General features: G+C 39.3%; 1 protein-coding gene and 1 non-coding gene across 2 annotated transcripts; one reads left to right on the forward strand and one right to left on the reverse strand.

Moving 5' to 3' along the window:
- Positions 1-15,762: 15,762 nt before the first annotated feature.
- Positions 15,763-109,110, reverse strand: PKP2 (plakophilin 2). Its single transcript, XM_032432828.1, has 13 exons — positions 108,836-109,110; positions 95,001-95,113; positions 93,630-94,324; positions 81,875-82,010; positions 65,437-65,644; positions 56,625-56,802; positions 39,677-39,794; positions 38,418-38,582; positions 37,352-37,525; positions 29,766-29,919; positions 21,718-21,907; positions 18,364-18,451; positions 15,763-18,216 (listed from the first exon to the last, which is right to left on the reverse strand). Exons 1-13 carry the CDS (start codon positions 109,056-109,058, stop codon positions 18,148-18,150), a joined length of 2,511 nt encoding a protein of 836 aa, XP_032288719.1. The 5' UTR covers positions 109,059-109,110; the 3' UTR covers positions 15,763-18,147.
- On the forward strand, positions 85,761-85,868 carry LOC116621613. The gene has a single exon (XR_004297419.1). It is a non-coding gene; the product is annotated as a U6 spliceosomal RNA (small nuclear RNA).
- Positions 109,111-144,179: the final 35,069 nt, after the last annotated feature.

Genomic DNA, 144,179 nt, shown 5'->3' on the forward strand with positions numbered 1-144,179 from the left:
TTTTTTTTTTAAAGATTTTATTTATTTATTTGAGAGAGAGAGACTGAGAGAGAGAGCACATGAGAGGGGGGAGGGTCAGGAGGGTCAGAGGGAGAAGCAGACTCCCTGCCAAGCAGGGAGCCTGATGCAGGACTCGATCCAGGGACTCCAGGATCATGACCTGAGCCGAAGGCAGTTGCTTAACCAACTGAGCCACCCAGGCGCCCGAGTTTAAGGAAGTCTTGACAACAAAGAGATAGAGTCAAGCGGACCACTTCACCCTGAGACAGCAGTGGTGAGTGCTTTCTTGAAGACCAAATGAAACTGAGCAAAACACTGTAGAACAAACAGAATGAATAAACAGAAGAATCTGTGCAATCCTCTTGGATTTCCTTTTAGAGAACACGTCTAGAGAAAACAGTATGGCATTTGGAGCCTCAAAGTCTGAGGTCTGAATTCTGGCTCCGCCATTTACTAGCTACGTGGCTGGGAACAACGTGACCTCCAAGAGTCTCAACTACCTCCTGTGGAAAGTGGAGGCATGGAGAGGTGCCTTGCAGAGACGCTGCAGTGAAAGGTCTAGCACGAGGCCTGGTACCCAGTGTGAACCCTTAACATGAGAGTTAACACTTGCTGTGACCTCAGAGGGCTTGCTTTGAACATGTAATTAAAGTTGCTGCCTTCTTCAGAACAACTCCAGAGTAAGTCCTTGGAAATAAGCTATGTTCCATGAACCATCTGGGTGGGATGGTTGTATGTGGTGGCGGTATGTCTATGGATAGGTGAGCAGGTTTTTGGTTTTTTTTTTCACTTACATGCAGAATGTTGCTTTTATTGATTTGGATTCATTCATCCATCAATCACATATGCAACTTATGAATTATTGAACACTACATCTGAAATTAGTGATGTGCTGTATGTTGGCTAACTGAATTTAAATTAAAAAAAAGAATTTAGGTGAGCAGTTTTTGAAATAGTTTTAGAACTAAGAAAAAAAATTCTCCTTTATACAGTGGGTGAAAGATAACTATGTAAAGCTTTTTACCAGTCAGTGTTATACAGAAATTGCCAACTCTCAAAGAAGCAGTAGACCTTACAAAACCTAAGTTCTACAAAAGTAGATGGCTACAGGGTCACCTTTATGCTGCTCACCATACCCCTAGTACTGAGCACTGCGTCTGACACATGGCAGGCACCAAGAACTACCTGTTAAATGAAGGAAGAAAGAAAGGAATGGTATTGAAAGGGTTTGGGCATGTTCAAACATGACATGACCTTAACATAATCCAAGGGCAAGTTGAGAAGTATTTTGGGGATATATTGGCTTCTTTACGTTGACACTGAGATAATCAACTGTCATATTTTCCCACTAAATATTCCCTAGTACAGGGGTGCTTGGGGTGGCTCAGTTGGTTGAGCATCTGACTTTTGGTTTTGACTCGGGTCATGATATCAGGGTTGTGAGATGGAGCCCTGCGTCGGGCTCCATACTCAGTGGGGAGGCTGCTTGAGATTTTTCCCCCCTCCCTCCCCCTCCTCCTCTGTTTGTGTGCTCTCTCGCTCTCTCTCTCTCTAAAAATAAATAATAAATAAATAAATAAAATCTTAAAAAATATTCCTTAGCACCATTTTTAGAGAGAAATATTCACTGGATAAATCCTTGAGCAGGTGAAGTTCTTAGAAATTCCAGATGGGTCGGTTTATAGAGTTCACATCTGAATGGACATTGTTATACAAAAAGACTGAAGGAACCCAAATCATAGTGCAGTTTTACATTCCTCCTTTCACATGAAACCCAGGAGCCCTCAGATGATTTCTGCACTCTTTTCCGTTTTCAGCCAAAATAGACCCTTTCTGCCTCTCTCAAATTTTCCCATTACTGCATAATCTAGGAGGTCCCTGCAGAGCTTTCCTTGCTGTTAAGCAGAACTGACAGAAGAGTGATACTTTCTATTTAAGGCAGAGCTTGGAAGTTACCGGCTGATTCTCAAAGAGCACTGAGAAACAAATGCTGCTATCATGCACAAGATGTTTTGTCCCTTTGAGTTTTACTTTCTTGCCTCTTAATATCGGCTCTTAAGCAGCAGCTTGGTGGTTACTTACATGTGGCATTGCTATTAGTTCTTTAGAAGGCAAAATTTAGGCTTTTATATTTTGTTTTCATTACATTTGAGAAAGAATGCCTCACGTCCGCATAAACAAACCTGGAAATTCCATCTTGGAGTTTCATATTCAAAATGTTATAGTATCGGGCGCCTGGGTGGCTCAGTTGGTTGGGCGACTGCCTTTGGCTCAGGTCATGATCCTGGAGTTCCGGGATCGAGCCCTGCATCGGGCTCCCTGCTCAGCAGGGAGTCTGCTTCTCCCTCTGACCCTCCCCTCTCTCTATCTCATTCTCTCTCCCAAATAAATAAATAAAATCTTTAAAAAAAAAAAATTCAAAATGTTATAGTATCTTTGTTCCTTTAAGAGGCCCCTGATAAAAAAAATACCTCTAAACAAACAAACAAGAAACAACCCACACCTCACAAGGTGAAGGATTTCTGGACAGTATACAATTTTGATAATACATCATTTTATAGAGTGGTATCTGTTTTCAATATCTAACCGGCATTTTTTCTCAATTAACCTAAATTATTTCTAATATCTTTCATGATTATTTAAAACATGTTCCTGTCATCGCATTTAAATCCTATGAAGGGCAAAGGGACTTGACCTTTATATAAGCAAACCTCAGAGACACTGTGGTTTAGTTCCATACCCCACCACATTAAAGTGAATATCGCAATGGATTTTTTGGTTTCCCAATGCATACAAAAGTTAGGTTTAGTCTATAAAGTGTGCAACAGCATTCTGTCTAAAAGAACCCCAATGTACATACCTTAATTTAAAAATATTTTATTGCTAAAAAGTGCTGACCATCATCTGAGCATTGAGAGAGTGGTCATCTTTTTCCTGGTGGAGGGTCTTGCCTCAACATTCATGGCTGAGGACTGATGAGTGATGGTTGCTAAAGGCTGGGGTGGCTGTGGCAATCTCTCTTTTTTTTTGATGTAGTGATCCATGATTCATTGTTTGCGTATAACACCCAGTGCTCCATGCAGTACGTGCCCTCCTTAATACCCATCACCAGGCTAACCCATCCCCCCACCCCCCTCCCCTCTAAAACCCTCAGTTTGTTTCTCGGAGTCCATAGTCTCTCATGGTTCGTCTCCCCTGGCAATCTCTTAAAGTAAGACAACAATGAAGTCTGCCCCATTAATTGACAAATTCCTTTCACATTTGATTTCTATGCAGCATGTGATGTTGTTTGATAGCATTTTACTCCCTTTCAAAATTGGCATCATTCCTCTCAAACCCTGCTGCTGCTTTATCAGCTAAGTTGATGTAATATTCTAAATCCTTTGTTGTTTTTTCAACAATCTTCACAGCATCTTCACCAGCAGTAGATTCTATCTCAAGAAACCACTTTCTTTGTTCATCCGTAATATGCAACCCCTCAACCATCTTATTATGAGATTGCTGTAATTCAGTCCATCTTCAGGCTCCACTTCTGATTCTAGCTCTCTGGCTATTTCCACCACATCTGCAGTTACTTCCTCTATTGAAGTCCTGAACCCCTCAAGGTCATCCGTGAGGGCTGGAATCAACTTCTTTCAAACTCTTGTTCATGTTGATATTCTGATCTCTTCCCATGAATCATGAATGTTCTTAATGGCATCTAGAATGGTGAATCCTTTCCAGAAGGTTTTCAGTTTACTTTGCCCAGATGCCTCAGAGGAATCATTATCTATGGCAGCTAAAACCTTACACAATGTAATTTTTAAATAATAAGACTTGAAAGTCAAAATTACTCCTTGGTCCATAGGCTGCAGAATGAATGTTGTGTTAGCAGGTATGAAAACAACATTAATCTTGTATGTTTCCATCAGTTCTGTTGGGAGATCAGGCACACTGTCAAGGAACAGTAATATTTTGAAAGGAATCTTTTTTTTTTTTTCTGAGCACATCTCAACAGTGAGCTTAAAATATTCAGTAAACCATGTTGCAAACAAATGTGCTACTATCCTAAGTTTGTTGTTCTGTTGATAAGAGCACAGGCAAAATCGATTTAGCATAATTCTTAAGGGCCCTAGGATTTTGGAAATGGTCAATGAGAATTGTTTTCAATTTAGTCACCAGCTACATTAGCCCCTAACAAAAGAGTCAGCCTGTTTTTTGAAGCTAGGCATTGACTTCTCCTCTCTAGCTATGAGAGTCCTAGCTTCGTCTTCTAATATAAAGCTGCTTTGTCTACATTGAAAACCTGTTGTTTAGTGTAGCTACTTTCATTAATTATCTTAGCTAGATTTTTTTTTTTAAAGATTTTATTTATTTGAGAGAGCGAGCAAGAGCATGAGCAGGGGCAGGGGGAGAGGGAGAAGCAGGTTCCCTGCTGAGCAGGAAGCTGGACCCCAGGACCCTGGGATCGTGATCTGAGCTGAAGGCAGACGCTTAACCAACTGAGCCACCCAGGTACCGCTTTTTTAAAGATTTTATTTATTTATTTGAAAAAGAGAGAGGGAGAGAGAGAGAGAGCATGAGCAGGGAGGAGGGGCGGAGGGAGAAGCAGACTCCCCACAGAGCAGGGAGCCTGACACAGGGCCCCTTCCCAGGACCCTGAGATCATGACCTGATCCGAAGTCAGATGCATAACCAACTGAGCCACCCAAGCGCCACTTTTCTAAAGATTTTATTTATTTGTTTGAAAGAGAGAGAGAGAGAGAGCACGAGCAGGGATGAGGGGCAGAGGGAGAGGGAGAAGCAGACTCCCCACTGAGCAGGGAGCCTGTCACAGGGCTCAATTCCACGACCCCCAGATCATGACCTGAGCCAAAGTCAGACACTTAGCCGACTGAGCCACCCACGTGACTCTTAGGTAGATCTTGATAACTTGCTGCTTCACCTTACACTGCTGTGTTATGGCGAGGGCTTCTTTCCTTAAACCTCATGAACGAAACTCTGCTAACTTCCAACTTTTCTTCTGCAGGTTCCCGACCTCTTTCAGACTTCACAGAATTGAAGAGAGAGTTAGGGACTTCCTGTGGATTAGGCTTTGGCTTAAGGGAATGTTGTGGCTGGTTTGATCTATCCAGGTCACTGAAACTTTCTCCATATCAGCAATAAGGCTGTTTTTCTTTCTTATCATTTGAGTTTCACTGCAGTGCATTTTCACTTTCCTTTAGGACCTTTTCCTTTGTGTTCACAACTTGGCTAACTGGTGCAAGAGGCCTGGCTTTCAGCCTGTCTCGGCTTTCAACGTGCCTTCCTCACTGAGCTTAATAATTTCTAGTTTTTGATTTAAAGTGAGGGACGTGCAACTCTTCCTTTCACTTGAACACTTAGAGGCCATTGTAGGGTTATTAACTGGCCTAATTTCAATCTGTGTCTCAGGGAATAAGGAGGCCTCGAGGTGAGGGAGAGAGATGGAGGGAAGAGCCAATTGGTGAAGCAGTCAGAACACACACATTTATCAATTAAGTTTGCTGTCTTATGTGGGTATGGTTCACAGTGCCCTAAAACAATGACAATAGTAACATCAAAGATGACTGATCACAGATCAACCGAACAAGTATAATAAAAACTCTGAAATATTGTGAGAATTATCAAAATATGGCACAGAGGTATGAAGTGAACAGAATGCTATTGAAAAAAAAGGTGCTGATCAACTTGCTCGATCCAGGGTTGCCAAAACCTTCAATTTGTAAAAAGCACAGTATCTGGAAAGTGCAATTAAAGCAAAGTGCTAAAAAGAGGTATTCCTGTAATCTCAATTTAACTAGTCTGTGAATATGGGCTTTTCCAGGGAAGGGGGCGTGATCTCAGGTTTATGGCTGTCTTCAGTCAAAGGCAAGTCCCAGAGAGGGACTCAGCTCAGAGACAGTGATTGCCAACACTCCCAGAAGCTGGAAGGGTGTGCTCCAAACCTGAGGTGGGGGATCCTGGTGGTACACCCTGGCCTCTAAGTAGAGATGGAAGTGGGACAAGCGTGCGCAACTCTGCTCAGAGTTCTGGCCCTGTTCATTTTTAAATCATGGCAGATCATCTTTAATTTTTTTTGAAGATTTTATTTATTTATTTGTCAGAAAGAGAGACAGATAGAGAGCACAAGCAAGGGGAGCAGCAAGCAGAGGAAGAAGCAGCTCCCTGCTAAGCAAGGAGCCGGATGTGGGACTCGATCCCAGGACCCTGGGATCATGACCTGAGCCGAAAGCAGACGCTTAACTGACTGAGCCACCCAGGCATCCCAAGATCATCTTTAATTTTTAAATTAGTTTTAAACTTTTAATCATGACATATATCACGCTAGAGAACTCACAATATTTGTATTACTAAATAGACCATTTCCAATACCTTGGGAGCCCCCACATAAATCTCCTTAAATGTATCCTCTCCAGAGGTAACTGCTGAGCCAAGTTGGATGTTAATAATTTATTGACTACTCTTTATAGCCTTTTTTTTTTTTAATTAAGACACCAGTGGGATTGGGTTAGAGGAAACCATTCAACCTACAACATGATTTTTTTTCCTTACAAACATTTTATTTCAAGTGTGCTTAAACACATCTCTACACCGATTACAGAATGGTTGTCCCATCCATTCACAGATACGACACTGTTCTCGACATGGCAAGCAGGGAGCACCCCTACAAATACCTTCTTTACGTGTGTTCTTAAACACTTCTCTCATGCATTCTTTTTATGGCTTCTTAAAGATACATAATTATCTATTCCTAATCAATATTTTTTAGTTTAGTTTAAATGGAATCATTCTACTTTAGTCTCTTCCTGCTTAACATGATCTAATTTAATTTTTTTATCGATTATAGCTGCAGCTTGTTCTTTTTCTTTATTGTATATTATTCCATTGTATGATGAGTTATTATGCCACTGATTTCTTTTGTATTGTCTGATGTTGTTGGTTGGAACTTTGGGTGCTGACTTGTCTATAAGAGTTTGTTTTTTAAGAGAGGTTTTATATTTAACCAAAGCCTTAATCTCTAGTTGTTGACTTCCATACAATGGCACAAAACAGATATAAATATCGTTTTCAAATAGGAACTTTTTGTTTTGATAGAAATGTCTTCCACTTAATCATTAGAGTCTGTTGACCTATGGTGGTTTGTTTTAGTTAGAGCATAACTAACATTATAAATAATTTTCAAAAATAAAATCAATGTTTTATAATTGATAAACTGTGATTCTATAGTAGAAAGACTATATGAAGAAATGCTGTCTTTAAAATTAATGATGTTAAAAGAATCAGCAAAGTCAATAATAATTGTGGTATATAAAAACAAATTTTGTGTATGAGCATCTCACGAATAACTCTGATCATTTGAGTTTTATTGCTGCGAATATCAAACATGGGGCCTCAGCCTGGAACACACCTACTCAAGATGATGAATCATGGGCAGTGAATTAAGAAATGTTGAACTTCAGCCTACAACTCTAACAATAAGGAATTTGGCTAATTGCTTGGGTTTTTACAGTACACTAATGTGAACAGTTCTTCAAAAAAGATTAATTTGCTAAATATAGCATTGCTGGAAATGACCTTTCTCTAATGGTTTTCCTGATGAAGAAGCAATTCCTACAAGACACTTTGGCCCTCAGTATAATTTCAAGTAGCTAACGACAGAACAAATCAATGGCTTTAATTATCTACTTGCCAAAATTAAGCTAAAACTCTTGAGAGCAAAAGCCCCAGCGGGGGTTTGTTCAAAAATGATTTTAAAACATCTAAAACAGCCAAGTATTCTTGATTCAGAAAAATTTCTTTGAAGGAGGATATAAATTCAAGATCTGGAAGTGCCTTTCATTTTCCATGAGTTCAGATCCATTAAGCTCTCAGGGGCAATGGTTTTTTCCCCAGGAGGGAAAAAGGAAGGGGTGTGTGTGTGTGTGTGTGTGTGTGTGTGTGTGTGTGTGTGTGTGTTCCCCCCCCAAAGGAATGCTCTTCTCTAATTTTTATTTTAATTTTTTAAAATTTTTAATTATTGTAGACTTTTTGTATCAGGGCCAAAAGTCTGCACTGTCCTTACTATGTTTACAGAATGATGGCTTTGTAAGTGATGAAGTAACACATAAGGACATTAATTACTCTGTGTATGCTTGCAGGACTCTGTTAACTCTTATCAGGCAGGAGAGATTTGCTGCCATCTTGTTTGCCGTGTGAGACTGTGTGTGTGTATAAGTAGTTCACCCCACCCAAGCAAGACAATAAAATGTTTTTGAGATTGGGGGAGGGGACCAGGTAGCAGAAAAAGCATGTGCTTCCAAAGTCCTATTACTGTAAGAAGGATAATCTGTGAGAAAGGGCAGAGGGAGGTCATCTGTGGTTTGGGTGGCTCGGGTAGAATCAAATGGAACCAGCATCTAGACCCCTTGTTCACATCAGGAATCTCTGACTATAATCACACCTGAGAAAGCATTTTGGTCCTGGATTTCATACCAATAACTTAGCCATTCTGAGGTGGTTGTCTGCTTTCTTTGTTTTTATTTATTTATATAACTCATTTAAAGATTTTATTTGAGAGAGAGAGAGACAGCATGCACGCATGCGTGATCACGAACAGGGGGAGGGGCAGAGGGAAAAGCATACTCCCCGCTGAGCAGGGGGGTCCGAGGAGACGAGGCAGGGCTAGATCCCAGGACCCCGGATCACGACCTGAGTGGAAAGCAGACGCTTAACCAACTAAGCCACCCAGGTGCTTCCATATAACTTATTTTATTATTTCTTAAAATTCCAGTATAGTTTAATACAGTGTTATATTAGTCTCAGGTGTACTGCTTTCTTTAGTTATACAGGGGGCTTTGTAACCTTGCAAAGACTCTAGCCATCATAGAAATGATGACATAAATCAAAATAATTTTAATGCTTCTATGTACACCTAGAGGTAAGTTTTAAAATCACCATTATAACCTGCCTCTATTTGTTATTTAACACATTTAATACAATTAAGGAGATCTGGCATTTTGTACTTGTGATTTTATTTATTTTTTTAAGTTTTATTTTTTTTTAGTAATCTCTGCACCCAACGTGGGGCTCAAACTCATGACCCCGAGATCAAGAATCCCATGCTCTTCCAACTGGGCCAGCCAGACGCCCCAGCACTTGTGATTTTAATTTGAAATGCTTAATTAATATTAGTCTTGTGATTTTTATGAGGAAGGTATTTGATATAGTTTGAAAACAGTATTGGACTGTCTAAAGGAATTGGATATTTCAAGTCTTTATGCTCAGGTTTCCTTTTTTTTTTTAAGATTTTATTTATTTATTTGACAGAGAGAAAGACAGCAAGAGAGGGAACACAAGCAGGGGGAGTGGGAGAGGGAGAAGCAGGCTTCCCGCTGAGCAGGGAGCCCAATGCAGGGCTCGATCCCAGGACCCTGGGATCATGACCCGAGCCGAAGGCAGACGCTTAACGACTGAGCCACCCAGGTGCCCCTATGCTCAGGTTTCTTAGCACCATTTAACTTAGGAAAGTTTAGTTAAATATTTGGATCTAATATGTTGGATTATGAAGGCCTTGAGATACACTGAATTTCTCCGATTATTGTTTAACATGCTTAATTGAAATACAATTAGTTGAAGTGTTAGTTATTTGGAGTAAATTACTGTTAAACTTATTAGTTATTGGAATATTAATCAAAGATCAAGTAAAAATTTTATAGAAAAATTACATGTGTACTGAAAACCCAATATTTAAGTTGAGCTCAATGTTTAAGAAATACAAATCTTTATGATATACCAAAGCTCCCTTTTTAACATGAAAGAACTCAGCAAACAATTAGGCTCTTCTGGGAAACTAATTTCCCCAATTCCTGGCAAATATGAGTGACTGAATACTCTCAGCGTTCAGCACAGAAAACAGAATTCTAACAGAGTAGAATTTCTACTCGCGCAACAGTGTACGAGTAGAAGGGACTTTGGGTGCTCACACCGTTGTGCAAGAACTGGAAGAGCTGAAGTCTGGAGGCCCAGCTGCTGCTGGTCCTACCATCACACCTGCTGCTGTCACTGAGGGACTGGGTGCTGGGTGCCCAAAGACAAGATCTGTGAAGCAAAACGGCCACAAATCCATGGCCTATTTATTATGACTCGGCATTATTTTCTAACACCACAGAATGCAGGTCAGAAATTGGATGCCTTTTATCAAATAGAGCTCCTGGGGGATACAGAGTATTGGTCAACCGTGGGTGGTTTTCCAGTAGAAGTTTTAAAAATGTTTGTGACCTAAATTAGGCTACTTAATGGCTCTTTTCATTTTGTAGAAACTATTTCTTCTTGACATTGTAGAAAACAGGCTTCTCTAGTCACATAGTTTTACGAGGATTACATTTCAGGCACTACATTCCCCCTCACCCCCTACCCCAGGCAATATGCCTGAGAGTGCGCTTCCCAGAGGAAATATGACACCATTAGGTCAAACCTGTGTCTTCCAGTTCCCTCTTGGAAATGTATTTTTCTATTGAGTAGAATTAATTTCACAATGTGCCTGAAGACTGCTTTGAAAAGAGTCTTATCAACAGAATAAATGGATCTGAAGTCCAAAATTAACTCACATTTACTTCTCATTTTTTGTATTCTTGCTAGCAGCTTAATCTTCTAGTTGGCATTTTGATCTAGGACAGAAGCACTGTATCTTCTGGTTTGGAAATTTTCTTAATTTGATTTTGCTCTATATAATAGTGTCAAGAAGTGATAGTTAGAATTGTTTGTGAGATATAAAAACTGAAATAATAGCTTACACCCAATAAAATTTTATCTCTCTCCTGTGTGCAGTGTCTCAAGGTAAGTGGCCCCGAACTGGTATGACCAGGTTCCACTGAGAACACTGTCCTACCATACCTGAGCATGGCCTTCATCCTTGTGGCCCAGGCAGGTGACGTCAGCTTTCCAGGCAGAATGGAGAAAGGGGGAAAATGAGGGCAAAGGGCACATGCCCACTGTGTTAAGGAAGGTTTTGAGAGGCTGGGGGCTTACACTTTACTTCCATGCTGCTGGCTAGCATTTACTCACATGCTTTCAACTTAGCTGCCACGCGAGTCAGGGAAATACAGTCTTTACACTGGGCACCGCGTGTCCTGTCAAAAATTCTCTTGTGTTGGGAGATGAGAAAGGATGTAGTGGGGGCAATGAGCAGTCTATGCCACACCCATACTTTCATACACACACACAAAACATATACTTCAGAAAAGTATCAGAATACTCTTAAAAAAAAAACTTTTTTTTTCAGTAAATTAAGCTCTACCATCTGACCCGATGCATTATTTGCCCTAAGTAGCACAAATGCCTTTTTTTTTTTTTTAAAGATTTTATTTTTTGACAAAGAGAGACACAGCGAAGAGAGGGAACACAAGCAGGGGAAGTGGGAGAGGGAGAAGCAGGCTTCCCACGGAGCAGGGAGCCCGATGCGGGGCTCGATCCCAGGACCCTGGGATCAGAACCTGAGCCGAAGGCAGACGCTTAACCGACTGAGCCACTCAGGCACCCCAAATGCCTTTCTTTAATAGAAAAACTTATTCAATATTATCTCCCGTTGCAACACTAGCAGTCCGGGGAGTCCTTTCACTTTGTTCCCCTAGAAGGTTTACCTGATTTGAGTTCTTCAGGAGGACAGAGTTTGGTGTGGATTATGGATCAGCAGAAGAAGAGTGAGCAGAACCAGGAGGCATGAGGAGGGGCCGGAGGGGACGAGGATATCCAGCAGGGAAGTTTTCCCTCTCTCTCTCTCATCATTTCCTGTTTCAACACTATGGAATCCGCTTTCTGCGCTAAGATGATTCCTGGGCCACTGTGAAAAGCAGGGGAATGAAACTGGAGGCAGAAGCTGAAGGCTGGGGAACCCCTGGGTGGCAGCTCGATCTACAGGAGGTCGTCAGGGCTACTTCGTATTCAGAGTGCCCAGGTGCCAAGCATGATGAAAACATCACCTCATTTTATTCCCTGAACAATCCAATGAAGCAGTAATTGTCAACTCCATTTTACCAGGGACTCAGAAAGTTAAAATAACTCCCCAGAGTCAGACAGCCAGGGAGAGGTAAAGTCAGAATACCAATCCGTGTTTTAGTCTACTGGCTGAACTGATGGCTCACTGAGGAAATGAGATTATCCAAACACCTCAGGCGCAGACCAAACGTTCTTCTAAGGTGATTTGGTCCATGAAGGTATAACTTGGGTTCCATAATTGACTAGTTAAAGGTGAGGAATGGTAGATGTCAAGAAAATGAAAAAGAGGCACAGTACTTCTGAAATGATTTTATTCTACCCCTACCGTTCAGCTGAGCATCATCTTCTTTCCTTATTCTCCTTGAAATCATGATTATTGGTTTAACTGCAGTTCCCAGCTCTTCCACCATTCTTTATCCACAAGACCTCACAGACTTTGTCCTAAATGCAATGCAACTGCCAAACTCGTTCTTTCCCCTGTGGCATTTGAGACAACACTTCTCTTACAGGCCAAATGAAGTCAGGTTGCTAAAAAATGTTGAATTCTTAAAAAAAAAAAAAAAAAGTTGAATTCTTTCTTCTTCAAATGTCCTTACAGATAGCAGGCGATGTTGGTTGACTACTCTGCAGCCCCTTTTGTCCTTGCTCAATAAAACCCGGACTTCATTCAAGTATTCTCCATCCAAGCGTCTCAGGGGAGGTAGGCCCAGCCTTGGGTGAAATGTGATTGGTTTGAGAAAGGAACAGTTTTATTTTTCTCACCAGGAATTGATTTAGGAATGGATAGGTGATAGAATTCCGGGCAATATGAAATGAGGGATATCTGATGGAGGCTTCTGGGAAATTTTTCTTTATTTATTAAAAAAAAGGATGCAAGAAAGGATTGCTTCCTCTTCTGGCCTTTAGACACGGCCCTGTAAAGGTGGCATGTTTGGAGCTGCTGCAACCATTTTGTCAACGTGGAGAAATCAACCAGGGGACAAAAGCAAAAATGCTGAGGATGGCAGAGCAGAAAGACTGAAGGAATCCAGATCTTTTAAAAAAAGATTTTGAGAGAGTGAGCAAGCGAGAGCACAAGTGGGGGAAGGGAGGATGCAGAGGGAGAGGGTGAAGTAGCCTCCCCACTGAGCAGGGAGCCCCATGCGGGCTTGATCCCAGGACCCTGGGATCATGACCTGAGCGGAAGGCAGTCACTTAACTGAGCCACCCAGCCACCCCAGGAATCTAGATTCTTGATGACTTCAATGAGCTGCTGGAATAACCAAGCCTGAGCCTAAACCTGGTCTTCCTGTTACACAAAATAAATACATTTATTGTTTAAGCCACTTGAGTTGAACTTTTTTGTTACTCAAATGCAAATGAAGCATCTTAAGTGATAAACTAAAGCAGGAGAAATAGAACCAAGGGATGAGGAAATGGGTCACTTTAGGTATGAGCCACCAGAAGTGGGAATGTGCTACTTTATATGTTCACACATAATTATAAAAAGCTGTTCAGGCAATACTACAAAAATAGGTTACTTCCATTCTTTAAATTAGGAACTGCAAAAACCTCCAATTAGAGCAAGAGGCAAAACAAATTTGAGAAAAAGAATTTTGTCAATTTTTTCTAAATACTAAAATTTTCACACACACTTATTAAAGGATATAAGTTCTAACAACTCCTTCTGGCTAAACATGCAGGTATCTTCTTAATAATCCTCTGCCTCTCAGGCTAACCATTTCTTGTTTTAGGAGAGACCTATTCCAGAAGGTCTGTATGGGTCTAGAGTTACCCAACTCTCACCCTATAGGATGATGACGTTCATTTCCCAGGAAATGACTTTCCATTTCCCAGATAACGCAAAGGATACTGTAAACTGTACAAGTGTCCATCACAGAGATGTCCGTTTTGCTCAGACCTGTGAGCACTTTCTCATAAAGGTGCATCTCACTGGTCCTCAGCTCCAGGAATAAATGTTCAATACATGCATGTTGAAAGATAATTAAAAGTGGAACTCCCCCTTTTTTTCTAAAACAAAACTCCCAAAGGATTACTTGTTACTGGGAAGAACATCATACTACAGTTGTAGGAAAATCTGCAAGTTTGAACTTGTTTTTTATTCCTTGCCAGATGGATTGTTTGTTAGTAGCTTACGGTGAAATTTTGGCCTGTGAGAGATATAACTGCTTCTTGCTGTGAGATTTATGACAAGGTTGATGTGAGATTTATGACAATTATGATCAGCTGGATGTAGGAATGTCTGTTGTTGCCTCAACCTGCTCCTCTGGGCTAATAACCGCCTTCTGAGTTGCCTTCCTGCCTGTAGATGAGCACACTCCAGGTGGGAAGGAAACAAAATATTCAGGAACTAGTCCTTAATCTATTGAAATCATTGATTTTCAGATTTCCCTAAATCATGGCTAAGCCCAGGTATGGTTTCTGAGTAGTCCAGGCCTCCAGAGATGAGCTGGACTAGCCTGCCGAGCAGATAAATGCCTCTTGTCCTCCTGCCTCTGGCCCAGATCACAGTTGCCTACAACAGAAGCATAGTTTCAAGAGCCATCGAAAAGGGTGTATTGATTCAAACAAAAATCTCCCATTCTTGGGAGATTTCACAATGCACATTGCATGTTAGGGACTCTGAGAAGTCTTGCAATCAGTCTTTGTATAACTCAGCCCTTCTCAAACTTATTTGATTTGGGGATATTTCTTTTCATATAACACTTATAAATACCTCCCAAAAGACTTGTTTCCTGAGGTACAGACATTCAGAATCAGTTGACTGGGCCATATTTGTTTTCCCCGTTTTTACCTGGCCTTCTAAGGGATGTGTGTGTGTGTGTGTGTGTGTGTGTGTGTGTGTGTGTAAAATGGGTAGCTGGGGGGGAAGGGGTTAGGGCATTTAACTGAACCAACCATATCTGAAAAGAGGAAAAAGTATATCCTTCATGAGGAGACTGTGAGGAGTGCTCAATATATGTTCACTATTGTTCAGTCAAAGCTAGTCTCACAAGTCTCTACCTATTGGTACTGGTCTGTCTTCTACTCAGAATAAGACTGTCATCTTTTATACAAAGGTCCTTCAGATATTTAAAGACAGGTAACATGGCACCTTTCTTCCAGGCTAACTATTGCTGAATTCTTTACGTGTGTCTCCCAGACTATGGCTTCAGAATGCTTTTCCTTCCACTCATACTTTAAACAGCTGTTTTACCAACATACAGCATTTTGATCTCTCCTTCCTGAATATGTCATAAAAAGAGAGTTTTCCTTTCTTTTACGGTCCTTAAAAGGTTGAAGTTTATTTCCTAAGAGATGAAACTGTCAGTACCGCTATAAACTAAAACATTAAATCTAAAGCAGGATTTTATTTTGAAAAGTTTGTTTCCTTTTTTATTTTCTCTTCCACAACAAATACTTTAGTGTAACAGTTACTGACTCTTAAAATGAGCGAATTACAGGGTTATGCTGAGCATCAGCTGAAAGAATGACTGCAAATTTTCTCCTCTGTTCCTTTGATAAGAACTGCATCTTTTCTGATGCAAGACAATACTTTAAGGAGGACTGGACCAGATGTCCTCTAAATTCCCCCCTAATCCTCACATCCCGTGATTCGAGGCTTCTGCAATTTTGTTGAAAGTACAAACATACTGAAGTAGTCCTCATTCCAAAGCATAATAAGTTCATGACACATTTTAGAGGAAATTTCATTTATAACTATAGTACAAATAAATTATATGTATATAAAGATATATTTAAATATATTTATTTCCTATTTCCTTTTTTTATTCTAAGAAATTGCTTCTTCAGAGGGTGATTAAATTCATTTTAAAGTGGTTTATCTACTCATGCTGCTTATTTTCCCATTTGACATGTTAATCCCCTATCTTGCCAGATAACCCTTTGGTTATTTCCATCAGGTATAAACAAATGTTTCCAGTGACAGAAAGCCAGGGCAGCGACCTCCCATATGCCACAACACCATTAAGAATTCTTGACAAGGAAGCAGCCCTTCGGAGCTCTTAGCCCAAATACACAAAAAGGCCCCGCTCAGCTTGTCAATTGCCCTGATGACATGGGCAAGGTTGGGACACATATTTTTTTAAAAAAGGGCTTTTTGTGTGGACCTGTGATCAAAAACTGATATTCAACACACAAGGACCTCCTCCCTCAGAGGTCTCCACAGATAGTAAAGTAGTGAGGTTTTTTGGTAAGCAGAGTGAACAAAGCAGGACACGGGGATCAAACACTATCTTATCAGGGTCACAGACCAACTCAATTCACTAAAATCTACCACATTTGTATGTCTCTCCATGGTTATATGCTTTAGTCATTAGCTAATTCCAGTTTTCTTACAGGAAGTGTTTCTTGGTAAAGAATTTAGGGCTTTAAGTAGGGAAGAAATAGAAACATTTATTAAACCCTTAGCAACCGAAGTTTAATCATATCACATATACCACGATACACAAATCAGATATACACAGATACCAATGCAGGCAACATTATTTTGCCCTCTTTTTGTGTTTAAGATTGAAGGCTCTACTAATGCCTTAAAAAACACAGAAGCTTCTTGAACATCCATCAGTTACCTGGAGGAATAAAAATGTTCCAAATGTTATTCATCAAAACTCTAGAAAAAGAGATGATTTCTCTCTTCAGTATTTAAAAATTGGTATCTAACTAATTTCATTTTGAACTAGGTTAGTAATCTAAGTCTTCTCCAACAAGCTCTTAAAACTCAAAGAATTTTATCTTCTAAATATAATAAAGACTTAAGTACACATTCAAACTGAAAATGGGAATTTATTTTTCTATTACACTTTTCTGGTGAAAAGGAGCTGACGGATTTTTTCCTTCTTATTTTCTTATAGCAAACATTGTCAGATTTTTTTTTAAAAAAAGCAAAATATAACAGAATTGTAGTTGAGAAGACTAATTTTATGTAAATGGTATTAATCACAGCTCAGTTAAAAGAACACTTGATATAGATTCGCTTCAGCAGATGACGTCAACTTTTCAATATTAGTATTTCTCATATAATTTCTGGGTGGCCTTGACATAGTTTTCCTCAACGTAATGTCTTCATTTTTTTTTTGCTCTAGAATTTCCTTGACTTAAAATAATGGCTTGAGGAAGATCACATGAGATTGAGAGGCTCTGTGCTATTTTTTAAATGTTGGGCAAAGTTCGGCTGATTGATATGTAATTCATTAAAATGAGCTGTATTTTCAGTGCCCTGGGCTCACACAACAGTTTGAGAGGTTCTGGTTCCTTTTGTAGCTGAGGAGCGTAGAGTCCATTTTTCTACCAGCCCACAGAAGTTGCTGAAAAAGTCCAGGCAATAGATCACATTGAATCCTACTATTCAGAAGAGATTTGCATTTCATGGTATTGTCACAGGGTAGGTATTTCTTTGAGCAAGACTCATGTTTACCCAGTGTTAGAGGGATCATTGAATTTCATAACCATAGTCGCCTTTGTCTGTGAAAAGATTTTTAAATTTGCTGTGATCACTTCATTTCAATTTCATTTTCTTAGAGTCACGCATGCTCTGTGATCTAAGTTTCTTAAGTTCATTTCAAATCGGAGAAAAAAATTCAAGAGGATAAAAACAAGCACAAAGTAAACAAACGTATAATTTTGCCATTAAATTTTCTCCTGGATAACTCTGCAAATATTTCTTGTCGTTTCCATTCTGTTTCAACACTGCAGAACAATACAATCGTGGCTCAAAGGCGAAGCAATGTGCATATGAGTGACAAAACATGGAAACCAGAAAAGGAATATAAACGTAAATAAAACTTTTAAAATCCTAGTAATACAACCACCTTCTTCCTTACTTGTTGTTAATGTTCATTCCACATGAATTCACATTTTGGTTCCGGAAGGCCCTGCACCATAAGCCCCGATCACGAGGACTGCAATCTGTGGAGGGTCAAAGCGAGCCTGTTGCCAGTATGTACTGGTAGCAAACTTGCAGAATGCAGAATTAGAAGACTAATAAAAGTATATTCTGCTTATTTGTTTTCTGGATTCTGGGGACCTTGGAAATAGAAAAGGCTAAGAAACAGGGCATGCTTTTTTGAGGTTTCTTGGGCGGGGAAGTAGAAAAATAGGTGTTTTCCTTTGGGGCTTTTTTGTGGCTGAGAATGGTGAGGTTGCGATTTCTGAGAGCACGATTTTTCATTTTCCTCAGTCTTTAAGGGAGTGGTAGGCTTTGGCAGTCCGGCTGTTGACAAAATCTGTCTTCTTAAACTGAGCCTTTGGAGTAAGCAAACAGAAATGTGAAAGGTAACAACATTTTCACACGAGAAAATGGAGTTTTGAGTGATGTCTCGCCAGGGGCAGACAAGCGGGACATTACGATCTGGCTGTTTACTGCAACCCATACCCTTTTAGTGTTCTTACCTTCTTGTAGGCATTATGGAGCTCCGTGTGTGTCCACAGAGAATAGAGGAGAACAGAAGCAGCTTTACTTGCTTTGTTGGAGGCATAGCTGAAAAGAGGTAAAAGGCATTCCGAGATCAGTGAGAACGTGTCAGGCTTCTGGATGCTGTCTTTGGACGTTCCGTAAATCTTCTTTAACTGCTGTTGCTCGGTGGCCATCCACTAAGTCAGGCCACTCACCATGACAAGGGAATTAGACGGTGAGCCTTGAAGGCCAGGGGCCACAATGGGTTTAAAAAAAAAAAATTATTAAAAAAAAATCTTTTAAAACCACTAGCACAGGGCGCCTGGGTGGCTCAGTCGTTAAGCGTCTGCCTTCGGCTCAGGTCATAATCTCAGGGTCCTGGGATCGAGCCCCACATCGGGCTCCCTGCTCAGCAGGGAGCCTGCTTCTCCCTCCCACTCTCCCTGCTTGTGTTCCCTCTCTTGCTGTGTCTCTGTCAAATAAATAAATAAAATCTTTAAAAAACAAATAAATAAATAAATAAATAAAACCACTAGCACAGGCCAACAAATAGTTTATAGAGCATATTCCTGGTATTTATAAGGAATATATCCTTAGATTTCATAGATCCTTGATTTATAGAATACAATTTGTATATTTATATACACTATTTACATTTATTTTATATTACATTAATAAATAAAATTAAATATATATATATACACTATAGAAATGTATTTGTACATTTATAATGCATATATGTAGAATACAAATTCAGGAAAGCATGACTGAAAAATATATCTACCTCCTAGAATTAGTGACTCTACGAGTGTAAGAGTAATATTTTCAAGGTAATATAATAAATTCTTGTTGAAATATTTGTTAAAATAGCTTCAAAATTTCTTTGTTTTTGTATAAAGTGAATGGAAAATGCACTCCTGTTATAAATCCAAGTCACTACAGAATTGGACACTATATTTAGTTTTTTTCTTCAATTTTTTAAAAAGATTTTATTTATTTATTTGAGAGTGAGAGAGAGCAGAGGAGGGGCAGAGGGAGAAGGAGACTCCCCGTGGAGCAGGGAGGCTGACATGGGGCTGGAACCCAGGACCCTGGGATCATGACCTGAGCCGAAGGCAGACTCTTAACCAACTGAGCCACCCAGGTGCCCCTCTTCTTTATTTTTTAAGTAATCTCTACACCCAACGTGGGGTTCAAACTCACAACCCTGAGATCAAAAGTCACATGTTCCACCCACTGAGCCAGCCACGTGCCCCGACACTATACTTAGTTTTTGATGTTTTGCTTTCAAATTTGTCCTAAAACAAGGTGAGTGGGGGGGATGAGGTAACTGGGTGATGGGCATTAAGGAGGGCACTGAAGTAATGAGCACTGGGTGTTATACACAACTGATGAATCACTGAACTCTACCCCTGAAACTAATAATACATTATATGTTAATTAAATTGAATTTAAATAAAAAACAAAACAAAAAGTTTGTCCTAAACATCCTGTTTCTGGCTAAGGATCTATGGTTTCTTAGAACTCTTTCCCTTCCATCACCTGAACTAGCACACGGCTGGATTTTTTCTTTTTAACAAGAAACAAAGATCTAATTTTTCATATCATAGAAGGTTATAAACAGGCAACCATGAACAGAAAATGCAATACTGTATGGAAAAGCACATCCTGAGTTCATTCATTAGCTAAAAGCCTTTCTCTTCCATGCCAGCCTTGCATTAAGAATAAGTTGAATTAGCACTTTACAGATGTTTTTTAGTACTTCATGGACTTTTCAAAGTCACCTGCTAATACTGAAGTACTAATAAATCCATGAAAGCTATGGGTCTCTAATATTTAAAATTGGAAAATGTTTTTGAATTACAAGGGTTTTATATCACAGTTTCTTTATAAGTTGGTTGTTTGGCAGTTGGAAATCATTTATTCAAAGAAAAAAATGCTATAAATCGCAACGGATTTCCAGTCTAGCCCCTAAATTACAGGTCAGCTATACAACACTCTAGCAAGGAAGGAACAGCAGGCACAATGGTAGAAGCTCCTTTTGATTTTTTTTTTTTTTTTTTGAGACAGGGCAAATGGACACTCAGGGCAAAAAAGAACAGAGTAGCACATCCCCATATGTTACTAAGCTATAAGAAGTTTCCAAAAGTGAGGGCATATTCTCATGCACTGCTTATGCCTGAATACTCAAATAATTAAAATCATATGGTCTTACGGACATTTGCTTATAAGCACGGATGACTACTTGAAATAGTCATTTCTGTTCTAGAGCAATCATTCAATCTTTCCATAAAGATTGAGAAACTGCTCTCTGCCAGACTCTGGGGGCAGGTGAATATGCTGACGTGGGGAACTGACATTCCATCCAGGGCTCCTTTTAATCCTGACTCTGAATATGGTCTTCCTTCCCCATGAGGTCTGCCAGAGTGGGGCTGCAGAGCACAAGGGCCTGCCTGAATGGGGCTGTGGGGAAGGAGATGTGTGTTTACTCCAGGACACCACAGACCGCTGTGCTTTCCCGTGGGGCCAAGCACACATCTGTCTACCAGGGGTAAAGTCCGTTTGCTTTACAACTCATTAGAATTGGGGTATAACATTTCATCTCTTTCTTAGTTGTTTACAAAAGTAACTTGTATTTAACAAGTCAAACAATTCAGAATTGTATAAAGAGAAAAAGATGCCCTCTTTGGATTCCATGCCTCTAAATTAACTAATAGTAATAATTTCGTTACACAAGGTTTTTCATTCTCTTTATCACCTTTTTTTTTTTTTTTAAGTGGGGAAAAATTAAAGACACAGAAGTAGGGATGTAGGATTACTTCTATACATTAGGCCTTCTATTCTCAAAAGGGAATAAGAGATGGAAGAGATGTGATAGAGAAAACCAAGAAAGCAAGAATTTCTGATTATGTTGTCTCCTACTTCTTGTATTATCCCTGCTTCTAAGCCACCTGGGGCGACACTGACTCCAGATCTAAGTGAGGAAAGGGGCAGTCCCTGTCCCTAGGACTCCCACTTTGCCTACGTTTTGCTGGTTTTAAATCACAGCTGTGGCTCTGGGAAATAAATTAATTCATTAGGTTGATAAAAGGCTGGAGTGTACTACCCAGGGAAACTACTGAGTTTGACTATCTGGATATTTTAGAAGTGAATGGGCAACGATTTGGCTTGGAGAATTCAGTTTTTCACTTGCTTGATTATCAAGGATTGAACCAGAAGATCTGGCCCAACTTTACAATCTCGTTTTTTGGGCATAATACCCATGGTACTCAATGTGTGTTGAAATTTACATATGGGAGTGGTGGTGAGGAATGAGGAGACAGCCAACAGGCAGATACTATAGGACTCACACATCGCCTGAGCTGATGGTCATGATTTTCTGCAGGCCTCCAGTGTTTAGAAGATCCCGTGCATTCTGGTAACTATTCTGGATCATATTGTTCAGAGTGTAGCAGGCAGAGGCTGTAGTCTCAATAAGAAGATCAGTACTCGGGACTGTGTCAGGAATTATGGAAACCAAATCCGGTAGAGTTTCTTTGGCTATAAAATGAAAAAAATCAACACTTGATTAGAAGGACTGTCCCTTAATCTCAAGATCCCAATACATTTTGGGTAAAGAACATTTTTTTTTAAAGATTTTATTTATTTATTTGACAGAGAGAGACAGCGAGAGACGGAACACAAGCAGGGGGAGTGGGAGAGGGAGAAGCAGGCTTCCCACTGAGCAGGGAGCCCGATGCGGGGCTCGATCCCGGGACCCCGGGATCATGACCTGAGCCGAAGGCAGACGCTTAACTGACTGAGCCACTCAGGCGCCCTGGTAAAGAATATTTTAAAAAGAAACACAACTGGTTAATGAACATATGGAAAGATATAATCTCTGATACTCAAATTTAAAAAAGATTTTTAAAAAGATGATATTTTTTTTTTTAAAAGATTTATTTGATAAGGGAGAGAGTGCATGTGGGTACACATGCCTGTGAGTGGGGAGAGGGGCAGAGGGAGAGGGAGAATCTCCAGCAGACTCTCATGCTGAGCCGATCCCATGACCCTGAGAGAATGACCTGAGCTGAAATCAAGAGTTGGATGCTCTGGGGCGCCTGGGTGGCTCAGATGGTTAAGCGTCTGCCTTCGGCTCAGGTCATGATCCCAGGGTCCTGGGATCGAGCCCCACATCGGGCTCCTGGCTCAGCGGGGAGCCTGCTTTTCCCTCTGCCTCTGCCTCTTCCCCTGCTCATGCTCTCTTTATCTCTGTGTCTCAAATGAATAAATAAAATCTTTAAAAAAAAAAAAAAAAAAAAAAAAAGAGTTGGATGCTCAACCAACTTAGCCACCCAGGCGCCCTGAAAAAGATGATATTCTGTGCTCAGTACATTGGAAATCTTTTGATAGAAATGACAATGACAATCTGACAGAAGTGTGAAGAATTAAAAAAATTTTCACATTGTTTGATTCAGTAATTCCACTTCTGGAAATTCATCCTAAAGACATTACTTTTAAAAACAGAAAAAGCTTTATGCAGAGGCTCTTATAAGTAAAAAATTATAAAAAGCCTAAATAACTCAACAGGAATATGATTATCTAAAACACATCTGCCAAGATTATGTATCCCAAAAATATTTACGAAACGTATAACAAGAAAATACTTATGTTAGTATTCTGTGAGAAAATTCAGTACAGTTATTTATAAAGAATATATAACATTTGGAAAAAAAATATTCAAAAGAAACCTGAGAAGAAATACATTAAAATATTAATAGGACTTGTTTTTCTATAATACTATTGATGGTGACTTAAAAATTTTTAAAAAATTATCTGTACTGCTTAGTTTCTTCAATGTACAAATAATACTTTTTTTTTTTTTTTAAAGATTTTATTTATTTATTTGACAGAGGGAGAGATAGCGAGAGCGGGAACACAAGCAGGGGGAGTAGGAGAGGGAGAAGCAGGCTTTCCGCCGAGCAGGGAGCCCAATGTGGGGCTCGATCCCAGGACCCTGGGATCATGACCTGAGCCGAAGGCAGATGCTTAACGACTGAGCCACCCAGGTGCCCCAAATAATACTATCATTTAAAAAAGAAAAAAAAAACCCACTATTTCAAATTTATCTTTTCACCTTCTATGTAAGTTCTTGGTTGTAGGGTTTTAATTTGGCTTTTTTTGTGGTAACAAAAGAGGTATTAATATTTGATGATTTGATTATAACTTGTCAAATATATTGGTATATATTTTAGGCAATATGAATTTATACTGGATTTTTTGCAATAATTCTTTTCATGTATGTTTTCTTCTTTTTCTCTTACTACTTTGGACTCTTCTTAAATGATTGAGAGCATGCTCCTACTGCTCCTCACAACTCTTCAATACAGTGTTGTGTTTATCATGGTTGTATAACAAATACTTCTGCCTAATTTTATTGTTTCTTCATCTGAGTTTATGTGTCACGATGAACTGCACTCCTCTCTAGGGCACTGCATTGTAATTAGTCATGGGCCTGTCTGAATTCCAAAGGGGGCTATGGGTTCCTTGAAGACAATTATATTCATTTCTGGACTTCCAGCATCGATCACTATGCCTAAAACGGAGAGGGATGCAATAAGAGGAACTGAGCAACTATCATCCTTTGATAATACGTGGACATGATTGACAGGAAAGACACACCTTCTGCTCAAAGACCTGAACTCTGGCTTTGACTCTCATTGAAACATCATGGCCCAGTGTTCAGAGCTCAGAGCTCAGCCTCTGAAGTCACACTTCTTCAGTTTCAGTCCTGTCTCTGCCACTCAGTGGCTGTGTGGTCTGGCCAAGCTACTTAACCTCTCCATGCTGCATTTTCCTAACCTGTAAAATGGGGGAATAACAGTATCTACTTCAAAGAGTTGGTAATATATATACATACATAATTGCATACACATAACCTTAGGAAAGAAAATAGGCAAAAGAAACCTGAGAAGAAAGAGCATAGGTATGTATACATACATACACACATAACTGGGCCTGGATAAATATATTTATTCTGGGACAATTAAAATGGGATCTTTAATAGTGATATATAAAATTAAAGGCCTTATCATCATATTGGAGGGTTAGAGCTCAATGTCATATTGTTGAGGGAGATTTTATTTAATCTTTAAGTTCAATGCCTTAAAAAGTCAAGACATTAGTTGGATGTCTGAAAACATCTGTAACTATGAGTAAATGGGAATTGAGAATCTCAAGATGTGTCCAAATACTTCCTTATAAATACATTATTTTATCTGATCCTTGTAAAATCACTGTGACGTAGTGACTGAATGACTAGCCAAGGTGGTGTGTGTAACAAAGTGGCACTGTAGGACACAGATCCGCTGTCCTCTGCATGAGATCTATTATTCTGTCACCATACCAAGTGTGCCTATCTTTAAATTTGTAAGAAAATATAAGTTTTTAAAAAAGATTTTATTTATTTATTTGAGAGAGACAGTGTGTGTGCACGAGCAGGGGTGAGGGGCAGAAGGAGAAGCAGACTCCCCACTGAGCAGGGAGCCCGATGCGGGGCTCAATCCCAGGACCCTGGGATCACGACCTGACCCAAAGGCAGACGCTTAACCAACTGAGCCACCCAGGCGCTCCAATAAAACGTAAGTTTTAAGTTTATTTCTGTAAATCTGAGTAATATGTGAGGATTTCATTCCAGGTCAACATATGGAAAGTTTTAGTCTAGAAGTCTCTCATGAGAATGCGATTCATGTATTTCAAACTGATTTTCATTTATTCCTGGCTATGAATACTCTGAATCAAGATGGGTCCTGTCACTCAAATTGTGTATCTGACATAAAGCTGATTTGGAATTTAAAAATTGCATTTATCTTGCAGAAGCCTCTTCTCGATACTGTCTTTGAAATGAGAGGAGCTTTATCAGGGGATCATCTTATGAAAGCATGGGGCTACACAGAAGCAAACCCATAATTATATGGTCAATTAATCTTTGACAAGGGAGGTAAGAATATGCAATGGGAAAATACCCGTCTGTGCAACAAATGGTGCTGGGAAAACTGGACAGCAACATGCAAAAGAATGAAACTGGCCCACCTCCTTACACCATACGCAAAAATAAGATCGATTAAGGACTTCAGTGTGAGACCTGAAACCATAAAATTCCTAGAAGAGAGCACAGGCAGTAATTTGTCTGACATCAGCTGTAGCAACATTTTCCTAGACATGTCTCCTGAGGCAAGGGAACCAAAGCAAAAGTAAACTACTGGGACTACATCAAATGAAAAAGCTTCTGCTCAGCAAAAAACAACCAGCAAAACTAAAAGATAACCTACTGAATGGAAGGAGATAGTTGTAAATGACATATCTGATAAAGGGTTATTATCCAAAATATATGAAGAACTTATACAACTCAACACCCATAAAACAAATAATCCAATTAAAAAATGAGCAGAAGACAAGAACAGATGTTTCTCCAAAGAAGACAGATGGCCAACAGACACATGAAAAGATGCTCATCATCACTTATCATCAAGAAAATGCAGATCAAAGCCACAATGAGATATCACCTCACACCCGTCAGATGTCTAAAATAAAAAAAAAACTCAAGAAACAACAAGTGTTGGCAAGAATATGGAGAAAAACGAACCCTCGTACACTGTTGGTGGGAATGCAACCCGGTGCAGCCACTGTGGGAGACAGTATGGAAATTCTTCAAAAAATTAAAAATAGGACTACCCTACCATCTAGTAATTGCACTACTGGGTATTTACCCAAAGAATACAAAAACACTAATTCAAAGGGATACATGCACCACTATGTTTACTGCAGCATTATTTACAGTAGCCAAATTATGGAAGCAGCCCAAATACCCATGGATAGATGAGTAGATAAAGAAAATGTGGTGTGTGTGTGTGTATATATGCATTATATGGAATATTATTCAGCCATTAAAAAAAGAAAGAAATCTTGTCATTTGCAACAACATGGTTGGAGCTAGAGAGTGTAACACTTAAGTGAAATAAGTCACTCAGGGAAAGACAAATACCGTATGATTTCACTCATATGTAGATTTTTTTAAAAAAAAGATTTTATTTATTTGAGAGAGAGAGAGCACAAGCAGGGGTAACAGCAGAAGGAGAGGAGGAGCAGTCTCCCTGTTGAACAGGGAGCCCGATATGGGGCTCAATCCCAGGACCCCAGGATCATGACCTGAGCCGAAGGCAGGTACTTAATTGACTGAGCCACCTACGTGTCCCTCATATGTAGAATTTAAGAAACAAAATAAACAAAGGGAAAAAAAAGGCAATCCAAAAAACAGACTTTTAATTATAGAGAACAAACTGATGTTTACCAGAGGGGAGGTAGGTAGGGGGGGATGCATGAAACAGGTGAAGGGAATTAAGAGTACACATACTGTGATGAGCACTGAGTACTGTATAGAATTGTTGAATCGCTACATTGTACACCTGAAATGAATATAACACTGCATGTTAACTACACCAGAATTAAAATTTTAAAAATTGCAAAGAATCTAATAAAGATGATCTCATTAGAATTTTATGGATAAAAACCTCACTACAATAATAGGTTCCAAAAAATAAATTGAACAAAACTATACTTTTGGTGCAAAGTACTTCATTAGTGAGAGGATTTGGATCAGGCTGGTCATAATAAATCCTGATGTGACTGTACCATAATGGTCCTTTGGACCTATTCCATAATAAAGGAGAAGGCCAGACCTATTTAACAAAACACTGGTCCTCCCTGTAACGTTCAGTGGGCATCACCTACAATTTACATGGCACTTTAATTAAGAGGACCACTAAAATGACAAACTGGAATACAGACATTTGAATAGAAACTTTCCTCTCTCTTTCCCTCTCTCCCTTCCTTCCCTTCCTTCTTTCCATTCTTTGTTTCTTTCCATTTTATGTTTTTACAGGCTAGTGACAAAAATACACGTTATACATGTTACACACATGTCATACGCATGTTACAAAAGAGGAACTTTTAGAGATTGAGGAGACTAATATTGCTGCAGGGGCAATCAAGACATTCTTCTAGGTTTGGCCAAAAGTTGGAAATCAGGACTGAGACAAACTTGAGTACACATTACCACAGTCTCTAAAACATGCCTGAAATGTAGTGAAAAATTTATCCAAAGTTCAGTGATTCTATATCATTTAGTTTGCTTTTGTTAAAATTAACTCTGATTAGCCACTAGATGTTGTATGATCCAATTTTAATATCATTTATTTATCTTTTTGTTTGTCTAAACTTTTATGTCCATAGGCATAGAGAGATGTCTGGAATAATATTCAACTAAGGGTAACAATGGTTGTTTTCTGAGTGGTAAGAGGAAGTATTTTTGCTTTATTTGTAGTGCTTTTCTTAATTGCTTGAATTTTTAAAATGAGCATAGGTCTTTTAAAAAAAATTGAAGTTGTTCTTTAATAAAACCATCCAAAACAATGATTTTCCATTTACCTAGGTCTGGTTAAAAGTGACAAATACGGGATGAGAAGTCACATTGTTAAGCCATTAAAAATTAAGAGGAAAAAAAGTGTAATTATTCTAATTACCAAGGTGAGCCAAGAAAATTTCAGATGTAATGTATCAAAGCCAGAACTCACTCAAAGTAGGCAAACAAAGAAAATAAATAAACATTAAGTATAGTGAAATGTAAAAAACACCTTCTCTCTGCTAAGGCCATTTTCTCCTCAACTGAAGAATTAAATAGAGGGTTTATATATATATTAAAAAAGAAAAAAAAAAAGAAAAAAAAAAAAAGGAAAGTGTGGGGCTACACTTGTATCTTCCCAACAGTTAGAAGATGGTAGAACATGGGAACAACAGCATTTCTGCCCTGAAGGCATGTGTAGAACGCGTCCAGGGCGGTTACCTCCATCAGCCCTGTTTAAAGATGGAGTCAACATTTCCTTTGGGGAAAAAAAAAAAGTCAAAGGATGATACACCTGATTCAAGTGCAGCACAAAAGTCCACAAAGGACAATGAGAACACTTTCATAATTTTCAGAGTGCCTAGGGCAAGGTTTCTTTTAGATTCATGAAAAATTTCCAGGCTCTCTCTATATTTATAATGGGCAGGAAACCATTGCATGAAACCACCTCTCCAATATTGTGTGGCTGGCTGGCTTTGGAAATGACATTAAAACATAACCACAGACTTCAGTATCTCTGGTGCTGTGTGTCTGTGTGTGTATTCCAAATTAACCCAATCCCCTAAAACCAAACAAAAATTTGTCTATAATTTTAGTGGAATTTTGTGAAAAACTGAACTTCGAGTTGTCAGGAATGACTAATTTATGGAGCATCATTAGGAAGCATGACTGATTTTGGTGTTAACCTTCCTATTATCTCATTTTATAGTTTTTGACCTGATTCACATTTATCAGACATTTCTGTGTATAAAGCAAATGAACAAAACATTGTATTATTTGATAGTGTAACATAGTTATCTTTGTCAATAATAGACTCTCAAAAAAACGAGCAAATGTTTCAATGTATTCATTGTAAAACCACCTATGCCAAATTTTTTTTTAATTTTTAAAATTTTTTATTTAAATTCAGTTTAGTTAACATATAGTGTATTATTAGTTTCAGGGGTAGAATTCAGTGATTCCTCAGTTGCATATCTCATCAAGTGCCCTCCTTAATGCCCACCACCCAGTTATCCCATCCCCACCCACCTCCCCTCGAGCAACCCTCAGTTTGTTCTCTATAGTTAGGAGTCTCTTATGGTTTGCTTCCCTCTCTGTTTTTATCTTATTTTTCCTTTCCTTCCTTTATGTTCATGTGTTTTGTTTCTTAAATTCCACATATGAGTGAGATCATATGATAACTGTCTTTCTCTGACAGACTTATTTCGCTTAGCGTAATCCCCTCTAGTTCCATTCACATCGTTGCAAATGTATGCCGAATTCAATATATATTGTGACTCCTCCTTCTTGTCTTTTTGCATGTCCATCCATTTTTTTCTAGTGCAACAGGGACCAAGCTTCTAAAATGAGGACTGCTGTGTGTATATTTTCAATGTTTTAGAAGAGCAGTGCTTAAGCAGGTTGAACTAACTGCACGGGTTAAAAAGACCCCTGACCGCACAGCCAATGGCTGAAAAACATCAGACGTGTTACCTACCTTGTTAATTATAATTAGGTCTAAAATTTTTCTTCTGCAGTAATTCAAACAAAAAAATGCTGGATATTAAGAAAAATCCTATTTGAGACCCAGGGAGAAAGCCTACCTGGATGCCTGGGTGCAAAGGCCAGGTCTATTTCTCACATTTCGCTCCTTTTGTCATTTTCAGTTCGTCATTGTAGAAAACATGATAAAGACAATGGTTCCCTGCCTTTGTATTTTCAATATGTATTCACGACATCGAGACACGTTTGTTGACTCACCAATTTCATTCTGCAGAGAAAGATTCCGAGACAAATTTCTCAGCAGGGAGACTGCCGTCTTTTTCACACTTGGATCACCAACATGCAGCATCTTGCGGGTGTGCTGAAGGCCATTTTCCTTCTGGACAACTGTCTGAGCTACTGACGTCGGCATCTGTTGCATGAGACATGTCTTATCAGTACTATTGCCTTTTGACTTCACGCTAATATTAAATTTCTGTAGATTATTAGAGACTGAGCAAGATGTTTTGAAAACTAAGGCTGTGATGAAACTAGTCTGAAGATATTTCCTTTAAATTCTTATGTTTTCAGGGGCGGCTGGGTGGCTCAGTTCGTTAAGTGTCTGCCTTTGGCTCAGGTCATGATCCTGGGGTCCTAGGAGTCTGCTTCTCCCTCTCCTTCTGCCCCTCTCCCTGTTCATGCTCTCTCTGTCTCTCTCAAATAAATAAATAAAATTAAAAAAAAAATTCTTATTACATTTTCAATTTTATTACAGGATAAAAACAGCTTATTTGGTATTTTTAAATAGAACACTGGATTTGGTTAGTTTCTATGTTTTTGCATGTTTATAAATAAAATGGGCCTGTCTTTTCCTTTATTTCCTCTTTATTCCCATTTTCAGCTCAGCATTGTGAAAAGGATATAAGGATGATGTTTTAGAATCAAACACTAGTGTCATGAAATTAGTTGCATAATGTTTTCCCTTTTTCTATTTTCTTGAACTATTGGTTTAATACAAGAATAATCCCAACTTTGTGGGCCTCGTGGAATTTACCTATAAAGACAACTGAGCTGAGAAAAATTTTAAAGGGAGAGGTCTTTAATATTTCAGCATATTTGCTCGCTGTTGCTTTGGTCACCTTCCTGCTCACATTTTGGCATTTTACATATTTTAATAAACTTATTCATTTCTAAGAAGTCAGCTTATTCTGAAAGAGATATTGGGCTTTTAAAGAAAAGAATGTATGGCTAGTTAGATTTAATTTTACATTCTCAATCAGAGGTTGTATGTGCAAATCATATTTGGAATCAGGCTGGCCACCTACTTTCAGGGGGTCTGAGTACTGACCAGAACCTTCCTAGCATCAATAAACTTCTAATACTGGGGTCTCAGCTTGTATCTAAAACTTTATAGATTTGTATTTGAAGCTAACTTGAGGCCACCTGCCAGAAATTCCTAAAATTCTTGACCATTCTTCAGGGTGTCTATCTTCTCTGTTTCTCTTATCTAAACACTGCTTATTTCCCCCACCTCCTGCAGACTGCTCTCCTTACATTCTCCACTATACTTTTTAGAACAAGGGTTCTTAATATAGGGCCCAGGATAGGTTTCAGGGAGGGGACAGGAGGTCCTTAAAACTGTTTCAGTATTGGGGCACCTGGCTGGCTCAGTTGGTGGAGCCTGCAGCTCTTGATCTTTGAGTTGCGAGTTTGAGCCCCACTTTGGGTACAGAGATTACTTAAAAATTAAAAAAAAATCGGGGGCGCCTGGGTGGCTCAGTCGTTAAGTGTTTGCCTTCGGCTCAGGTCATGATCCTGGGGTCCTGGGATTGAGCCCCGTATCGGGCTCCCTGCTCGGCGGGAAGTCTGCTTCTCCCTCTCCCACTCCCCCTGCTTGTGTTCCTGCTCTTGCTCTCTCTCTCTCTGTCAAATAAATAAATAAAAATCTTAAAAAAAAAAAATCATAAAAAACAAAAGAAAGCCTATTTTTGTGTTTATAATAAACTTTCTCAGGGAAAGGATATATAACTTTTATTAGATACTCAAAGTGTCTACAACTCCAAAGAAGTTTAATAATCACTATTTTAGAATGTTTTATTGTAAACAAGCTACACTTTGTCTTTCACTAACTTGCAGAGCACTCCATTAAACTATTTGCTCCATTCTGAGAAGAATCCTTCCTCTGTAGCCATCCAGAGAGGAGGCTATTTATTCTCTACCACTCCTGTGACTTGGGCACAGAGGCAAGTTAGCATTCCTTTCTCTTCCCAATGGCCTGTCTAGATAAATGTCTTCCCTCATATGCAAAAGCTCTGCTCTTGAGTCACTGTCATCCAGCTCTATCATCTACATAGAGTTTCCTTTGTCATCTCAAGGCCTACTGGTCCTTTCCCAACATCCACTAGAGGCTTCAGAGCCTGGCTCAGAGCCTTCTCCACCTCCCATTCACTGTAGATGACCACATCATAGTTCCTAGACTTCCTAAATGTCACTGACCTTCATCTCTCCCCTACATCAGGCATTCACTTCCATGGTCATACAGAACCTGTATTCACCCCAAAATACCTTGATTCTGAAAACATAAACTCCAATGTTAGACTCTGAACACAACTTCCTCTTCTCTTTGTTCTCTCTCCCTCACTCCTACCATACTTCTTCTTCAGCCTCATCAAGAACTCCAGTGCCTTTATCTCACCTTTACTCCCCACACCTCAAGTTGTCAATCCTCTTCTGCCTTACCTTTCTTTCTTATTTAGACTAAGGTACCTGAACCAACACATCAAAAACCATCTTTCAATACCCTTAACTCTCTTATCATTCCAGCTATTTCTACCCACCCATTAAAACTGCAAAACTCGTTTTATACCTGGCCACCAAATACTGCTAGAGTAAATAGTGCATTTGTGGAATGATTTTTCTGCAAATGTATGGTCTCCAGTCTTCACTAGAAACCAAATGTTGCCAGTCAACTTGCTGTTTTTCCAATGCCCGTTGGGGCTTCAAAGCCTTACTCCAGAATGATCCTCTTAAAATTTAATCTGATTATGTTCCACCTCAGGATTAAGCTGTGTAATGACTCTCCACTGTCTCCAGAAGGTTCAGATGTCTTCATATGGCCTGGCATCCACTTTCCTCTCTTTCCTTATCATTACTCCCTAATTCTCTAGGTTACAACTATACCAAACTGCTATGTCTTCTATTAGAACATAAGCTCCTTTAAAGGAGGACATGGATCTTATCCATCCCTTTTTCCCCCCTCAGGGCCTTGTATGGTGCCTAGAACATGAGAGGTCCTATGTAAATGTTTACTGAACTATATGAATAATATGTTATCGAGTTTTCCTAAAGATTTACTATCATCTCAGGAGATCAAGATGGAGTAAAAAGTCACAAGATTTTATTTCTTAAAATTTTTAAGACATAAGATGCTTTTAAAATTAAAAATCTTGCTTTGTATGTATAACATACTATACCACCTAATGATATATTCTTATATATAATAAAGCACTTCGATGTTAGCATATAAAAAAGATCATTGAAACATACAAGTCCTGATGAAGTCTGGATCCTCAAATGATGTTTAATCAACCAGGGGAAAGCACAGTATATTAGTCTTCTGATTCATTGAGGGAAATGAGAAAGTCCGAAGTGAGATGCCCTTTACAATTTGCTCAAAAAGGAAAGTAAACAGTCAGATTTACCAAACAGAGATTTTTGTATTCCAGCTCCAGGGAATATGTGAGAATGACTATTAATTAGTTGGTCAGCTATTTGCAAATAGCACTTCTAGTTCATATTGTCGTGATTACTAATGAGGTTTTAAGCACCTCTTCAAATGTTTATTGGCCATTTCTATATTATCATTTGTGAAGGGCTTGTTCAAGTCTCTTGCCCATTTTTCTATTGGGTTACCTTATGATTGTTAACTTGATGAGTTTTTTTTATATTTCCTAGACAATCTTTGTTACTTATATATGTCGCAAAAAATCTTTTTCTACTCTGTGGTTTGCCTTTTTACTATCTTAACAATGTCTTTTGATAGCATAACAGCATAAGTTAATTTTAATGTAGTCAATTTATAAAATACATACTTTATAGTACTTTTTGTGTCCACTTTAAAAAAATCTTCCCCTAGGGGAACCTGGGTGGCTCAGATGGTTAAGCATCTGCCTTCGGCTCGGGTCATGATCCCAGGGTCCTGGGATCGAGCCCCACGTCTGGCTCCTGGCTCAGCAGGGAGCCTGCTTCTCCCTCTGCCTCTCCCCCTGCTCGTGCTCTCTCTCTCTCTATGCCTCCAATGAATAAATAAAATTTAAAAAAAAAAAAAAATCTTCCCCTATTCCCAGGTCATGAAGATCTTCCACAAGCTTTATTGTCTTGTCTTTCATATTTAAATCTCATCGCTGTTATAACTTGTTTTCTAGTAAGGTGTGAGGGTAAGGGATATGTTTTGTTTTTTTTTCCAACAGATATTAAATACTTTTAAAGTGTTTGGAGGGAGCCTGAGTGGCTCAGTTGGTTAAGCGACTGCCTTCAGCTCAGGTCATGATCCTGGACTCCAGGGATCAAGAGTGATGCACTGGGCTTCCTGCTCAGTGGGGAGTCTGCTTCTCCCTGTGACCCACCCCCCTCTCATGCTCTCCCTCTCTCATTCCCTCTCTCTCAAATGAATAAATAAAATCTTTAAGAAAATAAAATAAAGTGTTTTAGAAATTTGAAAAGTGCGTATTTCAATGACTTTTAACTTTGGCTATATGATGTTTAACTTATTTCTATTGATACATAACTGACACATAACACTGTAATAGTTTTAGGTGTAAAACATAATGATTTGATATACTTATATACTGCAAAATAATTACAATAAGTTAATATTCATCACTGCACATGATTACAACTTTTTTTCTTCTTATGATGAGAACTTTTAAGATTTATTGTCCTAGTAACTTTCAAATATACAATACAGTATTGTTAAGTGTAGTCACGATGCTGTGCATTCTATCTTCGGGACTTACTTATCTTCTAATTGAAAATTTGTACCTTAATCTTTTCTTTTTTTGTACCTTAATCTTTTGATTTCTGTACTTACAGAGTTTGCTAAATGGGTAAATATTATTAATTCTTTCTCTTTCCTTACTTATTATTAGAATGACCACTATATCTAAACCAATAAAGTTTAATACTGACTAGAAATTACTGTCATAATTTTATACTTAAATTACATAACCAATCTTTTAGGAAGCTACTCATTTCAGTTTAGGTTCTTTGCCATTTCAGGCACATGGCCATCAACTGCTCAGCGCTATCTCAGTTATGAACACAAGGTTAATGGACTGGATGTTTTCTGAAACTATTTTAAATGCTTTGCTTTTCGTGTTTTCCTATTCAATGATTCTTTTTAGAAATTATAAGAACAAGTATTTCTTATCATACAATTTAAGCATAACAAAATTAGGAAAAGTAATAATTAGAAAGGATATATATGTCAAAATTTTAATAAAAAGCATCTTGTAACTTAAAAGAACATTTCACTGTCTCATGGTGCTAATGATTTTCTCCTATAAATCTCCAGTCAAATTAAACTCTAACAGCTTGAGTACAGATTCATACCAGTTCAGTGTAGGCTTCCTTTCAGGGGACCAGACTGGTTTAACGTTAGGTATGATTTTAAATGCCTTGACACAATTAGGACAGTTATGAGGATATCTCCAATGCTTGGACTCCTTTTGGACTTGGAATCTCCTAGTACCTTAGATTTCTGTTTATGTATTTATCCCAGTTAGATTATTACCAACCACAGGGATTTTGTCTTATTCACTGCTACATACTTAGCACTAGGCTAGTTAGTACCTGCTACAGCAGGCGCTCAAAAGATGAATAAAGGAACTTAAGACCTAGGTAGTAAACTACATATTCAGAACTTAAGTGGCATAAATATTTCTATCCTTAGGAACATGGAAACATCTCTGGACTGTTTGGAGTCCATGAGAGATCTTGGAATGGAAGAGGCTAAAATGCAGGCTTAATGGGTTAGCTCGTACTGAACCATACTCAGAGCACAGGGAACTCAGATATGCATACACATAGGTGCACGCCGCGTTAATTCCTGACGTTTTCTTTGAAGTCGGCTGGGAGTTAATAAGAGGGCTTCCGTAGTTTGGGAAAGTGAAAGAAATGGTTTTGGGAAACCTAGCATGGGAAAATGAGAAGGTATGATGACTGTGCATCATTCAGGGCTCCCTGGTAGTTTCTTGTTCCCTCCTCTTTGTGCACAAGTAAATTTTGCAGAAAATCAAAGAGATAAAAAAAAAACTTTTAAGATTTTATTTTATTTATTTATATATATATTTTTAAAGATTTTATTTATTTATTTGACAGAGAGAGAGACAGGGAGACAGGGAACACAAGCAGGGGGAGTGGGAGAGGGAGAGGCAGGCTTCCCGCTGAGCAGGGAGCCCAACGCGGGGCTCGATTCCAGGCCCCTGGGATCATGACCTGACCTAAGGCAGACACTTAATGACTGGGCCACTCAGGCACCCCTAAGATTTTATTTTTAAGTAATCTCTACACCCAACATGGGGCTCAAACTTACAACTCCAAGATCAAGAGTCCCATGATCTACTGAATGAGTCAGCCAGGCGCCCTAAGTTTGGTCATATTCTTAACCACAGTGCTAAGATAAGAGAAATACTGGTTTTAGTATTTCACAATTTTGTTCAAAACAGGGCAAGCTTCTTTGTAAACACATTAAAGAATGAATATGGTTTCTCAAGAATAAATAATATTTTTGTTATCCACAAGAGTACTCTTCTCTATGGGGATGGATAATTGGAAACTGGACATATAATGAACAACTTTGTGTGTGTGTGTTTATTCTAATAATTTTATGATCAAGACAAAGAATATAAGCTTAGTTCAAATAACTAAATATTTGTAGAATCCTAACTGTGTAGTAAGGTGTAAAATACACAGGGAGAGGAATAAGCTTTTACTGTTTTATATATTTTGACTTTGCTGGTATAAAGTAAGTGCATCAGGAAGAGAAGCAGCTCTTTATTTTGTAGTTGAATTTCTGGGACGTAAAAGCACAGATGTCCTTTCCAACTCCATACACAGTGGACATCTGTTGTTTTTGCCTGGGCAGCACTCATTCTTCCTTCTGCTAATGAGCAGCTCCTTTAGCATTTCAGTCCATGTGGTCCCAGTGGCAATGACCCTGCCTGCTCAAACCCATGCCCTTGAAATTCACAGGTGGGCATATCCCCCAGACCTGGCCAGTCAGAACATCAACAGGCTCCTAGCCACAGGTTCAGATATGGGCAAGTGAGACTCATTTCTTGAGTTCCAAATGGAGCTATTGAGAAAATAGTAGTTTCTTTTCTGTGGGGACATTGGGTGGATAAAATGTAAGTCTGAAATCACTGGTGACCTTTGCTATCATATGAGAAGAGCCTTTGAGAATAAAAAAAGGGAAGAGGGAACCCAGAGACAGAGTTATAATTACAACTGCTAGGACACCTACCTACCATGACAGAAAGAAGACTCACCTTGACTTTCCAGTTAAATGGGCCAAGACATTCCTCTTTTTTGCCCAGGCCAGTTTAGGTAGGATTGTGAGACTTATAACTGAAAGAGCTCTAATATAAATATCTAGGAGCCTTTCACTCACAGCCTGACTTGGCTCTGCAGAAACTGAGGCTGAAAGTCCTAGAAAGCTGGACCTCTTGCTGGCAATTACTGAGAACTGTCTTGACTGAAGAGAAAAAACTTTTCCCTTACTTCACTGTCTCATTTCTGAACCTAATGTAGGTATGTCCCACAATGTCATTATTTTTATAAAGCAGAAGAACAGGGGTGATACTCACTGGTCCACTTCCTGCAGTGAGATTCTGCAAAGCTCCCAAAGATGCTTCCTGAGTGTAGTTTCGGACACTCTTGGCGATCAAGGACAAATACATCCGTATCACGATGGAATGCCATAGCCATTCCACACCCTTCGGGTTGCTCTTTTCTTCTGGCATCGGCGTGTCCTGATATTGCTAACCACGTACACAGTGAAATCCAGAATTAATGCCTTCCAGTGATTTCTAGAATTCCACACCCAAACTAAGGGACCGGAAAAACCATTTAGTCTAGAGAGACTGACAATTTGCCTAATAACAAGCCCCTGATATGGAAATGAAAAAGCAAATATGTATGATTTCCAAGCAGTTAACTTTTAGCTCATAATGTCTATTTCTCCTTAACAACACCCCAACTTTATATTTCATCGTGAGAGAAAACTCGAGAATGAAGCATAGGCTATTCTAGAATAGTTTTCAGGCTGCTGTTAAGCTAAAAGCTAAATTAGTCACAACCACTGTGGAGATAAGAAAAACAGGCCTCTTCCCTCAGTCTTGTGAAGTTGTCTGGGATAACATCAGGATTCTAAATTTACCAGTTGCTCTCCAAGTTCATAAATACGTAGCACGATAGTCTGAGGAACAGGAGGGGTTACATTCTTCCAGTTTTCATGGAACGCCAGTAGGGACAGTATTCCTTCGTATGGATGTACTTTTAGGATACCCAGAGCTAAACATCAGCATTGCTTTTAATGTTACACAGTCCATACACCACTGGCTACGCTGTATTAAGCTTATTTCCTAACTTATAAAGCATACAGCAGTGGGTACAGTGGTTAACGATGCAAATCTGGAGCCAGACGACCTGGGATTGAATTCCACCCCCTCTTATAATTTCCTGGATTTTGGGGGGGGGGGAAATTAGCCATTCTGTACTTCCGTTTCCTCGTCAATAAATGAGGATATTAATAATACACACCTTGTAAGGTTGATGTAAGGATTAAAACAACTTAAAATAGTGCCCGACATACACTAAGTACTCAGAGATACACACATACACACTTTCTCTTTCAAAGTCCTTCCAACATACCTCTTTTATTTTCCTGCTTCGACTGCCAAAACACCCAATACTTTTGTTGTTGTCAGTCTGGATAGTCCGATTTTGAATATAGATACTCTGGGAATATCTATCTGGGAGCTCTGCCTCCAGCTGGTAGGAGAGGTTATGAAGAATGCACACACAGTTCTCTGTGGCCTGAGAAAACAGGAGATGAATACTGATCATAGACATACAGACATCCCTCTGCAGTGTGCTACCACAGGACGTGCTATGCTTTCGGTCTTACACAGTTTAGTGGATGCGGTGGGGTGTGCTTGGACGGTGTCTGGGGGAGCGGAATGAGTGTGGCTAGATCATGAATGGTCATGAGCACAATGCTAAGAAGTAGAGGCTGAATTTCTTAAACCACTGGAGAGCCTTTCTGGTTTACTGTGAAGAGTGTGTTCAGACGATTCTATGTTTTATGATACATAATTTAGTAGCCACATGGAGCTGGAAAACAGAAGAACTGTTTGCAGGACCCGTTAGGAAGCTATTGCATGGTAAGTATGAAAGATGCACAAACCAGGGCAGCAGTCACGGCATGAGGGAGGAGGAGCGTGCCAGCTGGAGGGCGTTCTGAGGTGGCACGCACATGGTTTGCTGCCTGAGGGACACAGGGTGTGAGCGAAGGCAAGCAGGCAGTCAGAGATCATGCAGATTTCTGCTTTCATTTGGTGGGTGGGGATAATTATTAAGAAGGATTATTCAGGGGCGCCTGGGTGGCTCAGGCATTAAGCGTCTGCCTTCGGCTCAGGTCATGACCCCAGGGTCCTGGGATCGAGCCCGACATCGGGCTCCCTGCTCGGTGGGAAGCCTGCTTCTCCCTCTCCCACTCCCCTTGCTTGTGTTCCCTCTCTCGCTGTGTCTCTCTCTCTGTCAAATAAATAAGTAAAATCTTTAAAAAAAAAAAAAAAAGAAGAAGAAGGATTATTCAGAGAAGGAGCAAGTTTGGGAATAAGGGAAGAGATGAACTTAAGTTCATTATTGCACACGGAACTCTTGGGCTCCTTTCAAATACCTACATAGAGTTGTTAAACAGGTAGTTGTAAACTGGGGTCTGGAAAGTAGACAGAAAAATGGGGCTAGGTAGATTTTAATATTTCTAAGCATGGATGGGAAACTTTAAGCTTAGCAAGTGAGTTAATGAATAAAGCTAAACCCAAACAGAATACTTCCAGAATCCTCTGAAGCGTCTTAGTAAGACAAAGTAAGTAATTCAAACAAGAGATATTTAACCCATAAATCACCTTGTCATCTGGCTGGTAGTCTGCGATGGTTCCTCTGACATAATGGACTAGCGAGTCGATCAGTCCGTCACACCTTCTCATCACTTTCCTCCCATCAGGGCCGGCCGAACTCATGTTTCTATCAGGAAAAACAACCAACCGTTAAGATTTAAGCTGTGTATCTAATAGGCCTTCGTTTCAAAGCTTTATTTGATTGATGCTTCTTCCAAGTGTTTGGAAAACTGACAAATTTGTAAAAGAGTGGCAGACAGGTCCTGGGGTCAGTTCATTATCAATTGCCTGATGGTCATCAAATCTGGACACAACCTCTAACTATATTCCTATAACATGTCATCGGGTCAGTAAAAGCTTTCTGTCTACTTCACTTCAAGCACCAAGGGCACAGCATCATTTACTTAATCTGCAATCTGTTTTTGAGAGGGTACATATGAAGCAAACACTTTGCAACTAAAAGAACAAATGGACCATTTGACGTAGCAGTATACTAGATGTCCAAGTGCCAACCTGTTCCGTGTCTTAACTCTATGTAAGTTAAACTGACTTAAATTCTCTGGGCCTCAGTTTCCTCATTTGTAAAGACACGATGTTGGACTCTACTATTTTGGGGTTTTGTAGCTTTCAGTGTAAATAATTATTGACAAATAACAAACCAGATATTCTAAAATGTGATGATTCTATAATTAAAATGGCAGAGAGATGTGACAAGAATGCAAAGTTCCACAGTGTGTAAGACCTAAGTCAAAAGCATGACCTATAAATATCTTTGCACTTAGTCTATTTCTAATTTTGCTAGGGCCATGACACCTTTCTATAAACAGTACCTACATCTACAAGTGGAGGTTGCTTCCTTATAGAGAATTGAAACTTATCAAATCCAGCAAAGTAATTTATTTGGGGATCAAATTTCAAATTCAGAATCTTAATTGCTAAGAAATATTCCTATAAAATTTATCAGACCAGTTTTTTGTTTTTGTTTTTTTTACTGGTAGGTAGAGTATTCAAAGTATATTCAAAAGTTATTGTTTATAACATCTCTGTCAGACTGAACATCAAAAGAACTACAATTCTGAGAACTTTTTGGGTCTTATTTTCTTCATCGTAAAACAATATATTGCATTAAGTGATTTCAAAAAGGCTTTCTGCCCCAAAATACTGCTTTCAATACATACTATATCAGAGAACAAATGTACCCAGCATGGTATCAAGAACTAATGGGAACAAGAAAGGAACACACAGCATTGTACCCTGCTTCCCAAGAAAATCACATCCATAGGATGAACTTGATGATACAAGACTGTTTTTAACCCACAGAAATGTAATTTCATGATTCAACCTAATAGTTGAGATGAGACTAATATATTTAAAGTAAGGATATACAAAAATTTAATGGTTGTTGGACTGATACAATGAATTTTTAATTTTAAGAAAATCCTTTGTGACTTTGGTTTTCATTCGACTATTCCAATTAAAGATTTACCTCAATTTTTACTGTACCTAAAAAACTGACACTTTGTCCATTAAAAAAAGATAATGCATGGGTTTATAAACTAAACTGAACCATTTTTACTATAGCTTTTTTTCTCAAGAAATGATCATTTGAACCAAGATCCTGTATCTATTCTCTGAAGAAGCCTGACAGAAACTGAAAAAGCGTCTTTTCCAGTCATCTTCTTTTACACATGGAGAAACGGAGGTCCAAAGAATTTAAAAGTTACTTTTCCCGGTGACAGCACAGTAGTGGTAAAGTCAGAATAGGAGAGCTGCTCTTTATTCTGTTCTCAGGGGCGGCTCCAGAACAGAGCACACCTCATCAACATTCATTCACTCTGTCATTTGCTTAGCAAATACCAGATGTCCCCCAACTCCAAGACAACGTTATCACATCTTTTAAAGTTTCCCCTTGACCTTTTCAACCTCTGGCTTGGAGAAATGGCAGTAGTTTAAAACTGCTTTGACAAATCAAAAGATTTCTGACCAGCTAAAGCTGCCGCATAGCTTGCAGATGGATGACCTGGCTTTGTTAAACTTCAGGGTGTTTATTTTGGGTGCGAATGGTAATTCACTTTGGTGGGACTGCCAGTTCACATGCACGGACTCTTGTCTCGTAGTTTGGTATTTTCCAGACTCTACTTGCTTAAAATGGGACTTATCAGGGTTTTCTGGCACTCGACACCTTTGTTGACAGAAAGTGTAACCCCACTGCTTCAGTATTTGCTCCTGCATATCAAAAATAGTTCCTACCTTACTTAACTGCCCAGAAATATGAATGATAAGGGTGGATTATTTTATAGCACTACATCCATGAATAGAAGTCACTAGTCAGAAAGGAATTTGTTATTGTACCACTCTGAAAATAAGCAGTAATTATGAAAGTGATATATCTATCTTAAGGGACTAAAACATTTTTTTCAACAGCTAGTACTTATGTTTGTGGAAATCAGAGAATTACCATGGCTAATCTTAGGCAGAATGGAAGCTTTTACAATGTATCTACCAAATCCTGAGAAATATTTATTTATAACTATTTCCTCTATGTAGCCCAAAAGAGGTTTAATATGAAAAATATCCCACAGTTATAAATGAAACAGTATCAAATATCGATATATGGAAACAATTATCTTATTGAAAAGTAAAAAAGAATGAGCATACAAACACACTACTCAATAAAAATTGATTATCAGAGTTACCAATGAATATATTAGAAATGTTTAATTTAGTGTCTATGATTTTAACTCAATTAGATGATGGTTTTACTTCCCCTGGTATAATCTGGCCAAAGGCTGAGTAAATATGTGGGCAACTTCCAGGAAACCAAAATATGTATGCTGTTGTACACTGAAATTTAAAAACCAGATCCTTGGACTGGGGGGTTGGAGGCTGGTGGGAGAAGTGGGGAATATAAACTCTTCCCACAAAGGCAGGATTGTTTTGGAGCTCTTCACCTTCCCTGAGCCAGAATAGGGGGAACACTAGCTTGATCAGTTACTTATGCTTGATATGAGGAAGAATTTTTCTGGAAATAGGACTTGTTAAGCGTGGGGGAAAAAAAACAGAATCTGAACCTCTGCATGTCTCTGAACAAAACTTTACAGATTTAGGAAGATTCAAGTGTTTTATCTAAAAGCAAATCAATGACTGATGACTGTCTCTAGGACCACTTTTCTCACACATTCCTGTGTGTCATAACGAAAAGGAGAAAAGAAAACCAAACACTCAGGACTTTGCTAGAATTGAAAGAAGAATGGTATGTCTTTGTTAGATTAATGACAGGGTGACTAAACCTTAAATTCATAAGGCAAACCAAAGAATGGACAATGTCAAATGATAAAGACAACCGCAACTCAGTGTGTGTGATAGACATTGCAGTAGGCACTTCACAAATACTGTTATCTGTAATTTTCACAAAATTCTCCAAATTGGGGCATGCTAAAATTTCATTTGGAATCCTGACCTGTGACTCTTGTTTAAAATCAGAATTCCCTGCTCCTAGTAGGCTTTTTACTGGCCCGTCCATAAAAAGTTCTGTGTGTGCGGCTGCGTGCAGGCTGTTACAGCTAGTCGGCCAGCACCGACAGGAAGTTTGTCACAACACAGAATGTCCAAAGCTCGGTGTGTGGTGTGTGGTCAGCTAGCGTGGGGAAATGAACACTGTATGTTAACTATACTGGAATTAAAATAAAAAATAATTAAAAAAAAAAAAGACTACAATTACTTACCAGATCTGAGAATGGCAGACAACATAATAATATGGTTAAAGTGAGTCTTTTCAAGACACTTCACCAACAAGTAATTCTAAGAGGCAGAGATTTTTTTTTTTAAATGGGGCGATACCTACTAATAATAGGTGTAGTTTCCTCCTAACACACAGGTTACGTGTGTGTCACATACAAGACCTACTGCCTATGGGGCCAGTCTTCAAGGTCTAGCTAGCATACTGAAAGAGTGATCACCTTGATGGTTTTACAAATATCGTAGGTACATCTTCACATTCACCAACAACTATAGGATTTCTAATATCATGTATCGTAAACTGTGCAATAAGGCCCCAGTCCACTAAGTGCTTGGAGTCCATTCTAAGACCCAACGGGCACTTGATAAAGAGATTGGTGGATAAGGAGGCGTCCTTCTTCCTCTTGTTATTTGAGATTTAGGGCTGGGCTTTTGTTTATCTCTCAGCTGATATATATCAAACAGTTGGGTCTTGTCTGTGAGTAACCCAGAGAAAGCAGCAGAAGCAGCTTGTTATTGCCCAGAACAAAAGGGGAGCCTCATTTGAACTGGCAGAGGGACAAAAACTCTTTGCCAAGAAAAGGGATTGTCTGTTACCCTAAAGTCAACATCAGTTCCTGAAGGTATCTGCAGATATCAGTCAAAGTCAACTGTTTGGTCTGCAAACAGAAGCATCATTGGGAGGTAGAACAAAGCTCTCCCACGTACATGTCTTGTTCCTTCCAGGACAAGGAACATTAACTGAACAAAGATATGTCAGCATCTATTACACATCAAGAAACCAGAAGGCAGAGGAAGAGAAAATCTATCCTTAAAAATCCTTTGGTTTTGCTTTCCTGTATTTTTCAGGTCTTCTAAAAGTATTCTGAATAATCAATGTAGCCAGCAATCATCTGGTTGGTAGGTAACAGTCACTTCCTTCGGATTTAGCTGGCTGTTCAAGGTAGAATGCCAAATTCCATTTCAAATCAATTATAAACAGCGAACTAATTTTTGTAATATGCCTGGGAGCCACTGGAACTTGAATAGACATTCTTGACACCTAAAGGAGATGTCTCAGATGCCAGACAATGATTGATGAAGATGCTTAAGACTTAAGAGTAAAATCATATGATGCTCAGATGGTCTGCACCTCCAATACAGGCACAGATTTTAACCATAGGATAGCAACAAAGTCATCAGCTGCTTTATTCAAATATATCAACCTGCTCATTTTTTTTTATCATGATGAATTACAAAATTTTTAATAGTTCTATGATGATAATCAAGTATTTTTAGAAAAAGATTTTCAGTGATGTAAGATACAGTTAATAATAAACTACTTCCAAATTAAGTTATACACAGATTTTTTTTTAAACATGAGGATGCTAAGAGAGTAAATCTTAAAAGGTCTCACACAAGAAAAAAAATCTTTGTTAACTACGTAAGGTGACAGATGTTAACTAGATTAACTGTGGTGATCATTTCACAATGTCTACAAATATCAAATCATTATGTTGTAATGAAACTAATGTGTCAATTGTACCTCAACAAACAAACATAGGATGCTTTTAAAAATCTCTGACAAAGTCATTCTTGGGAATTTTTGTTCAGGACCCAAGTCACATACTGACTGATACAGAAAGACAAGCAAATACAGTCCTCTTGATATAATAAAAATTATTCTTCTGTTACCTTCATTGATTTTTCTTCCTCCATATTAGTCCTATTCATGTATCCTTAATAATTATCCCAGGGCTGAGCCCAAAGCAGGTAGTCAATATTTATGCGTTGATTGATAAGAGTAAAGAGTTTCTTTCGCAAAGAGATATGTCATATAATTACTGAGAAGTACAACTCCTAATCTGAGTCTATCTGCTAAAGGCATGAATAGGATAGTAGAAAATTTAGTTTGAAGAACTGAGACATTTGCAAGGTTTGTAGTTGTGCTGTTTGACAATTCCAATGCGACCTAAACTCTTAACACTGGGTTCAGGAAGATCAGAGAGGGGTGGGGTGATCAGGTAAGCATAGCTGGATTTGCTTGGTTTGATGTTTGATTTGTTTGCTTTACTAACTTAATTACTGTTGAGAGATTTCAAACAGGTGACCTAAAACCCCTGAGATTTCGCTTATAAACAATCATTTTTTTAAAATCAAGATTTTATATATCCATTTAAATACCACGTACATCTTTTAAATTTACTTGAAGAGAAATTTACAAAATACTTTAATTCATTAAACTAAACATGTGTTTGTATTTTATTAGGGATCAAGAATTCCTGTCCCCGTTGAGGTCCTTCTATCTAGCTGGACTAAAAATCAAATTGACAAGATTAAGAGGAGAAAATCAAATAGCGTATGTACAGAGAGTCCACACAGTCATGGAAATTCTAAAGACAGGCAAAATGAGGTATATATGTTATTCTAAACTAAGGATAGAAGGGTAGGGGTCTGGCACTTCAGAAGAAAGGAATGCAGTTCACAAGGTGAAAAGAAGAGCAAATGTTTGGTAATTAGATGTTTGTCCTGCCATACAGATAGGACACTCAGATAAAATTTATCTCAGCTAATAAACCTTATTCTGGGAAAGACCCCCCAATTTAGAGTTTTCTATGTAGTTAACGAAGGGGCAAAAATTTCTGTTGAGCACACAGGGTCTTGATTGCCTTCAGCTCAAAATAATCTTCATGTCAAAGTGGCCCATCTTAGCGTGGCCTATCCTTGGCCCCCACAATATCTAAAATACACAACATATAAAATGCAATTATGACTGATAGTGTAACACTGCTAGAAATATTGCCAATTCCATTATTTATGGTGTAGGGGGAACAAATTTTGCCACCCCAAGATATGCCTCTTTGACATGTTATTTTAAGCTGGTTATTTTTAAGAAATAGCAAACACAGGAGAAGTTCAGCAAACCAAGTGGAAGTTACCCTTTTGTAAGAGACATTTACATTACTTACATTGCAAGAGACATTTATATTCCCTTACAAAATTGTAAGGGAAATCTCCATTTGTAAGAGTATACCTCTGCTATATCAGGAAGAGAGGAAAGACTAAATCTCTAGAAATTTATCAAAGGAGAAAGCATGGATTTAAAACTGCATAACAGGGGCGCCTGGGTGGCTCAGTCGTTAAGCATCTGGCTTCGGCTCAGGTCATGATCCCAGGGTCCTGGGATTGAGCCCCGCATCGGGCTCCCTGCTCAGCGGGAAGCCTGCTTCTCCCTCGCCCACTCCCCCTGCTTGTGTTCCCTCTCTCGCTGTCTCTCTCTCTCTCTGTCAAAATAAATAAATAAAATCTTTAAAAAAATAAATAAATAAATAAAACTGCATAACAGCCTTATTCTTGTTTACTGTGCTTTGCCTGGTACCCTCCTTTAACTGACTCCCCACCCCCAACATCTTTGTCTTTAGCTGAAGATGATATTTAAGGTGATGGCTTGGAGCGCTTGGGTGGTTCAGTCTGTTAAGCTTCTGCCTTTGGTCACGATCCCGGGTCCTGGGATCCAGCCCTGAGGCAGGCTCCCTGCTCATTGGGGAGCCTGCTTCTCCCTCTCCCTCTGCCCCTCCCTCTGCTTGTGCTTTCTCTCTCTCAAATAAATAAATAAAATCTTAAAAAAAAAAAATAAGGTGATGGCTTTAGTTATTTTGGGGAGTTACTCAGTTTTCCTGGTTTCTCCCATGTTTACAGGAGGTATACACATGTTATTAAGCTTTTGTTAGACTTTCTCCTGCTAATCTAAGTCAATTTGATTATTAAACCAGCCAGAGGAATTCTGAAGGGTAGAGAAAAAATTTTCCTCTCCAACAACAGACTTCATATTACTTATGTTTACATATCAAATGAAGACTTTAAATAATTAACTAAATAACTATGTTTGAAGTTGATGATCCAACTGTCTTTATATTTCTGGAAAAATCACTCTTTAAGTTGAACTATGTGAATACTTCTATTGGGTTTTATTATTGTTTACACTATTTTAATTAACATTCTTCTAGTTTTATATAAATTATTTTCCAGGAATAAAGAACTACATTTAGATTACAGTTTTAAAATGTAGTTCTGGCCTGCTTTGGATCTACAATCTGACAAAAAATTGTTATTTGATACTCAGGGAAATTATTAGACCCTCATTTAATTAAGTATCTTAATTATTGAATTTTTAATTATTTAAATAATCATCTGGCATTATGTTTATGTTAAACCAAATAAATCCTCTTCTGTCATAAGTATTCAGAACAAGGGATGAGCACAAGTAAAGAGAACGAAAATATACAATTAAGGAATGCAGACTCAGGAAACTTCTGAAGTTTGATATCCAGATATGTATAAAAAAATTAGATTTAGTAACATTATATATATATACATATATACATACACACACACACACACACACACACACACACACACATATGTATTGGACAAGATAGAAGTATTTGAATATATTAAAATTTTACATGGAGACACTCTTTTTCCAGAGAGTGGGTATACTGATACTCAAGACCCCCTCTCCCACCCTGTGATATTACTCTTAACCCTGTGGCTAATTAGGAACATGATTAATAGTTACACCTTTTCTCTCTAAAGGTAGTTTGCTTTAATCAGACCATTCAAATCCACTGCAGTTAGATTTATAGTGGTGACAATGGAAGTTTCTTTTAAGACAGTTATAAATTTTAGTACATATGTTATATATTCATCAAAACATTTACTACACCATCACATGTGGGGGAAAAATGAAGTTTAAGTAACTTGCAAGAGAAATGTATTACCAATTGCTTTTCTTCTTTAACTGGCATCTATAGGCACAAAATACAAGAATAAGAAAAATCATCCTAAACAAAGTAGCAAAATTCTAGGGTGGCCTTCAATTATGGCGATAAGATGAAGGTGCCAATTTTATATGCATTTCTCATTATGACTATATTGAATAATGATAGGGGTGAACCAGTAATAGAATGAAGAGCTGAAGATAGAGAGGGACATTCAAACACCTACTCATCCTTCAACAGTTCCTTAAATATGACTCTCCAGTTAACTCTTCCCAACCCTCAGGCAACATCAGTTAGGCAACTCAATGCCTCCGGAACAGTCTTTCATACCTTTTACACTTCTTATCAAATGGATTGTGATTCCCTTCAGGTGCCTGTCTTTCCCACTAAACCTGGAGTTCCTCCAGGGCAAAGGTAGGTCCCATTCCCCTTGGAAATTTCAGAAATTTAAACTGTGCTTTGAATAGAGCAGGCATTCAAGGAACAAATACAGTGTTAGATAAGAGGAAGAGGAAAGACAGACCAAATGGTAAAACCAAGAAAGCTGGACTAGTTTCCTTTTGCAAATTTCTGATAATGGTTCTATAATTGTGAGAGAGTCACTGTCAATTTCTTCAAGAATGAAGAAGGAGACTGCTAACAGAGGCTGCCGAGATGTGTTTGGTCAGAAGTGTCTTCCAGAACTCTGAATCTCACTGCTCTCGGAAAAAGCATATTTTTCCCATTCTCTACTCTGACAGCTTCCACCATTGCCCATGGTCTTATACCTGTCCACCTAAGTCCAACTGGAACTCTGGAGGCACTCTAATTTCTGACCTCTAAGTTGTTTCCATCCCTTCTTCTTTAAGAGAACAAAGACTCAGGGAAGAGAAGGGAAGACAAGGGAAGAAAGGAGGAGGGAGGAAGGAAAGAAAGGGGAAGAAGCCATAAGAACGACATGGAGGAATGGAGAAATAATGATAAATCTTTGGTAGAAATTTCAAACTTCCTCCTAAATGAAACAAGACGAAACCAGAGAGGGAGATAAACCATAAGAGACTCTTAATCTCAGGAAACAAACTGAGGGTTGCTGGAGTGGAGGGGGGACTGGGAGGGATGAGGTGGCTGGGTGATGGACACTGGGGAGCGTATGTACTATGGTGAGCGCTGTGAATTGTGTAAGACTGATGAATCACAGACCTGTACCCCTGAAACAAATAATACATTATATGTTAATAAAAAAATTAAAAAAAAAATTAAAATAAAATAAAAAAAAGAAATTTCAAACTTCCTCCTGATAATAACCATTGGTTTTGTCACATCCAAAGGTTTTCCAAAGGTGTGCCAATCAGTGATGTGGAACATACAGACTTGACAGCCATGTCACATCAATTCCTAAGATGTTACCCATACTAAATAGAAAAGCAGGGGCTCATCACAATGAGTGTGCATGTAGGAGGGGTGTTAAATCAAAGAAGGCAGCTCATGCTTTTTGGTAATTTACAATTCTATGATTGTCACATAAGTCTTTTGGAATCTGAAATATCTTAAAGAGTATCCTACTGATTGCAATAAATTATCAAATACCAAATACTGTTACACTTCTCACCCTAAGTAAATGAAAATAACTTGGAAAAAAAAAAAAGAATGGGGCATTTTAGCATGTTTTCTCCATTCAAAAAAAAAGGAAAATGATGAAGCTTTGTAATACCTTCCAAGAAAACAAAGGAATTGTTTCTTCTTTGAAAAGGGATGTGTATAGAAAAAAATATGCTTATACCCTAATTACCCACATTTTGATGTTAATATTAACTAACAGAAATTCAGTGCCAGTGGTGTGCTGGTAAATTTTTATTTAACTATCAGTTTTCCTTTCTTTTTTTTTTTTTTTAAAGATTTTATTTATTTGTGTGTGAGAGAGAGAGCACAAGCAGGGGGAGCGGCAGGCAGAGGGAGAAGCGGGCTCCCCGCCGAGCAGGGAGTCCTAGGTGGGACTCCATCCCAGGACCCTGGGATCATAACCTGAGCCGAAGGCAGAGCTTAACCGACTGAGCCACCCAGGCGTCCCAACAATCAGTTTTCTAGGGGCAAGGGAGTGGGGAGACCTCTGACTTGTAGCATTTGCCAATTTCTGTGGTGTAAACACTCCCACCGTGGCTGATTTCAACCTACCAAGATGATGTCACTGCCTGTGGAGCTATTAAGAGATGCTGACAATTCCATTTGCTGGCTCTAGCACAAATTGGAGCGTACCATTTTACTTTTCCTCTCCTAACTTGAGTTTTACTACTCATTATTGCTAGCATAATATTGTTTAAGATGTTTTCCTCATTGCAAAATTTGTATCACCTTTCAGTGAGTAACTTCAGTCATTAAAAGTATGTTAATTCCAAAGGGACCTCAAGAAAGCACCAAGGCCCATGCACGGTAAAGCTGCTGCAGACAGATGCTAATCCTGTAGATAAATGATCTGATACCTGACAAATACGCTGTACCTGACAGCATTGGTCCTTTTGAAGGATAAACCCTGCACGTTCTCCTGTGTGAATGTAATCTCACTGTACCAGGTCCAGATGGGGAGAGCCGGGGTCACTGCCGCAAAGCAAGTTCATCAACAAAGCAAACATCTTACCTGCGGAGCAGACCCACTCTACACCATTGCTATATGCAGACCAAGGGAAGTCCCTCTCAAAACTGATCTCAGTGTCAAGTTAGTAAATGAAAAAAGTCACTGGTGTATGCAGTTTTTCTCCAAAGGAGATTGAAAAAATTTAGCTACACTAACCTGAGTCAACCACAGTGCCAAAGATATTGCTCATGTTGCCAATTCATTGTTGGCTCTACACCCACTGGGGGAGAGAATACCTCAAATAAACTTAGAGCAATTAAGATATTTGCTAACATTTGTGACCTTATTATTCAGCAAGATGCACTTTTGTTAGAACCAGTCAACACCTGTCTTAAAATCTGTTTAGAGAAGCTGTGGTCATAAATAAGCAACTATTCAGCAGACACCTCTATTGTTATGGAAATTGAGACCATTTGATCGCAGGTCCCCTACAGGTCTTTTCTTGCATTCTGTGCATATCTTCTAGTGGCTTTTATACTCATTGTGACAACATCCAACCTGACGTTGCCTACAATGCCCTCTCCTTTCCTGGAAATGTCTCCCACTTCATAGGCTTCATCCTTTGTATCTTCTCTGTTTATATGAAATGCAGTACAGAGTTCCATTTGCACAGAACTTCTAAAACAAAAACAATGAGACAATGTGAGGTTGCAAGGCTGTGAAGGGCAGAGGTTTTATCCGTATCAGCACAGTCTGCAGGAGTGTGACAAACATGAATGTATGAATGTACTTGGCTTTGGAGACAGGCTTCCTGGATTTGAACTGCAGCTTCGTCTCTTACTAGCTGCATGACGTTGGAAATATCACTTAATCTCTTTGAACCCCTCAACTATAAAACGGGGAAAGCTTACTTTACAAGGGCTGCTGTAAGAATAAACTGAGAAAATCCTCATCAAGAATTCAGAACAGTTTCTAGAACGTAATACACAATAAATGTCAACTATTATTATTGTGATTTAGATACATAGGTGAAATAAGAACAGATATTTAAGCATATACTATGGCATTCAAATTTTGTAGACGTTTTGCTATATTCTACTTCTAAAAGTAGTTCAAGTCAGTGGTTTGGATTGGCTTTGCAAACACTGTTTAAAATGGTGTCATATTGATGGGAGTATATTCAGCTATTACATCTTCTGGAAAATGTGTGTCAACTAAGGCATTGCTTCACTCAAAACATCCGTCTTTTATTCCTCGTTCATAAGGGGAAGAGGCAGGAAGAGATTTGCAACTAATATTTTTGTCTTTATTATTCACCTTCTCAATACACCTTTCCTGTTAATATTATAATTATTCTTCACACAGAACTTACCATGTTTCTATCCTCCCACACTAGCTAGTCTTGCTTACAGAAGAAAAAAATTAACCTCTTAACACGACCTTCAAGGCCCCCACAATCTGGCCTTAGCCTATGTTTCCAACTTGTTTGATTACTTCCCATCACAAATTTGGTACTCTCGCCAGACTTGATTATTCACCCAGTTCATCATGTATTTTCATTTGCTCACTCCTTCATTTATTTTTTTCATTCAGATACTTTATAATTGCTTACTATATGCCAGAAACTTTGCTAGGTGTCAGGGATTAAAGATAAAAAGAATGCACAGGCTTGTTTGCATTCGTACAGAATGAGCCCAACATGTGAAAGAAGAAGAGCAAGTGGAGAGGAGATACAAATTTAAAAACAGAGTGAGTCCCATGGATGCTGAGTTTCTGCCGGAGTCCCTGAGGTCATGGTTCCTGGTGCACTTCCTTCACTTCCACAAGTGACCGTCAACATCTCACCCACACGAGCCAATGAATCCCTACTTGGCTTTAGCAAGTTTGAGTTGAGTAATTCATTTTGAGTTGAAAGAGTCCCTACTGATACTTTAAGAACTCTGATGTAACACGGTCAGGCAATGGGAGCTACAGAGAAATTCTGAGATGCAAAATGTTTTTAAATAGATTAAAATGTATTATTAGATCAAAAGTGTAATAAAAAAGCGGTTCTAGTGAACTGTACAGAAGACGGATTCAAAGAGACTATTTAGGCACCTCTTCTGCTATTCAAGGATTGAGTGCCTAGTCCTTAGAGAATTTCTGACTATTGAAATAATCCACCGAGGCCTAGTTCATTTGGCACCTCTTCTATAGCGTCTTTCTGATCCCACTCTGCTGGCATGAATGGTCCTTTGTTCTGCATTCCTGCAGCACTTACTTCCCTTGTACCTCTGACACCATGGGTCTCCTAATTCAGCTGCATCAGAATCACCTGGAGGGCTTGTTAAAACTAGACTGCTAGGCCCCACCCTGAGAGTTTCTGATTCAGAAGGTCTGGGGTGGGACCTGAGGATTTTAACAGGTTCCAGGTGATACAGATGCTAATGCTCCAGGAGCTACTGCTCTAACATATTTCACTGCAAGCTGTGTTCTCTTTCCTTTACTCATCTGCATCCCCCGTTAGGTTAACGGTTCCCTAAGGATTCTCTTATTCATTTTTGTGAAACTCCCAGGAGCTAACATAAAAGCTTACACAAAACTGGTATTTGATATGATGTGTGATTAACAATGGAGAGAAGATAAACATTTTACCATAATAAATTCTCTTAGTTACAATCTAGATTCCCTCAAAAAATGAACTGTAACTAGAGAAAATATCAAAAGGCAGAATATATTCTGACGTCTCATGGGCTGCCTAATTTTGATTACTTTTTTTTTTTTTTGAGAGAGAGAGAGAGTGTGCGCATGCAGAGCCTGATGCTGGGCTCAATCTCACTACCCTGAGATCAATATGCGAGCTGAAATCAAGACTTGGATACTTAACTGACTGAGCCACCCAGGCAGCCCCTGATTATATCTTCCATTTGATTTCTTTTAATCCTTGCACATAAAGCACAATGATTATTTTCAAATATAAGAAAGCTTGAGATGCATGATCTTAGAGATAACTAGCACTTTTCTTCCTCCTGCCATGTATTTCTATTTCCTCTTGATTTAGCTGGCATCTGACAGCCCAAGGGAGAAAACCTTTAAAGCATTTTTTCATCCCACTATTTAGAAATGCTGATCAAACTAACGTCCTTTGTAGCTGTTCTTATGGCAAAACTTTCTGTCCCTTTAGGCTTTGTTGCCTTACAGCTATTTAAAAACATCTAGAAATAAATTTAACTAAGTAGGCAAAAGACCTGTATACAACAACAACATGACACCGATGAAACAAACTGAAGACATAAATAAAGGGAAAGATATACCATACTCATGGATTGGAAGAATTAATACAGTTAAAATGTCCAAGGCAATCTATAGAGTCACTGCAATCCCTATTAAATTTCTAATGGCAGTTTTCACAGAAATAGAACAAACAGTTCTACAATTTGTATGGAATCACAAAAGACCCCAAATAAAGAAAGCAATCTTGAGAAAGAAGAGCAAAGCTGGAGGCATCACACTCCGCTTTCAAACTATATCACAAAGCTATAGTAATCAAAACAGCATGTGGACACACAGATCATTGCAACAGAATAAAGAGCCCAGAAACAAACTTGAGCATATATGGTCAATTAATTTGCAACAAAGAAGTCAAGAATACTTGGGGAAAGTGGGGAAAGGAGAAAGGAAAGTCTCTTTAATAATGGTGCTGGGAAAACTATACAGCCACATGCAAAAGAATGAAACTAGACCACTATCTCACACCATGCACAAAAATTAACTCAAAATGGATTAAAGATGAATATAAGACCTGAAATCATAAAACTGCTAGAAGAAAGCATAGGCAGTAAGCTTCTTTTTTTTTTTAATTTTTTTTTTAAAGATTTTTATTTATTCATTTGACAGAGATAGATACAGCGAGAGAGGGAACACAAGCAGGGGGAGTGGGAGAGGGAGAAGCAGGCTTCCCTGAGCAGGGAGCCCGATGCGGGGCTCGATCCCAGGACCCTGGGATCATGACCTGAGCTGAAGGCAGACACCTAATGACTGAGCCACCCAGGTGCCCCTAGGCAGTAAGTTTCTTGACATCAATCTTGGTGATTATTTTTTGGATCTGACACCAAAAGAAAAGGTAACAAGAGCAAAAATAATCAAGTGGGATGATATCAAACTAAAAAAGCTTCTGCACAGCAAAGAAAACCATCAACAAAATGAAAAGTCCATCTGTGGAATGGGAGAAAATACCTGCAAATCATGTATCTGATAAGGGGTTAATATCCAAAATATATGAAAAACATACAATTCAATAGTAAACACAATCTGATTTAAAAATAAGCAGAAGATCTGAATAGACATTTTTCTAAAGAAGATACAGAGATGGCCAACAGGCACATGAAAAAATGCTCAACATCACTAATCACCAGGGAAATGAAAATCAAAACCACAAGGAGATATCACTTCACACCTGGTAGAATGGCTATCCTCAAAAAAAAACAAGAAATAACAAAAGTGTTGGTGAGGATATGGAGAAAAGGCAAACCTTGTGCAATGCTTGTGGGAATGTTAAGTTGACACAACCACTATGGAAAACATTACAGAGGTTCCTCAAAAAATTAAACATAGAACTACCATATGATCCAGCAATTCCACTTCTGGATATTTATCCAAAGAAAACAAAAACACTAACTTTGAAAAGATATATGCACCCTCATGTTCATTGAAGCATTATTCATAATAGCCAAGAAATGGAAACAAGCTAAGTGTCTACAGATAAGTGAATGGATAAAATCTGGTATATATATGTAGACTATTATTCAGCAACAACAAAGAATGAAATATTGCCACTGGCAACATCATGGATGGACCTTGGGGGCATTACGCTAAGTGAAATAAATCAGACAAAGAAAGACAAATACTGTATGATCTCACTTATAAATGGAATCTAAAAGAAACAAAACAAAACAAAAATAAAAACCAAGGTCGTAGGGGTGCCTGGCTGGCTCAGTCAATAGAGCATGTGACTTTTGATCTTGGGGTTATGAGTTTGAGCCCCATGTTGGGTACAGAGATTACTTAAATCAACAACAACAACAAAAACAAGCTCATAGGTAACAGAGAACAGACTGGTGGGATTGTCAGAGGCAGGAGGGGTGGGCAAAATGGGTGAAAGTGGTCAGAAGGTACAAATTTCTAGTCATAAAATAAGTAAGTCCAAAGAAACCATAATGGAAATAAATTTTTCATATGCCATAAACAAACAAGCAAACAAGTTAGTCAGTCCTGGTGAGGTAATGTACAGCATGGCAACTATAGTTAATGATACTGTATTACATATTTAAAAGTTGCTAAGAGAGAAAAGTCTTAAAAGTACCCATCACAAGAAAAAAGAAACTCTGTAACTATGCGTAGCGATGAATGTCATCTCGACTTACTGTGGTGACTGTTTGCAATATACCCAAATATCGAATCATTATGTTGTACATCTGAAACTAATATAATGTATAAGATAAAAGAATAAAAACCCTAGGTTTAAAATTATTTTTTAACCATGTCAGTAAATTAGATTTTTGTGAATTAAAAAATAGCATGGAGCGTACCTTAAACCCTGAGAGACAGGAAAGGCCAGTCTGCATGGGATTCTGGGCATTCAGATCAGCTCTCTGTTTTCTTTATTGGAAATGACATCCTCTCTTTTGTGAGCTAATGTGGGTAGGTGATAAAATCAAATATGCCTAGAAACAATATTCTGTTCTTACTTTACCTTTCTCATTGTCTCTACACGCCCCATTGGTAAAACAGGTAATGACACACTTCTTGTGCTTCTTGTATTTAGACTGATCTTTATAATTCTTACTGCATCTCCAGGTAATGGAGTAGAGTTTTAGAAACCTGGATGCAGTATGTAAGGTATACAGAGAAAAGATCTGTAGAGTGGCATTACCTTAAACATCCTGTGACGTTGTAAAATATATCAAAATCCAGCAAACCGTTAGCTTTAGGGTAATCTCCTTCTGGCCACCCCGAGAAGGGAATGATGATATTCTCAGTCAGGATAAGCAAGGCTTCTGTTATCATGAGATTCTTGAGTTTGTCATTAGATGACAAATTCCACAGCAAACCTAGAAAAGCAAAGAGTACTATCAAAACAGTGCAGGGATGGGTCAAATGACTGCTGAAAAGATGAATTAGGGCCAGCATCCCCCCAGGCTGTGGCTAGCTGTTTGGAAAAAAGGGGGAGGGAGAGAGCCCCTTTCCCAACCGAAAGAATCGGTTTAGAGTTTGTTAGATGGCAATGAAGCCGATCCATAATGAGAGAGAGAGAGAGATTGTGATATAAAATTATGCCGGTTTAAATCAATCAGGAATGTGAATGAAAGTTAGAAATCCTTTAACATTTATGTTGTTTCTCTTAAAAGATCCTACCATTAAGCTGACCTCACTGAGATAATAAATTCTGGTCTCATTAACATGGAGGCTGGAAACGATCCTATTTTATTAAAGACTTCAATGTTTTTATTTTATTTTTTTAAAAAATATTTTACTTTTTTTTTTTTAGTAATCTCTATACCCAACATGGGGCTTGAACTCACAACCATGAGATCAAGACTTCCACGCTCTACCGACTGAGCCAGCCAGGCACCCAAGTGTTTCTTCTGTAGAAGCAGGAGAGAATATCTCCCTCTGCCTCCCGCTCCCCACTACCTGCAGCTTCCACCTGATATTTGCCTCCCAGTGAGAGCAGAAGGGCCCACAGAAAGCCTTTGCCTGTACGCACGCCTGTCACCAGTAGGCTGATCAACATCACTAATTAATACTTATTAAATCCTATCCAATGATAGACTTTCTGTCCTCCTGGAATTTATGCTAGCTCCCTCACGTATTTCCTATATTACAGTTCGGCAGTGAAGGAGATACAAGAGTATTTGATCTATCTGCCGACGTGTATGGCCTAAAGCATTGGCCTAAGGCTGGTACCACTGTCTTCATTCAACTTTCCCTTTCCTCTTGAAACATCTCCACCTGACCCGCCATTAAAGAGAAAGGCTATATAAGCCAACTCAGAAATAAATTAAGAGAACAGCATACTGTACTTTCCAGGGCCTTTGTGAGACAGAGCCTGAAGCTGGGTATCTCAGAGAGAATACAAAGTGGCACCATACATTTAGGATTTGTTTTTCTTACAGATTTGGCATTCAAATACTTTCGATTCAGTGGAAGGACTATGCACCTCTCGCTGGCTATTCCAGTGACTCCCAGCAGGTGTCAAGTTGCCTTAGCTTCCTTCATCCCTCAGTGAATGACTCTAACTCACTAGCATCCAGGAAGGCAGAAAGAGAGAAGGGGCGGAAAGAGAAGGGAATCTTCATTTTCTTCCCTATTCATTCCCCTACCACCCAATCGGTAATTCTTACTTTTAAAACGTACTGCTTTGTCTGCATAAAAGAAAGCAGCAGCACAGGTATAAAGGACAGCCTACCTTGTGAAAAAAGCAAAGGTGCTTTTTTTTTTGGCTGAATTATGTGGTGATATCATCAGCCCTGATTTGATGACTGAAATAATCGTCCGTGCAGTTAAAGCTTGCTAATTATTTGACCATACTAATACTTGGCCCACCATTTAGAACACTTGAGGCCAAACACAGTCTTTTTTTTTTTTTTTTTTAAGATTTTATTTTTATTTATTCATGAGAGACAGAGAGAGAGAGAGACAGAGGGAGAAGCAGACTTCCCGCGGAGCAGGGAGCCTGATGAGGGACTCGATCCCAGGACTCTGGGATCATGACCTGAGCCGAAGGCAGACGCTTAACCATCTGAGCCACCCAGGCGCCCCATGGCCAAACACAGTCTTGACCTTCATCAGTTCACTTTGGCTGTGTACCAGTACGTAATTTCTGAAACAATAACCAAATTCCCACTGCAGCCTACACTGAGCTTCCGTCAGATAGAGAGACACTGGGTCTAGTGTCTTGTGAGGACCAGCATTCTGGCTCAGTCTTCTCCTGATCCAACTCGCACTGGGGATTACTCAGGAGCAGTGTCCCTCAGCCACAGGTTTTGTAACACAATGACTTCATTCCTCCCACTTCATCTTGAGGGGCGCTGGACAGGGGGAGTGACAGAATAAAACTCCAAAGGTGGTTGAAAACAATTTAGAGGCAGGTCTGAGGTTGAGTGGTCTGGTTACTAAGCTACTAAAGGAAGTTAAAAAGAAGAGAGAAAAGGAAAAAAAAAAGCTTCCTGTTTTAAACAAACAAACAAATTAACAGTCTCTGCTTGCCAGAGGCTTAAAAATGTAAAGTATAATGACATTTCCTCTTTTTAAAAAGGACCACACAGGGCACTCAAAGGAAAAGTATACCTTACAATAAAAACCAGAAGAGGATTAATTTTAAACAAAGGGAGTGGAATTTTCCTTCAACAGTTGGATGTCCTTCATAGCTTGGCATGCAGTATTACTTCCATAAAAGAATCTGGCTTGGGAGTGTCAGTATAATTTTTGAATTTTTAATGTAGGATATTGTATAGAAATGTCATGCCTGCCAAATTTGTGTATGGCATGAAGCTAGGAAGGAGCTTAAGTGTTCACTAGAGATTTGGGATTATACATACTTAGACACTCCCCCTACGTGTACACACAAAATCAATAAAGGACCAATTGCAAATTGGGAAAATATGTATGACAATACGAGGTTAATATCCTCAATATATAGAGTTCTTATAAATCACTAAAGATTCAATTGCTAGAAAAATTAACCCAATCTAAAAAATGTTAGAATCTAATACACATAGGAATGCATTTTCTCTAGTAATGAAAGAAATGCAGGTTTAATAGCTAGATATCATTTTTTGTGACTATAAGAAGGCAAAACCAGAACTAATGAGTGGAAATTCTAGGGAAAAAGATTCTGGCTCACTGAAAATACAAACTTCTAAGAGAGCTTTGAAGACAACAGAAGACCTGCTTGTAAGATCCAGCTTTATCACTGGAGCTGATAAAAAATGAGCTCATCCTTTATGAAAACATTGACAAGGAGTTTTTTTTACCCCCAAGCTAGAGTGGTCCACTAGCCTAGCAGTTTCCAAATGAACCTAGTGGCATATCTGAATCACATATTTCTGGGCCACATCCCAAATTTACTAGCCAGAATCTCAGGATGGCTCTTAGGAATCTGCATTTTATAAAAATGATTTCCATGGCACCTGGCTGGCTCAGTCGGTAGAGTGCATGACTCTTGATCCCAGGGTCATGAGTTTGAGCCCCACGCTGGGTGTATAGATTACTTAAAAAAATGATTCCCATTTCTGGCATTGAGAAACGAATGGGCCAGATGACCCTTGATAGAAGTTCCTTTCGATGACTTGATTCTAGATGCCCTGAGCTAGTATTAGTGTTTAGGTTTTCATTGGTCTCACCTTTAACTTCTAGTTAATTTATTCATAGTGCCTAGATCTCTATTATAGTTCTTCGTGGCAGCCGATAAGCCTGTCATTTTCTTTCACTAAGTTCTCATTTGAGCCAAAAAGAAAGAGAAATGGATTCTGGTAAGGGATATACTTTGAATAATTAGCACTTGTAACAGAGATAATAATAACTGCATTATCCAGAAATTTATTGCCAACTGTGATATTTGCAAAAAATAGCTAACTATAGTAAAGGGATCTTATAAAATATTAAAATCCATGTTTTATTAATATTGCCCTTTAGGACTAGAAATATAGTTATTTAACAAAGTCTGCATGATACTTTGGTAGCAAAAACTGCAAGTATTATGACTAAATAAATCCCTATTATCAGTACAGAAGGAGAAGGAGGAACAGGAGAACTGGTGTGTTTTAACCTCGTTTTGCAAAGTGATCACAGAACAGGAGGATTTTTTTTTTTTTTTTTAATAATTTCCCTTGCATGGATCTACTCCTCTCACCTAAGTTTTGTAAATCTCGCCTGAAATACCACACTATTGCAAAGGCCATTTAGTCTGAGTTATATATGAACCCAAGGTAACCTGTTGCACATTACAAATCAAGAAAAAAATAGAATTATTTTTAAAAGGTGCATAATGAATATTTTACAGTAAAATGTTTCTGCTATTAAAATACAGCAATCCAATTAAATATTCCCATTAAACATGCAGAGGTGAATACGCATTTTCGACAAATTCCATCAACAATCATCCTGACCCTTCCTTATGTGACATGCAGGACAAGAATCTCCTGCTTCATTCTTGCCAAGGCAGAGCCCTACTCGCTCCTCAAAGCCCTCATTACTCAGTGACCCTGAAGATGAACCTCTGAGATCAGTATGTACTGTTCTCATTTCAATTAAAGTACACTACCACGCTTACTTGGTAAGGGAGGGGAACAACCTTGTAGAGGGAAAGTCTTTGATCCTGAAGTCTTTTCACCTGAAAAGGAAAGAGCTTCCCTCCTCATCTGGTACTGAAAACGCCAGGAGGGTCAGTGAACAAAGCTCTGGTGCTTCTTTTATGCATATATAGAAATCAGATGGTTAATGGTTTTATATCTTGGCCAGAAAAATCAGGGTCTTATCTGAAAACATACTTGATTCTCTTATTTGTGTGTAATCTAGATATTCCCAGGTCACAAACCTCTTTTTTTAACAAAGATTTTATTTATTTATTTTTTAAAAAATGTATTTATTTGAGAGAGAGAGAGCACGAGAGAGATCAAGCATGAGTGAGGGGGAGGGGCAGAGGAAGAAGCACACTCCCCACTGAGGAGAGAGCTGGGTCTCAGGACCCTGAGGATCATGACCTGAGCTGGAGGGAGACGCTTAACCAACTGAGCCACCCAGGTGCCCCAAAGATTTTATTTATTTGAGAGAGTGTCAGTGGGAGGAAGAGGGAGAGAGAATCTGAGGCAGACTCCATGGTAAGCACAGAGCTTGACGCGGAGCTCGATCCCAGGAACTGAGATCATGACCTTGAGTGCAACCAAGAGTCAGACACTTAACTGACTGAGCCACCCAGGTGCCTCCACAAGTCTCTTTTACATATTCAATCAGACAGCCACAGTTGTTGAGAAACTTGGAGGCATAGCACTGTTGTTATTGCAATAAACATACAGGCATGAAATAAGTGGCATCCTAATATTAAAGGGTGCAAAAGTAGTTCATTAGAAGCCTGTTCTTTCAAAACTCCGCTGGGGGGATGGCGGGAGACAGGGAGTAAAGTATGAGAGGATCGCATCTGAAAATGCTTCAGAGGAAGAGATGACTTTTGAAGGATGAGAGGGTTCACCAGGTGGTCAAGGTGTGGAAAAGGATGCTATCTAGTCCAAGAAACAGCAGAGACAAAGATACCAAGATGTGGAACAGACCAGCTAATCCTCTGGGATTTCAGAACCTGGGCTGGGAGGGTATGAGAGGAGACACTGGGGCCCATGGTCACCAGGCTCACATCATATCTTAGGGGTAATGGGGAGCCCAATGGGGCAGTATTTTCATATTAGAAAGAAATCACTAGGTGCAGAGTGATGGATCGAGTGGGAATGCACAATACTGAATCAGAGGATGGGTAAGAAGCAAATGCAGTAGTAGACCAGAGGCGTGAAGAGGACCAAAGCACGTCAGTGTTAAGTGGAAAGAGAGGAAGGTTCAGAGAGGAGTGAAGGAGCTCTCTGATCTGAGATTCTTAAAGACAAGCCCTTTCCCAAAGAAGTGTAAAAATGAGTCACCCTCTGCCCCCAAAGCAGTAGGTGTGAGCCACTTTCATAGAGCAAAACATCTAGATAAAGCTAGGTTCGAATCTGGGCCTTGTGCTCTGCTAGCTGTGTAATCCTGGGCAATCTACTCCCCCCGACCACCTCGCTGCGTGTCACGCTGATCATGAGGAAATCATCAACAATGCGTTAGGGAGATGTTGGGGGGCATAAAGATGAAAAATGGAAAGTCCTAACTTAGTGACTAGCATGTAAAAGGGGCTCAATAAAAAGATGTTCACCAAATAGACAAGATTCACATATATGGTTGCTCGCTTCTGTTTCTTTACAAAGATACAAACATGTCTACATTAAGTCAACAGTTTATTTCTGAGGCCCTGAAAGCACTTACTTAGCTGTTCTATTAATAGAGCTAAAGGAAGTTATTTGTAAGGATTTGTATCAAACATTCAAGTATCAACTCAATTCAATTAGCATGTAATGAGCACCCTCTGGTAGGGGTGCTTGGCTTGTTCTATAAATCCTGAGAATTGCACAATAAACCTCCATTTATCAGCTCTGTAGATTATCTAAAGATAACTGAATGGTTTCTATGGCATTAATACCACAGAATGTTCTCTGACCGTAGTTTCCTATTGCCTAAATAAAAGAAGAGGAAGAGAGGTTCAATGGATTACTTCCTCGACACACACCCACAAATCCTTCCAAGCTCTCTAGCTACAATACACCCTAACCTCAATAGTCTATTATCCAACTCCCTCTCAATGACCAGCAGCTTCTTTTTGCTTCTTTGCTTTGCTAATGATGTTCTCTTTCCTGGGAATAACTTTCATTCTCCTTCAAAACACCAGTCCAAAGTGTATCCTATCCTTCTTTAAAAGTCCACAAGGAACCATATCTCCTTTGTGAAGTCTTTTTTTTTGACTGTAAAACAGTGCATCTGTTTGATTCTCTCTTATGGTTGTCATTACTATATTTTAATGAAGGAAATGTTAGGTTCTAACTATGAGGTTTGGTCTTTTTTTTTTTTTTAAGTGCCAACCATCACATAATTGTTCATGTTTTAGTAGAGGGAAAAGAACGTCTACAGTCTCTCTAGACTGATTCTCATCGCCTGGCACTTGAAGGCAGCCCTGTAAACGCTGGCTAAATGCATGAATGAATCAATGAATGAGTGAGATCACCCTTAATTTCTGTAGGTATTTTAATATAAGTCATAAATATGGAAGGAAATTTCTCATGGGACAAGACAGCATGCTGGCAGAAGGGCAGCATGGTACGACCCTTCATATAGTTTTATAAAATTAAAATATATCAAGATAGAAAAATATGTGATTATTTTAAGATATAAATGGGCAGAGAAGATTGAATGGCAACATTTCTACAGAAAAAAAGAACTGTTGGGGGCGCCTGGGTGGCTTAGTCGGTTAAGCAACGGCGCAGGTCATGATCCCAGGGTCCTAGGATCGAGCCCCGCGTCGGGCTCCCCGCTCAGCCTCAGGGAGTCTGCTTCTCCCTCTCCATCTCCCTCTCCCCACCTCCAGCTTGTGCTCTATCTCGCTCTCTCTCTCTTCTCTTTCTCTCAAATAAATAAATTAAAAAATCTTTAAATAAAAAAAGAAAAAAGAACTGCTTTATGGTAAAGTGGACATGGCAGAAGTGCAGAATATATTCAATTTAAAATAATATTTGTGAAATACCTCCTTTTAAATAAATAACACTGTCAAGCATCAGTACTTAAAAATACTTTTATAGGATATATTAAAAAGGGTTAACTTCTTTGGGCTTTACTTTTCTCATTTATAAAAGTGAGATTTAATCACCCAATAATACCTAAAAATACCTCAGAACCTTTCCGTGATAATTAAATTAAAGAAGTATGTTTACCACCTGGGCCACTGAAGCTACTTAATTAAAGTTTCCCCAGGGCAATCCTACTGACAGTCGCAGTCTGTAATGTGTGCAGGGAGCACCAGCGGGGAGCTGAAGGTGATGGCGAGGAGGGTGAGCTTGAACATCGATGCACCATTTTCTCCTCTACCATATGTACTATTCATTTAAATGAAACTAGGTCTCTCTTCTCCATGTTTCAAGGGTTACTAAAACTGTTGCTTTAATGCTATCAGATTATTTCATCCTTCTAATCTCTTGGGCAGAAAGAAGATATTTATTTGTACAAATCAGTATTTTGAAATATGAAGTAGAGAACTAAAAAAAAACCGCATCCAGCCACTTTCATCTTTTTTTCTTTTTTTAGGGTGCAGGGATGGGTGGGCTAGGGAGCAGGTATTTTGAGGGGTCCAGGTAATGGAAAGATTGGGAAACAACATTTCCTGTATTTTGACTGTTTGATTAAATTGACCCTCTACATTCGGGCACTATTTGACTCCCTGATTCGCTTTCTTCGCATAGATCCAGCGAGTGGATTACCGAGTATATAATAAAAATAACTGGGTGTGGTTCCTATTGAGTCTCTTCTGAATGAATGCCTTGGACACCCAAGGCAGTACTGAAACCTCACACATCCTCAAACTACACAATTGGCTGTTAGTAAACTGATGCAGGATTTCTAGGCTGTGAGTCTTGTAATGTTGTTTTAAAAACATGTACTCAGGGCGCCTGGGTGGCTCAGTCGTCAAGCGGCTGCCTTCGGCCCAGGTCATGATCCCAGAGTCATGGGATCGAGCCCCGCATCAGGCTCCCTGCTCTGCGGGAAGCCTGCTTCTCCCTCTCCCACTCCCCCTGTTTGTGTTCCCTCTCTCGCTGTCTCTCTCTCTGTCAAATAAATAAATAAAATCTTAAAAAAAAAAAAAAATGTACTCAAAGTCACAGTTTTTAATGAAAAATACTGAACAAAGCCTCAAAATAATTTCCCCTTCAGAAAAAAAGGAATTCCAACTTGACCTGAATCTGGGGTCTAACTCAGCAGGGTGACAATGTTCCCTGAAAGCCACCTCTCAGATAATGATGAGCCCATCAACCACTGGTTCCGGGAACCTTAAGAAAAAACAGATAACATATCCAGCTGGGGTACCCTGTCCTATGTCCTATGTCCTAAAATTCTGTAAGCACTACCTGTTATTTGCTTTTTAGTCTCCAAGTCCCTGGTTTGCTTCAGCACCTGCAGCAGCCGAGGTACCCCATTGAGTTCAGCTACCTCCAATTTGTTGTCATTGTCTTCAAATACCAAGTTTCTCAAGGCCCCACACACGGCTCGCTGAACATCTTCATTCTGAACTTTTAGGAGCTGCAGCAGCTTGGGGATGCCACGAAGCTGATTAACCTGGGAAAGAAATGCATGTGTATTTCAGATATTTATTCTGATGTGGCATTAAAGACATTGGGCTGATTAACCTGGGAAAGAAATGCATGTGTATTTCAGATATTTATTCTGATGTGGCATTAAAGACATTGGTTGTAATATGAATGAACAGATGAAGTTCACTAATGTGGATTAGAACTCCCATCAGACAACAACGGAGACACAACCTGAGACGCACGGCATACAATACACACCTGCTATCAGGCAGTACCTCTCATCAAGGAGCTAACAAATTTGCGAAGGCTGAAACCTATGAGATAACTGAAGGGGAAAATGAAGTGACAGAAGGTAGGTAAGTGATAGCGAAGTGGATAGAAAGAGTTTAGTTATAAAAGCTTTGAGCATAATGAAGATGAACAGACCTGGGAATGCAAGGAATGAGGCGTTTTATGGAAGAACAGCACATTACATGAGTGTTTTTTCCAGGAAAGAATTTTACAGTCAATACAAACAAACAGACTCAATTTCATTAACAGTAGAAATAAAGATTCATTTACCATAGCAACGGTAGTAGCAATGCAAACTAATCCTAAATGCCAGCAATTTTTATGATCAATTGCTTTGGGTATTTAAAAAGATTTATATAAAAATTACGCATTTTAATTTAAGTAAATAATGTAACTTTACACTTTTTGAGATGCTATTTTAGAAACATTTCTCCGATCCAAATATGCAAGAAAGAGTGTGCTGTCTGAGAAAGGGCCAGAACAAGGAATAGAAAAATAGATGATTTAGATTCTGAAATGGATGGTTGTTCAAGAAGACATCAAATAATGACAATCTGAGCAAAGTGATTTTATATTTCAGGCTGCAAATATTATCTAAAAAACCCAAGAGGTGGACATGGATTGCTGAAGAGAAATGTTAAGTTGCAGACTGAGGGCTTTCCTTCTCATAGACTTCCACTGGCATCTGATGCAGAAAAATTTGTTTGTTTTTTAGAGAGAGCGAGACAGAGTGTGAGTGGAGAGGAGCAGAGGGAGAAGGAAAGAGAGAAATCCCAAGCACGCTGAGCGTGGAGCCTGATGCAGGGCTTGATCTCATGACCCTGAGATCATGACCTGAGACAAAATCAAGAGTCTGATGCTTAACTGACTGAGCCACCCAGGCACCCTCAGAAATTTTTAGTAAGAACTTTTGGTAAAGATCTCAGTCATTTTCACCATCTTAATGCAGAAATTTTTAGGATATAACTGTTGTTGTGAATGGGCAGGTGTTTCCCTTTCAGATCAAGTTCATCACCTACAAATGATGCCCTAACTGCACAACAGTTCATGCTCTGGGCCTCATAACACCTTTTCATATTTTCTATGTATCATCAAATTCCAGTTTCCCTTTCATAGACAGATAAATGGTATTTAAGACATAATGTTCCAATTTGACATCTCCCTTTGTTAGGATTGGGAAGACTAGCAAGGCAAGAATAAAAGTCAGGGTTTAAAAATAATAACTATAATAATAATAAAACATAATGACTCCTCCATCCACTTCCAGGTGTTATCTGATAAATAGCTTCTTAAGAACCTTAAGAGATTAAGTACTCTTGGGGCACCTGGGTGACTCAGTCGGTTAAGCATACAACTCTTGATTTCGGCTCAGGTCATGATCTCAGGGATGTGGGATCCTGCCCCCGATCAAGCTCCATGTTGGGCATGGAGCCCTGCTTAAGATTCTCTCTCTCTCCTTCTCCCTCTGCCCACCCCCCTTCCTTCTCTTAAAAAGAGAGAGAGAGAGAGTAGTCTTTTGGTGCCTTTAAGGCTTCGCTGGTAGTAATGAGCAGTACCACTTCCATTTATTGCTCCCTTCAGAGGAGACATTCATTTGCAGAACAGGACACAACTGGTAAACTGCTCACAGCAATTTTGTTGGGCTATGTCTAGAACCATTCTAATACATTTGTGTGACAATGCCAATGAGAAAGAATACTTAGCTATCAATTAATTCTGGTCCAACAGATCATCTATTTGATCACTTCATCTATTCTCATTATTACACTTCCTTAAAAGCAGAAAGGCACAATTTATTTTAAAACAGTCTGTAACTCACATGTTTCCCTAATTCTATCAATTTCTGTTTCATAGTTAGGTTTTAAGGTGGTTAAATTTACACTCTGTAAACTTCATAAATGCCACCTATACTAAATCTTCACACCAGCAGTATAAACATCAGATGCGAAAAGAAAATCCTGTTTGTCCTGAAGGTACTTTGCAAACTTCAGTAATATTTTATTACTTAACTTATAATTTATAAGTTGCCTTCTTCAAAATATGATGCAAAGTGGCTTACTGGCCATATTTCATTTCCAGATGCAATTACAGAATTAGCAAGAAGTGGCATGTGGAAGTCTTCACTGCCCTGACTGGGGGGAAAAGGCGGGGGGGCGGGGGCTCAGACGGCAGGCTTCCCTTACCCTGTCACCTCTATCCCTTTGGCTTTCAGCACTTGTGCCAGCCCGGAAAGAAGGCATTGCAGACACACCATACTCAGATAAAGGTTGAAATCTGCTACAGCTCTAGTTACTGGAGAATTTGACTCCCTATTGTCTAGCACCTAGCCCAAATTAAAAAATAGACTTTAGTAACTTTCATCCATTTTATCAAGCAGATTGAAACAAAATCAGTATCAAATCCAAGAAGTTGATGACATTCACCTTACTGCATATAACTAGAAGGACGGTTGCTGATGGATCCTATATACATTAGGGCCAATGTCAAATGTACTGTCCTTGCCCCCTTTAAATTCAGGGAAGCAGATGGGACCAGAGAGGTTGCATGCGTTTCCCAGTTATACCGAATCCTCAGGGGATTTGTTCTCCCTTTGGGGAAAGGAAAAAAGAAACAGACTAACATGAATGTCTCAGAACTTCAAAAGAACTTTCATTTGAGATGGTTTCTAAATATATGGAACAGCTCTATTCTGATTCTCTTTCCTGCGAACTATAAAATAAATGATGAGGATTTCTGGTGGCAAATAAGCAGAGGGTGACTCCTTTGGGGCAAGGGCTCCCTTGTGCCCTGGTGCCTTTGCTCTTTCTTTCCTGTCTGGAATGCTCTGACCACTATGCTCACTTCCGGCAAAGCCCTACTCATTCTGCATGAGCTGGCTCACATGTCACCTCTGTGAAATGTCACCCCCTTCTCTCTTTTCCTTCCCATTAGAATTAATCACTCCCTGTAAACTGGTATAACCTTTCAGGAAGGCAATTGGCAATATGTGTCAAAAACTTTAAAAATATTCTCTTCTAATAACCTTTACTTGGATATAAATTGAAATGAACACACATGTAATTGTCACTACATTATTTATAATGGTGAAAAATTTGAAACCATAAATGTCCAACAACAGGGGAAGACTGGTTAATGATTGTCACATATCTTTATGTTGAGGTTTCCATGGAAGAGGCAGAGCAATATTAGAACTGACCAATATTTTATTAGTCATTACAGTTTCTTCACCAGTCAAATGGAAATTATCTAAGAATAACAATCTGCATGCTAGGTATATAGTATTCACTCAAAACATGGTAGCTACTACTATCACCGTTAATATGCCACCATTAATATGAGGTATGCAAAATACTGGTAATGTTATGACAAACTGCTTGTGATACAGTGTTACTGAAAAAACTGTATAAAATATCTATGTATTTCCATTCAAACAGTCATAAAGGAGGAAATGAAATTAGGGAGCTTGGAAGAAATGATGGGGGTATAAGTTATGAAAGTAGTTTGTTACTTTGTATTTTTTTAAACAACAAGCATATATTTGTGCATGTTTTTAAAAATTAAACAAAAAAAATCCCTACACACAAAGCTACATATTCATTTTGATTACAGCTATGTACATATATGCATTTAAAAAGTCAGGGGACAAAACCAAAATGATAACAAGAGTGGGAATTGTGGGTATGTTTTTCTTTTTTGTTTCTTACTTTCTCAAATTCTGAGTAATGAATTTGTATGAGTTTATAATAAGATTCTGCAAGACAGTTATGGCAGTCAATACTCCAGTGATGAGATATGAAGCAGGCATGGAAATAAGGTCAGTTTTAAAAGGGACTTGCAGATTAAATTAAGGGGTTTGTCCTTTCTCCTGGAGGCAAGTGGAGCAGCTACTAGAAAGGTCTCCCTCCGTGCTGTAAGGCGACTCTATCAGAAGTGGCTAAGAACGGAGGAAGGTAAATTAACCAGGAAGCAGCTGGATTAACAGAAAACATCGTGATAGGGATTAGCATAGTAGCACTGAGTGGGGAGGGAAAGATGTGGGTAGATTCAAGACACTTTTAGTAGCAGTACTAATAGGTCTTCAAAACTGCATGAATATGAGTATCTTGAGAGGTAAGAATAAAAGAAGGTCAGTCTTTATTCAAATTTTTGTGTCACACCACCTGGCTGCCCTACCACTCACCTACACAGGAAATAATACACTCTGACTCATTACTTCGGGGCAGGCACCGTACCATTATCTGACTGCACCAACTGCATTCTCACAATTCCTTCTAGTAGGACTATTATTTCAACTTTAAAGGTAGGAATGCCGAGAGACTCGGAAAGATTAAATATCTTGCCCAAGGTCACTGAGCTAATTAGGGTGCTGGGTTCACCCCGCCCTGAGTGACTCCTTAGAGTTAACGCCCAAACCACCAAGGGTCCTGCCTTCCAATCCAGTAGGAAGAACAAGTTTAAAACGAGGGTTGGATACTAGAGAAGAAAAACAAAAGATAACGTGTTCATTTTTTGAAATGCTGATGTTGAGTTCAGTGGGATGTCCAGGAAATAGATGGACACATGATTTGGAGCCCAGGGCAGAGATAGAGACTGGAGATGGAGTGAGTCATCAGGATCTTTGACACATGGGAATGGAAGTTGTAAGAGTGGATGAGCAGGTCAGGAGATGGTGTCGAGGGAGAAAAGTCCCAGGAAGGTATCTAAGGAACACGAACATTAAGGACAGGTTGAAGATAAATTTTTCACAGAAGAAACCCGAAGGTGCCAGAGAGATGGAAAAAGAACCAGGAGACCCTGGGCCAAAAGAAGAAAGTTTCAAAAAGAAGAAAGAGATCAACCATATTAAATGGGCTGAGTCCTAATCAAATAAAATAAGGATTAAAAAGTTGCCACTGGTTTTAAAATTTTGATCTTTATTTACACATTGTAATTATTTTTTTAAGATTTATTTTTTAGAAAGAGAGAGCACGTGCACACGTGCGAATGGGGGGAGGGGCAGAGGGGGAGAATCTCAAGCAGACTCCCTGCTGAGTGTGTGGAGCCCAAGGTGGGGCTTGTCCTCAGGATCCATGAGATCATGATCTGAGTCAAAACTGAGAGTCAGTTGCTTAACTGACTGAGCCACCCAGGCGCCCCTAAGATTTTAAGTAATTTCTACACCCAATGTAGGGCTCGAACCCACAACCCTGAGATCAAGAGTTGCATGCTCTACGAACTGAACCAGCCAGGCACCCCTGTAACTGTCTTTTATACATAAATTCAAACACTGTTGCACTATGTTTAATATTAGCAGGATTTTGTTAATATTCTTGGGTTATAACATAATTCTTAAATTTTTCTACCATGCATATATATTTTTAGGCTTCAGTGTGATTTTCATGTTTCATTTTTCTCAAAACCAGTGTTTGTCCTAGCTTTAGAATAAGAGCCAAGAAGGCAAAGCACAGCATTAATCCTCTATGTAAGCAAAATGATATTTATAATCAAATTAGTAACTTAAGAAATAGTGGAAATCTAGCCCAACTTGAGTAACAAAAGAAAAATTCAAGTATTTCCATATTAGAAAATGAAAGCATGCATAATAATGCCCAGCTTTTTAAAATTGGAAATAAAAAAAGATTTAAACATTTATCTGATTTAGTCATAGAAAGGACTAATTTTTAGTCCAATTTTCTTCACCTATATGTATAAAGAAAGTTCATTACTAGTTAAATATATTATTTTTTTAAATCCTTACTTATTCTTCCCATGGAACAAACATATAGGCAAAGCGGCAATGAGAAATACCCAATAATTATATAGCTTTTAAAACCAAAAATATTCTCGACATGGGGATAGGTTTTTTAAAGAAACACCTAAAATACAGATGCAATGAATAGAAATATTGACAGATTTGACTTCAGAAGAATTTTTAAATCCTGCATGATGGGGCGCCTGGGTGGCTCAGTCGTTAAGCACCTGCCTTCGGCTCAGGTCATGATCCCAGGGTCCTGGGATCGAGCCCCATATTGGGCTCCCTGCTCAGCGGGAAGCCTGCTTCTCCCTCTCCTGCTCCCCGTGCTTGTGTTCCCTCTCTCACTGTATTTCTCTCTGTCAAATAAATAAATAAAATCTTTAAAAAAAAAAAAATCCTGCATGATGAAAGATACCATAAGATGTGGTTAACACTGTGGATTATATATAATATGCATAATAGGTAAAGAACTCCTACAAATCATTATGGAAATACAGATCTTAGTAGAAAAAAAAGTCAACAGAACTCTTTTGTCTGACTCTACTTAACCGACTTGCAGGATTACCTACATTCTCTTTATTCCCTCTGTGAACCTTATGGATTCCCTGAGTACTATCAAAGCTGGTAGGTTACTCTGTGTTGGGCTTTGCACTCCCATTTCTACTAGATGAGTCACATGTTTTCCAAGGATAACTTAGGTGTGTTTCCCAATGTATTTAGGCCAACTATACTTGTTACTGTAATCATGTAATTTATTTACCTGTCCTAAATATGAAAGAAATATAAATGTGAAAAGAATTCTGTCTCTCTGAAAACCAATCTGCATGCTTTGGAAAGACTAGATAAAGGTAAACAGCTCTATAAAGCTCTGTAATTATTTTTGGACAAAATTAATGTAAAAGACTAGGGAAAATGTAAAAATCCAGAAGGATTTGAACTCAGATGAATTAGTGCCATTAAGTTCTCATTTCACTTTAAAGAAACTAAAAATTGCAGATGATACATAATGGGCATAGTTTATGAAAAATTAAGACAAACTGTGTAATTGTGTGTGGTATGTGTGTATAATTAATTTTTTTTTCTCTGTAACTCTGATTAAATGACCAACTATTAGTCTTGATGTCAAAAAATAGGAAAATTTCTACCATAAAGAGATGGCTTTTTTTTTTGCTTATTAGATTAACAAAACCAAACAAAGAATAATCTCGTGATGGTACAGGTAAATGGGCAATGGCACTGGGATACAATGTTACTGGGGTGTAAGTTTACACAATTTCAGGGAGAATTTATTAGGGAATTATTTATCAAAACTGATAATGACTCAACAGTGAGGACTGGATTTGCCTACCACCTGAAACAATTTTTAAAAACAGATAAAACATGCAATGGTTTCAAGAACTGAACATGTAGCAATGATGGACAGTGATCCCTCAGGGATGGAAAACAAGCAAGGTGAGCCCCACTGCTGTCAAAGATCACTGTCTCGAGAGTTCTCAGGCTATAGTGTGGTGAGGGGAAAACCCAAATGGAATTCAACAAGCAGAGTTAATTAGTCCTAGAATAAATGCTGCTCTGGTCCCACCTAACAAATCTCAAAAGCAAGATTTGAAAGGATCAAACTGTTTTCAAGCAACTACATCCTAGAACAAAGCTCAAGAATATTTACAGAAATATAAAAATACCCAGCATCCAACAAGGTAAAATTCATAATACCTGGCATTCAATGAAACATTTCCAGTTATGCAAATAAGAAATGGACACAGATACTAGAATTAGTAGACAAGGTCATTCAAGCAGCTATTTTAACAGTCTTTCATATGTTCAGAAATCTCGAGGAAGGATGGAACATGTCAGGTAGAGAAAGAAGATTTAAAAAAAAAACCCAAGTGAGACTAATGGCATATTAAACATTGAAGAAAGGATTAGTGACTTTAAAGCATAGCAATTAAACATATCTAAAAGGAAACACACAGAAAAAAAAAAAAACTAAAGAAAAAGAATAGAGTATGGAGGGCGCCTGGGTGGCTCAGTTGGTTAAGCAACTACCTTCGGCTCAGGTCATGATCCCGGAGTCCTGGGATCGAGTCCCACATCGGGCTCCCGGCTCAGCGGCGAGCCTGCTTCTCCCTCTGACCCTATCCCCTCTCATGCTGTTTCTCTCTCTCTCTCAAATAAATAAATAAATAAAATCTTTAAAAAAAAAAAAAAATAGAGTATGGATAAGCTATGAGACAACTTCAAGCAGACAAATATGTATGTAACAAGTTCCCAAAGGACAGAAAAAATATTTGAAGAATTAGTGGTTGAAAAATCCAACCCAAACTCCAAAATTTGATGAAAAGTAAAAATCTACAAATTTAAGAAACTCAGTGAATTCTCAAGCACAAGAAACCTAAGGAAGGAAAACTACACCAAAGCACATGTGACCAAACTGCTCAATACTAGTGATAAAGAGAAAATCTTAAAAGCAGCTTGGGTGCGCAGAGAGAGAAACAGTATGTACAGAGGAACAATAAAGATGATAGTTCACTTCTTGTCTGAAGCAATGCAAGTGAGAAGACAGTGAAGCAACAACTTTCAAGTACTGGAATAAAAATCTCTCAACCTAGGATTCTACTGCGAGTGAAAATCTCTCAAAAGCAAAGACAAATTCCTTTTCAGACATACAAAAGCTGAAATAGTTAATCACCAGGAGACCTGCACTAGAATAAATGTTAAAGAAAATTCTTTAGGAAATGGGAAATAACAGATAACATCTATACAAAGAAATGAAGAGCACCGGGACAACTTAGATGAAATGGACAAAGTCTTTGAAAGACACAAAGCACCAAAGTTCACTAGGAAGAATATATAGCCCAGAAAGCCCTGTATCATAAAGAAACTGAATTCATAGTTAAGAACCTAGCTAGCCTCCTTAGTACAGTAGGCAGTGTGTCAGTCTCATGATCTGAAGGCCCTGAGTATAGTTAAGAACCTCTCACAAGAAAACTTCAGGTCCAACTGGCTTCACTGGTGAATTCTACCAAACATTTAAGATAGAATTAATATCAATTACAATCAAACTTTCAGAGAATTGAAGAGGAGAGAACACTTTCCAGTGTGAAGCTAGTATTACTCTCAATCCAAAACTGGACTAAGACATTACAAGAAAAGAAAATTATAGATCAATATCCTTTATAAATATAGCTGCATAATTGTTTTAACAGAATTTTAACAAATCTAATTTTAAAAAGTAACAGTACATCATGACCAAGTGAGATTTATCCCAGGAATGGGATAACATTTAAAAATCAAAGTAATTTATCATATTAGCAAAATTAAGATAAAAACCATAGAAATATTTTAGTGGGCAAATAAAACATTTGATAAAATCCAACAACCATTCCTGAGTAAAAAACTAAAACAAAAACTCTGTAAAATTAGGGATAAAGGTAGTTATTCAAGTTGAATGGTGATTTATGAAAAACCTACGGCTAACATCATACTCAACGATTAAAAGCTAACAGCTTTTCTTCTGAAGATCAGCAACAAAAGAAGGATGTCCATTCTGACCACTTTTATTCTAAATAGTATTGAAGTCCTAGCTGGTGCAATTAGACAAGAAAAAGAAATAAGTGGCATCCAAATTGGTAAGGAAAAAGTAAAACTGTCACTATTTTCAGATGACATAGAAAACCCTAAAGACTCCACCAAAACTCTACTACAACTAATCAATAAATTCAGTAAAGTTGTAGGATACAATATGCAAAAATCTGTTGAATTTCTGTATACCAATAATAAACTATCAGAATTTAGAAAACAAACCCATTTACAATTGCATAAAAAAATACCTAGGAATAAATTTAACCAAGGAGGAGAAAGACCTGTATACTAAAAAGTATAAGATACTGATGAAAGAAACTGAAGACAAATATAAATGGAAAGATATTCCATGTTTCTGGATTAGAAAAATTAATATTGTTAAAATATCCATACTACCCAAAGCAATCTACAGATTCCATGCAATTCCTATGAAAATTCCAATCGTATTTTTCACAAAAATAGACCATACAATACTAAAATTTATATGGAACCACAAAAAGACCCTAGCCAAATCAATCTTTTTTTTTTGCCAGACGGTGACATAAGCATTTTATTTATTTTTTTAAACTTTAAAAAAATTTTTAATTTCTGTATAGTTGACATATGGTGTTATATTAGTTTCAGATGTACAATACAGTGATTCAACAATTCTGTATATCACTCAGTGCTCATCAGGACACGTGCACTTCTTAATCCCCATCCCCTATTTCACCAATTACTCCCACCCACCTCCCCTCTGGTAACCATCAGTTTGTTCTCTATAGTTAAGAGTCTGTTTCTTTAGCCAAATCAATCTTAAGAAAAATAAAACTGGAGGCATCATACTTCCTGATTTCAAAACTACATTAAAAAGCTATAGTAATAAAAACAGTATATTGGCATAAAAAGATGCACAGATCAACGGAACAGAATAAACACTCCAGAAACAAACCCACACACATATGGTCAATTAATTTACAACAAAGAAGCTGAGAATACACAATGGGGAAAGAAGAGTCTCCTCAACAAACAGTGTTGGGAAAACTGAACAGCCACATGCAAAAAAAATGAAACTAGACCACTATCTTTCACCATACACAAAAATTAACTCAAAATGGATTAAGTCTTTAATATGAGACCTGAAACCATAAAACTCCTAGAAGAAAACCTAGGCAGTAAGCTCTTTGACATCAGTCTTTGCAATGAGTTTTTGGATATGACACCAAAAGAAAAGGCAACAAAAGCCAAAATAAGCAAGTGGGACTAGATCAAATAGCAAAGGAAACCATCACAAAATGAAAAGGGCAACCTATGGAATGGCAGAAAATATTTGCAAATCATATATCTGATAAGGGGTTAATATTCAAAATATATAAAGAACTCACATGACTCAATAGCAAAATGCCAACAACAATCCAATTAAAAAATGGGAAGAGGATTTGAACAGATATTTTTCCAAAGAAGACATACAGATGGCTGACATACAGAAAAGGTGTTCAGCATTCTTAATCATCAGGGAAATGCAAATCAAAACCACAATGAAATCTCATATCACACCTGTCAGAATGGCTATCACCAAAAAGACAAGAAATAACAAGTATCGGCAAGGATGTGGCAAAAAGGGAACTCTTGTGCATTGCTGGTGGGAATGTCAACTGGTACAAGCACTCTGAAAACATGGAGGTTACTCAAAAAGTTAAGAATAGAACTACCTTATGACTCAAAAACTCTACTTCTGGATATTTATCAGAAGGAAATGAAAACACTAACTCAAAATGATAAACAAACTACCATTTTTACCACAGCATTACTTACAAGACCCAAGACATGGAAACAACCTAAGTATCCATTGATGGATGAATGGATAAGGAAAATGTGGTATATGTACACAACGGGATATTATGCAGTCATAAATAAGAAGGAAATCCTGCTATTTGCAACAACATGGATGGATCTTGAGGGTATTATACTGAGTGAAAAAGCGAACAAATACTACATAATCCCACGTATACATGGAATCCAAAAACAAACAAACAAAAAACAAAATCAAAGATACAGAGAACAGACTGGTGGTTGCCAGAGATGGGGGGTTTGGCATGGGTGAAATGGGTGAAGGTGGTCAAAAGATACATACCTCCAGTTAGAAAACAAGTCATGAAGATGTAATGTACATCATGATGACTAGTTATTAATACTGTACTGTATATTTGAAATTGCTAAGAGAGTAGAACTTAAAAGTTCTCATTACAAGAAAAAAAATTGTAACTGTATGGTGACAGATGGTAACCAGACTTGTGGTGATCATTTCACAATATATACATACATCACATTGTACACCTGAAAATAATGCTTATCTATATTATTATCAATATAATTCAATTATAATGCTAAAAAAGTAGGAAAAAGGAATGGTGTTAAAAATACTAAAATACAAAACTTCTTCCTTCCTTCCAAAAAGAACCACATAAAAACCCCCCAGATTAAATTCCTAAAAACAAACAAACAAAAACTTATAGGTTGCACCATACTTAACAGTGAAAGAACAACCAAATGCTTCCCCCAATGATCAAGACATGTCCACTCTCACTTCTTTTTAATATTGCACTAGAGGTTCTAGCCAGTACAGTAAGAAAAAAAGAAAAAAGAAATAGATTTATCCAGATTGAAAAGATACAAAAGTGTCTTTATTAGCAGACGGCATGCTCTATGTAGAAAATCTGATGAGTCTACAAATATTCTACTACAGCTAAAAGTGAATTTAGTAATATTGCAGTAAAACTACAAAATACAGCTGAGAGCAATTAAAGACCTAAATAAATGGTGAACTATACCATGGTCAGGAGTCAGAAGACTCAATATTGTTTAGATGAAAATTTTCCATATACTGATCTATAGATTCAATGCAATCTCAAACAAAATCCCAGCAGTTTTTTCATAAAGAAATAGATTCTAAAATTCATGTGATAGCAAAAGACCTAGAAGAGCCAAAATCACTTGAAAAAGAATAAAGTCAGAGGACTAACACTAGCAATCTTCAATATAAAACTATATTAATATATAAAACTATAGTAATCAAGACAGTATGAGATTAGCATGAAGATAGACCAATAATAGATCAATGAAATAGAATACATAGTGCAGAAAAAGACTCACATATATGTGATCAATTCATTTTCAACAAAGGCAGAAATACAGTTTAGACATAAAATAATAGTCTTTTCAACAAATGGCACCTAAACAATTGCTCATATAAATATATTTATATCTTTTAAAAGAAACTTCAGTCCACATCTTGCAATATATACAAAATTCATCCCAAGTGGATGGTAGACCAACTATAAAATCTGACACTTATAAAACTTCTGGAAGAATATATAGATTATCTTTGTGACCTTAGAGTGAGTGTCCAGAAAGATTTCTTGGATAACCATGAAAAGCACAATCCATAAAGAAAAAATTTATAATTAGACTCCATCAAAATTAAAAACTGTTAAAAGAATGAAAAGATAAAATACAACTGGGAGAAAGGATTTCCAAATCATGTATCTGGAAAAAAAAATAAAAAAAGACTTACACCCAGAATACATAAATGTCAAAATTCAATGACAAGAGAACAAAAACCCAAATAAAAACGGGCAAAAGAACTATAATGAGCTATCACCTCACACCTGTCGGAATGGCTAAAATCAACAACACAAGAAACAACAGGTGTTGATGAGGATGTGGAGAAAAAGGAACCCTCATACACTGTTGGTGGGAATGAACACAAACTGGTGCAGCCACTGTGGAAAACAGTATGGAGGCTCCTCAAAAATTTGAAAATAAAACTATCCTACAATCCAGCAACTGCACTATGGGGTATTTACCCAAAGAATACAAAAATACTAATTCAAAGGAGTACATGCACCCCTATGTTCACAGCAGCATTATTTACAACAGCCAAACTATAGAAATGGCCCAAGTGTCCACTGACTGATGAACGGATAAAGAAGAGATGGTAATATATACACAATGGAGTATTACTTGGCCATAAAAAAGAATGAAATCTTGCCATTTGCAATGACATGGATGGAGCTAGAGGGTATTATGCTAAGCAAAATAAGTCAGTCAGAGAAAGACAAATACCATATGATTTCACTCGCATGTGCAATTTGAGAAACAACACAAATGAGCATGGGGAAAAGGGAGAGAGAGAGGCAAACCAAGAAACAGACACTTAACTATAGAGAACAAACTGATGGTTACCAGAGGAGAGGTGGGTGGGTGGACGGGTTAAACAGGTGACGGGGATGAAGGAGGGCACTTGTTGTGATGAGTACCAGGTGTTGTAAGTGTTGAATCACTCTTTTGTGCACCTGAAACTAATGTTACACTGTATGCTAACTAACTGGAATTCAAAATTATTTTTAAGGGCGCCTGGGTGGCTCGGTTAAGCGTCTGCCTTTGGCTCAGGTCATGATCCCGGGGTCCTGGGATCAAGTACCACATCAGGCTCCCTGCTCAGTGGGGAGTCTGCTTCTCCCTCTGCTTCTGCCCCTCCCCCCGGCTTGTGTGCTCTCTTGCTCTCTCGCTCTCAAATACATAGAATCTTTAAAAGTATTTTTAAAAAAGAAGAAAATGGGCAAAAGATCTGAACACACATTTCACTAAAGAAAACACAGGGATGGAAAGCACATGAAAAGATGTTCAACATCATTAGTCATTAGTCATTTGGAAATGTAAGTTAAAACCATAATAAAATACTACTACAAACCAACAGGCTAAAATTCAGATTGATCAAATATTAGGATGTGGAGGAACTAGAACTCTCATACATTGCTGGTGGGAATGTAAAATGGCTCAGCTATTTTGTAAATAGTTTGGCAGTTTCTTAAAAAGTCAAACATACAACTACCATATCATCCAGGCATTCCACTCCTAGGTATTTATTTACCCAACAGAAATGAAAACATATGTTTGTACACATATGTTCATAGCAGTTTTATTTGTAATAGCCAAAACTCAAATGTCCATGAACAGGTGAGTGAATAAACAAATTAAGGTGTATCCATACAATGAAATACTAGTCAGCTATACTCAAACAAACACACACCCACGCACCTTTTGATACACACGACATGGATGAATCTCAAAAGATTAAAGCTCGGTAAAAGAATCCAGAGGAAAAGCATATATACTATATAATTTATATAAAACTCTAGTAAATTCAATATAATCTATAGTAACAGAAAGCAGATCATTGGTTACCTGGGGACTAGAAGAGGGTTGGGGAGGGGTCAGAAGTATGGATTACAAAGAGGCACAAGGAGGGGCGCCTGGGTGGCTCAGATGGTTAAGCGTCTGCCTTCGGCTCAGGTCATGATCCCAGAGTCCTGGGATAGAGCCCCACATCGGGCTCCTGGCTCAGCGGGGAGCCTGCTTCTCCCTCTGCCTCTCTCCCTGCTCATGCTCTCTCTCTCTCTCTGTATCTCTGTGTCTCAAATGAATAAATAAAATCTTTTTTTAAAAAAAAAAGAGGCACAAGGAAACTTTGAAGGTAATGAATATATTCATTATCTTGATTGTGATGATTTCATGATGTCAAAACAAGGCAAAACTTAAATGGCCCTTAATAAAGCTGTTAAAAAATGAACAAACAAAACTGGTACATTTATACAATAGAAATCTATGTAGCAATTTTAAAGAATGAAGTAGGGTTAATATATACCAAACATTTCCAAGATACAGGGTTAAAGGAAAACAAAGTGCAGGGTACTATACATAATCTGCTACCATTTACAATTTTGTTTTAAAAAAAGTTACCGAACCAACCTATCTAATAATTGTTTCTATATGCATAGAATATCTCTGGAAAGAGACCCAAAAATTGATGAGAAAGAGAGATAGGGAGAGAAGGAGGGAGGGAGGAGGAGAGAGGACAGGAGAGTGAGAGAGAAGGAAAGAGGGAGATGGGGGGGTAGGCTGAGATTTGATGCAGAAGGGAAACAGTTTTCACTACAAACCTTTCTGAACTAGGATTTTTTCCTGCACAAATGTACCACTTTTTCAACAAACATAAAATGACCTATTGATTCCATTTTGGTGAGCTCTGTCCTATAGAACACTTACACCAGGGCGTCTGGGTGGCTCAGTGAATTAAGTGTCTGGCTCCTGATTTCGGCTCAGGTCATGATGTCAGGATCGTGAGATCGAGCCCCACGTTGGGCTCCACGCTCAGTGCGGAGTGTGCTTGAGATTCATTCTCCCTCCCTCTCCCTCCCCTTGTCCCTCCCCCCACTCGCGTGCATACGTGCGCGCGCTCTCTCTCTTAAAATCTTTTTTAAAAAAGTCTCAAGACTTTATTAATTTATTTAAAATTGACCTATAATTGACATATAACTCAATAAAGATTTTTTTTACATTTATTTGAGAGAGAGCAAGAGTGAGAGAGAACGCAGAGGGAGAGAGAGAAGCAGGCTCCCCGCTGAGCAGAGAGAGCCCTATGCCAGGCTTGATCCCAGGACCCCGTGATCATGACCCAAGCTGAAGGCAGACGCTTAACCCATTGAGCCACCCAGGCGCCCCGAGATTTTTTTAAATTTAATTAAACTAATGGTTTCAGTTTGCATGGCCACTGTTAATAGATGTGAAAGCATGATAATTTTAAACTGGACTTAAGATGACACTCACCCTTTTCCGCGCTTCAGATTTCTGGAAGCACTCGTGCTGTATGAAAGTAGCTGCAGCAGAAATTCTGGGTGGCGGTGTGTGGTCTGCATCGAGCATACTCACTGCTCGCTCCAGAGTCATCTCCATCTCTGCATTCCTAGACAAACAGTCACAGATTCAGCAGAATTCCAAACCTGCTCCCTCCTGCCTACCAACCTGATCCTCCAGAAATGACTCTGCTAATATCCGAAAGCACCTAGAACATCTGAGCCTTGGCTTCTCTTCCCCCAAAAGAAAAGTCAGCACCTGAAGATCAGAAGGTACAGGAAGCTAGCAGAAGAAATATTCCAGCTCTGGTCAGACTGGCCTCTGAAAATGTCACTGAATTGAGCAGACTCATAATATATACCAAAGAAAGAAGCTGAAGTCTGTTTAAGATAAATATGTGTAGTATGATAATTACATATTAAAAGGTCACTTTAAAGGCACAATGTGTGGGGTGCCTGGTGGCTCAGTCAGTGGAGCCACTTATAAATACATACATACATAGATACATACATAAGGCACAATAAGACTTTACGTGGAACTTAAAATAAATTTGATCTTAGAAATTAAGAATTATTTCTACCATGGTAATGTTACATCTGTTGATGAAACACCTTCCCTCAATAATCATTAGATTTTTCTCAAAGCTGCTCAGAATCTGTTATTTCACCTAACAATGAGTTTTAAAAGGAGCATTCAAAAAGTTTTCTAGGGGCGCCTGGGTGGCTCAGTCGTTAAGCGTCTGCCTTCGGCTCAGGTCATGATCCCAGGGTCCTGGGATCGAGCCCCGCATCAGGCTCCCTGCTCGGCGGGAGGCCTGCTTCTCCCTCTCCCACTCCCCCTGCTTGTGTTCCCTCTCTATGTCTCTCGCTGTTAAATAAAATCTTTAAAAAAAAAAAAAAGTTTTCTAATAAAAATAATAGTATGTAAACAGTAAAAGCCAGTAAAATTGAGTTTGTTTTGTTCAAATAAGGCTTGCTGATGTGACAGAACCCATCAGGGAAAGTAATGATTAAACATAATTATAATATGCTTTTTCTTAAAGAAAACAATTTTGTACACATTCTGTCACCATTTGCTTTGCCACTGCAATGACATTTGGTTTATGTCTATCTAGTAGCGTACTTTTGTCCTTTACTAATTGTGGGTATTTATAGTGATGATGAAATCTGACGCAGTTCGACACAAGAGAGGATAATTTATAGAGGACAAATAAAATTGCCACTTGTAAAACAATAGCTCCCAAATGCCTCATGGAACTGGTTTTTTCCTCCCTTTTATTTCTGCCTGGAGGGTAACTAGGTTAGGCAACCTATTATCACTGTGGATGTGAACACATTCATGCTTCCGTAAGCACTGACTCAGAGAAAGCAGACGCAGGATGGCAACATCTTAGAATTATGGCTAAAAACTTGTCTTAAAGGTATCCTAGGACTTTGGCTTCAAAGAGGATTACACCTGATTCACTCCTGGTAATGGAGAACAAAAGGATAGCTTGGCAGGGTATTTTGCAGTATCTGCTAACAAGCACAATGAATACAGGCATACCATGTTTTATCGTACCTTACTCTACGATGCTTTGCAATATTGCTTTTTTAAAAATTTGAAGGCTGTGCAACCCTGCGTCAAGCGTGCCTATCAGTGCCAGTTTTCCAACAGCGTTTTCTCCCCTCATGTCTCTGCGTCACATTTTGGTAATTCTCACAATATTTCAAATTTTTTGCTACAGTGATCGGTGATCAATGATCTTTGACGTTACTACTGTATTTATTTGGGGGGGGGGGTGCCACGAACCACACCCTCATAAAATGGTGAACTTGACTGATAAATGTGTGTATTCTGACTGCTCCACCAACCGGCTATTTCCCCATCTCTCCCTTCTCCATAGGGCCTCCATATTCCCTGAGACACAGACTGAGCCAGTTAATAACCCTACAGTGGTCTCTAAGTGTTCGAGTGAAAGGAAGAGTTGCACGTCTCTCACTTTAAATCAAAAGCTAGAAATTGTTAAGCTCAGTGAGGAAGGCACATTGAAAGCCAAGAAAGGCTGAAAGCCAGGCCTCTTGTACCAAACAGCTGGCCAAATTGTGAATGCAAAGTAAAAGTTCTTGAAGGAAATAGAAAGTTCACTCTAGCGAACACACAAATGATAAGAGAGTGAAACAACAGGGGCGCCTGGGTGACTCAGTCGGTTAAGTGTCTGCCTTCAGCTCTGGTTGTGATCCCGGGGTCCTGGGACTGAGCCCGGGGAATGGGGTTCCACACTCAACGGGGCGTCTGCTTATCCCTCGCTCTCTGCCCCTCTCCCCGCACCCCCGCTCATGCTCAGTCTCTAGCTTGCTCTCTCTCAAGTAAATAAATAAAATCTTTAAAAAAAAAAAAAAAGTGAAACAACCTTATTGCTGATATGGAGAAATTTTCAGTGGTCTGGAAAGATGATCAAACCAGCCACAACATTCCCTTAAGCCAAAGCCAAAACCACAGAAAGGCCCTGACTCTCTTTAATTCTGTAAAGTCTGAGAGAGGTGAGGAAGCTGCAGAAGAAAAGTATGAAGCAAACAGAGGTTGGTTCATAAGGTTTAAAGAAAGAAGCTGTTTCCATAACATAAGTGCAAGGGTGAAGCACATTTAAAAAAAAAAAAAAAAACTATGTATTTGAGAGAGTGCGTGCAGGGTGGGGGCGGGGAGGGCAAAGGGAGAGGGAGAGAAAGTCTTAAGCAGACCCCTCACTAAGCGCAGAGCCTAAGCGGGGCTCAATCTCACGACCCTGAGATCAGGACCTGAGCTGAAATCAAGAGTTGGATGCTTAACTGACTGCGCCACCCAGGCGTCCCTCAAGGTGAAGCACTTTCAAAGATATACATTTTTTAATTTTTTATTTTGTTTTATTTTTTTGAGACAGAGAGTGCATGCAAGTTGGAGGGGGGTAGGGAAAGAGGGAGAGAGAGAATCTCAAGCAGACTCCATGCCCGGCATGGAGCATGGTACAGGGTTTGATCTCACGACCCTGAGATCGTGACCTGAGCCAAAATCAAGAGTCAGATGCTCAACAGACTGAGCCACCCAGGCACCCCTAGGTGAAATACTTTTGTAGAAGCTACAAGTCATCCAGATCTTGCTAAGATAATTAATGAAGGTGGCTACACTAAACAACAGATTTTCAATGTATACAAAGCAGCTTTATATTAGAAGAAGATGCCATCTGAGACTTTCATAGCTAGGGAGGAGAAGCCAATGTCTGGTTTCATAAACAGGCCGACTCTTTTGTTAGGTCTATTGCAGCTGGTGACTCTAAGTTGAAGCCAATGCTCACTGACCATTTCCAAAATCCTAGGGCCCTTAAGAATTATGCTAAATCGGGTGCCTGGGTGGCTTAGTCGTTAAGCGTCTGCCTTCGGCTCCGGTCATGATCCCAGGGTCCTGGGATCGAGCCCCGCATCGGGCTCCCTGCTCTGCGGGAAGCCTGCTTCTCCCTCTCCCACTCTCCCTGCTTGTGTTCCCTCTCTCGCTGTGTCTCCCTCTGTCAAATGAATAAATAAAATATTTAAAAAAAAAAAAAAAGAATTATGCTAAATCTACTTTGCCTGTGCTCTATCAATGGGACAAAAAACCCTGGATGACAGCACATTTGTTTGCAACATGGTTTATTGAATATTTAGCCCACTGTTGAGACCCACCGCTCAGAAGGAAAAGATACCTTTCAAAATATTACTGTTCATTGACAATGCATGGGATCACCCAAGAAATCAGATGGAGACATACGATGAGATTAATGTTGTTTTTATGCTTACTATCACAATATCCATTCTGCAGCCCATGGATCAATGAGTAATTTTGACTTTCAAGTCTTACTATTTAAGAAATACATCGCTTTGGTGGTACGTATACTAAAATTGGAACCATACAGAGAAGATTAGCATGGCCTTTGCGCAAGGATGACATGTAAATTCATGAAGTGATCTACGGTTTTTATAAGTCGGGAATAAAAGGCACAGCATAAGTATAGTCAATGATACTGTAATAGGGTTGTATGGTGACAGATGGCAGCTACACTTGTGAGGAGCATAGCATAATTTATAAACTTGATGAATCAATATGTTATATACCTGGAACTAATGTAACATTGTGTATCAACTACATGCACTCAAATTTAAAAAATTAAAAAAAAAAATACACCGTGCAAGGCTATAGCTTCCATAGATAGTAATTCCTCTGATGGATTTGGGCAAAGTAAATTGAAAAGCTTCTAGAAAGGATTCACCATTCTAAGTGCCATATAAGAGCATTCCTGATTCAAGGTGCCTGGCTGGCTCAGTTGAAAGAGCAAGTGACTCTTGATCTTGGGATCGTGAGTTTGAGCCCCACAATGGGTGTAGAGATTACGTAGATAAATAAAACTAAAAAAAAAAATAAAGAGCATCCTGATTCACAGGAAGAGATCAAAATATCAACATTAACAGAAGTTTGGAAGAAGTTGATTCCAACCCTCAAGATGACTTTGAGGGGTTCAGGACTTCAGTAGAGGAAGTAACTGCAGATGTGGTGGAAATAGCCAGAGAGCTAGAATCAGAAGTGGAGCCTGAAGATAGGACTGAATTGCTGCAATCTCATGATAAAACTTTAACAGAAGAGGAGTTGCTTCATATGGATAAGCAAAGAAAATGGCTTCTTGAAATGGAATCTACTGCTGGTGAAGATGCTGTGAAGACTGCTGAAATGACAATAAAGGGTTTAGAATATTACATCAACTTAGTTGCTAAAGAAGCTGCAGGGATGGGAGAATTGCTTCCAATTTTGAAAGAAGTTCTCCTGTGGGTAAAATGCTATCAAACAGCATCACATGCTAAAGAGAAATCATTCATGCAAGGAAAAGTCAATCAATGGGGCAAACTTCATTGTCTTATTTTTTTTTTTAAATATTTTATTTAGGGGTGCCTGGGTGGCTCAGATGGTTAAGCGTCTGCCTTCGGCTCGGGTCATGATCTCTAGGTCTTGGGATCGAGCCCCATGTCGGGCTCCCCGCTCGGCGGGGAGTCTGCTTCTTCCTCTCCCTCTGCCTCTCCCCCTGCTTGTGCTCTCTCTCACTCTGTCTCTGTATCTCTCTCAAATGAATAAATAAAATATTTTTTAAAAATAAAATAAATTAAAAAAATAAAGATTTTATTTATTTGACAGGGAGGGACACACAGCGAGAGAGGGAACACAAGCAGGGAGAGTGGCAGAGGGAGAAACAGGCTTCCTGCCAAGCAGGGAGCCTGATTCGGGGCTCGATCCCAGGACCCTGGGACCATGACCTGAGCCGAAGGCAGACGCCTAAGGACTGAGCCACCCAGGTGCCCCGTAAACTTCATTGCCACACCCCAACCTTCAGCAACCACCACCCTGATCAGTCAGCAGCCATGAACAATGAGGTAAGACCCTCCACCAGGAAAAAGATTACCACTCTATGAATGCTCAGATGACGGTTAGCATTTTTTAGCAATAAAGTAGTTTTAAATTAAGGTATGTACATTGGTTTTTTTTAGACATAATGCTATTGCATATTTAATAGATTATGGTGTAAACATAACCTTTATGCCCACTGGGAAAACAAAATATTCATATTTGCCCCACTTTACTATGATATTCACTCTATTGTAGCCGTCTGGAACCTAACCCACCATACCTTCGAGGTATGCCTGTAAATTCTCTCTTATATCAGGCTAGCCCACTAATACATCTATAGATATGAGTGTATGTATGTGTAGTGTTGTGAATGGTGTGTTTGTGTGTGGGTGGATGTGACAAAGGTGAGGAGGTAAGAGTAATGGGACTCATGACTAAAAACCAATACCCAGTGCTTCTGATACACCATGTTCAAACATACCAGTGTTACCTCATGAGTATAAGAGTATTAAGAAGGAAGCAGAACAGTTCTGGCATCTGTACTGAGAATTATATAATGATTTATATTTTAAAGTTGTGCCTCAGGAGTCAATTTAATGGGTAAAAATGTAGGTTATTACTATTTGAGTCACTTTTATTTGGTATAAACACAGCTTTTAAAAGAGATGAAGGGGCGCCTGGGTGGCTCAGTTGGTTAAGCAGTTAAGCGTCTACCTTCAGCTCAGGTCATGATCTTGGTCCTGGGATCAAGCCACATGCTGGGCTCCTGGTTCAGCGGGGAGCCTGCTTCTCCCCCTCCCTAGGCCCCTCCCCCCACTTGTTCATGTGCTCTCTCTCTCTCAAATATATAAATACAGTCTTTAAAAAAATAAATAAAAGAGATGGAAATATTTTATATGCATGGACTCCAATGCCTTTACAGAGAAATCAAAACTCTAATACGCTCCATCTCGTGGCAATTTCAAGTGCTTACCCTCTAACACTACAGGTGTTTTAACTGATGAAGGATCACTTGTAAGAATAGCCTTCTGTTCAATGCAGCCTTTTTTTTTTTTTTTAAAGATTAAGCCTTTAATCCACTTCGTAAGTCATACATGACTCAGGAAAGTTTGAATTTCCCAACACTGTAACACCCACAGATAATTCCATTATTCTAATCCTTTATTTTCCTGAACATGATTCACAAAGCAGCTCCGCATCCACTGCTGGTCAACCCAGCGCTACTTCACTTTATCACTAAAAACAATTCCCAAACCGAAGGCAGACTTCCTCTTTAACAGGGTCTGCTACAGCTGTGAGGGTGTCGATTTTCCGTTTTGTTAGTGTCTGTGAAGTCCAACTCTGTAACACACCATACATTCTGACCCCAGTCTGGCTCCATCTCCTTGCCATCCTCACCCCCTCCTTTCCCTCCTCTGACCGCCTACCCCATCCTCCAACCACACTGAGCTTTAATCCTTCTCTAAACACTGCATGGCTCTTGATAAGCTGCTCTGATTTTTCTAGAAAGCCCATCGTTCTACCCCATTCTTATCCATTCTTCACGACTCAGTTCAAGTATCAACAGCTCTGTGAAATCTTTCCTGTGTCCCTATCCCCAGCTAGAGCTTTTCTGAATTTCCTCCTCTATCCTCCCACAGCATTCCTCCCCTCCTTCCCTCTCTCTTTCTCTTCTTCCCTCCTTCCTACTTCCCTTCCCACTCAATCACAAAACACTTCTTGAAGCCTGTGGAAATGTGGCTTGTGAGATGGGGCGGGGGGGGGCGGGAGGGGTGGTGGTGGTGGTGGAGAGGAGAGTCAGGAAGAGTAGTTGCCTCTGGGCCCCATTATTACCTGAATACATTCTCCAGAATTGAGCCTTTTTAACAACTTTAGATAATGTTAAAATGATGTCAATGTAAGTGAAAAATGCAAGAGGAAGCAGGGTAAAATATCTTTGGTCAGAATAGGAGATGATATAGGAAAAAAATAAAAAATGGTACTTTTTTGTGTGTGCAATCCTTCAGCAACCAGCATTCTTGCCGACTAACAATGCAGCCCTGCCCCAGGCTGGTTCCCAGATATTATATATATTAATAGGGCTACTCCTCAGAGGGCTAAACCAATGTGAGATGATGAATGGAAAGCTCCTGGGTGTTATCAGATGCTCAGGAAATACAAAGTCCCCCACTTCACAAAGATTTAAGTGTGATGAAAGAGCACTGCTTTGGGAATATGCCTCTGGTGTGGGTATGTGTTCCCAGAGAACATTTTGAGGGAACTAGAAGAGTCTTAGTGGGGCAATAAAGCCTTGAACTGGGCTATTAAAAATGGAAATGGAAAGAAAGATATAGCTGAAAGATACTTGAAGAATCAAAGAACTAAAGACATCGGTAATTAAGAGAATATGGAAGATTTTTTTCTGCTCTGTGCCTCTCTATGTCATGAACTTGATTGGTAATCCTACTAGGGATCCAATCTCTCTCCATAGGCTCCATCTACTGATCTTAGAGCACAATGCTCTTTTGTTCTCTGAATTCCCATAAGCCAGCACTTGATGATGTGTCTTATTTTCTTTTTCACCGATCCTGTCCTAGACCTTCATACAGTCCCTACCATTTTCTATCTCTTGCAGTGCTGGGTACACTGGAGGAGGCTGCCGTTCATCTGCTGAACCACCAGTCCCCGACAGGTACAAAAATCATATTTTCAGAAAAACAGATCTGGAATGTTTCACTTGGTAATTTCTTAAACCTTTTTCATCAGTCTGATTTAGACCAGATATTGACTCTCTTTTCACTCCAATGTCTTGGTTTTCAGCTGCCTTAGTAACTGTCTGACCGGCCATTCTTCTTTTGGAAAGAAAGATCCATTGTTTAATACTTTATGTTATTATGTAGGTTTATAATTGTACCTACCTACTCTGTAGGAATGTTCCACATATAGGAAAGAACTCTTCTTTACATGTGGGACTTTCACTAGACATAAAAAAAAAAAAAAGAAAAAAGTAGATTCCAAAAACAGGGGCTGGATAGGTTTGAAATGGGAGAGAATGCAGGGCAAAGGAGAACACAGGGTCCCGAGCCAGGACTCTCAGGAGGCGGCCCCGGGAGCTGAACCGCCATGGGGCACGCCTCAGAAGGAAGAGACGCGGACACCAGAAACATAGGCGTCAGGCGGAGAGTCCACCTTGAGGACTTACTTTCCTCATTATTGGAAATACCGCTGATCCCCTTCTCCTTTTACACAGAAAGCAAAAATTTCAAGAAGAGTTCAGTTTTATGAATTCTGGTCTCTAGTATGGCAACTTTGGGAACTGTCAAGAATAGATTCCTTACTCTTTATTTTAAATTTCTTGACCCTCAAGTGTTCCTTCTATTCCTTGAAATGGGATAAATTATTCTAATAAAATCTGCCCTGTCCGTTAAAACGATAACCCAAAATAGCACAGTTAATACTTCTTCTAGAATCCGAGCAACAAAAGAACTTAGATGACAAAAAGTATAGATTTTATATTTCATTTCTTCCATCCTTCTTTCATTCTCTCACCATGCATTCATTTAGTGCCTATAATGGGCCTGCCTCTGTTTTAGGGTACTGAGAATATAAAGATGGTAAGACATTCACAACAGGTTCAAAGTCTAGAGGGAAAGACGTAAGAAATGAATAACCACAATGCATTAGACTGGCAGAGACACCCACACAGTGCAGCTATCTGGGCGCCTAGATTGCGAGGGGAGTGATCAGGAAATAGGCAGGACCTGAGCTACATCCAGAATCATGAGCCAGGCAAAACCAGAGCTACTGGGGGGGGGGGAGAGACAGACAGACAGAGACAGATGGATATAGATATAGATAGATGGAAAAAAGGAAGGGAGGAAGGAAGAAGGGAGAAAGGCAACACACGAATGAATATCTGTTAAGTGAAGAGGTTCCAAGTGGTTTGTTTGTATAGGGGGTGTGTGGGGGGATGATGGTGAGAAAGCATGGAGGGGAGCAAGACTGGAGTGATAAGCAGAGGTGAAAACTCGGGCTGAGCCATGTGTGCCATGCTGGAAAGTATGAAAACTTGGTGGAATTACGGAAAGGTTACAATTGAGGCAGAGAAAGAATCAGATTTGGAAAGATCATTCTAAGGGTCAGAGAAGAGTTCTGAGGGAGCAAGACCAGAGGCACAGAGATGTGTGCAATGGAGATGGACAAAAGGTAAAAGTTTAAGGCCCATTAGGGAGGTTGAAATACAGTGATGGGGGATTGTGAGGGGTTGAACATAAGCATGACTTCCAGGTTTGTAAGGGACAGGACTTCAGTTTGAGGAGATGGTTAGGAGTAGAGGGTAGGGAGGAGCTAATACATTTATTTTTTGATATACTGAGTTTGGGATGCCTAGGAGGCTGCTAGAAATACATGCAGATCTCAGTAGAGCTCAGGATAGAGGACAGTTCTGAAAAAAAACTTGGGGAATCACGAGGATACGGGTGTAATAAATGGGCCTCTCTGGAAGAGAGCCTAGACTTGGCAAAGAAGGGTTACTGAAGATGACCTCTCTGGGCATGCAGAAAAGGACCACGCAGAGAAGACTGAGAACAGCTTGAGAGGCGAGTGGAAAACCGGAAGAGGCTAGTGCCCTGGAAACCGAGGGAAGAGAGCACTTCACAGACAGTGCTGCCAACTGCTGCCCAAAGGCTGAGGAACATAAGGACAGAATATGCGTCTGCTTTGGATGTAGCAAAAAAGCAGTCATTGGTACATTTGTGAGGACGATGCTTCGGTTAAATGGTGGGGATGGAAGCCAAAGTGCGGCGGAGTGATGAGAGACTGGGAAGTGACAGGTGCCTCAAGAAGCATGGGGGCCCAGAGATGGAGGAAGAGAAGAATGCCAATTGTCAGATGTGGCATGAGAGTTGTTACTGCTAAAATCACTTTGTGAAAATTGTGCCAAGCACAAATCCTAGAATATGGCAGGTGTTTAATAAATTTTAAATTATCCACTTAAAGGCCTTGATTAGCTTTTTCCTCCATAAATAATGACCTCATGCATTTTCTTCTTTATAAGTACGTCCATAGTGATAAAGATCTACATTCTATAAAGGGCTTTAGGACTTAAAAAAAAAAAAAGATCTGCATTCTATAATAAATGTTAGAAGTCTCACACTCAGTTTTGTTTCATAAAAAACATTTCCTGGGGCGCCTGGGTGGCTCAGTTGGTTAACCATCCGACTCTCAATTTCAGCTCAGGTCATGATCTCGGGGTCATGAGGTCGAGCCCCACCCCCCCACCCCCAATCAGGCTTTGTGCTCACCGGGAAGTCTGCTTGAGATTCTCCCTCTCCCTCTGCCCCTACCCACTCCCCAACCCCCGCCGCATGCTCTCTCTCTCTCAAATAAATGAAAAATCTTTAAAAATTTCCTGCTTCAAGATTAGATGAGTCCTAACATCTTTTATCACCAGTGCCTGCCCAGTCAATGAATATACTGCACAATTTCACTTAAAGGGATGATGAGAGGTGACAACATGCATCAAGCAACTTTAGAAATAAAACAAAAATCATGTATTTAATGATTTACCATAATGATACTACATCATTATTTCAGGAGTTACTAATTTAATCATCAATTTCTCAACCTTTCTCTTAGTAACTTCCTCAGTTCAAGAAATTTGTACTCCAGCATTAAACCTGAGTAAGACTTAGGTTCCAAAGATCAGACTGGTCGTGCCAGAAAGTCAATATGAGACGCAAAAGAATGACTTCAAAAATCTGGTTATTTTAATTATTCAGTATTGCCAAAAAAAATACCCTCCAAATCACTGCTGCTAGAATCAAAAAGTAAAAGCATCAGGTATCAAAAGAAGGAAAAAGACACCTAGAGATTAAGCTGCCTTTGCTTACTTAGCTCTCCAGCTCTCCATCTTTTCACGACAGTAGTTATCAAAATAGCACGTGAAGTTCACTCTTAGCACCAGCAATTCGCATTTTTTCCTCTTTCCTCTTTCCTTCCTTTATTTCGAAGACTGACTGAGACAATACATGCAATTACCCGTTTCTTGGCCTACTTTGGAGTTAGCTCTCATTCGGAGCCGATTTTTCACACAGCCAAGGGGTGGCCATCCACCATCTAATTTGGAACAGATGGCCTCCACGTCACATTTCTCCATAACCTGCCACAGGAGCAGGTAACTTGGCCCCTGTCCCTGAGGTAAAGAGACTCATCTGTCAATCAGGCAGCCGCCTGAGAAGTCACTGTTGTAATCACTTATCTCTGGAAGCCTCTCTCGGCAGCCCCAGAAGCGCCAGCTCACCCTGAAGGGCTGTGGGAACAGAATGTGCCAGCACCGGCCATCCCGCCGACGAAGAGGGGAACTCACCCGAGCTGGGAGTCGGTGAAAGTGCTTCTCTCCAGGAGCAGGTTCCCACTTCCATAGGCTGCCACTTGGCCAGCGGTCATGTGCGTCCTCCTCCCGCCTGCACCCACGGCGACGCTGGGCCCCGCTTCCTGCCCCATGCGGGTGCTGTGGAAGGAGCTCTGGTGCCAGGACTGAGCAGCCCTGTTCTGACTGGCGGCCTGCAGGGGCACCAGTGGCCGGAGGTGCCCAGGGGCAGGCCCCAAAGTCAGACAGTTCTCTTTCTCCAAGAGGTTTCCCATGCTGTGACTGGTCCCGGGCCTGGGGTGCGTGAGCACCACCGGCTTGACAGGGGCGTTGTCAAACACGGTGTCGTTCACAGAGCCGTACTGGTACTGTCTGTGGTAAGTGTCATAGTGGCGATGTCTGCTCGCGGCCCCGGAGTGACTGAAACCAACGATTTCTGAGCGAGCATATCGAGGCGGCAGGAGGAGGGTGGATCTCCTGCTGTCTTGGTGCCGCAGAGCCGGCCCGGCCTGGCTTCTCTGGCCGTACTGGTAATCGCTGTGCGAGTGATGAACCCTCTCTGGGCTGCTATCTGGGGAAATCTCAAGTCTCCTCAGAGGCTGCCTCAAGGACCTTTCTTCCACTGACTTCTGCGAACTGTACTGGGCCGTTCCTCTCCCCCAGCGACTTTCGTAAGTGCCAGTGGTGCCTGTCTGCAGAGAAGCAGAGTTTAAATGAGGCCTAAGTCAGTTTTCATCTTTGTTAAAGACCAAGGACTCCAGGACTATTATATAAGGTGTCCATTTTCTGAACCGCATGAAGAAGTTGGCCCCTTTTCTTAAAAAAAAAAAGAGTTGGTTGACTAGTTATTTGTACTAGGATTTATACCACCCAGGGCACCTGGGTGGCTCCGTCGTTAAGTGGCTGCCTTCAGGTCATGATCCCAGGGTCCTGGGATCGAGTTCTGCATCGGGCTCCTTGCTCAGCAGGGAGCCTGCTTCTCCCTCTCCCTTCCCTCCCCCTACTCGTGCTTGCTTGCTCTCTAATAAATAAATAAAATCTTTCTAAAAAAATAAAGTCTCCAGTTTTCCCTGGTGTCCACACAAAATCAATCCTCATATAATTCATTTAGGAAATGGCAATATTTGGGAAAGGTAAACATTAAAAATAATCTATAGAAGGGGCACCTGGCTGGCTCAGTCAGTGGAGCATGTGACTCTTGATCTCAGCTCAGGGTCATGAGTTCAAGCCCCATGTTAGACACAGAGCTTACTTAAAAAAAAACAAAAATTAAAAAATTAAGATCTACAGAATTAAAAAAAAAACTATGGAAGTTTAAAAATGTTTTCATCGTAATCTGATAACTAGGGTTATTCTTTGGTATCCTACCTTTAGCATGTCATAGGTTTTAGTACCAGGTGAACGCCCGCCAGCAAAGTCATTTTCAACCAAGTGTAGGTTATAGACATACTCAGGAACACTGCTGGTTCGGTGAAGATTTCCTGCAATCAAGCATACAGTAAAACATTAAGTGGGCCAATCAGTAGTTAAAGATTATATAACAATAGTGTATTTTAAATTTAAGTAATTAAGACCAGTAAGAAGTATCAGGTTTATATCAGTATTTTTAAGTGCTTGTTTAACATCACCCTTGGATGTGGGAAATGACCAAATGTTATCACAACATTCTTTATGAGATTTCAAAATAAAAGTTGAATTAAGAATAAAAATGTATTTTAAAAAATTAGTTAAATTTTTTTTGTAAGAAAAAGGAAGAATGAGGAGAGACGATTTTCACAAAGATCCAAAAATGGGGGCACCTGGGTGGCTCAGTCGATTGAGCGTCCATCTTCAGCTCAGGTCATGATCCCGGGGTCCTGTGACTGAGTCCCACATCCAGCTTCCTGCTAAGCGGGGAGCCTGCTTCTCCCTTTCCTCCCTGCTCGTGTTCTCTCCTGCTATCTCTGTCTGTCTCTCTCAAATAAATAAAATCTTTAAACAACAACAACAGAAAAACCCCAAAGATCCAAAAATGTTTGTTATAACACTGAGAAATTTGGGAGTCACTTATTGGCTTAGGTGGTCCATACCATAAACCTCCCGTTACTTAAGTCGGAGGAAGAGAGAACTCTACACCCGGGGTGGGAATTCAGAAGCTTCCTGAGAAGGATGTAGGTGCTTAAATATAATGGTGACAAACAGAATAGTGACTCAATACTAGTAGATAAGACAGCTTGTAAAAAAAGTAAGGTGGGTCAGTGCGGTCAAGAAAACACCCGCTTGAAAGGGGCCAAGCCTGGGGTTGAGGTATTTGGCACCCTGAGTTAGGCAGGAGAAGAAACCATTCTCTGCACTACAGATGAGTGCTTTTGCGGAATTACCAGACTCACTCTTAGTCTGGTGGTCTAATCCAGCCCACTCCCCTTCCTGCTCAGCTCTGTGGGGTCTACAGGGACTCTCAATGGATGCATGTCTCTTAAAACACTCCTTTTTGGGGTGCCTGGGTGGCTCTGTCGTTAAGCGTCTGCCTTCGGCTCAGGTCATGATCCCGGGATCCTGGGATCGAGCCCTGCGTCAGGCTCCCTGCTCAGCGGGAGGCCTGCTTCTCCCTCTCCCACTCCCCCTGCTTGTGTTCCCTCTCTCGCTGTCTCTCTCTGTCAAATAAATAAAATCTTAAAAAAAACAGCAACACTCCTTTTTGAGGAAGGGGGTGGTAGAAGACAGTGTTGTGACCCTCTTCTACTTCCTTTATCCTTCTCTCAGCTTTCTATTTGCTCTTCTTTATATATAATCTCCCACTGCCTTACCAAAAACAAAAAACAAAAAATTAATCAAAATAATCACAGATCAAGGGGCACCTGGGTGGTTCAGCTGGTTAGGTGTCTGCCTTCGGCTCAGGTCATGATCCTGGAGTCCCGGGATTGAGCACGTGGGGCTCCTTGCTCAGTGCGGAGTCTGCTTCTCCCTCTCCCTCTGCCCCTCCCCACCGCTCATGCTCTTTCTCTCTCTCAGGTAGATAAATGTAATCTTTAAAAAAATAATCATAATCACAGATCTCTAAAACCTAGGTAATTTCTGGTTCCTGGATTTTAATAAAAATTTCTTTTTCCTTTAAAAATCAGAGGAAAAGGGGCGCCTGGGTGGCTCAGTCGGTTAAGCGTCTGCCTTCGGCTCGGGTCATGATCCCAGGGTCCTGGGATCGAGCCCCGCGTGCGGGCTCCCTGCTCAGCGGGAAGCCTGCTTCTCCCTCTCCCACTCCCCCTGCTTGTGTTCCCTCTCTCACTGTGTCTCTCTGTGTCAAATAAATAAATAAAATCTTAAAAAAAAAAAAAAAAATCAGAGGAAAAAATACTCAATGAACTCTCCTAGGTTTCAGATTTGTGAAGGATGTGGAGAATAAAACAACACAGGCAGTCCCTTTCCAACATGATTGGAACATACCAACATACTCTCCCAGCAAGATTGTTATAAAGTCAAAATTTCAAAGGCTGACGATAGATTCACTTTTTTTTTAATAGAATCACATATTTTGAGGGGGAGGGGAGATGGTTGTGGAGAGGACTAAAAAGTATGAATCCATCCCAAATTATGTTTGTACATGTGTCTTATTTCCTGGAGCCAAACAACCTGGCCAGTAAACAGTTTCAGGCCTCAAAGGGTCCTGGGGGGAGGCAGGCTTGTAACTGTCACCTTTCTATAGACCAGGGAAGTTGTTTCTAGAGGTCTGATTTCTCCATAAGGGCGGGCAAAAGGTCAGGTGGCCCCTTAAGTTTTAACCTCAATGACCGAGAACCTACACACAGAATGAGGGAAAGGAATTCTTTACAACCCCAGAGCAAAGGCGGCAATGCCTTAAGGACTTAAATCTCCATGCCCGCGTGGGGCTCCTGCCCAACGTGCCGGCTAGCTGAGGCTGTCTTAGGCCCCAATTCTGCCCTCAGTGGTCCTTCTGTCACCCCGACTCCCCACCCCAGGCTGTCAGAAAAGCAGGGCAGCAGGCCACACTGGCTGGTGTGGAAAAGGTGGCTGGCTGGGCAGGTCCAGGGAACATCTTGGCTCTCATACTGAAGGGTCTGGGGACTAGGGTGCTCTCAGCACTGGAGATGTAGAAATCAAATTTTGGTCTCTCAAAAAAGTCATTTCAGAATTTTAGATTATATGAAAACTGAATATATGAGGCAGGGACAATCTAGAATGGGAAAATACTAATGACATATGTGGATGGTAGCTAGAACTATTAATTCCAGTTACATGGCAGATGATGTAAGGGTGCAATTTTAAAAACCCATGGAAGTTTTTTTCCTGGGCCCCTCTAGCCCATCATCGCCTGCAGTATTAAGGATTACCCCTGCCCTACTTCCAGACAGACATTCAGGAACAGTTAATACGGGACAACTTCCATTTTCAAGCTGAGATTCCTGCAAGGATTTTTTTAAATGTGTAAGAATCTTTGGAAAAGATCCAGTGAAACAACGTATCCTATCAAAATAGCTAATCAGTGAGTTTTATAATCAGGCCTATTGAAGTAAAAGGTTTAACTCACATTGTTGCTGGGGGCTGTAAGGCTTTTTAAGGCAACTTATATGAATTCCTTGTATCTCAATATTACTTTTCTTTAAGGAGCTCAGATTATTTTATGTTTCTTTCCAATATTCTGTGATGCAGAGCCAGCTCCTATCAACTCCTTTATAAACAGGGAAACCTAATTACTTGCTTTAGATTGCAAAGCAATTTTGTATCACGTTTGAACTCTGGGTTCCTCATTTCCACTGGTCTCTGCTGTTTGACTGCACTGTAGTTTTTCCGAAACTGCCATTTACCAAAGCCCTGGAGGGATCATTATCATAGGTTTTGATAGGAAAACCAAAAGCAATCATTCTCTTTCCTCTAGAATCTTCACCTGGGCAACCCCAAATATTCTATTAATTCTTTATTTGCTGACATAGTCCTCATAAGGAAGCTTCTCCCTCAGTTTTCAGATGAATGAACCGAGACCAGTTTACTGGTTCCCAAAATAACTATAACACAGTTGGGAACAAGGAATAAAATAAGCTTCGATCTTTAAACCACAGACTCTCTTCCTGTGCTAGAAAGGCTATGACTCCTGATATTTAGCTTGCAGGTTTCTCTGGTTAAAAGGCCAATCTCAAACAACAAGCAATGCACACGGATTTGCCTAGGCAGTCATGAGTTTGCCATCAGTATAGTGGCTTAAAGATGAATTAGCAAATGTATTCTAAGATTTTATTTTTCTTTTAAAGATTTTATATATTTATTTGAGAGAGAGAGAGGGAGAGCACAGAGGGAGTGCGAAGGAGAAGCAGACTCTCCCCGCTGAGCAGAGAGCCTGACGTGGGGCTTGATCCCAGGACCCTGAGATCATGACCTGAGCCGAAGGCAGACACTTAAGCGACTGAGACACCCAGTCATCCCTCTATTCTAAGATTTTAAAGAAATTTTGAACTGGGTGGAATTTTTTACTGTTTTTTACTATTTTTACTATATATATATATATATATAAATCAGGATGGAAACTAATCTCATCTAAGGCAAGTCATTTTCTCTTCAGAGGATAAAATATATAACTACTAAACATATGTAATAACTACTAAACATATGTAATAACTCAGCCATGCCCTTCTCCAAAAACAGAAAAAAAGAAAGCAAACAAAAACATAGCATACTTACAGGCATATCCTGCTTTAAATAAACCAACATGAAGACTCAAGATTTTCTAACATGGAAAATTAGGGTATCATTATAACTCAAAGAATTTCTTTATATCACAAAATGAGGCAGGTATCTTCCCTAAACAGAAGAAATCTGTGGACTTGGCCTGGAGCCTACACTCCCCTACTCTCTGTGTGCCTAGACAAATCACTTACATGCCTCAGTTTCCCATAATTCTCGTCACTAACAGAGTTGCTGAGAGAGAGGTTTACCTGAGAAGCATATATTCAAACGCTTTTAAAATTGTAAAACAATATGCAAAAATGAGACATTGTTTTTTAGAATTTGGGTTACGAAAATTTGTTTTTTACCCTTTCTCATGAAGTAATCTGTTCTAGAAAGAGGGATAAACTAGAGTGCATGCCTTAATTTACACTGTGTTATATCTCAGAATTTATATTCTGGTAAATTTACCAGTGATCTGGAATTTAACTTTCTCTGGTTATTTGTGACTGACCCAGCCACTGAGGATCACAATGACAGTATTGTGGTTTTTGCAGTCATTCATATTTCATTTGCACAGTGTGCAAATGTGCTTGTTTCCTAAAGAAGGTGATGATTTATAGGAACTATTTCAAATTAATATAAATTGGGCAACATTATCCATACCTTTCCATCTAAGAATGCCAGAGACATTTTATGGAGCCCACTTTAAGGGAGATTAAGAAGGTAATTACAGAACAACTTTAAACTCCACCTCCTAAAATAATAAGCAATCCCGGTCAAAGCAATGATAGAGTAGGGGTGGGGTGATGGGAGCTGGTTTTGATGGTGGAAGGATTCCAAGCTGCTCAGAAGACTACAGAGGTGTCGACCTCACAGGATAATGTAATTTTCTCTCTTTCCTGGTCTGAACGTGAATCTTACTCCCTAAGGAGCTGTGAGGGGGAACTATCTTGGTTTCTGGTTATGTATGCCAGTATTGTCCAAAATAATGGATTACTGTTAGGGTTAAAAATAAACTGACTTCCATAATCAGTCTTCTGTTTCTGGGTTTTGTGAGCAGCTTTATTACCTAATTGGTTAAATTTAATACACTTATGGTTAAAAAACGGATTTGGTTTACCCTAAGCTCTAAGAAGAGAATTTGTAGAGCTGGAGATAGAAGAAATTCCCATGAAAACAGGTATAGTTAGATGCATACATAGAGATCAGCAGGCGTTCACTGCTGGTATTGATTTAAATGCTACACTTAATTGTGCTGCTGGTCACAAGACGTTGCCTTCACAGTGTGGGCTGACAGTGGTCTTTTGGTGGGAAGAGAGCCCAGAAGTCTAAGAGCTATCATCTTGTATTTGGACTTTCTGCAGCAACCTCTGGGTAATAGCAGTTCTCTTTCTTCACATATCTTAAAAAAGATTTAACTTCTTCCCTAAGGGTAAAATTGGGGGCCTGTTATTACAGGTGAGAAAGGGTATCCTGAACCTTCTTGGAAGAAATCTGTATAGAGAAATTCATTTTTAAATGGCTCCTTAAAGTCATTTACTAACAAAAGTAGGAGCTTAAAATATGAATTACATTAGGACCTCTGAAGAACCGTACAACAGGACTCCGGAACTAGTGAAGGATTTTTCTTTGTCTATGTGGGCCTATGACACAAGGTTCACTTCCCTGGATTTACATTAAAAAAAAAAAAAATACTTCTTTTATCTTCGGTTCTTTCTTTCTAAGAAAAATAACCAGATTATTTGTGGAAACCGCAATTCTACGGCATGCACACAATTCAGGTGAGTACTTGCTCAGGTTGGAAAATGAATGGAATTTGGTTTAAAAACGATAGCAAAGATTTATTTTAAAGTAGGTCAAAGTCTATTCATGCTCTGCCTTATTGAAAAATTATCAAAAAGTGTGCAGTGCTGCTTATCGTGACCAGTTAACACAACTTACATAATCGACTATGAGAAACAACTGATATATTGGGTATATGGTTGGAAAGTATGAGCTAGGACTTTCTTACAAAGCTGATATTCCAGGAGTCGGCACCGGGGATGTAGTGGGAAGGTGACTATGCCAGGGACAGAACAGCTCTCCTCACACGATGGGCCACATGCGCCATCTAGTCCGGGGCTATTGTCCCTCACACAAGATACCAACCAGCCACTGGAAGGCCTTATTTTTCAGAAGCCCCCTTAGCAGCTTGAGGCTATCCTTGGATAGATCTGTTTATGGCATCTGGGGGACAATCCTCATATTACTGCTCGAGATAACCACGAAAATACATATTAAAAAGGACCCTTATATAACTGCGGGTGTCTACAGCATGCATTTCGTTTCGGTAGCCAGATTGTGTCATTACAGAATATGTGATTTTAAGCTCACTGATGAAGTCCTACGTTGATACATGCTGGAAGTTTCTAAATCTATTAATTCCTGTCACTTGTCTCCTTACTTTGGCATTCCTGCCAGTTCATTCGCGGAGATACCCAATAATGATTACTTTAGAACTGCAATGACAAATACCACATTATACTCGCAATAGTGCAACTAATGGTCAAAAAGATGAATTTACAGAACTCACAAACTTAATTATTTTTCTTTTAAAAACTCACTACAGGGGCGCCTGGGTGGCTCAGTCGTTCACTACAGGGGCGCCTGGGTGGCTCAGTCGTTAAGCGTCTGCCTTTGGCTCAGGTCATGATCCCAGGGTCCTGGGATTGAGCCCCACATCAGGCTCCCTGTTCAGCGGGAAGCCTGCTTCTCCCTCTCCTATTCCCCCTGCTGTGTTCCCTCTCTCGCTGTGTCTCTCTCTGTCAAATAAATAAATAAAATCTTTAAAAAAAAAAACTCACTACAGGTTTTTGTAATGAGTCTCAAGTCATTATATCTCCACCACCTCTCATGTGCCAGAGCTAATCTTTTCCCTCCCAACTCATTCATAGCTGCTGTCCCTTCTCCTTTAAAATCCTCCTTGCACCAAATCTTCCAAATGCATTTTCAGAAATCCCCTGCATTTTTCACATTTCTCTCTTGCTGAAACATCTTCTGTGACTTGCAAATATCAAATCTTTAACTGCATTCAAGATCTCTCTCTACCCTCTGAGATAGTGTCTATCCAACACCACAACTTTACTGAGTTTTGAGGGGGCGGGTAAGAGGTTAACCAGGCCAGGAGAAGGGAGGAATGAGGGTGGCAGGAATAGGAACACCAAGTAAGATAAGTCACACGTGTTTGTTTGGTGGGGCGTGGGAGTAGGGGTGATAAGATGAAGTTTGAGAAGTTGCAGGCATTAGACCATGAAGAACTTGGAATGCCATGCTGAATGAGAATTTTACTCAGAGTGGAAGAACTATGTTGATAACAGCAAGGAACTGAAGGAATTTAAATCAAGAAATGATGCAGTGAGACTTTAGAAAGTTGACTCTAGTAGTGAGGTGAGGAATGAGTTGGAGTGAGGCCAGGAAGAGTCTGTCTTATCTTCTAGGTAAGTTTTTACATCCTGACGTAAAGAATCACATCTTTTACTGCTGCTTCTAGCACAGTCCTGCATCAGCACTTGACAAGTTGTTAATTAGTCATATTTCTTTATCCATTTGAAATATCCTAGTTACACAAATTCGGTTTGCACTTAGTGCTTCAGGCCCCACATCCATCCCGTGGATCGCCACAGTGGAGCCAAAATGTAACGAAGGCAGTCACATGTGTGCTCTTGCCCTGGTGTGGACGGAAGGTGCTCAAATACTTTCTACTGTGTCTGTCATTCTGGGAATATAGAGAGGAGAGAAAATTTCTTTCCCCCTAACATAGGCAGACTCTTTCTTCCTGAGTGAGCAGACAGGCTATGTTCCTTTTAGCAAGGTTGATTCTACATCTGGATGCTAAATATTTATTGTCATTCTCTTACTGTATGGCTTGAGTATTTACCTGTAATATTTTGGTGGTCTAAAATAAGTTCCTATTATCTGTCAAGAAAAGTTCCCATTTGTTTTCCTCCTTCAAAGACATAAGGTAACCCAATACAGTAATTATGATGTGATCCTCCTTACTCCCATCCTATGGATGTGTTTAAGATTTAAGATTTAGTGGGAATAATTTATTAAGCTTCTAATGAGCAACATTTTCTTCTAGAAATCAAGAGATTTCAGTACTTTGATCATGATGCTTTCACCAATTAACAGTGTTAAGCCTAAATCTGATTATTCCAAGAATATAAGTATGTGGATTCTTCTAACAGTAACAGCGAGTTTCGTTTTCAAATGCTCAAGGCTCTTTTCTTCAAAATATGCATTTCTATCTAAGTTGACATATTGGGTTCCCTACCTCATTTTAAGCACTTAAGAACATAACTATTTTTATGTCCAATATCCAATCACCACTAATGGCATTACACAAAAGATATAAAATAGATTTTTAAATATTTCTACTGTAAGAGGATCTGAAATTCTGTTATTCCTACCATAAAAAGTCAGGCAAGCGAGATGGTTCACTCTAATGCAAAGATTTTCTCCTCATTTTTTCTATTCCCACTTGCAATGCTGCCTTCTATTGTTTACTTCCCCAGGAGAAATATGGTATTTATGTCTTCATACATTTTTGTACATGCACAAAATAGCTGGAGTCCAGCATTTATCTCAGAATTGTATAATTTTAAATTCTTGAATATCACCTGAGATGGAACCAAATGATCTTTTATGGGACTCACTAGTCAAGTTTGGTTTATAAATTCCAGAGGTTCTAGCAACATATTTGTTATTATATTTCATTATTATCATAGATAGGTTGCCAATAATATGCTTATTCTCTTAGAAAAGAAAAAATAAAAGCTTTTATTGATCAGGCCAGAACCTCAGTTTTACTGTAAAATCAATGTTAACTATATCTGAAGATAAAATAATGCAAATACGTATATCTTTATTTTAATATATGAGAAAAAAGTTTTAAAGCCGATAACCAAAACAGCACTTTAGAAAAATGAGCCAATGTGAACAACAAATACCTTGAATATCTGAGTCAAGTGAACTCCCCTCTGTTTCCATCATTGGAACTACTAGCACAGGGCATAGATAACATTAAAGGAGGCTTTTTAAAAAACCTTAATAACAGTCTTCTCTTGAAGGGAATGTCCTGCATTTTATCTATCACACACAGCAATGAATTTTTATAATCGAAATCAAACATTGTTATAGTTCCACTAATTCTGAAAGATCCCTAGCACACTCTCATTCAAGACCTTATCCATAAAGAATGTGTTCTCACTATTTCTAAGGGTGTGGAATATAGTTTTTGTAATCGTATTTTGCTAACATTCTATTTCCTTTTATTAACTATCATCAGAAGAATTTCTAAAAAACAAAACAAGGGGTGCCTGGGTGGCTCAGTTGGTTAAAAGTCTGCCTTAGGCTCAGGTCATGATCCCAGGGTCCTGGGATGGATGGGGCTCCCTGCTCAGCGGGGAGCCTGCTTCTCCCTTTCCCTCTGCTGCTCCCCCTGCTTGTGCGTGCTCGCGCTCTCGCAAATAAATAAATAAAATCTTTTTTTAAAAAACCCACAAAACTAAACTAAAAACCCCCACACACTTTTTCTGTACTCACTGCAATCGATCTGCTAGACACCAGACAAAAAGTAGCCCCTGGGCAATACTAGGCACACACAGAGGTACATTAAATCAGGTTCCACTACTGACATATCACATTCGGAACAGCCTGGGCACGTCTCTGCCACCCCACCATCGTCTCTGCCACCCCACCATCGTCTCTGCCACCCCACCATTGGACTCTTTTTTTTTTCCCCTCTCCTGATCCCTCCCACTTTCTGAAGGACCAGTCACCTCGCTCCCAGAATTGCTTCATTCCTGGAATTCCTTTTTGGCAAACAAATAATGCATCAGGATTTGAACACCCTCCCCCCCCACTCTCCCCAATAACACCTATTAATAATAACCTTTTTTTGTTTCCTTAACCAATTTTCAGTCCTTTCTCCAGAATTTCCTCTGATCACAGATAATCAAAACATCTTGGCCAGGGAAACTAAGTAAATGACATGCTTCAAGTTTTTTGGTGGATATCCAAAGAAGTTGCAAATTTTATTAGGATATTGTTCACTGTGTTTTACAGGTATTACCTATAACAATTTAAAACAGGACTTTCTTCCCATTCAAGCACCTGGGGGAACTGTGTAATAAGTATAATAGTACTTTCAAAGTAAGTGTAATAAATAGGATATGGACACTTTAAATTTTTTCATTTGCTAATACTTGCAGTTCTTAAATGTCTTCTCTGTGATGTTTATAAAGTGATTTTTTAAAACTCCCTACAATACAGTCACTCATTTCACAATGCTGCTACACGCCTCTGACCCCCTGTCCCTCTAACCCACCCCCCTCACACACGCCCCTTCCAAGAGTTACAGTGAACTTTAAACTGTTCAGCACAGTTTAAAACAGCAACAAAGGTTAGAATGATTTACAATGAAAACCACCCACCTATACACTGAAGCATTCAAGACCCTTGCAGGGTATTTATCAACAAATCAGCCTCATTTATCACATCTCTGTTTTCAGCAGATTATCTGCTGCCCCGAGCTTGCAGGTATGTCAACAATTCAGAACTCTCTAGGGCTCTGGAACTCACAGCAGTTAACACCGGGGTCCTTTCTTCCCAGACTTGTGTTGATACAGGATTCTTTCCAGACCAACCCTATTGTAACAATTGCTTGTCTGTTTCAACTTTAGAGACATGATAGTAATACGGAAATAATAAAAACAATACTCACAACCATCACAAGCCCCCAGGCCTTTTCAAAGAACTTTAATTAACATACACGAACCACCCTCGGTAATTGTTCCATGGCATGTTAATGTTAAATTCCTTTGAAGCCGATTTCCTTTTTAAGTCTCAGAAAGCTGAGGCTTTAGAGTAAGTAGGTGTTGTTAGCTGCCTTATCTCTCTGCCTGCCTGAGAGGCTGCTGAGCGTATTTCAGCTTGCAGGGAAGCTGCTGTTGTAATCAAAATATTTCAAACACTTTGTTTCTTAGTAGGCAGAACCATTCAAGTAGTTGCCCTAAGCATTAGAGCAGAAGCACCCCAACATGATTTGTTCCTACCACATCAATTCTGTGAACTATGGAATACCCCCACTGCTCTCCCCGAGAATACTCTTCCTCCAACCACGGACCCCTGTCCGGTCCTACTGAATTTTTGAGATCTAAAATCCCAATTCCTCTAAGAAGCTTTTCAAAACTCCCTTCAGCTAGTGGTCTAACTCGTACTTCCAAACTCCGTAATGTGTTAGCTGTTCTTCTTTTGGGTTGCTTACTATTTTTTATGTGGTAACACATTTTTTTAGAGGGAGGTTTCCTTCTACAGACTTTAAACTTCTTGCCTGAAAGCAAGCACAGTCTTTGTTTTAATTCAGCACCTGCACAGTGCCCTGCATGAAGAACAGACTCATTTCATAGTTCTTGAATTCACCAAGCAACATGAATTCACTATGTTGTAAGGAGGACAGATCACGTGTGGGTTTGGGGCAAAGAAACCAATAAATGTTGAAAGACTGATGCATTCTTTATACGTGAAATGGAGCTTCATATCCATCTTATGCAATCGTTTTAAAGATTTAATGAAATGCAAACATATGAAGATTTTAGAACAGGGTTAGGCACACAGTAGATGCTCAGCAATGCTCCCTTTCCTTTTGTTGATTTTCCCCATTTATTGAATAGTGGCTGTCTAATTGCTCTTCTGGTTAGCCATTTTCAGAGGGTAAGAAAATAACATTTAAGGTGCATCTCCTGTGTCCCCCAAGCAGAACACCCTAGTTTGGTTTCAGCTTAACACTGGATCTGCACAAACAGGGTGCAATGACACCACTGATCAAAAATTGGCCTCAGTTGTCACACTCTCAAATGTAAATTTAGGTTCTTTTTCTCCATGTACAGTGGCAGTTCAGTGTTGCCTAGACCTCCCTACTCTCAGAACTACCTCAATTTTATTTAGAGGAAAATGAGAGGAGACCAGGGAGGCCCCAGGGTCTAATAAAAATCCCATTGTGTACTAATAACCAAAAAGCTTAACAATATAACTGATGAGTGGTTTAAAAATTCAGGCTTGGTGGTTTCAATACCAATTCCGCTACTTACTGTCTGTGGGAATTTGAGTGTTACTTAACTCCTTAGTTTCCTCATTTGTAAAATGGGGATTAAAACACCTAGGACAAAAGTTTTGTGTGTTTTTTTTTAAATATAACAATACAATGAATGCAAACCACATAGTTCAATTCCTGGCACACAGTAGGGAATTGCATTGACTACAATCATTAAATATCTTCTCTTTACCTTTCAAGTATGTAAATATTGACTGCCTGATCCTTTAGGATTCTTTCACACAAACTGAAAACAATATAGCCTCCCAGGGTCTGCTGTTTTAAATCTTTGTTCTGGTCTGCAAGCATTTTTCTTTTTTCCTAATGGGTTCTACATTTGCCATTGCCCAAGTTATGTCCTAAAGAAACAGTTCAACAATGCAGGAAACAAACGGATATCCCAACTTAATCGTTCAATTAGTTTCCTCTTCTCTTTTCTGTAATAAGCCTATAATGCTTTTATAATAAAGAAAATAAATAACTAATAAAAGAGTTACTGTGTGGCTCTGATTATCTGACTTTTAGCAGGGGAGAAAATGATACATCATGTTCTCTAATTTTCACAGCTGGTTTGCCATCTTCCCTTCCACCTCCCCTATCAATTACTAATATAGTGTTATTGTCGTTTTTTGATCCCCTTTCACTTCCAAGTTTAATTTTTTTGGAGACCAGGGCTGTGCCCAAGAGGACGTCTGCTTGCCTTAGCAAGGCGGGCGAGGCTGCTGAGGGTCGGGCCAAAGCCCCCTTCCTCCACCTCCTCCGCGGGGTGGTGTGGTTGTTCCCTGGCCCAAAGCCTCCTACTCAAATACTTTCACTTCCTCGATCAACCACTCGCTCCCTATACAGGGTGGAGCGCCCCGAAATATCTGGGCGAGGCACCTCAATCGCAATTTACAGGTTGTAAGAGGGAGGGCCAGTACTTTCAGGTTTTCTCTTTCAAAAAATGCATGGAGAGGTCATAGACTTAAATCTAATAAAAGCTAGGAGCATTTTCCTCCAGAAAAAATGATCATACCAATTTTCTGCATAGAATCTCAAAGTGTTTATAGACTCCCAGAGCCTCCAGATTAAGGTCCACGATATTGGTGGTGGGGGTGGTGGGGAGGGTGTTAAGGAAGGGGTGAAAATTGAATTCTTTCACACAGATATATATATGTGCATTTAATATATGTAGATGCATATACGAAGAAGCTGAGAAAGAGGTTATTTTAGGAGAGTGCTTTCCCCAAGTAAGTCGGTCTGAGTCTGGAGGCGCGGCGGGTCGTACAAAGGGTCCGCGAGCAACAGGTGGGCAGAACACCAGGTCCCGCACCCTCAGGAAGCAACAGGGCGCTGAGAATGAGGGAGGGGAAGGGATAAGGGGTGGGATGCGGGCGATGCGGGCGGTGCGGGGGGGGGGCGGCTGGGCTCCACTCACCGTTGCCCACCAAACTGCGGCTCTTCCGGGCCAGGGTCTGCTGCACCTGCTCCTGGATCCGCAGGCTCTTAGCCGCCTGGCCGCTGCGGCTGCTGCTCCCCGCCAGCTTCAGCTTGGCCTCGGAGGGCAGAGCCAGGCTGGAACTGTCCAGCTGCCCCAGGATCTGCTGGCCCAGGACTGTCCGGATGTAGCCGCACTCAGCAGGGGAGCCGAGGGCTGCCATGGGGCCGGAGGGGGCGACGAAGCCGCTCGCCTGCCGCGAGACCTGCGGACGAAACTGCAGCAGAGCCCGCGGCACTGGCGCCAGCCCCGCCCCGCCGTCCCGGCCCCGCCTCCGGCCCCGCCCCCACGCCTGGTTTGAGGCCCGAGCCGGGGGGAGCGCGGCCTCGGGAGCAGAGGCCCAGCTTTCCCCCCACCCCCCACCTGCCCCGGGCAGGGGGCGCGGCTCCGGCCAGGCACGCGCACTCGGCCCGGGAGCGGGGGCGGGGCCGGCCGCGCGCAGACACCTGGCGAGTTACGCCCCGCGGGGAAGACCGCTGACAGGCGCGGTCCGCCCGGGGCCGCGCAAACCCAGCGAGTCACCTCGGATACCGCCGGCCGGGGCCGCGCCCGGCTCGGGTTGCAGTGCTCCGCGTCCGCGCAGCCCTGGCAGAGGATGTGATTTCCGCTTAATTGCAGAAGCAGCCGCCCTCTAGGCAGGTGCGCCCTGGAGAGTCACTCCTGATCCTGGGCTAAGATTTGCTTGTGGGATCCCCGAGTGAGCGGTTTATCCGGTTAGGCAGCCTTGTCAGACTGTTCAACATTTCATGGTTTTCCTGGACCTGAGGGTGAGAAAGGTCAGGCAGAAAGGACAGTAGGAGGGAAATGTGCCAAGAAGATGTGTGTGAAATAAAACTTTTTTAAAAGGTTTTTTTTTTTTTTCGTACAACTTCAGGGGCTATGTACTTTTTGCACAGATGCAGTCCCAGAAACATATGTTCTTCCTCATTCAGATCTTCTGTTTTCTCTTGTAAATACACAAATTGTACCCCGTACGCTCTTGCTCACCCACTCCCTTATGAACACACCCACACAGAGAAACTCCAATAAGAGGCTGTAGAGAAGAGCATGCTTTTAATAGGTGACACTGTTTAATAGCCCTGCTAATGTTGATTAAGTCTTGTTTATGATAGGCTTTTTGTAGGGGGCCCATGGAAGTGGCTCTGACTTTCAATTGCATCTTCCACAACTTATATTTATCTTGCTATTAATTATGTTTCACGCGCAGTTGACTACTGAGAACTTGAGAGCCAAGCTCAACAGAAAGGGTCCTTGACCCTAAAGTTTACAAGCCACTTGTCCTGATTTTCCTCTCTGGACTTGAGAGGCAGAAAGAAAACTTCTATCCCTGGTATTAAGTAAGATCATCTTCCCTTTAATTGCTTGGGTTTTTATGTTTACTTTCCCTCAAATCACTCAGTTACTGCAAAACTCCATTTGTTCAAGTCTGGAGTGGCTGGAGAACACAGCTTCCCCCTTCTCCTGTGCATACACCTCTATCCTTACACACACACTTCATGCACAGGTACACGTGCTTCCAGGGAGTGAAGAGGAAATCCAGGGGCCCAAAGCCGAGACAGAGTGGTGATAGTTCAGCCAGCTTTTCTCAGCTGGCCACAAGTCTAAGGCCTTGCAGAATGTAATGCTTAAATGAAGTCATGTGGATGGCGGATCTTAATTCCTCACAGCAGGACCAGTCCTGAAGTAGATTATACCTTGTGAAGAGTTCAATTACATAGCCAGATGTAAACATTCACCCTGATGCTGAGATTCTATTGAAAAGATCAGTGAACTGAAGGGGAAGTGATGATAGAGACTTCCAACATCAGACTCAGTTCCTGTACTCTCCTTTTTTCTCTCCCCTCTCCCTACTCATGGCCTCTTCTTGCAGCCCTGCTAGTGCTGCATTGAAAGACATTTCAGTACCAGCCCCCATGGGGCAGGCTGAAGTATCCTCGCTTTCGTGCCTGGAGAGCCCTAACAGACAAGGTCAGATCTGCCTTTATCTAGACCCCTAACTAGCAGGCTGGAGAGGAATTTTTTTCAATTTATTTGACTGAGCCAAACTTCGTTTACCTTTTTCCTTTCAAGTCGGATTTTAACTTTTTAAGTTGATGTTGTAATTGAATATCCTCTTAGGTAGGTACCAATATTGAGCATGTAGAAATCTTGTTATAGGATAGGTAGGTGATTTGTCAGGAGGAAGGTGGTTAAAAGCCTCACTCACACTTTGTGAGGGAGGCAGTTCTGGGTTCAGATTTGATCTTGCCCTTTGTGAATAGTGTGGCCTTAGGCAAGTTTCTTTACATTTTTTGAGCCTTGATTCTCTTACCTGTAAAATGAGAGCAATAAAAGTACCTGCCGTAAAGTGCTGCTGTGAGGATTAAATAAGTGGTTCATAAGCATACTCAATAAGGGGGCGCCAGGGTGGCTCAGTCGTTAAGCGTCTGCTTTCGGCTCAGGTCATGGTCCCAGGGTCCTGGGATCGAGCCCTGCATCGGGCTCCCTACTCCGTGGGAAGCCTGCTTCTCCCTCTCCCATTCCCCCTGCTTGTGTTCCCTCTCTCGCTGTCTCTCTCTGTCAAATAAATAAAAATAAAAAAAAATTTTTAAAAACTCACTTAGATATTATTATATATTCTAGGTATTCTACCAATTAGCTGTGTAATATTCCCTGTAAATAAAAAACAAACTAAACTGAAATAATTTTTGAATACTTTCGTAATTCAATGGTTCAGTAGAACAACTTCTTTGAAAATAAGATAAACATATAAACTCATTAAAAGGATCTCTTTGGGCGTGAGAATCCTATTGCAACAGCAATAGTTAACTACAGGGTGAGGAAGTATGCAGACTCTGGTATTGTGCCCCCAAAACACAGAATAGATGTGTTTCTACTCCAACAGAGTGCAAGTCCTGTCATGCTCTTTGCATTTCCTGGGAATGCTGCCCAGCTGACTTCCTAAATTGTGAGCAAGCCCTCAGATTAAATGCTAAAGGCAGCTTCTGGTCAACAAATTGTGACATGGAAATAAAATGCTGTGAATACTTTTGTGGTATTTGGCTGTTCTGCAATCTGCTACTTTTTAGTATTTTGGTTCAGTTTTGAAAATGCTTCCATTTCTTTTGTTTTTCATTTATCAACAGAAACTAATCAAAGAGGAAAAAAGTAAAACCACAGAAATGTTGAAGTGGATTGTAAATAACAGATAACAAATTATGAGGTTACTTCTGTTGGAAATCTGCAATAAGGATTCAAAAAATTCTTGAGTTTTAAATTTGCATTTTTATCTGATTTATACATTATAGCCTTAAAGCACTAATCTTTTATTGTTTTCAAATCTACAGTTAGGGTTTCCTCAGAGTAACCTTTATTTTCTTTAACTATTTATAAATTCCAGTATGGGAAATTCCAATATGCACAAAATTCAGGAAGTTACTAGAAGACTATAGTATAAATTTTTGAGCAGAAATGTTCTTTAATGTTCTTCATTAAAATATTAATGGCATCAAAACTCTTTGATTCACAGTTAAAAAAATAAACTTTAATACATTTTCATGAGTGTCTTCTCTCATGAAACATTTTCTTGTTACTATTTGTGGGCTATTAATATCTATTTTATTTATTTATTTTTAAAGATTCTGTTTGTTTATTTGAGAGAGAGCGCAAGGGCAGGGGCAGAGGGAGAAGCAAACTCCCTGTTGAGTGCGGAGCCTGACTCAGGGCTTGATCCCAGGACCCCAGGATCATGACCTGAGCCAAAGTCAGCCGCTCAACGGACTGAGCCACTCAGGTGCCCCAATATCTATTGTTTTTAAAAAATATTTCCTAAATTAGTGTAAGAGACCTGGCAGATAGAAAATTTAAAATAAACCTCAGGTTTTATTTCTCCTTTTAGCAAATGGGTATGTTGCCAAGGCAATGGGTAACAGTTTTATCATTAGCCACATACAATGAAACTGAATCAGGAGAGGAAAAGGAAGCTCTAAATGTGTACGTGCTGAACACCACTCTGTGATGGGGACTTTCAATGGCAGTGAGGTTTAAGGTGTTTATCTTTAATGCAGATGTTCATCTTGTCTGCTATTTTGGATACATTGTCAGTATGTAGGTCTGAAAATTATTCTTTTTAAAAGACTCCAAATGTGATGTGGGAGGTGGAAACCAGGTGGGCAACCATGAGGGCTGGCAATGAGCGATTTGTTCATAGTTACTGAGGCTTTCAAGACAGTTCCTTTAGGGGCGACTGGCTGGCTCAGTCAGTAGAGCGTGAGACTCTTGATCTGAGGATTGTGAGCTCAAGCCCCACATTGGATATAGAGTTTACTTAAAAAAAAAAAGAGAGACAGTTCCTTTAATCATGGCTCAATGGCATGTATAAGCCCAGTACCTTCTGGGGGGATGACTGCAGTTGCTACATTAATGGCTGTCAGCACTTCGATCTGACAGCCAGAGAGGCTGAAGGGAGGGAACAACTTGGTGGATTTCCACTGTACATTCTTGGTTTCATAAGAGACCATGTTCCTCACTTCTTTGTCTCTGCCATAGAACCTAGCAATGAGATAGATGCAAGTGCTCAATAAATAGCTTATTGAGTATAACCTCTCACCTACAAGCATTTTGATTAATTAATTTGCCTCTGAGTGGGCCCAGGTGCAGCTGGGCAAAAGGAACCTGAAGGAGGTGGCTTGGCCTAAAACAAAACCTCAATGTGATTTGAATGCCTAGGAGGGAACAATGGTTTTTTTGTTGTTGCTGTTTCGGTTTTTTTTTTTTTAATTTAAATTCAATTAATTAACTTAAAATGTATTATTTGTTTCAAGGGTACAGGTCTGTGATTCATCAGTCTTACATAACACACAGCGCTCACCACAGCACATGCCCTCCCCAATGTCCAAAACCCAGCCACCTCATCCCTCCCACCCCCCACCCCAGCGCCTCCAGCAACCCTCAGTTTGTTTTCTAAGATTAAGAGTCTCTTTTTTTTTTAAAGATTTTATTTATTTATTTGAGACAGAGAGAATGAGAGAGAGAGAGAGAGCACATGAGAGGGGGGAGGGTCAGAGGGAGAAGCAGGCTCCCTGCCGAGCAGGGAGCCCGATGCGGGACTCGATCCAGGGACTCCAGGATCATGACCTGAGCCGAAGGCAGTCGCTTAACCAACTGAGCCACCCAGGCGCCCCAGATTAAGAGTCTCTTATGGTTTGTCTTCCTCTCTGGTTTTATCTTGTTTCATTTTTTCCTCTCTTCCCATATGATCCTCTGCCTTGTTTCTTAAATTCTTCATATCAGTGAGATCATATGATAATTGTCTTTCTCTGTTGGACTTACTTCGCTTAGCATCATACCCTCTAGTTCTATCCACATTGTTGCGAATGGCAAGATTTCATTCTTTTCATGGCTGCGTAATATTCCATTGTATATATACACCACATCTTCTTTATCCATTCATCTGTCGATGGACATCTGGGCTCTTTCCATACTTTGGCTATTGTGGACATTGCTGCTATAAACATTGGGGTGCACATGCCCCTTCAGATCACTACATTTGTATCTTTGGGGTAAATACCCAGTAGTGCAATTGCTGGGTCGTAGGGTAGCTCTATTTTCAACTTTTTGAGGAACCTCCATAGTGTTTTCCAGAGTGGCTGCACCAGCTTGCATTCCCACCAACAGTGTAGGAGGGTTCCCCTTTCTCTGCATCCTCGCCAACATCTGTCGTTTTCTGACTTGTTAATTTTAGCCATTCTGACTGGTGTGAGGTGGTATCTCATTGTGGTTTTGATTTGTATTTCCCTGATGCCAAGTGATCTGGAGCACTTTTTCATGTGTCGGCCATTTGAAGGTCTTCTTTGCAGAAATGTCTGTTCATGTTTTCTGCCCATTTCTTGATTGGATTATTTGTTCTTTGGGTGTTAAGTTTGATAAGTTTGTTATAGATTTTGGATACTAGCCCTTGATCTGATATGTCATTTACAAATATCTTCTCCCATTCTGTTGGTTGTCTTTTGGTATTGTTGACTGTGTCCTTTGCTGTGCAAAAGTTTTTTATCTTGATGAAGTCCTAATAATTCATTTTTGCTTTTGTTTCCCTTGCCTTTGGTGACGTGTAGAGCAAGAAGTTGCTGGGGCTGAGGTTGAAAAGGTTGCTGCCTGTGTTCTCCTCAAGGATTTTGATGGATTCCTGTCTCACATTTAGTTAGGTCTTTCATCCATTTTGAGTCTATTTTTGTGTGTGGTGTAAGGAAGTGGTCCAGTTTCATTCTTCTGCATGTGGCTGTCCAATTTTCCCAGCACCATTTGTTGAAGAGACTGTCTTTTTTCCATTGGCCAGCTTTGTCAAAGATTAGTTGACCATAGAGTTGAGGGTCCATTTCTGGGTTCTCTATTCTGTTCCACTGATCTATGTGTCTGTTTTTGTGCCAGTACCATACTGTCTTGATGATTACAGCTTTGTAATAGAGCTTGAAGTCCAGAATTGTGATGCCACCAGCTTTGGTTTTCTTTTTCAACATTCCTCTGGCTATTCGAGTTCTTTTCTGGTTCCATACAAATTTTAGGATTATTTGTTCCAGTTCTGTGAAAAAAGATGATGGTATTTTGATAGGGATTCATTGAGTGTAGTGTAGATTTCTCTAAGTAGCATAGACATTTTGACAATGTTTATTCTTCCAATCCATGAGCATGGAACATTTTTCCATTTCTTTGTGTCTTCCTCAATTTCTTTCATGAGTATTCTATAGTTTTCTGAGTACAGATCCTTTGCCTCTTTGGTTAGATTTTTTCCTAGGTATCTTATGGTTTTGGGTGCAATTGTAAATGGGATTGACAGGAACAATGTTTAGTGATTTTTAACCCTATGAAGTTATCAGAGAAATTCAGAAAAAATGATTTTCTATAACTTGGTAGAGCATCTAACACCACATGGATCTAACAATGTCATGAATTATTTAAATTTAAAAAAAAATTACTGTATTATATACACTTTTTGGATTGTTTGGAAATTATTTGAATATAAGATATTGATTGATACAAGTGTATTTTCATTCACAAATAAATTATCTTTATTTTTAATTTGTGTCCTTTTCCCATATATATAATTTCCTTGAAATTCTATAAACGGAAGTATTACATTCTGTATAAAAAAATAATAATAATCTGGCTTGGATTTTAAAAGCCGCATATCCCCCTAATTTTTTCCTTTTGTAAACATCATTGTAGAATGATATTTTAAACATCCTCATAGAATGGTAGAGGGATGTAATGTGTGCTTGAGGCCAGACAGTACTGGATTTGATTTGTTGCTTTACTGTGTGATCTTAGGCAAGTTACTTAAATTCACTGAGTTTCAAGTTCTTTATTTGGAATGTCCTGTCATTAATAGTATTGGCTTCTCAGGGTTGTTAAGAAGATTCATTTAGATACTAAATATAAAACACTTACTAAATATAAAACACTTAATCCCAGGGCCCTGGATCAAGCCCTGCTTCAGGCTCCCTGCTCAGCGGGAAGCCTACTTCTCCCTCTCCCACTTCCCCTGCTTGTGTTCTCTCTCTCGCTGTCTCTCTCTCTGTCAAATAAATAAAATCTTTACAAAAAAACAAAAAAAACAAAAAAAACAATGATTTCTTTCTCATGATCTGGTGGTTGACTTGAGAGTTCTATGGGTTTAGCCTGGGTTCACTCATGGCTGAGGTCAGCTGGTGGCTTGGCTGGAGCTAGAGAGTCTAAGACAGCCATACTTCTGAGTCTGGGAACAGCAGGATGGTTGAACCTCTTTCCATATGGCCTCCCATCTTCTAGGAGGCTAGTTAGGCTTCTTTCCAGGGTAGTCTTGAGTAGCATTCTATGAGAACAAGAGCAGAAGTAATAGGCCTTTATAAGCCTAGCCTCTGGCACTTGCTCAGTGTTGTTTTGACCACATTATTTTGGTTAAAGCAAGTTACAAAATCAGCCCAGATTCAAGAAGGGGGGGAAGAGATGCCACCTCTTAAGGGAGAGACTACAAAGTTGTATTACAAGGGGCGTGCATGCAGGGATAGGAGGAGATGTGGTGGACATCTTCGCAAACCATCCAAAACCCTTAGTGCTCAATAAATGGTAGCTGCTGTTATTACTTATCATTATCAAGAATTGGTATTCTTCTCAGAACTTAGCAGGATTGTTATTATCTTTTGATGGCTGGAGTAGCAAAGCCAAAGGAAATCAATCTTGATTTACCTATGATGAGAGGATCCATGTAGCTCTCTGCCTGTTACATCAGTGGAGTTTAAACTCTATTCAGAGAAAACTTGGCTATCTTTAGAAATCAAGTGCAGTTAATCTAAACATGTTTCACTAGATGTGGGAAGCAGTCCCTGCTGGTCCTTCACTGGTTCAAAAGTGGATGGAGTTCCAGTGTGTTCACCATCTTGGTGATGTCACTGGTGCTTGAATGATCATCATCTTGGATTTTATTCAGAGTACACTCATTAATAATTTTAAAAATACATAATTGAATCTTTAAAGTGATTAATAGTACAGTTTCACTGTATTGTGTCATTCCTACTTATAATGGTAAGAGAAAAATACATAATACCTTTCCAATAGTAGGAAGAAATGTTTGCTATTCACTTGGAATATAGTTGCTGTAGTACAAAAGAACAGCAATTGCCAAGAAAGAATATGAATGAGAAAGAATAGACGATTGTTATTCCAACCCCATTATTTTACATTTATATTCCATTATCATCTTAGTATAAGCCACTATACAAAATACCATAAAGTGTGGCTTAAGGGGCACCTGGGTGGCTCAGTCTGTTAAGTGGGATCCTGGGATCAAGCCCCTGCCCCCACCTCCCTGCTGAGCAGGGAACCTGATGGCTCTGCTTCTCTCTGTCCCTCTAACCCTCTTCCCTGCCTGTACTCTCGCTCACTCTCTCTCTTTCTCAAGTGAATAAATAAAAAAATCTTTAAAAAGAAAGTGTGGCTTAATGGCAACAAACACTTATTTCTCACAGTTCTGGGGGCTGGAAATCCAAGATCAAGACACCAGCAGATTAGGTGTCTGGTGAGAACTCACTTCCTGGATCACAGAAGGCATCGTTTTGCTGTGTCCTCACATGGCAGATGGAGAAGAGATCTTTCTGGGGTCTTTTTATAAGAGCACTACTCCCATCCATGAAGGCTCTGTTCTCATGACCCAACCACCTCTCAAAGGCCCCACCTCCTAACACCATCACATTGGGCTTCAGGTTTCACATACTAGGTTTCACATATTAGGGAACACAAACATTCAGACCATACCAATTATGTTCTGTTCTCTTTTATTAGGTCTGCAGCCTCAATTTAAAAATTGTCCAGGTAAGGCTTAGGTGGTAAGGATAAGTATCCTTTCTCATATCTTGATGAAATAACACCTGTGCCTTCGTTCTTTCCTCTTCCTGGAAGATGGCTTTCCCCAGATCATCATGAGGTTGACTTCTTTCTGTCATTCAGATCTGTTTAAATATCTCCTCCTCAGAAAAAATTTCCCTAGCTGGCTGGCTCAGTTGGTGGAGCATGCTACACTTGATCTTGGGGTCATGAGTTTGAGCCCATTTGGTATAGAGCTTACTTTAAAAAAAAAAAAAAAGAATTTCCCTGGCCAAGCAGTCTGAAGTAGCTACTCTGCCACTCTCTACAAACCACTTACCTTGTCCTGATAGTTGTCTTCTTTATAGAGGTATATATGTTCATATGTGTTATTTCCCTACTAGAATGTAAGATTCCTGCAAGCAGAAACTTTTTGTTCACCAATTCATCTGTAGTGCTGAGAATCTATATGTATAGTAAGCTTACAGGATTTGTTAAATGAATGCATAATAGAAATACATTTTAATTTTAGTTCCTCTCTCTTCTTTAATACAGTTTATTTATTTTTAAAGATTTTATTTATTTATTTGTTTGATGGGGGGTGGGGGGACACAAGCAGGGGGAGTGGCAGCAGGAGAGGGAGAAGCAGGCTCCCTGATGAGCAGGGAGCCCAATGCAGGGCTCGATCCCAGTACCCTGGGATCATGACCTGAACTGAAGGCAGACATTTAACCTACTGAACCACCCAGGCACCCCCTTTAATACAGTTTAAATGTGAGGACAAATTTTTTGTATCTTTTTCTCATGGAAAAAAAAAGCTTTATAATGAAAGATGGAATTCTGCTCTTTTTAAGCTTAAAGTGTTATACCTCAAATAGTAGGAAACTTTTTGAAGAAATATTCTGGCCATAGAACCGAAGTCAACTAGGAATCCTAGTGATTGTCCTGTGATACAGAAGAGAAGGTAAGAAAGGAAGTCCCTCTGAAGTTATGACTATGCAACAGCTTCCATGAAAATAGTTTAGAATGATTGGCTCTGTATTTTGAATGGCCTTGCTGATATTTTAATGTCAGTATATTTCAGTAGAAACATCAAGCTTTGAGGCCATGAATAACAAGCCAATTATTGACTCAAACCAAATTTCAAAGACATTATCAGGAAAGTACTTAAGTGGGAAAGTGACCCCATCAGCAATCAGTTGCATAAAGGATCAAGCCAGCCTTAATTTTCCTGTCATTCAAGATCTTTCTCATCAGTCTCACTTTACCAAGCTGACTTTATCTCACAGTATGGAACTCTCCAGAACAAACATTCTAAAGCAGGCAGGCTAAAATTCTTTTCACACCCTGAATTGTTGGTGTTCATTTCCTCCTATTTTCAGTAACTGCCCAGTTTATGTCTATACTGTCTTTTAAGGTCCAATTTATGTTTCCTCTCCCTAACAAGGCTGACTTCATCTGTTCTTATGGGTTCCCCTATGCCCCACCCCCAGACTCCTTAGAATCATTTGGTTTTGCCTCCTGAGAATTAAATGAGATGACATTTTTAAAGAGCTCTGCCTAGTGTTCAGAATAAACTTGCTTGTTTTATGTTTGCTTGCATATCTGGGGTACTGAAAATAAAAATTAGTAGATGAAAAATTAATAGTAAATGCACAACGAATAAAGAACTACAGCATAATGGTTAAGAGGTTAGCCTCTGGAATTAGATAAACCTGAATTCTTTTCTCTATCTGCCATTTAATACATTTAACCTTGGTCAGGTTACTAGACTTCTCTAAGCCCTAGTTTTTGGCTTGAAGATGTAGGGTTAATATGACAAGTGAAATAACAGAAAAATTCTTTATAAACTGTAAAGCACTATGTGAATGTTAAATATTATCTTGCATATTTTAGAATTTTTAGATACATGCCATCAAAGTAACAGATTGTTTTAAAACTAGCAATATGCAAGATAGTAGCTAGGAACTTGGTATGCAAAAAGAATAAGGCACATTCTTGCCCTAGAGGCCCTTCCATCATAGATAGGGAGATAAAACAAAAATAAGTCAAAAGTTAAATAACAATAGCATGTCAAAAATTATTCAAAGCAACAATACAGGAGGTGGTACAGGATGATCTGCCAAATAAATTGGAAAGATAAACAGTATTCCTGAAGTCCCAGGCATAAGAGATTGCTTTCCATTTGGTGCAATAAGTATAGAGATTGTGGTAGGGTATTCATTGAGCTGGATCTTGAGGGTAGGTAGGATTTAATTAGGTGGAAAGTGGTAGAGGGTTTTAAGAAGGTGGGCAGCAGAAGCGTGGAGATAGAAAAGTGAGATTGTTGGAAGGCTGATAAGGAAACTAGTCTGACTAGAGTAATTCTGGCTAGTGTTCCCAAACCAGTTGAACATTAGAATCAAAGAGGAGGGGCACCTGGGTGGCTCAGTGTGTTAAGCAGGTAAGCATCTGCTTCTGGCTTGGTTCATGATCCCAGACTCCTGGGATAGAGCCCCAGGTCGGGCTCCCTGCTCAGCGGGGAGTCTGTTTCTCCCTCTCTCTCTACCCCTCCCCCTGCCCCTTCTCTCTCTCTCCCTCACTCTCTCCCTCACTCTTAAGTAAATAAATAATAAAAATCTAATCTAAAAAAAAATAGCATCAAAGAGGAAACTTAAAAAATTATACAGATTCCTGGGCTCAGGCTCAGACCAATTAAATCAGAATCTGTAGGCTGAAAAAAGCTTTCAAGGAGATTCTGATCAACAGCCGGGCTTGGAAACCACAGATAAAAAGGATTAGTGGGCCATAAAAGGAGAAATTTAGGTGAGGTCCGAATCACAGAAGCCTTAATGTTAGGAGCAGATTTTGTACCTTATACAACATCACGTCTCAAACTTTAATGACGTACAAATATATTTTTTTTTTTTAAAAGAAAAGTGTCTCTGGGGACCCTAGGAGAAAACTGCAGAAGTCAGTGAAGAGTCATGGAAAGTTTTGGGGAGTGAAGGTGCTCTGAGGTATGAATCTGAGATCCTGAGAGGGAAAAGAAAAGTGGAGATGAGTTGGTAAACTAAGAGTCTTCAGCTGCGGTGCAGGGGTCATGGGGTCCTAGGTGACTCCGGGCTCTAGGGCGTGTGTTTTCTTAGCCAGACGCAGAGGCAGGAATGGTAGCAGAAAAATTTGTTCTGTAGGAGGGATGTTTAGCAGTTTTCAAAAGGTCCCTAAAAAGTTTGGCTGGTTAGAAGGTTAAGACTGCTTCTTTTCTTTTCTCCTTTGGCTCTCAACACAACTCTTGGGACACTTTTGCAACTGATTTGCTTGAGAATTCCAAATTTCCAGTCCTGCCTTTAAAAAGCTATTCCTGTATAACTTTTTGCGGTCAGCTTATACATTTAGAGTAGTGGTTTTTAAAGCATAGTCTACAGACCCTTAGGGATCCCCGAGACCCTTTTATTTATTTTTTATTTTTTATTTTATTTTTAAGATTTTTAAATTTATTTGACAGAGGGAGAGAGACAGCGAGAGAGGGAACACAAGCAGGGGGAGTGGGAGAGGGAGAAGCAGGCTCCCCACTGAGCAGGGAGCCCGGTGTGGGACTCAATCCCAGGACCCTGGGATCATGACCTGAGCGGAAGGCAGATAACAGAGCTACCCAGGCGCCCCCCGCCCCCCCGCCCCCGGACCCTTTTAAAGTTCTGCAAAGTAACACTATTTTCATAATATTAGTGAAACTCTCTCTGCCTTTTCTGCTATGTTCACATTTGCCCTTGATCCTTGAATACATGTCTCTTAGAAATCATGTATGCTGGAGTGTCCAGCTGGCTCAGTAGGTAGAGCATGTGACTCTTGATCTCAGGGTCATGAGTTCAAGCCCCACCTTGGGTGTAGAGTTGACTTAAAAAAAAAAAAAGTTCTGTACGACGAATTGGAGGTACACATAAAGGACTGCTGCTGTGTACAGAAGTCTGAGGATTGTCATGAGGAAAAGCATTTGTGCATCTGTTTGAGTTGTGAGTGAAACAAGTCCCATTTTTTAGGAGATAGCATTTTTCACTTGTAAGAAGGACTAACAAAATATGACTGCAGATTTGGGTATTCGGCAGGTATTTTCTTGAAAATAAATGAAGCCTATCAATTCAAAGACACCAACTACAAGTATTTGCTGCAAACGACAAGATTCAAACTTTTCAGTAAAAATGAGGACTTTGGAAAAATGTGTCACCATTGTGACCTTAAAATGCTGGAGTGGTGGGGGGTGGAAGGGATGGGGTGGCTGGGTGATAGACATTGGGGAGGGCATGTGCTATGGTGAGCACTGTGAATTGTGTAAGACTGTTGAATCACAGACTTGTACCTCTGAAACAAATAATACATTATATGTTAAAAAAAAAAGAAGAAGATAGCAGGAAGGGAAAAGTGAAGGGGGGGAAATTGGAGGGGGAGACGAACCATGAGAGACTATGGACTCTGAGAAACAAACTGAGAGTTCTAGAGGGGATGGGGGTGGGGGGATGTATTAGCCTGGTGATGGGTATTAAAGAGGGCACGTCCTGAATGGAGCACAGGGTATTATATGCAAACAATGAGTCATGGAACACTACATCAAAAACTAATGATGTAATGTATGGTGATTAACATAACATAATAAAATAAAAGAAAAAAAAGCTTTCCATATTTTTCTGAGATTGATGGTGATATTAACAAATATGTTTTTTTTGTTATAGTATAATAAGATGTATCAATATTTAGAAGAGATACATAACTCAGTGAACCAACATTTCTGTTACAATCATGCATGGATGAAAGAGCTAGTCAGAGTGCTAAATAGACAAATGGATTTTAGTGTGGACAGTAAGAAAAATTCATTAATGTAATTTCAGATTCCACATCACAACTAAGCTTTAAGATTCTACCATTTAACTTTTCATGTAGTATCAAATAAAATGTTCATAAATATCCCGAAAGGCTACTAAACCACTCCATCCTTTTCCAACTACATATCTGTGTGAGGCTGATTTTTTTCCTACACTTCAATAAAACAACTTATCACAACAGATTGACTGTAGAAGCAGATATTAGAATCCAGCTGTATTATTATTATTATTGCTTTTTATTAAAGTAATCTCTACACCCAGCATGGGGCCTGAACTCACAACCCTGAGATCAAGAGTTGCATACTCTACTGACTGAGCCAGTCAGGGACCCAGAGAATCTAGCTGTCTTACATTAGTTTCAAATTTATGAAAATTTCACTCTTGTCACTAAATTTTTTCATTTTGGAAAATACAGTTATTTTTCCAAGAAATATGCCATTTATGCTAATATATAATGGTTCCATTTATGCTAATATATAATTATATATAATATATAATTTTTAAAAATTCTCAGTTTTAATTTCTAATACAATAAATAGTGATAGACATGGCCAGCACAATCAAAAGCACTTTGGGTTCTTTAAAAATGTTTGAGAGTGTAAAGAGTTATGGAGGCCAAAAAGGTTGAGAACTGCTGCTTTAATTGACATTGTCCCACCTACTTCTATAGGTTTCTATCTAAATGAAAGCTGATGGCAGGAGAAGAGATGTGCTACAAATAGTATCATGGTTGTTCCTCAAAAAGTTAAACATAAAATTACCATGCGATCCAGCAATTCCACTTTTAGGTATACCAAAAAGAAAACTGCTGCTCAATGGAGTGAATAAGTCATGGGGACTAAACATACAGCATGGGGAATATAGTCAATGTCATTATAATAGTGTTGTATAGTGACAGGTGGTAGCTACACTTGTTATGAGCATAGCATAACGTATAGAGAAGTTGAATCACTATGTTGTACACCTGAAACTAATGTAACATTGTGTGTCAACTACACTTCAAAAAAAAAAAAAAAGAAAGAAAGAAAAAGAAAACCCTGCTATTCAAATACATGTACATACATGTTCATAGCAGCACTATTCAAATTAGCCAAAGATGGAAATACCCCAAATGGCCATCAACATACAACATACAACAAATCATGTTGTATACATATAATAAAATGTTATTCAGCCATAAAGAGGAATGAAGTACTGATATATGCTACAACCTGGACGGACCTTGAAACCATTACGCTCACTGAAAGGAGCCAGGCACAAAATGTCATGTATTGTATGATTCCATTTATATGAAATATCTGGAATATGTAAATCCATAGAGACAGAAAGCAGATTGGTGGTTGCCAGGAGCTAGGAGATGGGTAAGAAGAGTATCTTCTTAATGAGTACTAGGTTTCCCTTTGGAGTGATAAAAATATTGAGACTAAAAAAAAAAAAAGGCTTTGAAATTTAGTTAGAAGTGGTGCTTGTACAATATTGTGAATGTAATTTATGCCACTGAATTATTCACTTTAAATCAGTTAATTTTGTTATGTGACTTTCACTTTAATTAAAAAAAAATCACATCTGGGTGATCTGGTATCTAGCATAGATTCAGAATTTCTTTTTCAATTTTAGTCAAGTTAGCAAAATGAATGATATCTGTTTTCTTTCTGTTGGCGGTGTTTCAAGTATCTGGTGCTAGTATAATCATTGTTTTGGCTATTCACAGACTTAGCAATGCAATTTTTGCTTTGATATTCTTCCCAGTTGTTATGTCAGGAAAAAGGCAGAATTAGGCAGTATGCTAAAATTGAATCAGTATTTCTTACATAAATGATCTGTTTTCAGTCACAAATCTCCTTTGAAGTCCAAAAGCAAACAAAAAACTTGAGATTGTTGACATGTTCTACAGAAGAGCTGAAAGGCACTGACTTGTGGAAAGAACACAAGAAGGCATCACAATCATCAATTTATCAGCTAACAGCAGGGCCACTAACTGTGTTCTTTGTCCAAGGTGTGGGTTTTTCTGTCCCTCACTCTGCAAAATTTTAGGAAATGTCCTAAATGTGTTGGATTGTCACACAGCAGTTGACTCACAGTTCTGGGGTTTGCCATCGACTCTTCTTTCCTAGTAACTAGAAATGATATGACTCATCAAGAAGATTGCATATTATGTCATTATGCAGAGCTCTTATATTTAACTTGTAGTCTAATTTTCCTTGAAGTTGACACCATGTGTACTTAATACATTGGTCAGTAGTATAGTAAACATATTTCTGATAAGATAAAACAGCATCTACAAGAGAGCAAAAACCAGGGTGCCTGGGTGGCTCAGATGGTTAAGTGTCTGCCTTTGGCTCAGGTCATGATCTCAGGGTCCTGGGAGTGAGCCCCACATGGTGCTCCCTGCTCGGAGGGGAGCCTGCTTCTCCCTCTCCCTCTGCCATGCCCCCTGCTTGTGCTCTCTCTCTCTCTCACTCTATCTTTCACATAAATAAATAAAATCTTAAAAAAAAAAAAAAAGAGCAAAAACCAAAGAAGGTATTTGCATTAGAATTTCTGACTTTAAGTTTGGGGTGTGTGGGTGGAGGAGGCAAAATTCTGGCTTCAATTTCCTCATTTGTAAAGATCCGTTAATGGTACCGGTCATATAGGCTTTTATGAGAGAATGTACAAACGTGTGTGAAATGTCTTATATGGGATTAGGCATATATTGGCTAGGAAAGGGAGTTATTTTTCTAAAAAATACATTTGACATATAACAATGTGTAAATTTAGTAAGGGAGTTTGTTTTTATTACTAGGAATAATGCTGGAACTAGTTTAATGCTTGTCATAAAAGGGAGGACTAAACAGCAAAGGAAGATAGCTCAGCTTGCCTTCAGTTGAAAAATAGACATGTAAATAAAGCAAAATATATAATTATTGCAATTACAAGAATGTATACTGTGTAATACTCAAGGAAGAGAGAAAAATAAAGAGGCAATATCAAGGTAAAGAGATGAAAGAAAGTTCTGAATGAGGGATAGGGTGCATCCCAAAAGTTTGTTCTAAGTGACATATGAGGATGTGAAAATGTAAAATTATTTAGTTACATAGAAAACCAGGTCAGCTTACATTCCCTAATGTTATAAATCAGAAGTGTAGCACAAAGTGGAACAGAGATTTCCAAACCTTGCTGATACTCAGATCACTTTGAGAGACTTATAAAAATGTAAATTGCCTATGCTTCACTCCAGAGTTTCTGATCCTATAATTCTTGGGTAGAGTCCAGTGACCTGTGTTTTTAAAAAGATCCCCAGATGAATTTTGATACATGGCTAATTTGAGAACAGTAGACATGGGAATGAAATATTTGTCTTTGTCCAGTAATATTTGCTCAGTCCCTACACAGAAATCCCTTCTCTCTGCAGAGCAAGAAAAAAAGCATGGTGGAATAACCCCATTTAAAACTGAAACAGGGCGCCTGGGTGGCTCAGTTGGTTAAGCGACTGCCTTCGGCTCGGGTCATGGTCCTGGAGTCCTGGGATCGAGTCCCACATCAGGCTCCCTGCTCAGCGGGGAGTCTGCTTCTCCCTCTGACCCTCCTCCCTCTCATGCTCTCGTCTCTTGTTCTCTCTCTCTCAAATAAATAAATAAAATCTTTAAAAAAAAAAAAACAAAAAACTGAAACAATCATTAGCTTTTAAAAAATGTCCATGAAAAAAGATCAAAAGTCCATTTGACTTTTTTTTTTTTTAAAGATTTTATTTATTTATTTGACAGAGAGAGACACAGCAAGAGAGGGAACACAAGCATGGGGAGTGGGAAAGGGAGAAGCCCGCCTCCCACTGAACAGGGAGCCCGATGCGGGGGCTGGATCCCAGGACCCTGGGATCATGACCTGAGCCAAAGGCAGACACCTAACGACTAAGCCATCATTTTTCTTTTCTGGTGACTTACAAAGGAGCCAACTTCTAGTCTCCTCCAAAGCTGGAGATAAGCTACAGCAGTGACATCAAGTGGTTGTTATAGGGTATCTCCCTTTTTATTTGGGACTTTGATATTTAAGAGAATTAACTTAAACAAGGTGTTGTTTTCTTACTCCCTCCCCCCACCTCACCAGTTAGAGAATGTGTTCTTTAGTTTCTGCATACCTCATTCACCAGAAATGCTGAAAGAATGAAAAAACAACAAACAAAATCTGACCCTGACATGTGATCCTTTGAGTGCTATCCAATACATACACCTTTGTTTAGTTGTTTCTAGAATTAGGTGGTTTCAGTGAAGTGAAAAAAAGCCTAAACTAAACTCTACATGCAGAAGCTATGATAATGCTGATGAAACTATCAGCATATTTAAAACAATGTGACTCGGGGCGCCTGGGTGGCCCAGTCAGTTGGGTGTTTGCTTTCAGCTCAGGTCATGATCCCAAGGTCCTGGGATCAAGTCCTGTGTGTTGCGTTAGGCTCCCTGCTCAGCAGGGAGTCTTATTCTGCCTCTGCCCCTCCCACTCTGCTCCTGTCCTCTCTCTCTCTCTCACACAAAAATAAATAAAATCTTAAAACAAAAACAAAAACAAAAACAGAATGTCTTAAAACAGTGTGACTCATGAAACGAGGAACCACTATAAACTTGACTAAAGTGAGAATACTTTGGGTGCATGCCAAGTAAACTCATGAGACTAAGATGAAGGTCAAAGCTCCTTTCATAAACATCAGCGGTGAGCTGACACTTAGGTATCCAAAGGATAACAACATTCAAAATGTCTTGATTAAAAACAACAAAGTAAAAGTAGATTTGGAAAGCTTTCTTACTCTAAAGACCAAAAATGTTTATTTTTTTTTAAATTTTTTTATTGTTATGTTAATCCCCATACATTACATCATTAGTTTTAGATATAGTGTTCCATGATTCATTGTTTGTGCATAACACCCAGTGCTCCATGCAGAACGTGCCCTCCTCAATACCCATCACCAGGCTAACCCATCCTCCCAACCCCCTCCCCTCTAGAACCCTCAGTTTGTTTTTCAGAGTCCATTGTCTCTCATGGTTCTTCTCCCCCTCCAATTTCCCCCCCTTCATTCTTCCCCTCCTGCTACATTCTTCTTCTTCTTTTTTTCTTTCTTAACATATATTGCATTATTTGTTTCAGAGGTACAGATCTGAGATTAAGAATTCCTCATATCAGTGAGGTCATATGATACATGTCTTTCTCTGTTTGACTTATTTCACTCAGCATAATACCCTCCAGTTCCATCCACGTCGTTGCAAATGGCAAGATCTCATTCCTTTTGATGGCTGCATAATATTCCATTGTATATATATACCACATCTTCTTTATCCATTCATCTGTTGATGAACATCTTGGCTCTTTCCACAGTTTGGCTATTGTGGACATTGCTGCTATAAACATCGGGGTGCACGTAGCCTTTCGGGTCCCTACTTTTGTATCTTTGGGGTAAATACCCAGTAGTGCAATTGCTGGATCATATGGTAGCTCTATTTTCAACTTTTTGAGGAACCTCCACACTGTTTTCCAGAGTGGCTGCACCAGCTTGCATTCCCACCAACAGTGTAGGAGGGTTCCCCTTTCTCCGCATCCCCGCCAACATCTGTCATTTCCTGACTTGTTAATTTTAGCCATTCTGACTGGTGTGAGGTTTTGATTTGGATTTCCCTGATGCCGAGCGATATTGAACACTTTTTTATGTGTCTGTTGGCCGTTTGGATGTCTTCTTTAAAGACCAAAAATGTTTATTGATCTATCCCACTTTATGCAACTCAATTAAGTGGAAATCAGATTTTATAGTAGAGAAATTAAGAGGTGGCTCTCAGGATTTTTACCAAATAGTAGCATTCATCAAAGATTTTCTTTAAACAGTGGCCTCACCAGTATATTTATACTATGACTGGGTTTATAAAAATTTGATATACACAGTTTAAAGAAATGCATTTGCTAAGCAGAATGAGACACACCCAAATTACAAACAAAAGAAGAGGAAGTTGGGCAATTAATTGGCATGTGGACAAGAGAAGTGTATTTAGTTACTTGGACTGTGGTGCTTTAACAGGTAGAAGAAGAACACTTAATTGCAAAGAAAGAAAAATAGAAAAAATAGGATTACCCTTGGTCCCAGGGACCATCTTTTTGAATGTGAAGCCAACTGCTGTGGTTGAAGACCATCTGTGTGCAGCTAGATTGGCCACGATTCTCAGGTCACCCATGCTGAGGTGAGAACTGCACAACAAAGTCACCAGTCACAGGAAAGTGCTCTTTACTTTTCTTCCTGTGCTCTCAGATGTCATTTTTCTTATTTTCTATTCATTATGTCTAGCCTATGCTTTTAAATTGTGAAAATAAAAGGAAATATGTTGCATTTTCAAATTCTAGATTTAGCTACCTTCTAAGTAGGAGCAAAAACTTATCCTCAGTTTAGCTCCTTGACGCTTACTCATTTTAAGTCATAAGTAGAAAGCTGATATATTTAGACAATTGGCAGAGGGAAAATTTATATGAAAACAAAACAACTGTCAGCTGATATGGTGGATCATGGATTTGTTGCCACAGACAATTTAATGATCAGAAATAACAAACAGGGAGAGAACTTGTATGAGTTATCACCTATTTTTGAGCTAAATGTTCTAAAATCTGTGAATGACTAAGTGATGAGGCATCTGCTACATTTGCCATTCGTAGGTGAATAATAGGGAGAGATTGATGAGTAGTTTTCTTTAGCCTCTCAGTAATAAACAATTCCAAAATGAGGAAGAATAGGTTGCTTTGCTTTAAACAGAGCATGTCCCTGGATTGAAATACTGGGAACTTTATAAATCTCAGTGAAATTATCTAAAGGCTCCAGTTGAGAGGATTGAGTTTTCACTTATTTTATCCAATTGGATGTTAAAATGGATTGAGCAAAACTGTGTCTGTTTAGGCCACAGACATAGCATAAACACTTACATTGTAGTCAATAATAATTGTCCTTTTCCCAATTCATTCCATACTTTTTTCCCCCCGATGAGGATATATTAAGGACCCACTAAGCATGAAATAAAGCTGGAAGAGTAGAGCAGGGCCAGAACATGAATGACTCTTCCTTTTCTTCATCAATAAGTGGATATTGTCAAGAAAATAAAAGACATGATCAGGTCTGTGTCTTGGGGAGATATAACTGGTAGTGGTATGGAAGACGTATCCATGGAGGATGAGACCAAAGGCAGGGAGACAGACAAATACCGTGGCTGGAGAAATGGAGAGGAGGGTAGAATTAATAGGGTTGGCTTGTGTGAACTACTATTTTTTTTTTAATTTAAAAAGAGTGAATGCTCAAAAAAAAGTTAATTGAATATATGCTAGCTATTTGTTGAGGAAAAGAAGTAGTCAAAGATGACAGTAAAGTTTCAAGTCCTAATAGCTGGGCTAAGACTGAACTCATTCTGTTCCATTAACATAGGCATTGCTGCCAGTGTCCTGCCAGCCTATGAGACCCTTTGCATGAATTAGAAAAGGTTATCTTTAAAGAAAAATTGTCATAATACAGTGGTATTTTTTGACAAGATGCATAGCTGTGATGTCTTTGATTGGAATAATGCTCGTTGGATGTAATGGGTTGGGCAATAACCATCCTACCCAACCATATGCAGTGCTCTTAATTGTTGCTTGTTCTTAAGGAAATCACAACCTTTCATTTACGTCAAAAGAAAGAAGAAAATGTGGTCAAGAGTGCCAAGTGCTGCAGAGGAAAAACAAAATTAAAAAAAGATCAAAGAATACTAGATTTAACAGTTAAAAGGGTTATTGATGATTTTTTGAGATAGAACTTTGATACAATTATAAACCTTTGGGCTGAAAAATCCTATAGAGATCTATTTAACTCCTTTTCCCTTCCAGTTTTAAATGTGGCAAGACTGAGACCCAAGAATTTGAGGGATTTACTCAATCTCTTGGAGTGCTATCTAATACTCCACATTTCTTTTGGTCTTGGACTTATGTCCTGTATTCTTCTATCTTTATGATGGTTTTCCTTTAAGAATCTTCTGAGCTAATATTCTTTCCTAATTACTTCCATTTAACAAGGCTAATGGGTGAATTTTGGTAAGTAAAACTGGCACTGGGGATGAAGAACGTTACTGACAGCATGGGATATACTAAGGATCTTCTACATTTTTTAAAGGAAAACTCAGAATTTCTTCCAGTACCTACTTTTATCCAGAGGAAGCCTCTTCTGTGCATCTCATCACTGGCAGAAGTCTCCATGTCTTGGGGTATATGAGTAGGAGGAGGAGAGATGGGTTTAGACCAGGTAATGAGAGTGTTTCTTTTCTATTCTTGCATACCACAGCGATGATGGTAAAAGCTAAATTGCCCAGAGTTGAACAATTACTAGGAGGTGAGGAGTGGAGCAGTGTGGGGGACTCTTTATAAAAGAAGTTTGGCAGAGAATGACAAGAGGTTGCTAGGAAAGGAAAATAATGACATTAAGGAAAAAAAAATAAAAAGGGGTAAAAACACAGTCTTTACTGGCATTTCTGGTTCAGTCTCTTCCCTGGATGCTCTTCTCACTCATTTCCTTATTTGTTTTTTCCTTCCTTTGGACTTAGAAAATTCATTTTCTTTGGAAGTTCTTCCTAAAAACAATCATCACATCATATACTACTCTGTATTCATATGTGACTTTTTAAAGCTATAAGTATTGTTATATACTTTTGTATATGTTCAATTTTTAAAAATTCAGTCTTTCAGAAATCAGTGTGACTCATGTTTCTTGTATCCCACCCTAATACCTCTTGCCACACCCCCCCCCATATACAGGTAGTGAAATATCGTTCTTGTTTTGTTATCCTCTTCAAGTCATTCCTAAGCCTTTCATCCACTCAAAATATTACTGAGTACCCAGAGGGATGAAGCGATGGATACAAAGTGAGGTCGATATGATTCTGGCTGCCCTGCTGCTGGTTCCTGCTCCCGAGGCTTGGGTGGCTTTGTGGCCAATGCAGCTGTTCATCTCCCCAACAATTGTTGCCTCTCTTCCTTCCTGCTAATTGAACCTTGCTTTTGTTGAGGTATTGGACAGGCAGCAATGAGCTCAGGGAAATGAGGCCCACCCATCGGTACAAGAGGTGAACCATAACTCACTAAGCCAATCTCATTAATCTCATTCTTCTTTGCTAGTGGGAAGATGGGCTTAGTTCTAGTTAAGGCAAAGGACTATAAGGGAAACCATCTGAAAATATGTGAGAAACATGTTCTTCCTTGGTAACAGAGAGACTACTTGATGGGAAGTTACTAGGGTCTATCTTGCTCAGCATACCAGTGGGAGGAAGTACTAACTGAAACAGTACTAGCCATCTTGTGACCTTACCATAAAAGCCAAGAAAATCTCAGAGATTCTAACCTGGAACGCTGATAACTTTAAGTCATTAAACTGCTTGGATCCGCTTACACCTAGACTTTTTGTTGACTGTGAGTTATATCTTTTTGGTTTAAGCCTCCATTAATCAGTTTTGTTCTTGTTATTCATACGTGTATCTGAAAGCATCCTAGTAGAAGGTCTGATAGAAGCCCTGACCATGAGGGCGGTGTAGATAGGTGGGAGAAAGTTCTAAAGCTGAAACAATTCAGGGAGGTTGTTTGCTAAGGAAAGTGTAAAATAGTACATCTGGAGAAAGAATAATTATTGGGGGCTGAGAGTAAGGAGATATAGAGAATGCCCCCCAAATCCAGTCAATTTCTGGAATGGAAGATCAGAATAAATACTTATTAAATGTTGCATAAAGGATGGTGCTCATTGTCAAATGTAGCATATGTGATAAGGGTAAGGAAAGTCAGAGACCAGGAGGATAAAGATCAGGATGAAATGTATTTTAAGGAATCTCCTTACAGGGATAGTAATCCCATCATGTGGGCCCCACTCTCGCAAGTTCACCCAAACTTAATTACCTTCCAAAGGCCCTACCTCCAAATACCTTCACATTGGAGGTTAGGGCTTCAACATATGAAATTTGAGGAATGAAAACATTCGGTCCATAACACTCTTTAAGCTTTGATTTTCTCATCTGTAAAAAGAAGAAGCTAATGTAGGGGCCAAGTCAGGCCACCCCAAGATGGGCCACTTTGGCATGAACATTATTATTATTATTTTTAAAAATTTTATTTGTGAGCAGGGGGAGGAACAGAGGAGAGGGAGAGAGAGAATCTTAAGCAGACTCCATGCAGAGTACGAAGCCTGATGCAGGGCTCGATCCCAGGACCCTGAGATCATGACCTCAGCTGAAATCAAGAGTCGGATGCTTAACTGACTGGGTCACACAGGCGCCCCAGCATGAACATTATTTTGAGTTAAAAGCAATTAATACCCAGCAGATTCAGGAAAAGTTCTTTACCTCCCCCTCAACTGCCTGATTGTATCAGGAAGAGAACTATTAACAGAGATTCCTCTTCACCTGAGAAACTCATCTATGTAATAGGGCAACCTTTGTTTTCCAAACATCTCCTTTCACACTCTCCCCTTTGTATCCTCAGACCCCTCCCCCATCCTTAGCTCATATAAGCATCATGTTGCCTGACTGTCTTTGGAATTTCCATGTTTGTGTGGATTCCCCATACATATACTATTAAATTTGATTTCCTCTAGTAACTCTGTCTCATGCCGATTCTTCTTCCAGCTTGAAGGACCTTTGAATGGCAGAGGGAATTCTTCTTCCCTGACACTAATAACTATCTCATAAGGTTATGAGATAACCTTATGGTTATGGGATTAATGAGAGATTAATATACATAGAGCATTCAACCAAGTAGTAAGCAGTTGATAAGTGATAGTTATTACTATTATTATTATTATTGTAGTCTTTTTATATTATTGTATTATTATTATTTTAACCTTTGGTGTTGCCTTTTTGGTACCTGGACTCTTCTTAACTTTCTAATGGCTAACATATCTCAGGATGGGGTAGCCATTGGCAGGTCAGTGAGCTGGGAGTCTCAGATCTGATTCTAATACTAACACTAGTGTTCTGAATGCTTACTTACTGTGGACATCTTATTCAACATTATCTTTGGGGTCATATCTCTGTACACATTTTGACACAATTGTGTAGGCTGGGCCAGTAACAATGTGTCCCTAACACATGCTGATGACTATGAGACATATATATGTTAAGTGGGGTATGTGCTACATAAAGGATTCAATATATGTGGATGTTATGTGTGAATAACTGAGAACTCAGAACTACATCAAAATAGAATGAAATGAGTAGATTTCAATTCACTTTAATTTAAACAAACCAAACCAACAACAACAAAATTATTGAGTATTTTGTTAATGTTCAAAAATGACTTTCGGTGCTTATCTGTAAAGAACAGCAGTCTGATAAAAGAAACATGTAAACAAATAATTATGATGAAGGATAGCAGGCATAGGGCTAGAAGAAAAATTACAAGGTAGTGACGCCACATCATGGGCAAGAGGAATCAGATTAACCAGCTGTACAGGCTGGTAAGGGATTCAGAGGGATGGTGACATCTGAGCTCAGAACCAGATAGCTGGGCATCACGTGAAAGAAATTCCAGAGAGTTTTGTATGTATGTGGGATTAATAGTGAGATGCCAGCTAAGAAATTGGAAATGAGAGAAGTGCATTGTTTTCTGAAACTTTAGTGCTGAGATCAACACATAATGGATTAGAGCATAGATTCAATTTAACACATCTGGGACGGATTCTGAGATTCTGAATTTTGAAAAATCTCTCCAAGTGATATGGATACTCCCTAGGCTAAAATAATCTGATGTACCTATTTCATCAGATGATCTGCTAAGTATTTCCCAAGCCAGTGTCCTACAGAAGACTGTTCCTTAAGATGCTTATAGCAGTGTGAGAAAGTTCTGTTCAAATAATTTTGGAAAGTGCTTTGGAAAGCAAATTTAATCTAGTTTCTTTATATAAAATCCCTTAAAGCAAGTTATGCATCTCTAAGAGAGAATATAATGTGTAGCCATTTTGTATAGATTTAAAAAATTTGGTAAGTCTGTTTGTAAGGATTTTACTGTATATATGTATCTTTGTGTAAATCTGGGTATGTTCCCCCGTGTTTGTATGTCTATGTCTGCTTATATATATTTGTCTCTACTTGAGTGGTGTTTGCGTGTGTATGTGTCTGAATGTATATAGGTATGTCTGGATGTTGAAGGGGAGGAAAAATCTTTTTTACTCTACTATCTTAGGTTCAAGGACTGGAAGTCTTGAATCAATGTGATAAAAGACAGATGGTGGGGTGCCTGGGTGGCTCAGTTGGTTAAGTGTCCAACTCTTGATTTCGGCTCAGGTCATGATCTCAGGGTTGCTCATGTGAAGTCTGCTTGTCCCTCTCCCTCCCCCATTACCCCTCCCATCTCTTGTGCTCTCTCTCTCTCTAAAATAAATTAAGAAATAAAATCTTTCTCTGTGCAGACTACCACTTCTGATCTCAAAAAGAAATTTTCTCAGGACTTTTTCTTCCAGTATATTCTGTACTCTAAGCCTCAGTTTTGTTTGTCACACATACATACAGAAAATTAAAAAACAATAACCATAGACTAGAGCATTGTAGCTCCCTTATCAAAGGTGAGAGTCTATCTATTTCTAAGCTAGTAGAGGACCTCTACTTTTTCTTTGAGCGCAAATGTAAAGGTTGAAACAAGAGGGCCATTGACCCCATTGTGACCTTAAATGAGTGAGGTTCCTGCCAGCTCAAACCTGCCTGTGAGCTCTGACTCTGTAATTGCTTTTTGTGGGTTAGGTGCTGAAAATCGTTCACACCAAGGTTAATACATGAAAATAATTCCTGAATAAAATAATTCAAGTAAGCAGGAGATTAATATGCACCTTTTTATTCAGGCCATTGGTGTCTTGGAAATCAACGTAGAAATTATGCAAGAAGAAATTACTCCCCAGCAGGTACTTTGTGAAAAGGTTGTACCATATCAAATGGCATTGGTAATAGATACTGCATAAATTTAAGATGAAATTGAGGCTTAGGTCTCACTGGGAAATGGAAATACCTGGATGACAGAATGATAAGTGACTGTATTAAGCATTTTAAAGACTTCATTTTTACCAAGTGCAGTAAGCTAGACAATCATGTCTCCCAACTGCAACTGGCTGCCATTGATGCCATTATTTTCTGACGATGATTTCACATGAAAGATAAGTTTTCCAGTAAGCATCCATTCTGATAAATAAAAGCATAGCTGAGCAGCAAATCCAAATGAAAAAAGTGGTAAAATAAGTAGCAAAACCATCTCTATTCCTGCCAATAACTGGAATCTCTAGTCAAAGTTGTCGTTTCCTTGTACATACTACTTAATTTACAATTTTGATAAAATACTGTAGTCTCATAGTTTCTATTGCTAAAATTACTGTTTGAATGTATATGTTATGGAAACATGAATATACTCTTAAACAAAGGTCTGTTACAGGCTGAACTGTGTCCCCCAAAATTCATGTATTAAAGTCTTAACCTCCAGTTCCTTAGATGTGATTGTATTTGAATATAGGATCTTTTTTTTTTTAAGATTCTATTTATTTGAGAGAGATAGTGAGTGCAACAGAGCATGGGGGGTGGTGCAGAGGAAGAGGGACAAGCAGACTACCTGTTGAGCAGGGAGCCCGACGCGGGACTCGATCCCAGGACCCTGGGATCATGACCTGAGCCGAAGGCAGACACTTAACCAACTGAGCCACCCAGGGGCCCCTGAATATAGGATCTTTAAAATGGTAAAATGAGGTCATTAAGGTGGATCCTAATCCAATGTGACTGGTATCCTTATAAGAAGAGGAGATGAGGGGTCACCGGAGTAGCTCAGTCGGTTAGACATCTGATTCTTGATTTCTGCTCAGGTCATGATATCAGGGTTGTGGGATTGGGCCCTCACTGGGCTCTGTGCTGGGAGCATGGAGGCTGCTTGGGATTCTCCCTCTGCTTCTCTCTCTCTCTCTTTCTCTCTCCCTCAGCCTCTCTAAAATAATAATAATAAAAAAAAGACTTAAAAAAAGAAGAGGAGATTAGGACATGGACATGCACAGAGGAAAGATGATGTGAAGTTACAGGGAAAGGATGTCCATCTGCAAGCCAGGGAGAGAGGTGTCAGAAGAAACAACCCTGCTAATACCCTGATCTTGAATTTCTAGACTTCAGAACTGTGTGGAAATAAATTTCTATTGTTTAAGCCACACAGTTTGTGGTAATTGCTTTGGTAGCCCTACTAAACTAATATAAGGTCTCAAATGGCTGCTTTGAGAAAGAATGGGAGATTCTATCAAAATTGACATTTATTGTCTCTAGAGAGGTATACCTTTTCCTTTTTGTAGAGGGTTGGGCACGAGAGGTTGGGTAGTTGCAAACGGAGTTCTCAAATTTTCATCAACAATGTCATGATCTGTCCAAGATCTGTCATTTCCCTTATTCAGAAAATGCTTGGCAAAAATAAGAAAGATCAACATGTACTAAAAGTGAAGAATGTTCATGATATATATCATTATAAGCATAAAGAAAAAAATTACAGAACAGTAGTATAAGATGATTCCATTGATATATAAATCCAAATTCCTGCTAGTGTCCATATCTACACACTGGAAAAGTATCCCCACAGTGTATCCCCAATTAAGCATGGACGGACAATGTTGAGGAGGAAGATCTCATCTGTTGAATAAAGTCAAATATATACTTCTGAAGTTAAAATTGTTTTGAAAAGAAAATGCTTGAATTTTACTTGTTTTGAACTTGCCTTTAGGGAATTTAAAGCACTTTAAAAAATGTGTTATTAAAATGAGAAATTGATGTTAAAACCTGGCATCTGTAGTAGAGATGTTATAAAAGTTTATTCAATGTCTTTTTTTTTTGGCTGATATTGTTCTTTTTAATATGTGTTTTGGCTTTGAAAAAAAATCTGGTGTTAAACCAAGCTTACATTGGTATCTTTTTTTTTTTAAAGGTTTTATTTATTTGACAGAGAGAAAGACAGCCAGAGAGGGAACACAAGCAAGGGGAGTGGGAGAGGGAGCAGCAGGCTTCCCGCTGAGCAGGGAGCCCGATGTGGGGCTCGATCCCAGGACCCTGGGATCATGACCTGAGCTGAAGGCAGACATTTAATGACTGAGCCGCCCAGGCACCCCACATTGGTATCTTCTTTCATTGAGTACTTACTATGGGGTAGGAATGATTATAGACACAATAACACAATGGAGAATAAGATAGACAGGGCCCCTGACTTATATTTTATATTCTAGGGATTGATAGTAATCAACCAATACATAAACATGATCTATCATGCTATCTATGCTCAGAATCCCTGTGTAGGAATCATCAAAAACGAATGGTATTTTCTAGACTCAGGCATTGGCAGGATGTTGGCCTTATGATGGTTTCCAAATTGGTACTAGGTAAGTTATTTCCCCTCTACCTCAAAGTCTCTTTCTGGGAGTAATTACTTTTCCATTCATTTAATCTTAAGATGGACTATGATTGGGCCCTTTAATTCTTTAAATTTGTAGTCTGGCAGTAGAGACTTAGCTAGGGTCTATATTAAATGATAGTCTACAGGCCACAGAGTACTTAATTTTTCAATGGTTAGATTTTATTTTATCTTTAATAATCACAATCAGGAGATTTTCTTAAAAATATGTCCATGTCCAGTGGAAAGTAATGGACAGCTAAGACTTGAATAGTTAAAATTATGGTGAGTATGTATTTTTAGAACAAAAAAATCATAGAATTTGTTGTAGTTGTCTCATTACATTTTCATGAAGTACACATTTATGAGTACCTCATAAAATGATAGCAAAGATAATAATGGTAGGAACTGGAACTTATTGAGTAATTTCTAAGCACTTCAGTTTGTTGAATCTTCACAACCACCATAGAAGGTAGGCACATTTATCAGCCCTATTAAGTGAAGTGAGACCCAAAGAGATGAACTAACTTTCTCAAACAGAAAATTTGCTTAATGACATTTCTCATGTGATCTCCTCAAGCTAGTGTACCAATTTTAGGTGACCAACCATCCCACTTTGCCTGGGACATTTCTGGTTTTATCACTGAAAATCCTGCATCCTGGGAAAACCCTCAGTCTCAGGCAAACCAAGACATCCCTCGAATTGGTCACTTGAATGTTTTGAGTAATTATTTAAATGTTTTCAGTAATTATTTATGTTTAAATGATTTAATTATGTCTGACCTCTTCATCTTTCTTCCAATTTATTACAGTGACCCTTTGTTTATAACAAATGCTAACTTTGACATAAAATGTTAAAGAAGGAATATCCCAAAGATACTACTTTGGGGCCTGGGGATACGGAGATGAAATAGGCAAGGTGAGTCAGTATTAAATGGTGTGATGCAGGAAATGGGCCCAGGGTCAGAGTGGATAGTGATGGTTCATTTCTGCTGCCTGAAGTAAACCTGACTAGGAATACTTTAGAGATGCTCAAGTGGAGTAACTCCAGACAGAGTCTCAAACATGGCAAGATTGAATTGACGCTACAAGTTTAAACCTGAAATGTGGCATACATTAAGATTGTTAGATGATGTATCAGTAATGGAGTACTAGGTTCAGTCCTGGGCTCCCAAGTCCTATTATGATTTAACTCGTGATCAAATCTCAACATCTTTGTTCCACTATTTATTCATTTGTCAAGTCAGCAAAATTATTTTCCTATTTCACCATCATAGTGTAAACTATAATCTTTGGGTTGGCATAATCAACCTTACTCTTATTTGTCTATTTATTAATTCAGTCATTTACTTATCCAACCCACAAGTACTTACTAAAATCTAATCTCAGATTAGATTTAAGGAAGTTAATTTCTAGCAAGGCAAAAAAGGCTAAGAAGATCACATGCTATCTTTCCCAGCTATATTCTCATTGTAAAGGAAGTCTTAAACTGAAGGAGTGGGTATGTAAGAATGCAGTTTTGGATATCTACTGATTGAGTGGAGAAGTTTGTATTAATCTTCGAGAAATTTATGCAGATGAGTATTCTCTAGTGAGGTTGGGAATCGAAACGGTCTTGTTTGTTGCACAATGTTATTCTCTAGTTATCTTTCAGTTATTCAACAATTATTTATTGAGTAATTTCTGTAGATAAGGAACTGTGCTAGTCCTGAAAGGAATACAAAATTGAATGATATTCTATCCCTTCCCTCAAATAGGTATATCTTGAAAGATGATCCATTCACATGGGACCATCTGTAAAGTAGTACATAACAACCTCTATATCAAGGAATCTCATGGGAAGAAATTATAGCCATTAAATTATTGGGAATATTGTGGAGGAACTTGAAAGCTAGACAAAGGATTTTAAATTTTCTTTTACAGGTCATAGGAATCCAACAAAGGTTTTTAAACAGGGTTAATGAAATCAAAGCAGAATTGGGCAGCACTGAATTGCTCTTCATACCAAGATAGGGGTATTCATTATTCTGTGTCTTTCTTCTCTAAACGGTAGGGACTTTGTTTTGTTTTATTGCTGTTATTGCCAGCACTCCAAAAAATGCCTGGTATCTAATAAGTTCTCAAACATTTGTTAACTGTTGAATGTATTACTTCAGAGGTTATCACACTTTCTTGGCTCATAGTGCTCTTTGGGCCTCAGAAATTTTTATGACACCTCTAGGCAAAAAAAGAAGAAAAAAGAAAGAAAACAAAAATCAACCCTTTCATTGATTTTCAAAGAGCACTTAAAAAAATCACAGTAAAAAAAGTCAGCTTTACAAAGGTATGACATCAATGAAAGGAATGTAGAGTGAGTTAATGGTGAAAGTGAACTACTTTGGGCTAATCAGTAATGCAGTATCTGACAGATGTCAAGGTATGTTTCACTTGAAAACTTAAAATATCTTTCAGTAGCCCTGTGAGTTTCCTGCAGTGCCCTGGCATGCCCTGGCACTCAATTTGAGGTAAAAAGAATTATGTTAGGTCCCTATATCCTCATTGCTCTTCTATAGAACGTATTTCCACGTTCCTACTAAATTTAGTATTTTTAGCCAGATTTTACTTTATCCAGCTGCTCTAATTGCTGGACTTTAAGCCATGGAATAGAGCACAAAGGTGAAACTGATTTGCATAGTAAACATGCCAAAGTCAATGTACAATGTACCAATGTATCATGATAACCATTCCAATATTATTAGATCAACATTTTAAATTTGATCCATGATAGGAATATATTATGTCAAATATATTCCTATGAAATTCTCCAAAAAAAGACCAATATTCAAATAAAGGTTGTGAAATCTGCATATTACTATCTTTATCTTCAATAAAAGTGTAATTGTAATTGTAAGTCTTGGCCATTGATTTAATAACTTTTGGAGAAAAGTCTATAGCTAAATTAAATATACACACCAATCATAAGTCCAATTCTGACTCCAAAAACATTCTAAGGTGAATAAAAGTGTACCACAAAATTAAGAATATATTGAATATCGTCTTTCTTAGAGAGTCAAAATGCAAATTAGCATATTAAATGCTTTGAGAAGCCTCACATTTAAAAAAGCTTATTTTTGTTTTACTCTGAATTATCCAAAATTACTTGACCAAAATGTCTTTTTTCATGTATTACCTACTCTCATATTGTGACTCCAATGATCAAGAAATTTTGCCTTAACATTTGGTTTGTTGTTTATAAATAGACCTTTGATATTTGATTCAAAGGTGTTCAAAAGAACGCTTAGGAATACCTTGATTTTTTTTTTTTGATCAGATTTCCCACTAGGTGGTAGTGTTACAACATCAAAAATCCTTCACAGTAATGGCTTAGCATTTCCAATTCGGTTCCACAAGCATTTGCTGTCTGCTATGTGTAAGATACTAATGATGTATAACTTTGCTGAAGCAAGAATCCAGCCCTCTTTCCTCTCAGGAGAATGTTCTTTCCATTATACACCGCATATGCACTTAAGAAAGCAAATGCCTAGTTTCCTTAACCAAGAGTCTTTGAGAAACTTTATACTTAACTGTAAAATAAAATTTTTTGAGGAGTTCATACAAGAAGGCAATTCTCTTATAAGAATGTAAAAGCAGGGGCACCTGGGTGGCTCAGTCGTTAAGCGTCTGCCTTCGGCTCAGGTCATGATCCCAGAGTCCTGGGACTGAGCCCTGCATGGGGCTCCCTGCTCTGCTGGAGGCCTGCTTCTCCCTCTCCCACTCCCCCTGCTTGTGTTCCCTCTCTCGCTGTGTCTCTATCTGTCAAATAAATAAATAAAATCTTAAAAAAAAAAAAAAAGAATGTAAAAGCCGCAGCATAAAAGATCCATGGAACCTTATGAGACTTTTCCATGAGTTTCTAGACCCCAGGAAGGTGAGAAATAGAGTCTGTTCTAGAAACATTTCATCTTAGGAACAACTTACAGAGCAGATCTAAAGCAGTTCGAATACATATGATTCATACACACATACATAGGTCATAATGTGATCTGTGGCCTAGATATCTGTCTTACGATTTTGAAGCTGCTTGAGAGGCTGGTTAATACTGCAACAAGAAGTGACCTTAGGGATTAGCTTGGTTGAGACATTTATTTTGAGACCTTTACTTTATAAATGAGGCAGCTGAGGTTAAGGGAAAACAAGTCATTTATCAGGATCACAGGAATATCTCTAGCACACACGAGTGGGGTAAAATCTAAGCAGATCCGTTTTTACATCATTATTCTTGCTCTCATCACTTCCAGAATCACCGATACATACCCTTCTCCCTGCGGTAAAACCCGGTACTTTCTGAGGCTCCCTGCCTCTCTGGAACTTATTGCTACCATGCCTGCTGTATTATGAACAGGAATCTATCTGATTCACAAGACTCTTCGTTCTTCCATCACAGAATGGATCGTATCAACATCCCTAGAGCCTGGCCTGGTGCCTAGAACATGATCAGTAATCTCATATGTATGGATGAATCTATCCTGACCTTTCCCCTCGTCACCACATAGTTAGAGAGCTATGCCAGTGTACTGGAGGCAAGGGGGATGATTTGGTAAAACATCCAGAGCCCTCCTTTATTGCTGGTAACATTTATTTAAACAAAACCTTTTTGGAAACAGCATTGTTGCTTTTCTTGCCAATTTCATATGGTTTCTGTGTTATGATTTTATATTATAAACTCCTTCCCTGCCCTGATATTTATAGACATTTTCCTATATTTTCACCTAGTACTGCTAGTCTTTCATATTGACATTGGAATCTTTAATCGTTCTAGAATTTACTTTTGCATAAGGTTAGTTTTCTAATACCATTTATTAACTTATCTATCCTTTTCCCACTGATTTAAGGTGTCAAATTTGTTATGATTTTCATATAATTGTATAATAAAATAATAATATAATTCATAATTATATATAATGCAATAAAATATAGTAAAATATATAATATACTATATATAGTAAAATATGTAAAATATATTTATGTATATAATATATAAGGTAATATGTATATCTGTTTCTATAGTTTTATTATATTAAACAGATTGTCTATTTTTTTGATGTTTTATTATAGAACGGATCAAATATATTACTTTTTTCTTTGGAACAAATGGGTAGGCAATTTACTTATTTTATTTTATTTTTTAAAAAAGATTTTATTTATTTGTCAGAGAGAGAGAGGGAGAGAGAGCACAAGCAGGGGGGAGCCAGAGAGGGAGAAGCAGGCTCCCTGCTGAGCAAGGAGCCCGATGTGGGACTTGATCCCAGGACTCTGGGATCATGACCCAGCCAAAGACAGATGCTTAACTGACTGAGCCACCCAGGCATTCCAATGGGTAGGCAATTTAATAAATACTGTCAATATTGAATATGGAGATGGTTAGGTAAGTGAACAATATACTTAGTGCCAATATTATATGAATTGACAGACTAATGAGGAGCTAGTTTTTATTGCTGTAGGAGCTTGAGGATTATGGGAGATGACCAGGGAATATGTGGTGATGAACTTCCTGAGCTGAGGAGGGGCTTGCACAGTTTCCTCATCAACTCTAACTGGTATCTCGGGTAGGTCTTGCTTGTCTTTGAGAAACATAGTCATTGAGAATTATTCCAGAGAACACATTAATCTCTTTCCTGGAGACATACCCATTAAATATTTAAGGACAGTTGGAGGCAGAATCAGAATAATCCTGGGGAGCAAAATTA

Source organism: Phoca vitulina, unplaced genomic scaffold (genome assembly GCF_004348235.1).
Source record: "Phoca vitulina isolate PV1807 unplaced genomic scaffold, GSC_HSeal_1.0 scaffold49, whole genome shotgun sequence".
Lineage (NCBI taxonomy): Eukaryota > Metazoa > Chordata > Mammalia > Carnivora > Phocidae > Phoca > Phoca vitulina.

Bases quoted from the DNA above. Each gene is read 5' to 3' on its own strand.
- PKP2 (XM_032432828.1), bottom strand. From the start codon at position 109,058: ATGGCAGCCCTCGGCTCCCCTGCTGAGTGCGGCTACATCCGGACAGTC. The intron at 82,011-93,629 runs GTGAGTTCCCCT...CTGTTTGTCTAG, and splicing joins TTCACCGACTCCCAGCTCGG to GAATGCAGAGATGGAGATGA. The intron at 37,526-38,417 runs GTATGTTGGAAG...GTACGTGGTTAG, and splicing joins GAAGCAGGAAAATAAAAGAG to CAATATCAGGACACGCCGAT.